Here is a 132636-nt window from a genome sequence, read left to right on the forward strand (position 1 = left end):
ATCTCATTGAACTTCCAAGAAAGTCGAGGTTTTGGTCCACCTTGTTCGTGATTACATCTGTGTGCTGTTCACTCACCATAATCATCCCATCTGAACATGTCACAAGGCTCCAGCTTTCCGTACCTCCCTTTGCAATGGGTTCCTTGCCTTGCCCGACGGCACACGATCGGAAACCATCGTAAAGCAACCAACAAACTTGCTAACACCAACCTCTCAGGCTGTGAATTCAAACCAATAAATCACGAAGACTTAATTTTAGACTTTAGAAATACAGCGTGGAAACAGGCCCTGCGGTCGACCGAGTCCGAGCCGACCAGCGATCACCCTGTACGCTGACACGATCCTACACATACTAGGGACAATTTACACGTCTTTGGAGTGTGGGAGGAAACCGGAGCGCCCGGAGAAAACCCACGCGGTCACGGAGAGAACGTACAAACTCCGTACAGACAGCACCAGTAGTCAGGATCAAACCCGGGTCTCTGGCGCTGTAAGGCAGCGACTCTACCATGTGCTGCCCTCAGAAAATGATCTTTCATGCCACCTCTGTTCTATTAACAATTACAAAACCACACATTCTGTTGCTTTCAGGAATTGGAAGCAGTTTCGCTTTGTTTATCCAAGCTTTCATGATCTTGAACACCTCCGTTATATTTGTTCCAGTAAAACAGTCTCCGCTTCTATGCACATAACTGTAATCTCACATTCCTGGAAACATTCAAGTCAATCTCTTATTTTATTAAAGTTCCTATTTATTGACTGTGCAAGAGACATGTTTGAGGCTGGTTTCAATACTGCATTCCTTTGAGAATTTTATGAGCAGTTTGCCAATGTCACTCACGCAATGCGACTTCCAGCCCAGGAAATGTTTCTGACAAATGATTGAAGTTTAGTTTTAAAAATAATTAATATTTAGAGTTGAAAAATCTACTTGTTAAAATACAGGAGGAATTTCTCTGCAATTAACCAACCAGCAGAATGACAGGAATGCAAGACTTCAAAGAAACAATCGGTAAGAATGCAATTATATTACGAGGCCATTAATTATACAAGAAAGTAAAAACATTCCCCAGCTTGTGTTAAATTGTACCTCTTCTGGATGCAATGTTCCTTTCCAAAGTCTGCAAACAGCATCCCCTAGTGGTGCTAGATTGGTGTAGGAATGGGACTGCCTTTTCTCCAGATATGCTGTCTGGCCCGCTGAGTTACTCCGGCTTTTTGTGTCAACCTTCAGGAACTGCAGATGCTGGTGTACACTGAAGATAGACATCTAATGCAGGAGTAACTCAGCGCGACAGGCAGCATCTCTGGAGAGAAGGAATGGGTGACGTTTCGAGTCGAGACCCTTCTTCAGACAAAGTTTAAGGAAAATGTGGAATGAATCAGATGGAGGATTGTGCCATGCTCTGGGCCACAATACAAAGGGAACGACTTTAATATCTGGTACAGACCGCAGAGGAGATATATACCAGTGGTACTAGGGATGAGCAACTTCAGTAACATAGAAAATAGGTGCAGGAGTAGGCCATTCGGCCCTTCGAGCCTGCACCGCCATCCAATATGATCATGGCTGATCATCCAACTCAGTATCCTGTACCTGCCTTCTCTCCATACCCCTGATCCCTTTAGCCACAAGGGCCACATCTAACTCCCTCATAATTGAATGATCCATGCTACATTTTCCTTGAACTTCATCCCCTTTGATCTCTCGTTTTCACACCTTTCCCTTTGTTATCTCTATGTCTCCCTCTCCCCTGACTCCCAGTCTGAAGAAGGGTCTCGACCTGAAACTTCATTCATTCCTCCTCTCCAGAGATGCTATCTGACCCACTGACCCGCGATTTACTCCAGCATTTTGTGTCTATCTTCGGTGATAGAGTTGTGCTTTCAGTGGTTAGGTGACAGATGGAGGATTGAGCCTTGTTCTGGCCGACAGTCCTTAGGAAACAACTTTAATATCTGATACAGACTTGCAGAGGAGATATATAGCATTGGTACCAGGGATGAGCAACTTCAGTAATGCAGAGAAACTATTAATACTGCAATTTTTCACTGTAGAGTGTGAAGTGCAATGGAATGTTCCAAATAATATGTGGTAAATGAAGACAAGAAAATGCAGATTATCTGCTCATTTGATGCAGTGGAAAATTGTGTCGTTTTGCATGCAGTGTTATTCACCACACTGGCTACATTTCATTGAAACTAAATCACTCGAAGACACAAAGTGAAGCTAGACGCAAAAAGCTGGAGCAACTCGGTGGGTCAGACAGCATCTCTGGAGAAAAGGAATAGGTGACGTTTTAGGTCAAGACTCTTCAGACTGAGTTACTACAGCTTTTTGTGTCTATCTTCGGTCTAAACCAGCATCTGCAGTTCCTTCCTACACAATGACACAAAGTGCTGGATTAACTCAGTTGATCAAACAGCACCTGTAGAGAAAATGGAGAGGTGATGTTTCAGGTTGGGGACCGTTGTCCGGTGATGATGCCCAACCTGCTGCTTTACTCCAGCACTTTGTCTTTTTAATTTTGTAAACCTGCAGTTCCTGGTTTCTCCACTTTATGAAAACATTTGAATTTGGATTGAGCTAGCTGGGGGGGAAAATTCCATTCTTTCACCATTTTCCCCCAGTTTTAATACTTCCAAAGACTTTAGACCCAATAAAGTACTTTTGAAATTATTGCACCAGTAATAATGCAGGAAACACGAAGCATATTTTTGCATGCAGCCAGCTCCTGTGATCAGACAATGACAAGTGTTGGCGGAGGATTGCATATGGGCGGGACTTGCTCATCCCCACACTCCAAAAACAGGCTCTTCGGCCGACCGAGTCCAAGCCGACCGGCGATCCCCGCACACAACTAGCACTACCCTGCACACTAGGGACAATTTACAATTTTACCAAAACCAATCAACCTACAAACCTGTATGACTTTGGAGTGTGTGAGGAAACCGGAGCACCCGGGGAAAACCCACCAGGTCAAGGGGAGAACGTATAAACAGCACATGTCGTCCGGATCGAACCCAGGTCTCTGGCGCTGTAAGGCAGCAACTCTACAGCTGTACCACTATGCTGCCCCGGTGATGGAGAAAAATGTCTCCTATCCTGTGACAATTCTAATAAACTTAATACCTGTGCCAACTACCTAAATAACTTACTATGACATTAGTGGTGCAGTAGCAGTTAGTAGAGCCATGACTTCACAAGGCCAGAGACGCAGGTTCAGCCCTGACACCAGGTATTGTCTATGGTGATTGTGCAGGATTTCTGTGTGACCAATTGGTAAGTTAATTGGACTCTGCCAAGTTGCCCCTAGCTTGAGTGAGCAATAGAATCTGGGAGTAGTTGATGGGAATGTGGGGACAATAGGATTGGTGTACAAGGGTGCGTGTGTGGTTGTCACAGAGCCTATGGGCCGAAGGGCCTGTTGCCCTGCTGTGTTTATGACTCCAACTTGAGCAAACCTTTCTGATCTTGGTTTCAAAGGTGGTATACACTCTCTCACATCCACAGGGAAGATAAGACACAAAATGCTGGAATAGCTCAGTGGGTCAGGCAGCATGTCTGGGAAAAAACCTGGAGAGATAGGTTTCTTGGTTTATGCCTCAAGTCCGATCGTGCAGCACTCACTCAAAATTGATCTTCAATCAAATGTTTTGAATCGGACGTGTTCCTGGAATGGACTCTCAATCTTCTGGCTCAGAAGCAAAAGCAGCGTGGTTGGTCTACGGCTGAAGTCAAGAGGCTTCAGCTGAGCACTGGAAGTGAAGCAAAAATAATCACTGGACAAAATTGTGTTTAAAATTCCAGCGGCTTCGCGTGTGCAGCTTAAAAGGATAGATTGCACATTTAGTGTCAAGAGTATTTATACAGTGTAATCTCCTGTGGCTGGAATGCCAGGGATCTTTATCTGGAAAAGTTGAATCAGTGAATAGTTTTAATACTTTTCTCCGTGAATTTTGTATTTTAGGAATTATTGCACGCCAGACCAGCAAGATTTCACAAGGCCAAAATTTTCTTTTAGTTACCCAAGAGGAGCAGAAGTGTGTGTGCGTGTTATGATCACAGCTTTGGATACTTCACGTGGTTAAAAGGTCAATGGAACAAGGCCAGTATTCGTGTGGATTCTTCAAGACGATTTCTGGGAATAAATGTTCAATTATGCGTCATTACCTGATAAATAGCAGAGAACCAAGTTCCATCTTCTCCTTTCAAAGGTCGTAATTAATAGATAGATAGATAGATCCTCCAATAAAGGATCTATCTATCTATCTATTAATTACGACCTTTGAAAGGAGAAGATGGAACTTGGTTCTCTGCTATTTATCAGGTAGCTTTTGAGTTGACGTGCTAAAGAATTGAATGAGTATAACTTAAATTATATTTAATAACTGTCCATGTCATTAGTGGCGCAACTGGTAGAGCCATTGCCTCGCAAGTCCAGAGAACTCAGTACAATCCTGACCTCGGGTGCTCTCTGTGTGGAGTTTGCATGATCACCTTATGATGGCCAGGTGCTAATGAGTCTGAAAAATGGCCCCATACCCGAAAGCGCACCTATGCATGTCGGCCAGAGATGCTGCCCGACCTGCTGAGTTACTGCAGCACTTTGTCTCTATCTTTGAGTTCCTCCAGCAGTTTGTTTATGGCCTCAAATTCTAGCATCTGCAGTATCTTGGTTAATCCAGAGACATTTTATGCACATTTCTGGATTCCTTGTGAAATGCATCCTATTTTTTTCCAATGAATAACCTGCAAATTACATCAACGGACCCATCACTCTCACCATCGATCAGCAGTAGGACATCCAATCTCATTGGTTTGAAAAAATAGTTCTTTCCTCACAGAAGCGCTAACACTCCTCCTATGAAGAAAGACTGGATAGATTCGGCTTGTACTCGCTAGAATTTAGAAGATTGAGGGGGGATCTTATAGAAACGTACAAAATTCTTAAGGGGTTGGACAGGCTAGATGCAGGAAGATTGTTCCCTATGTTGGGGAAGTCCAGAACAAGGGGTCACAGTTTAAGGATAAGGGGGAAATCTTTTAGGACCGAGATGAGAAAAACATTTTTCACACAGAGAGTGGTGAATCTCTGGAATTCTCTGCCACAGAAGGCCAGTTCATTGGCTATATTTATGAGGGAGTTAGATGTGGCCCTTGTGGCTAAAGGGATCAGGGGGTATGGAGAGAAGGCAGGTACAGGATACTGAATTGGATGATCAGCCATGATCATATTGAATGGCGGTGCAGGCTCGAAGGGCCGAATGGCCTACTCCTGCACCTATTTTCTATGTTTCTATGAACCTATGCTTTTAAAATGGTCCGTCAAATTTTACTCTTCATTTCCACGTAGGATGATCTAATTCTAGATCCAACAATATCAGCCATCCAAAATTGCCAAGCCGTCCAACAAAGAAGTCATAGGCACAGAAATTCTCTTCAGCCCAATGCTAACCCAGAAGCCATATCCAATCTAGTCCCATTTGCCGACGTTAAAATTGTAAGAGGGACATACAGTGCCCTGCCCTCCATAATGTTTGGGACAAAGACCCATCATTTATTTATTTGCCTCCGTACTTCACAATTTGAGATTTGTAATAGAAAAAAAATCACATGTGGGAGTGGCAGCTCTGCCTTGCAGCTGCGGCTCGCCTGCAGTCCGTTTGTCTTTTCTGTTTTTTGTTTTCTTTTGTCCTGTTTTTGCAATTTATTTCGGTTTATTTAGTTGTGTATGTGTGGGGGGGGTGGGTGTAGCATGTTTTTTTTTACTCTTCCTTCGGGGGGGATGCGACCTTTCCTGCCGTATCCCCGTCTCCGTGTCCGTCTGCGCTGAGGCCTATCGCGGAGCTGGCGGCCTCCAACTGCGACCGACCTCGAGGCTGCGGAATCAGAGCCAGGACTTACCAGCGCGGGCCTGGCCGACTTCGGGGCTGTGGTTGCGGTGCGGCACAGCTTCCGACCCGACTTTGGAGCCTCGGAGGCTCGGCCGCGGGCCAGTGGACGACATCATCGGGAGCTCGAGTTCTGTCTTCCGGAGCTCCCGCAACTACAGCTGCATCCGCTGGACTGGAGGACGGCAGCTTCGGCAGCTTCGTCCGCCCCGGGCCGCGGAGTTTGAACCGGCCCGTTTGCGGAGCTCGGATTCAACCGCGGGACTTAACCTACCATCACCCGGCGGGGTCACAACATCGGAGGCTTGTATTGCCTCAGCGCAGAGGGAGAGCAAGGAGGGAAGAGACAATGACTTTGGGACTTTGAACTGTGTTGAGTGTTTGTTATTTATTCTATGTTATGACTGCAGGCTAGACCATGTTGTTTGTTTTGTTTTGTTTTTGTCTTTTGTTTTGTCTCTTGTCTTATTGATTGATTGTGTTGTGATGTGTTTTACCTTGTTTACCTGTGGGACTAAAGATGGAAATTAGCTACTGGCTACAATCTTGCGTATTACATGTAAATGTTTATTAATATGCACTGTCCCTAATAAAATCAATTCAATTCAATGTGGTTAAAGTGCACTTTGCCAGATTTTAATAAAGGCCATTTTGGTTTCACCATGTAGAAATGACAGCAGTGTTTACACATAGTCCCCTCCCATTTCAGGGCACCATAATGTTTTCCAGAACTGTGGTTGCTCTTTTAAGTACTTCTTGGCAAACTAACCCAGCCATCCGATTTTTGCAGCTAACCAGTGGTTTACACCTTACAGTGCAGCCTCTGTATTTCTGTTCATGAAGTCTTCTGCGGACAGTGGTCATTGACAAATCCACACCTGACTCCTGAAGAGTGTTTCTGATCTGTCGGACAGGTGTTTGGGGATTTTTCTTTATTATAGAGAGAATTTTTCTGTCATCGGCTGTGGAGGTCTTCCTTGGCCTGCCAGTCCGTTTGCGATTAGTAAGCTCACCAGTGCTCTATTTCTTCTTAATGATGTTCCAAACAGTTGATTTTGGTAAGTCTAAGGGTTGGCTGATGTCTCTAACAGTTTTATTCTTGTTTCTCAGTCTCATAATGACTTCTTTGACTTTCATTGGCACTACTTTGGTCCTCATGTTGATAAACAGCAATAAAAGTTTCCAAAGGTGATGAAAAGTCTGGAGGAAAGACTAGGTGCTGAGAGCTCACTTGTACCTGCATTAAGGAGGCAATGAAACACACCTGAGCAATTACAAACACCTGTGAAGCCATGTGTCCCAAACATTATGGTGCCCTAAAATAGGGGGACTATGTATAAACACAGTTGTAATTTCTATATGGTGAAACCAAAATGTATAAAAATACCCTTTAATAAAATCTGACAATTTACACTTTTTAAAAAAAATTTTAATAAATAGAGTGGTGGGTGCCTGGAATGTGCTGCATGGGATGCTGTGCATGCAACACATTCATGGAGGCAGTGGTTCATTGTGGTGTTGGAGGCTTTTGGACAGGAACGTGGATATGCAGGGAATGGCAGGATATGGATTTTGTACAGGCAGATGAGATTAGTTCATCTTGGTATCAAGTTCGGCATGGACATTATGGGGCGAAGAGCCTGTTCCTTGTGCTGCAATGTTCTATGTTCTAAGACCAAAAAAAAAATGTGGATAAATGTTGGTGTTCTATAATCTTAACCAAAGTGAAGAGCAGCCTAAAGAGAGCTTGGTGCATGATGCAGATTGGCCTAAAGAACCATACATTAGTTACGGTCTTTGGATCGTGAAACATGGTGGAGGGCGGGAGAATTTTTGGAAAAGTCCTTCAGAATAAATGGCATATTTTACGATGTAGGCGGTATGCAGTACAGCTGCAGTCAAAACTATTTTTGCCACGGAAATGCGTGAGGAAGATCTTGCAGCTGTGACCCTTAAGCACTGGGAAATGGAGAAGATACACACGAGGCTGTTTGCAGAGTGAAGGGTGGCTTCTTCAGAGCACAAATGACCTGGTTTTATCCTGTCAGAAAGGACATGAAACTTCCTGGGGATGGGGTGTACCCTTGGCTAGCCAGAGGGACAGCGTCACTGATGATGCTCCTCAGTTGTGCTGTAAAAGCACAAAGTGTTCAGGCTGGAAGGTGTGGAAGGTCAATTCAGTATTTCCTGACCAGCAGCTGTGCTGGGAGGAGAAGGAAAAATAGCAATGTTGTCTTCCATGCATTTAAAATGCAAGGAGTCACGAGTTTAAAATTCTCACTCTTGCTTTTCAATCACTACACATTTCGGTTACATGCCCAGAAGCCAAACTGGCATAATGGAAAAAACTGTTTTGGCGGGTGGCACCGTGGCGCAGCAGTAACGTTGCCGCCTTATAGCGCCATAGACCCGGATTCAATCTTGACCACGTTTGGTGTCTGTGCAGAGTTGGTACGTTCTCCCTATAGCAGCATGGGTTTTCTCCGGTTTACTCCCACATTTCAAAGACGTACAGGTTTGTAGGTTAATTCTCCGACGCTGCAAGCACTGTAAGGCAGCAACTATACCACTGTGCCACCATGCAGCGTATTAGGACAAAAAAGTGTAAATGAAATCACCCACTCATTGAGCTTTTTTGGACTATCTCCAGATTTGAAACATGAACACACCCAGGAATTGCTAGGGCAAGTCCCGAATTATACAATAATGGGCCTATCGCACTTGGGCGTCATTTGCGTGTCATTTACGAGACATCTTAAAAATTGGTTGGTGCATCGTGACACGCGCCGAGGTGCGGTGGCGTATGCAGTGACGCGTGGCGTCCCAGGATTTTGGAATGCTCAAAATCCTCGCGCGCCACCTGCATGACATATCCCTTGCGCACGCTGACGTACTGACGGTGTACGTGTAGCGCGTGGCGACGCATGGTTACACACAAAGATTGTCTATGCTTATTTATTATGCGTCACCGCGCATCAACGTCCGTAACCATGCGCCGCCCGTACGCCGTCGGCGCGCCATTTGCGCGTAATTTGAGCGCCGCACCACGTGACCACCCCGGTATAAAGCGTGTGTAGGTCTGAAAATTTTTCATTGGGAAATCCTTGTCACGGAGATCGGACTAAATAGGAACGACATCGCAAATGGCTCCCAAAAGAAGCAGGGCCCTCAAGAGCACATGGCGTGCAACTGTCATACTGCTAGACGATTTTCGCGCGTCAGTCACTACCAGCCTGTCACGCAAATGACGCCCAAGTGGGACAGGACCTTTAGGAGTCAGGATTGATGGAAGTTGAGGAGAACTAGTGCAAGCTGAATAGTTTGTAATATCCTGGGGACAAACAAATCTGAATAAAACACCAAGTGCTGGAGGAACTCAGTAGGCAAAGCACCATCTACGGAAGGAAATGGGTAGACGGCATGTTGGGTCAGGACCCTTCTGAATAAACTATTGAAAAACTGATTATTTTTTTCCAAAATAATTTTATTTACGGTTATTTCGATTGTACGGAGAAGTGTACAGTTATTTAGAACATTTATTCTTCTTCCAGAAAGTAAAATGAATTATGGAATTTTTCAACACACATTGCATATAATTGAAAACTTTAGTACCTATAACTTCTTGCTACACACATTTGAATAACGAGGAACATTGGTAAAATTTCCCCAAGGACTCAGTAACCAAAAGGTACCAATTAATTATTTATCCTCTCTTTTTACCATTGTATATACCATTATTTGTTCAGTAATGTCTCTCCATTGGAGACAACAAAATAAACAAAAAGAAAAGTAATTCTTTAACCACCTGAATATCTCAAGGGTATAGACATCAAATTCCTTGACATTAGTACATGCTTCAGGTAGTGAAGAAAATGACCACTATAATTGGACATCTACAGTGTCGAAGCAACCAGCATGGAAATTGGTGGAAAGTTTTAGGTTTAAACAATTCACAAACTCCCAATAAATCCATACTTTAATAATGTCTGTCAAAAATGCCTTGAGATTGTAATTCAGTTTTCCTCTCTGGCCACCTCAGTATTATTGTCTGAACAGAGAGTCTTCTTGTAATGGATCTGGGATCTGTCCTCGGACATCTGTCTATCCAGCCCTTCCTGTGACAACTCCAACTATTCTCAGGCAATTCAATCACACAGAAAATCACAAGCACACTACCACCCACATTTGTCCAGTCGGCATCAGCAGCGAGATAGGATTGGGAATTGAACTTCAATTAGTCCTAGTCCAACACTGTATCCCAACTGCAGCCTCGGGTTATGCTCAATACACAACATTAAATTATGTATCCGCGCTACGTTGGAAGTGGGGGAGAAACAAGCTAAGGTACAGGGATGGTAAAATTCTCTTTGTTACATCAATGCATACTTTGAGGCCATCTGTGGTAAACAAGTCGATAGACACACATCTGAAGTAAACAAGTAACAGGTTTGAATAATTTTAGGACTGGTATCAGGAACAAATCCATGCACAAAGTGATCTGGATTCAGAATGGATTTCTGGGTGGCCTAAAAGTTTGTAATGCATCTTGTGACAGAATGGAGAGCACAAAATTCTTCCAGAAAGACTTCACAACAGAGCCCAGTTTTTCCAAAACCAAAGCTGAACACATTTCTCCGTATACAAGAAAAGTATTTTCGATTGTTGGATTTCTAAGGGAAAAAAAAATCTACAGCAGTTGCTTTTCAGTAATAAATATTGTTTAACAAGTAAATAAAAGAAAATATTTTAAATAAGTATAATCTTTAAATAACAACATTGGAACTAATCCAATCGGTGAATATCTACAGTTACACTGCCTAGGAATGCTACCAAAAACAGCCTTTACAAACTTGTTCCCCAGGAGCTGGTGAAGAAATAAAGTATGAAGGAGCAGCTAGCCTGTAAAGGCGTGAGGAGTCCGCAACTTCTGTGAAAGGTTTGTCAGCGAGAAGAGCAATTAAATAATTCAAATCAGTAATATAAATAAATATACTACAATTTAACTTCAGGCTATCTAATTAAACAACTAATAAAATAAACTTTGGACCTTGCAGCACACAGGGAGTATTGTGGTCGATTACATTCACTTTAACAACTGAAGGAATTATGACTTCCATAGAGTTAGCATTTATAACTCATAACCTTCAAGGTTCTGTATTTCCTCCTGGAGCACAATGGACCTTGCTTCTAATCAATAAAACTGTCTTGAAGAAATACAGTGCAAGTTCCACACATGTGCTCTGTTGAACCACAAGTACAGACAAATGTTTATATAGCATTAAAGCTATACTGACTTGCATTAGATTCATACTGCACATTTGAAGAGATTGTTACGTTTTTTTTGAATGTCCACTAGTTTTAACCCCTTTTTAATGTTTGAACCATTAGAATCCAAAATTAGGAAAGTATTTCCAGTTTTGGTGCAGAACATAGAAATTAAAGATGAATTACAACTGTAAATCTGCTCAATAAAATCTGCTCTATTGGCTGCAGTATCCTCTTTCATGCAACAGAAGTGAAGATAACTGTCTTGTAATTGGATACAGAGGAAAAACTTTAATACATACATTGACTTTGAATGGAAATTAATTTTCTGGGCTGCAGAGGATTCTTTCATAGCAAATGTCCACATTTAAAATAATAATCAGATATAATGTTGGTCCAACCAAAAATTTAGCAAGCACAGCTTAATCTGAGACATATGTTGATATAATCAGGGGTGGAAAAATCACCAACGGTGCAAAGGTGATTGAAATAAAACAAACCACACCTTCCAAATATCATTTTAAAATCACAAAAGTGGGATGTACCTCAAGTAGAAAGCACTCCTGATTCTCAACACAACTTCTCATTTACCCCCATGTTTGAGAACTTTCAAATAAGCAGCAGCTGATCATAAAGGCAGGGAAGCAGTTCATAAGGCATGAAAAGCAACTTTGAAGCATGTATACAAACGATTAATGAAGATGTAAAAACAAAACATACCATATGCAGGGAGCCATCCTTTATTTCAATTGAAAGGCCATCTTTCATACACTCGTAAATTACTTGAACTCTAGTTAGTTACCAGAGACCCTAATGACATAAACTAGGCATGAGTTTGCATTCCATAACTTACCCTCTCTCTATATTAAGATTATAATGTTAATAACACAAGTTAGTCAGTGGTAGACATGCTATTCTTTCTCTGTTAGCAACACTGTTTAATGTAAATAACATGACATTCAGAGAACAAATGGCAGGAGACCCCTTAAAATGGAGGTCTACAGATTCGCTACCAGATTAAGACAGCCCGCTTCAGTAAAATGGAGTTGCATCGGGTCCTGTGCATTCAATCTTTCACCCATGTTTTGTTTCATAGTATAATCCAGTGCAACAACAGTAAGACAGTACATCAGAGGTTATTCTCCCAAAACGGGATTGCTTACCTCTTGTATTTATGTGCCAAAGTAATAGAGCCTTTTTGGCAGCCTAATAACAAAGGTCTATTCTGCCTGCGTAAAGTGCTTGATGGTGGAAGAGCAGCAAGATCCCCAAGGAGAGGTCCATTTAGGAAGTGGCAGTAAATCTTCAAAGTACAATACTCTTAAAATTGAAAAGGAGAATAATCAATTAATTGCCTAGCTGCTGGCACTCGAGAGGAATGAATCCCATTATCATAAAGTACTTTTTAGAATCACATGTGTGGGAATTATTTATAAACTCACTGTAGCGATAGCAGAAATCTTCCCCCAATATGGGATAATGTCTACAATTAAAACTTTGGTTTTAAAACTTCGCGTCCAACAGACTAATATTATACGACTATCAATATGTGAAAATGGTTAAGTCAAAATTGCAAATAGAAAATTTTCAAACTAAAGTTCACCCAAAAGGTTTTGGATTTGCAGTTACAGGATGATGTTTTTTTCCCAACATAGTTTTCTGTATAGTTTCATGCCTATAACCAGGGCATACTATTTGTAGTGAACATTTTTTTGTACGTTTGCTTTTGAAGTACTAACACCATTTGCTGTTTTTGTGCAAAATATTCAAATATACACACAGAACAAATCACAAGTACATTTTGGTGGTTTGATGCTGGACTTTACAACAACCCATCTCATTTTCTGACGCAAAAACCAAAGTACTGGAGGAACTCAGTGGGTCAGGCAGCATCTGTGGAGAGAAATGAACATACGACATTTAGGGTCGAGACCCTTCTTCAGACATGTCTGTCATTTCCCTTTCACAGATGTTGCCCAATTTGCTGTCTGACAAGTTGTATTTTTTTTGCTCACGATTCCAGTCTTTGCAGTCTTGCGCATTCATTTTCTGAAGCGATCGTGGTTTGCTGAGAAATCCAAAACCATACCCCAAAAGTAACTTAAACAGAGACAGAGAATAACGCAAGTGCATGACAGATCAATCAGTAGCCGGAGGGAATAGGGAGGAGAGGATTTGTAATATAGATTTTTTTTTTTTTTTTTTAAATATAATCGATTTTCCATTTAGCATAAAGTACACTCTTCAAAGAAAAAAGCACAATTAGAAAACAAATGGGAGGGGTCTGCACAAACATACAAATTTAGAGGCTTATCATGAATGAAGTGATAGAACACAAAATCTATTTTATTATTCCAAACATGGATTCCTCACAGGCTTTGCTTGTCACTGTTCTGAAGCTTAAAACATGCCTGCCTGCGCATCATTTTTCAAATCTGAAGGTTTCACAGCCTGGACGTTAGCTGGTCTGCTCGCTTCAGAAACGTCCGACAGACTGGTGTTGAATTCTCACTGAATTCTCTGTGTCTGCTTCAGATTTTCATCACACACACAATCCCACTTATGCTAGACAACGAGTGCAGTGGTTAAGTGTAATCATGATGAATGTAATTTGATGGGGCGACTGACAGAGTTTTTGGCACCAGTAGTGGAGGGAGAAATTTGCCGCACAGTTTCAAACTAACAAAATCAAATGCCAAATCTTAAACCATGGCCTATTAGGACTGATAATCATTAGTGTTATTGAATTAATGGGAACGCGAACTTCAAAAAAAATAGCCTATTTATAACTTATTCAGTTCCAGAAATTCATTTACTTTGAACATTATTCTGTATTATTTGACTAATCAACGTCTCATGCTGTTACTCCGAGTGTTAAAATGATGAAAAATGGATCATGCTATGCCAACATATTTAAAAATTGTTCTTAAATTTCCAATATAAATCCAACGTCCATTATCAATGGAAACAACTGAGTAAATCTGTCACATTACTTATGTAAGTACTTATGCATTTATGTAAGTTTTGCATCAAAATTGGCAGGAAGGCAATCGAGCAGTCAGGCAAATTTACAAAATCAGCTCCCTTTCTAAATATTTGGAATGAAAACTGGAAAATTAAACATTATGTACTAAATTTCTGTGTCAACCAAAATTAGAAATGTAATGCTCCGACATCACCTCTACGTTCTTTTGTTTTTAATCTGTTTTTCTTACACTGGAGATTCGTGGTTGACCTTCACACGGTACATGGCTTTTCCTTGTGCTGTTCTTTTACAGGAAAGCACATCCCTTCCTACATGGTGAGAACTTTAATCGTGTTAACAGCATATTACCTTGTATTATCGCCCTTCCTGTTACACATACTGCAGTGTATTACTGATAGAATAGTTAGATCCTGCTGACACTACATTCTCACACTTTATTCCAGCACCAAATATGCTGTGATTAGGTTTACTTACAATACGAAGAGATTAAATTAGTTAATTCCCAAATTTAAAAAAAAGGCTCTCCCTTCCTCCATTTTCTCTCCTTCCGTCCTCAACATCGACCCCTTGTATTGGTACAGTCTCTCTCTACTCTCTCTGTCCCTCAATTCTAGCTATCATTTTGGTGCACCAGCCCCAAAGCCTTGGCAGGAATGCTATTCAATCAGGAATGAGCTCATGGATTAGCTCCATGGAGTCCTATGCGACCTCGAACTGCAAATGCACACAGAAATAGCTAAATATGGGTCAGTGGACAGAGCGAAGGCTGATTTTCCCTTCCCCCATTGAAGTCAGTTTGTGTCATCCTTTCACCCCTGCTGATGCATTGCAACCCAGAAATTAAACCTAGGAATCTCTGGGTGGGGTTTTTTTTTAACCTGAAATCACATTGTGTAAGATGTTTACATATTTAGCCATCACGATAGCAATGATCATAGCGGAGGAAGATACAGTCCCCATCCCATTTCTAACTTGATTTTCAGGCCACTAAGCCTCTGCACAGATGCTCCAGTAACCCCCCGTACCCTACTTAATTTTACCAAATTAATACTCAACCCGACAATGCTTGTTGTTAAAGATTTGCATTGCACAGCACTCACCATTCGAATGAAAGAATAGTAGAGATACTTGGAAAGAGAAGAAAACTCAGCAGGCAACCGGCAAACAGACCCACAAGCTGTAGTTTTATATTGGGCAAATAATTGGCTATATTAATGTTGGCTGATATTGGTTGGGATGCTGGAAGCATGTCCGGACCTTTCCCTGAAAGATTGACTTAAAATTGGCCATGCCCAGCAGGAAGAGCTGACAGGCCCCATCCAAAAGTGGAACATTACCTCAATACCGTGCACCAACTAAAGTGGCAGTACAACCATCCGAGTTACAACCAGCATTATCAAACACCTAAAGGAGTGCCAGTTCTCATTAAAACTTAAAAGCATATGTTGAGGTGCTGTAGTCATGGTAATTATTTTTTTCAGGAATACTTATTTTTTAATCTATATATAAATGCCAATTATGTGACAGACATTATCATGGCTGCTTTCCCTTCACTCCATCCGAACAATGTCTCCATTACAATCAGTATTTGCTTCAACAATCTACTCTTTGGAGTTACATCACTAGCCAAACATTACATATCAGGATCAATAACACCAAGATGGCTAATTCAAGGTGTGAAATGGAACAGCAAAAAATCATTTTAAGAATGGGACTACAATGTATCTGTAGATTAAAAAGGCCGAATGTATGGTTGGGATTGTGATGTGGAATCTGTTGGAGTTTTTTGTTTAAAGGGGAAATAGCCATGGTGATTGATTGATCTGCAGTCCACTTTGTGGCTTGTTGTAACTGGTTTGTTTTGCAGCCACAATCCATCCACTAGAGTCCTGTGCAGTGTTCCTCATTTCATGCTTCCTGATATAAAATAACCAATTCATTGAGGCATTTGTTCTCCTTTACTTCACAATGGTTTGATACTGAAAATGGAGGATGAAGGATGAGAGAGCAAAAAAAGATAACATAACTGATAAACACTTGATCAACTCATATTCTTTAGCTGCTGCCTTGGAGAAGAAACACCCACTTGTTCTTTCATCAAATACTGCTCAAAAATAAAATAATATTTAAAAAAAACAAATAGATAACAAAAGAAAAATCACTGTATTCAGATGAAGTTAAAGTTTTCATGCATCACTTATGTCCACACAAACCAAACATACTCTGCAACAATTTGGCATTGTAGCAGCTCAGGAAAAATAAATCTACTTGGTACAATTTTAACGCCAGTCGCAACAAAATCCTTTCTTGCTCTTAGTTACTGGATTCAGGGTGGCCAGAGAGGGAAAGGCCCCTGCCTAGTTAACAGGTCAAAAGGTAGTGGGGAGAACAAAGTGCAATAAACTATCATACTTAAATTCATTTTTTTTAAATGTAAATAATTTAATTTGTAACATTTATCATGATGGTCTTAATGCCATACCATTTCTGCAGTGGCTGGCCAGTGAGCTACTGAAATGTTTCCCACCTCCTTATCACTGGCACCAATGAGTAAATTGAGAAGAAATGCAAGTTTGGAAAAGTTAAAAATAAAAATAAATGGTCCAATGCTGCAACAATGTGTCACCAAGAATATAAAAAAATCTCCTCCCATATTTTTACTCTCAAATGAGTTTTTAAACATGTTATAAATGTAACTATTTTCTACTGAGATGGCAGGCCCTTAGATGTCCTGTCCGCACACTACCCCATCCCACCCCACCCTCAACATTCAGTAAGATATTGATAATGCACTCTCTTGCCATTTCATTTCTGCAGCAGCTGGCCAGTGTATCATTGAAAGATTCCCCACCTCCTGATCACTGGCAGCATTAAATTAATAAATTGCAAAGAAATGCAAGACTGGAATAGTTAAAACTAAAAACAATGGTCTAATGCTGCAGCAATGTGTCACCAAGGGCATGTTCGAAATTTTCCTCCAAAATTCTTACTATTTCTTCATTGCAAACATACCCACATGAAATGAAATTTCCTTCACACTTTTGCCGAAGCTGTCCAACAAAATTACCTCTGACACTCTTTCACCGAGTGCCTTAGAAATGAACGTACTTGTTTCTCGGATTGTTTTACATAAACAGGAATGTGCAATGTGATTAAGTTTAAGGGATTTTGCAAACCTCTTTACTATACAATCGAATGTATATTAGTTATAATAAATATCAGCACTCACGCAAACAATACATTTTCTCTCCCTGCTCCTCCCTCAAGAAATTAAATATTTGTTATAACTTAACAAGTAAACAAAAAAAAAATACTGAAATGGTAAAGCACAGTAAGAGCAGTGGCTTCCTCAAATTGCACTCGGTAGTTCGCTCAGTGTGCGTGCAGTTTCTCCAGAGCTGTTTTGATTACAACCTTTCCAAAAGAGAAGTAGTTTGATCGGCTCTATCAGAACTCTGCCTCCTGACCGGGCTCCATCTTGCACTGTTGCCTGTGTCCGTTAACTGGTGATATTGTCAACAAGTAATGGTGGAGGCAGGGGACGAGGAAGAGAAAAATAACAAGTTCCTGAAATCCTGTCTTTAAGAAAAAAATCACGCCGGTCTGCCATCTAACCAACGGCGTCTAGATCAACTGGGCAACCAGATCTGTTCTGAGAAATATACAATATTTTCCCATTGCTTCCACAGAGAAACAAGGAACAGCACCAGTAGCAGTGTGCTTAGCACCCGGAAACGTGTCTTCATTAGAGGAGTAATAAAGTTAGCAATGGTGGAGACGAAGACCAGAATGACAGCCATGAGTGCCAAGATAACGTTGATGAATTTGCCCAGGAGTGCCCTAGCATTAGCATTCTCCACTCCCTCCAGCTGCACCACTTGCTGTTGCTGCTGCTGAAGTTCCAACTTGGTAATCCGGGTAAGACACGACTCCAGAGCCTCCTGTTAGACACAAATAGGAGAGAACACAGTGAAGAGAGCTCTCAAAACAGCACAAAGATACATACGTATATTCTATTCAGACATTGAACTGGGGACCATCCCATTAAAGGTTGGTTACTGTGGAAAATATCTTGGTCATAGAGTCAAACAGCATGAAAACAGGCCCATCGGCCCAACTTGCCCACACCGACCAGCATGTCCCATTTACACTAGTCCCACCAATATAAACATAATCATGCAATCGGATTTGAATGAATGTAAAATGAAATGTTAACATAGTTAGATAAGAACGCAGAAAACCCAATGTGTCCAATAGCATCCTCTCAAGCCCAGTGAAAGAAGATACGATACAGGGTACAAAGCTGTATCAGTTTTTTTTTTAAACTGAGTATCTAGGATTTTACTTTATGGATAGATACAAAGTGCTGCAGTAACTCAAGAGGTCATCATGCAGCATTTCTGGAGAAAAAAGATGGTTAAGGTTTCAGTTTGACTTCCTTCTTCAGAGTTCACTTTATACAAACGTTTTACTTTATGAAAATGGAACGTTCCTCAGATTCAGACCAATGCTTGGTTCCACTTTGCAATTTCAAATTAAAATAATGCGACATTGATCTTTCATAAAGACAAACATGTGATATACATTTTGCAGAATAAATCAACTGCAAATCCGGTGGAAAAGGAAACAAAGATGAAAAAGGTGTATTTAAGGATGGATTAAAAAAAAGAGAAAATTACTTTTGCAGCTGTTAAACATCTGGGGTTATGGAAAATTCAAACTATCTGCAGACTTTTGAAAGGTTAAAGAGCGTTGAGCAACTGGAATTGTGGCTATAGTGCTGTGAGGTCAGCTAACAAAGCAGAGTAGCCTAGAATGAGTCAGAAGTGCTTCAGACAGTTCAGGAATGTGTCTATTCAAACACTGTCACACTTATCAGGAACATCCTTGTCTGAACAATGCATTTTGTCGTGCAAGATTATCTTGGATACACCACATCAAAGCCTGTTTCAGCGAAGACTGATAGGAACATCCTGAACCTCCCACACGCCCACACACATTCACACCACAGGCATTCTCCAGCTCCTATTTTTGACAAATCATCATATACAATTGCTCAACACATCATACCCTGATTCTTGCTCACTGCCCCCTGCCAATACCACGTTTCATGTAGATACACAACGCTCAACACAAATGATAAGCAATTCTACTTGCACTCTGTCCTCTTGGCCAAGAATATACCATGTGGGAATTTACAGAGATGAAATTCCTCTTCCAAAGCAAAACAGCAGAATGCCTTCATGTTTTGTGTGAACAGTGGATCAAAAGTAGGTCCTCCAACGGATTGATCATATCTCATGGCCCATTGCTTTTGGTTCCACACATCCCAACACCTCCAATTATCAAAAGTCACTCAAATATCCCACAACCATAAGGAGCTCTGGGAAGAGTTTTTCCAAATTGTAACTAATTTTTACACAAAGTGTTTCTTGATAGTTTAGAGATACAGCGCTCAAACAGGCCCTGTGGTCCACCAAGTCCGTGACAACCAACAATCCCCTAAATGTCTTTTAAATGTTGCGATAGTACCTGCCTCAACTACCTTCAGTGGCAGCTCATTCCATATACTCACCACCCTTTGTGAAAAACATTGCCCCTTAGGTTCCTATTAAATTTTCCCTACCCCAACATAAATCTTTATCCTCAGGTTTTTCATTCCCCTACTCTGGGTAAAAGACTTGTTGCATTTCCCCCATCTAATCCCCTCATGATCTTATACACAAGGGCGGAAACTGCCAAGTAACTGGGTTCTATTCCGGTCTTGGGTGCTCGGTATGGAGTTTGCACGTTCTCCTTGTGACCACGTGGGTTTTCTCCGTGAGCTCCTGTTTCCTCCCACATTACCAAGACGGGCGGGTTTGTTGGTTAATTAGCTTCTGGAAATCACCCCCAGTGTGTGGGATAGAACTTGTATGGATCAACACTAGACGGCATGGACTCGGTGGGCCAAAGTGCCTGTTTCCACACCGTATCTCTAAACTAAAAACCTCTATTAGGTTTCCTGCGCTGGATTTCAATAGTTTGTGCCAATTCGTTCCATGTCTAAATACATAATGCATCGTGAGTGCAGACCTATTATTAATACTGCAGAGGTTTACAACATTGGTGTACAAAAGAAATGCAGATGCTGGATTAAACCGGATAGACACAAAATGTTGGAGTAACTCAGCAGGAGACAGCATCTCTGGAGAAAAGGAATAGATGACGTTTCGGGTCAATACCCTTCTTTGGACTGTAGAAGGGTCTTGATCCGAAACATCACCTATTCCTTTTCTCCAGAGCTGCTGTCTGATCCGCAGTCTTACTCCAGCATTGTGTGTTTATTTACAATTCTGATTCCTGGATTAAGGCGGCGGTTCCACGAAGGAGTAGGCCTGTTTCTTCTGGAATTTCAAAAAAACGTGGTATTACCAAAGCATACATAATTCCGAAAAGGCTTTAAATGGTAGAAATGGAAAAAGTGGTCTCCTTCACAGCAGGATAAGGCTGACGAATTTCTTCACTCAGTGTTTTGAATCTTGAAATTCCCCACAAAGGACAGTGAAATTCACTTGCATGAATATCAGCAGATTTCTTGACTCAATAAGGACTAAAGGGCCTGTCCCACTTACGCGACTTTTTCGGCGACTGCCGGCGCCCGTCATAGGTCGTCGAAAATTTTCAACATGTTGAAAATTCAGCGGCGACCAGAAAGACTACTCACAACCATACAGGCAACAACCTGGTGACATGTCGCGGGGTGAAGTCTGTATGGTCGTGAATAGTCGCCCAAAGAGTCGTACCTTGTTCTGGTCGCCGCTGGATTTTTAACATGTTGAAAATGTCGCGTAAGTGGGACAGGCCCTTAAGGGATATAGGGATTAGTTGGAAAAGAAAGCTGATCCAGAAATTCCAGTCTTTGGCAAATGACAAGCAAGACTGTATGCTGTGCAGCTTATTTCTGGTCCTGTTTATTTTGCCTTTATGCAACTCTGAAAGAAAAAATGAATGAAGATTGCTTTTTTTTTTCAAGTTGGACCACATTAAAGAATCACGTTTTAAGTTCAACTCTTCCAAAACTACCAATGAGCTTCAATGTTAAAATCCAATTAACCATGGATTCTGCGAGAGACAATTACACAGATTTTGAATGTAATATACTCAGAATATCAAAATTACTTCAAATGACCGACATACATGGAGAGTGGGGAGCAAACAATGAGATCGGGAGTTAGACAAAGTGCTGAAATAACTCAGTGGGTCAGGCGGCATCTCAGGGGGAAAAGGATGGGTGACATTTCAGGTCGGAACCCTTCTTCAGTCTGAAGAAAGGTTCCAACCCGAAATGTCACCCATCCTCTCTCCATGGATGCTGCCAGACCTGCTGAGTTACTCCAGCACTTTGTGACTATCTTCGGTACAAACCAGCATCCGCAGTTCCTTTTGTATACATGAGATCGGGTGCTGTGTATTCCCATTGCTGCCACGCAAAAGCCTGCTGTAAAAATGGTAGTTTGTGTCCAGCATTATTTGATGAACAATATGAATACTATTCCTGCGAGTAAGAGCCTCATCCATTAGAAAAATTGTTCAAATATCCAAGAAGGGAAACTGTATCCAATAGTAACCAAACAAACAGCATTTCTTTGAGAATGTACCTGGATATCTCTGGCTCTCTCATCTGACTGGTAAGCCACTTTTTCTTCCATACTGGCAAGTTCCTGTTTCAAGTTAGACATTTCATTTTGATGAAGCTCAGTCAAATCATTCAGTTGCTCCTCCAAACGCTCATACCTGGACATAAAGTTCAAGATTATTAAAGCAACCAAATTATTTTTGCATGTATAAACGACAGTGTTCTTCGATAGACTATGGTTGAAATTATACGGTGTGCATGATGGAAAATGACAGTAGAGACACATTGCGTTTTACGCGGGGGTTACGTGGTTGAAAAGCAGCATGTTATTAGAAAAGGCGTCATTTAAATATAGACGTGACGATGTTGTCAGCAGTAAATTTGATCGTGTTATTCCGAAAATAGTAACGTGCAAGTCAAGATTTGGTAATGAAGGAACAAGTGCATTATTTCAAAAACACAGATCAAATACGCGTAAATCACGAGGTGTCTGTACGTGATGAATTGAGGTGTTTAGTTCTTGTATTCATAAAACAGACAGGGACAAATTACAAGCTCAATTCACTCCTCAGCAATGCATGTCCATGATTGTACAGTATGAGATGCAGCCTTCTCATTACATGCCACTTACTGTTCACTCTGAGAACAAATTCGATCTACAGCGTCAAGAGGACAGAAATATGCTAGAAATCATTGAACCCAAGCTTGAAAAAAGGCGAATCTGTTTTAATCTACAATGGTATAAAAAGGTAATAAGATTTGGACAGACATGTTAAGGTCCAGCACAGAAATGTCTGGACAAAAGTAAAAGTTATGGCATGTTTTGTTCAGGATTGTTAACCAGAAGCATGTCCAGTCAATATCTTGTATTTGTTTAGAATAACACTGCATTAGACCACATATTATTCTGCTATTGAAGTAGATCAAACTGGAAAGTAAATTATTAAATACAAGCACTAATAGAATGAACAGCAAATTACTTATTCATTTCAGAGCCAAGGTTAGTAACAAAGAACAAGCATGCAATGCCTATGAGCATGGACGTGAAGAGATTATTTCATTTTAAATATTTAGTTGGCTTATCTAATTTTACTGTTATATTTACCCAATCTTCTAATCTGTATTTTAATTGTAAGCAAGTAACTTGCTCTGAATTCATTTAACAAATCTAAACAAAGTTTAGTGGGATATGGTCCAAACGCAGCAGGTGGGACTAGTGTAGATGGGCACCTTGGTCAGCATTGACAAATTGGGCCGAAGGGCCTGTTACCACTCTGTCTGACTTCATGACTAAATTGAAACTGGTCAAGGAGCGGCACGGTGGCGCAGCAGTAGTTGCTGCCTTACAACGTCAGAGACTACTAGGTGCTGTCTGTGTGGACTTGGTACGTAAAGTTGCGGTGCAAAAAAAAGAGATGTGAAAGAAAAAGGTTTCAATTCATGAACCATTACTGGGGAAAGAGGAAGCTGAATGATTGAAAAGGCTTTATTTGAATCAGCCTAGGATTGGTATCCAAAAAAGTAACCTGGGTTTCAAATAAGAGTTTCCGGTGGGGGGGGGGGGGGGGGGAGGCATGTTGCAGAGAAGTTAGGTGGTGAGAAGGGCAGAATGACACAGGGACACAAAAGAGAAAGGATAAATTGATAATGTAAGGGACAGAGCCTGCAAACATGAGAATATACCACTAATCTTTGTGCAGGGATCAAATTAGCAGTAACAGGGTGTGACATGAATTCATGAAATGTATAAGAAATGTTCACTGGATCAATATGGTGAGGAATCAGTGAGGCAACAGTGGGACAAAAGAAAGCATGTGTTCTGCCTTGAGAAATGGTTAATCGATAATCTGGCGATTGATGGGTCTCAAGGGATGAATGATCAGAAAATATTTTTTTCCCCCTAAAATCTTAGTGATTTACATTAATCTGAAACTGTGCTCTGAAAACTAAACTAAGCAGCTTAAGGTAGTACAAGATAAGGGTTGTCTAAAGTAGAATTAGAAATGACATGAAGAGGCAAGGCAGTAAACAAGCATTGACTGGCATTTAAAGAATAAATACAGAATTTACAACAATTATATCTCTTTCAGGCATAAAAACATCAGGAAATGTATAGCTAACGAGAAGCCAAGGTAGTATTAGATCAGCGAAAAAGGCTCATGAAATTGCCAAAATCTGCAATAAACCTGATCTCTGCGAAACATTTTAGGATGAAACAAATTGATAAGGAAATGGAAATATACATTAAAAATGGATAGTAGTACCGTCTATGGACATGTCAAAAGACAAAGAACAGCAAAGGTTAATGGGGGGGCCTTTAACAGATGGAGAACGGATGAATGAAATTGGGGAATAATGAAATGGTCAACAGCAAATGCTATCTCACTGGCCATACACTCTGCTCGGCACCATCTTGATTAATGGAACACACATGTCAAGCAACTGTTCACCGACTACAAATCAGCATTCAACACTATCTTTCTCTTACAACTTATCACTCCAAGAGCCTCTGTACCTCCCTTTGTAACTGGATTCTTGTTTTTCTCATCAGCAGACCCGAGTGAGAATCTTCCTCAAAGACCATCAAGACAGATGCACCTCAAGTTTACGTCTTTAGCCCCCTGCTCGACTCTTTCCAGCCACATCACGTACAACTAAGGATAGCTCCGACACCCATCTATAAATTCGCCGATGACACCACAGTGGTTGGCAGAATTGCAGCAGGCGATGAGTCAGTGTACAAGAAAGACGGATCACTTGGTTGAGTGGTTCCGTAACATGACCTCTCGATTAATGTCAACAAGACCAAGGAACTAAGGCCTGGACTTCAGAAATGGGTAAGTCGATGACCGAGTGCCAGTTATCATGGATGGGTCCGGTGAATGACCAATGCATGACAGAAATGGGGTTGTCCACTTTGGTGGAAAAAAGGTAGAATATTTTATGCGTGCTGAATGGAGATGAGAAAGAAACAGAGCAATATGGGCTGCCCAACACACACTATGCCCATTGAACCCCCTTCCCCCCCGACTGCTCATCCCTCTCCTCTTTGTGGTTCCCATCTGCAACTGCCCCTCTCTTATCTTCCTTTCCTATTAGATTCCAGAATGGACAGACTTTTCTTCTCCACTTATCACCTCCCAGTCTGTCACCATCTCCCCCCCCCCCCCCCCCTTCCTCACCTGACTGTTACGCAGGCTCGTTCTTTCCCCAATCCTCCCCCCACCTCTTTGTAGGTATGTTGCAAAGCCTACCTGAAGCGTCGTTGAAGATCTGCTGCTGAGGGTGTGCGCGATTTTGGCGCCGTTTAGAGGGGGCGGGTTTAAAACGCGATTTTCTCTAAGCTGTTCCAATCAAAGATGTTCAGCCTAGTTAATTATTAACGAAAAATCGCTGGAAGACCCCGTCGCAAAAGCTATTATTAGGTTTAAAGGCCTTGAATAATAGTTATAGTAGTTTAAAAATCAATCTCTAAACCCGCGACCGCCAGCAACCGCAGGGTCTCATAAAGCAAATAGCAGAAGTTAGGTTGTATATTTTTACATTAAAAAGGGCTTCTAAAGATCCCTTTATACTAAGTTTAATATTGCGAGTAGCTCAATTTGGGCCCATTATATCGCGCAGTATTTTTCTCGGCATTTGGGGCACAAATCTACCGCAATGTGAACGTTCTAAACCAGCGCGTTCCACAGGGACCCACTGGAAAGCTGATTTAAATGGGCATTTATTTACAGCAATTAAACACTAAATTCCTTCCATTTGGCCTATAAATTAATGTAAATGAGATTTAAAAATCATGTTTTATTGTGAATTATTTGTGAATATTATTTGGACATTTAGGCTATTTAAAAATGTTAATCATTTATTAAGAAATGGATAGATGTTTAGATCTAGTAATTGAAGTCTGAAATTAGCTACAATTAGGTAACTAACTAATTATATGCTTTAATTTCAGGTCATCCAAGTAAGATTATTTTATATTTGTTTCAGAATGCTTCAATCTATGATAACTGAAAATTTCATTCAGTTCTTTTAATTTTTAAGAAAGTTATGGGCTTTTGACTGTTCACGATCACAGCTTTTTTGTTATGTCCATAGAAAATCAATAGGGAACAAGATGCTCATTTCCCAGTATGAAAATGGCCATAACTTTTTAAATACTTGAGATATGAAAGTGAATTAGGTGTCAAATTAAACTTATTTTTATGCTTTATCTGATGGGATAAATTACAGACTTGATTTTTAAAATCTCAAAATTTTGTAACATTGCTACTCTTTGCACTCTATACCCTTTTACAATAAATGAAGAGTTTGGACCTAAAATACTGAGTACCCATTTCACTCCAGGTCCTTATCCCTCTTGTGCTTTTCTGTCTAAACCAAGCTGTCTAAATAGTTTTTAAATATTGGAACTGAACTTGCCTCCATCATGTTCTTTGGCAATTTGCTCCAGATAACTATCATCCTCCATGTGAAAAAATTGTCCTTCAACAATTCCTTTAAATCTCTCCCCTCTCGGGGCACGGAGGCGCAGCGGTAGAGTTGCTGCCTTTCAGCAAATGCAGCGCCGGAGACCAGGGTTTGATCCCAACTACGGGTGCTATCTGTACAGAACTTGTACGTTCTCCCCGTAACCGCGTGGGTTTTCTCCAAGATCTTCGGTTTCCTCCCACACTCCAAAGACGTACAGTTATACAGGTAAATTGGCTTGGTAAATGTAACAATTATCCCTTGTGCGTGTGTTAATATGCGGGGATCGCTGGTGGGCCAAAGGGCCTGTTTCCGCACTATATCACTAAACTAAACTCTCACTTTAAAGCCATATCTTCTGGTTCTCGACTTCCTGCACCAGGCGGGGTAAAGAAAACTATCTATCCAATCTATGCTCCTCATAATATTATAAACCTCTATCAGGTCATCCCTCAACCAGGTAAGTTCCAGTGAGAATAAACCCAGTCTATCCAATCTCTCCTTGCAGTTACTGCCCTCTATTCCAGGCTACAACCTGGTCAATCTCTTTTGCACTCTTTATATTGCCACATTCTTCCAGAATTGTATGCAATACTCCATGTGCATTTGAACCAATGTTTTGTACAGCTGCAACATGTCCCAACTTCTATATTCTATGCATCAGCCGATGAAGGCAAACACACCAAATGCAATTTTCATCACCCGAGCGTGATCATTTTCAAAAAGCTACATTCTTGCACCCCATGGTACAACAATGCTCCAAAAATTGAGAGGAATAGATCGGGTAGATGCACAGAGACTCTGGCCCAGAATAGAGGAAATCAAGAAGCAGAAGACAGGTTTAAGGTGAGGGGGGGAAAGATTTCATAGGGGTAACTTTTTCACACAAGGGTGATGGGTGTATGGAACGAGCTGCCATAGGAGGTAGTTGAAGCAGGTACAATGTCAATGTTTTTGAAATATTTAATTAAAAATATTTAATCAATTCAATGATAGGACTGATTTGGAGGGATATGGGCCAAATGCAGGCAGGTGGGATTAGTATAGATGGGACATGTTGGAAGGTGTGGGCACGTTGGGCCGAAAGGCCTGTTTCCACGCTGTAGTTCCTGCCATTTCCTCCACATGCTCAAGAGGAGCTTGACTTCCCAAAGTGCTTTACCTCAGCTTTCCATCTGATTTGTATCCTTGACTGAAACCTTGGACAATATTCCTTGCTGATCACACCTTTCCCAACTTTGGAGTTTCCCTTAAACCTATCACTCATACCTCCAACATTCACATCCAAATCTATAATATATATCACAAAGTCCAAGCACCAATCCCTGTGGTACACCATTGGTCACAAACTTTCATTCCGAAAAGCATCCTTCTATCACTGTCCATTGCCTCTCATAACCAAGCCAATTTTGGATTCATTTATGCAGCTTGCCTTGGATAAAGGCCTAATTGTGCCTAATTTTGTGGACAGCTTAACACAAATGACTTTGCCACATAGACAGGTGCCCAGTTTTTATCAACATCCTTAGTTACCTCTAAAAATTCCATCAAATTAAAATTCCACACAAACACACACGGTGTCATCTTTCTAAATGTCAATTAATCTTATCCCTGAGCATTTTCTCCAATAACTTCCCTACCATTGACACAAGGCTCACCCCAGCTTGCAGTTATCTGGCTTATCCCTGCTACACTCCTTAAGGAGCAATATTAGCTATCCTCCAATCTTCTGGATCCTCACCTATAGCAGGTGAAGATGCAAAACTATGAGGGGGTCCCAACCTTCTCCCCTGCTTCCCACAGCATTATTGGATAAATTTCATCTGGCCTTGGGTACTTACCAGACTCAAGCTGTGGTACAGAATGGTTGGATTGATAAGCCTTGTGGAGGATATGCAAGGGAAATCAAAATATTGTAACAGAATCAAAATGTGTCTTTCCAGACCAATTAGAATCTACTGAAACTTGAAATCGTAGCCATGGAACAGCAAAAAGAAAAAAAACAAAACAAAACAAAATGTGAAAAGCAGGGGTGATTAAATGAAAGTGATCGAGATGCAAGGGAAATTAAGCTGGGTGGAGGCAGTGGCAGATTTTAAAAATGGATGTGAATTGTTGGGAAAAAAAAAAAATTTGAGTTTCATTTACCAGGCACAGGTCCAAATAAAATATCCGTTAAATAATGGAGCACTCGGTGAAGTATTGTGTAGTCAGTTGGAATGCATGCACATGGTTAGGTGGAGCACACTAAAACAGCTAAAAACAATCATGTTGGCATGACAGTACTGCCATATCCCATGGTGTGCAGCACCACCATCAGTCACTTCAAGGTACAACAACACAAAGTGCTGGAGTAACTCAGTGGGTCAGGGAGCATCTCTGGAGAACTTGGATGGGTCATGGATACCACTGTTCTTCAGACCTGAAATGTCACCCAGCCATATTCTCCAGAGACGCTGCCTGACCAACTGAGTTCCTTGTATCTACTCTGTAACAATACTGGCCACCTAATCGCCCAGTTCCCCTTCCGGCACAGTGAATCTCTACAATCTCCCCTCTTCACCAACACAAGTTACCCTTCCAGATGGAGACAAAAGATCCCAAAGGCTGGAATCATGAGCAAAAAAATAATTGCTGGAGGAACTTAGCAGGCCAAGCAACATCTGTGGAGGGAATGGAGAGATGACATTTCAGGTTGGAACCCAGAACATTGCTGCCTGACTCGCTGAGTTACTCCAGCACTTTGTCTGCAAGTCCGGCTGACACTGATCCCACCATCCTTACAGGCAGCAAGTTGCTAACAAGCACTTCCCTCACATTTTATGCCTTATACTAATCATTTCAAAGCCACCACTGTTCTCGAACCATCTACTAATTGCATTAATGGAGAAAACAAATATCACAATCTAAACCGATGATTTTGTAAACTCTACTTTTTCAAAATTCATTGAACAGTACAGCACAGAAACAGGCCTTCAGCCCAAAATAACTGACAGCACGGAGAAACAAGGTATGTGAGCTCATGTGATATGGCTGAGGTAAGGTTAGAATCTTATGCTTTCATCGATCGTTGGTTAAATTTTCTTCCACATCAGTCCAACCAGAAACATCAGAGCAGCAGCCAAGGTGAGAACAATACTGCCACCACATGGTACAATGTTAACAAATTTATATGAACATTATAGATTGCAAAATCTCCTAGGATTTTGATCACTTTTCCTCTCACTTCACAAGGGTCTCAATCACAGGTCACCCTTCTATCCATCACCATGGTGCAACAGCTTATATTCAGTGACCCCAGCAGAAGCCACTGGATCATAATCATCAGGGGGAAGCCTTGGGTAAACATTCTCCACTCTTACCTTAGGTTAAGCTAAATATAGCATCAATACAGCCCATCAGAGAAGCACCCTAAGTAGCCCTGGTGCACCTGATAAACAAAGGCGCTAAATTGATTATGGAGTAAAAGGGGTTTTTCAAAACACAGCCCATCACATGATCATACCAGAGAGGTCACAGGGCACCATTATCGTCCACAGTAAACTTGGAGCAAGTCTACTTACGTTAAATTGAAGAACGTATCACTGGGCATATCATTTCACGTCTAACAATGATGACCAGTAGTGAAAGGAAAGAGAATGAGCATACTGATATACGTACTGTATTCATTTTGGAACAGAAACATAATTTCTTGTGTCAGTATAATGCTTGCTGATGCGAGTACAGGTCCATCACAGGTGTCAGGGGTTATGGGGAGAAAGCAGGAAAATGGGGTTAGGAGGGAGAGATGGGTCAGCCATGATTGAATAGTGGTGTAGGCTTGATGGGCCGAATGGTCTTGTGAACTGATGGTCCAGCACCTCCATTAAACTGGACGAAATCACAAGAGCTCACTCAAACTTCCCTGAGCGGCCACAGATGGCATTGCGTGTGGTGTGCGCTCTTTCGGGACATGTCCCTCCGTCCCAAAAGAGTAAACTGTTAACATCTGCAGTTGTTGGTTGTGAACCCTTGGTTTTGTGCTATTCTTAGCTCATTGTGCTTACATTTAAACCTGGCTATGGGTTCTAAGCAAAGTCCAAGCGACGGTGTCGTGGTTAAGCATGTTTAATATTTGTTTTAAGTTTCAAGCAGTCCATGGTGCTTCTGAGACACAGTAGGGGTATAATTAGTGGGTCAGAGGTATACTGTTGTATCATTATTATCTGATCTCCGTTGGCTCAACAAAATGGATAATCCGGCAGTACCTGGAACAAAGGTTGCCGTAAAACCGGTGGTGGACCTATAGAATGAAAGGATAAGAAGGCTTTCTGGAACTGTCCAAATTATAACGACTCAAGAAGCTATCTATTTTTCTGATACACAAACCAATACAAAAATATTATAAAAGGCAGATACCTGTATCGTTCTTCCTGCAAACACTGTGTCATATAGGCATAGTCTCTTTGTAGCTGTCCTTTCAAATCTTCCATAGCATCCTCTAAATGGGACTGACTTTCTTTAATTTCACGAAGTTCATCCAGAATAGTATCAAAATTGTTATGATGGCTGTCCAAAGTATTTGACTTTGGACTGCCCATGCCTCCAGCTCCTGCCCCAGAGTTGCTGCCACCTGCAGAGCCAGAGGTTGCACTGGAACATTCATCCTCGCTTCCATACTTGGGACTGGACACCAGCGTAGCACTGCCACTTAGTGTCCTGGTGGCTTCCTCCTGGTGCGACTCATCCAACGTGTCTTTCAAATGGGCAATGTTGTCAGCGCTGCCAAACTTGTTCCGTATCAGGCTGGCAAACTCCCTTGGCTTTGAGACGACGGCAGTGTGAGTGACCTGGGAAAGGCCAGACAAACCTCCCTTCACACCTTCCACCACACCTCCGCCAAATCCACTGATACCAGCTCTGACGTTGGCACCCACGTCCTTGAGACCTTGCTGCATGTCCCGGAGAACATCCTTTGGCTGCCTCGAGAGGCCATTTTGTTCTATCTCTGCAAAAGTTCATTTTTTAATTTATATTAGTAAAAAGCACCATTTACGATTAAAGTCTCTTTAATTGTCAAATGGAAATAAAAAATGTCTTGCTCGCCAACATATTGACAAGTATTGAAGAAAGACATTCAGGCAATCTCTGCTCTCACCCATCTCACTCTAAATGTGCTTTAAAGTTCAGATTAACACCACAAAAAAGCTTTTGACAAACATTCACTACTCCCCAAAATCAAAACACAGATATTTCATTTAAAATTTGTGTTAAACTAGTTCTCCAGACCATTCTCCAGATTTTTAAAGCAAGGTGAAGAACAACGACACACAATGGGGTAGCAAACATCGATCCATTCAATGAAGACACCAGAAATAGCAGATCATAAGGTCACGTGATCGGAGCAGAATTAAGCCATTTGGCCCATATAGTCTACGCCGCCATTCAATCATGGCTGATCTATCTCTCCCTCCCAACCCCATTCTCCTGCTTTCTCCCCATAACCTCAGACACCCATACTAATCAAGAATCTATCTATCTCTGCCTTAAAAATATTCATTGACGGCCTCCTTAGCCTTCCATGGCAAAGCATTTTAGACACTGGAATCTTAAGCAGAAAGCAAAGTGTTGGAGGAACTCATAACTCACACAGTTGTAGTTTCAAAACCAATGGAGTTGCTTTTGCTTCTGAATCAGTCTAGAGAAGGCTGCCAACTCAAAACACCATCTGTCCATTCCCCCCATAGATACTGCCTGACCCGTTGGGTTCCTCCACCACTGTTTTTTGCTCTGTCTATTCAACCCCTTATTCAGGTAGTTATTTTGTATATATTCTCAGATCGTGAAAATATCTGGTTTCTTTCGCTGAAAACCACTCGGAGATACATGATGGCGGACAACAATCGATACCAAGGATGAATAGTAACTCGATCTGAAGTTGCTACCTTTAACTCAAATACAAGTTGCTGCATTCCAGCTGCTGTTTTAACCTGCTTTCAGTGCAGACTGTATTAAAGCTCGGACCTTCTGCTCTTTGGCTTTTCTAGGTGAAGGAAATATCCCCAGTAAGGATGCAATCCCTTTTATTTTATTCTGATTCATGTAGTTTTAAATGACAGATTACTTGAACAATGATAAGCCAGTTTACGTTTAAAAAAGGAATTTAAGCATTGAAATCCCCTGCAATCTGATATTTTGTATATCCAAAAGACAAATAGATTTCTAACTGCTAAATGTTAAAGGTAATCAGAGTCTCTGCAGTCACAAGTATTTAGCAGTGTTACTTAATCACTGGAGCTGGAGATCTACAAATCCAGACACACATGGTTGCAAATGCCAATGAGCTACTGCAAGACTTGCTTCTTCTATATAATGTAATCAATGCATCTTCTCATCTCTCTCTTCTCTCTCACTCTATAAAAACAACATCATTCCCAAAGATAATCACTGGGGGAAAAAAATCAAAATTTTCATAGCTCCACATAGTGAAATCCTAACTTGCTAACTTCCATAATTATTCTGCAATTCATCGCTCCAGCAGGATGCTAATTATTCTTCAGGAATATCAATTTTTGTTTTGCTTTCTAATTCTGAATCGCATTTATTGTCTAATTTGAAATTCAGCATTACAGGAAATGTAAACAAAATAATTTGGAATGAAAGTTTAAAAATTTCCCCAAAATTCCTGGTTTCAGTTTCCATTTCCCTTAGTAGCATTTTACTCTGGGTGGGGAACGAAACATAGATTTAATTCTCTTTATCCTCTGCTTTCGGTTTTCAAAAATTGTTGGCAGCAGTGAAACCAGAACTAATGTCAAACACATGAATTGTGGGGCGGAACGGTACCGCAGCGGTAGAGTTGCTGCCTTACAGTGCTTGCAGCGCCAGAGACCCGGTTTTTCGATCCTGACTACGGGTGCTGTCTGTACGGAGTTTGCACGTTCTCCCTGTGACCTGTGTGGCTTTTCTCCGAGGTCTTCGGTTTCCACCCTCACTCCAAAGACACACAGGTTTGTAGGTTAATTGGCTTGGTATAACTGTAAATTGTCCCAAGTGTGTGTAGGATGGTGTTAATTGCAGGGATCGCTGGTCGTTGCGGAGTCGGTGGGTCGAAGTGCCTGTTTCCGTGCTGTATCTCTAAACTAAACTACCAAAATTAAGATGCTCCATTTCATTGAACTTAATTTCAATCTTTAAACCAGTTGGAAGTCCAGAAAACATTTTTTCCTATCATCTCATAATAAAAGCATAGTACAGATTTGGAAACAAAAAACATACATAGCAGAAGCTTTAAGATAACCATTTGATCAAGCAAAATGTCTATGATTTCTGGATTACACCGAATCAGGTAAATTCACTCATATATGATCTTTGTGCCACAAGGTGCAATTTAACTCAACATAGATTCCCATTCATAATTAACAAGTTGTAATCTTTCATGGAAACACTTTTAGAAAGCATAACACAAGGATGGCATTAACACACTGAACACACACGTGCAGATTCAGGGAGTTTCTTCCCAGCTGTTATCATGCAACTGAACCATCCTACCACAAGCAGAGAGCAGTCCTGAACTCCTATCTGCCTCATGGGTGACTCCCGCACTATCCTTTTCGATCGGACTTTTTCTGGGTTTACCTTACACTAAATGCTATTCCCCGATCGTGTATCTATACACTGTAAATGGCTCGATTGTAATCATGTATTGTCTTTCTGCTGACTGTATAGCACAAAAGCTTTTCATTGTAATTCGGTACACATGACAATAAACTAACTAATAAACTAAATTAACAAACTCAGTTTACTTACGCTCAATCCGCCTTGGCCCATGCGATCTCCTGGTTTCCAAGCATTTTAATTCCCCTTCGCATTGCATATTGACCTCTCTGTCCTGGGCCTTCTCCACTGTCAGAGTGAGGCCACACGTAAATTGGATGAACAACACACTTGCATTTCGCTTGGGCAGCTTACAACCCAGCGGTCAAAAGTTGATTTCTCTAATTTTTATTCTCCTGCATTCCCTCTTCCCCCCCCCTCCCCCCTCCCCACCTCTCTCCTCAGTTCCACTGTTCGCATCCTTGTAACCCTCGTTATCACATTTGTTATCCCCAGCCAACAATGGGCCATTATGGACTCCACCCTTCCAGTGGTCATCTGTTGCCGGCCATGTTTTGTTTCGGCCTTTTCTGTCTTTCAGCCTGAAGAAGGTTCCGACCCGAAATGTCACTTTTTCTTTTTCTTCAGATATGCTGTCTGATGCACCAAGTTACACCAGCATTTTGTGTCTATCTAAGGCCCATCCAAAAAGTTCACTATCCTGGCGAAGGTATCCAAATGGTGCCAGGTTTACACCCTAATGAGTCACTACTTTCGGAAGGGACAAAAAGCACAAGAAAAAAAACTGAATGAAATAAAGGAAGGAGCACACGCGACAGGTTCCAGCATGCCCTCATTCATTTTAGATTAAATATCTTTGGTATTTGGAAATTCTTATTTTTTAAATTAATTTTGACCAGGAATCTGAAATGGTTCATGTCCAATCCCTTGCATATTGAAACAAAAATACACCAGTTATCTCTAGCTCATCCAAAATTGTTGTAGAGATGAAGAACAAATTAAAATTCAAGTTTTTTTCCCCCAGACCTTCTGGAAGTAAGAATGTCATTGTTCTATCTGGGACATATGACAATAAAACACTCTTGACTCTCTTAACAGAGTTTATTTCCAATGAGAAAATAAGAAGCTTGTCAGACCATTGATTCACAGAGGATGAAACAGAACCAGAGACTGCATGGGTTGTATGCAGTAAAACGTTTAGTTTAGTTCAGAGATACAATGCAGAAACAGGTCCTTCAACACACCTAGTCCGCACTGACCAGCGATCCCCAAACACTCTAGCACTATCTGACACAGTAGGGACAATTTGCAGTCACGGGGAGAACGTACAACCTCTACATAGGCAGCACCTGTAGTCACAATCGAACCTGGTTATTTGGCGCTGTAAGGCAGCAACTCTACTGCTGCGTTACCATGCCGTCCTTAATTTTTGTGCTTATTAAATATTCAGGCCAATCGACCTCAAGTCCACATGGTTAGGACTGGTGCAGTAATCAGCGATCGATATCATCTTAATACATAAATACTTAACTACTGTTAGCATTACCTTTTAGCTTTCTGTGGTAGTGTTCTAGCTTCTTGTGCAACTGGGCTATGGTCTGTGCCGATTTCTGGTTCTTCTTCTCAAAGACTTGCTTGATACGGGAGGCTTGCTGTTTGTCTGCATTGTTGGCCAACTTCAAGTACTCAGCTACATTATCGTCCCGTGCAGTCTGCTCAATTTTTATCTGCTCTGTGATTTTCAGGATCTTCTGATGAAGATGGTCGATAGCAGCTTTTGTCTTATGGGGATCTGGGGTGCCATCGGGAACCTCAAGGCTGATGTTGGTGTCCGAGCCACCATAGCTTGTGTTTGCTGGCAGGCCGAGTGTACTTGCATCCCCCTTTTCAAGCTGCAATGAAAAATAAAAGTAGTAAGGGACATATTCTTCACTCCTTCCAAATTGTATCGTTCCTTGAAAATGCCAATGTAAGTCAAGATATCCAGAGATAGTCCGGTCAACAATATTATTCATTTATGACCTTAGCCTAAATCTGTTCTTATACATGTATGGATCTATTATCCAGATGGCCCAACCAAACTCAATTTCATGCCATTTATTCTCATCAAAAATATTTGGAGCAAAACTAGTTTTCACAAGTAGCATCGAATGAATTTACAGCGACAAAGTTGAACACCATTTCTTCTGTTTCTTCAACTAGCATTAGCAAAGACCAAATGTGCCAAATGGCCTGTTTCTGTCTGAGAAAATTGATTATTACTAATTCATACACTCTTGCCTTCTCTTTTATCCATGGCATCCACGTAGTCTGGGTTAGTTTTAGAGATAAAGTGCAAAAACAAACCCTTTGGCCCACCGAGTCTGCGCTGACCATGATCTCCCTGTACACTAGCACAATCGTACACACAAGGGACAATTTAACCAAAGCCAATTAACCCTACAAACCTGTGCGTCTTTGGAGGAAACCAGAACACTCGGAGCAAACCCACACAGTCACAATCAACACCCGTAGTCAGGGTCGAATGGTTTAATCTTAACTGATGTTCAATGTTGACCATTCATGTGTCTCTTGGTCTTTTATATATTCAAAAAAAGAGATTTCTGATTTTGAATATATACACATTGGAACAGTGTCTATAGTTGATTTAATTGGTTTTAGTGATTTAGAACTTCCCACGCTAGGAGAGATGCCATAGAAGGGCAAATTGATTCTTAATTTCCAATCTTTTCTACTTCCTGGCACAGCAACAGTTCAATTTAAAACATTTTGTTGTCAAATTATTTTAGCCCTTTTTCTTTCAAGCCACTATCTGCCGAACACACATCAATGTCTCTGCCCTTCAACAGTGATCTCTTGTGCATTCCAAAATTTTGCTTGCACCATTATTCGCCCTAGTTCGGCACTGTAGTGCAATGGTAGAGACTCAGGTTTGACCCTGGCTATGAATTTTGCCTGTATGGAGATTGCACATTGTCCTTGTGACAGCGTGGATTTTCTCCATGTGCTCTGATTTCCCAACACATTCCAAAGAACTGCAGGTTAGTTGGCATCTGTAAAATTGTCCCTGGCTTGTGGGATGCAAAACTGGAATAACAAAGAGCTATTGTATGGGTACTCATTCGCCGGCGCAGACTTGGTGGGCCGACGAGGCAGTTTCCAAGCTGTATCTATATACTAAACTAAATTATACTGTGCTTTCAGCAGGTTTGACGAAGTTTAGCAAATCTCTTCCGAAACGACTTTTTCATCAGTCCCTTTAAATCGTCCCAATGTCCTCAAGTGGTTCAATCTCTAACATATCTGCGAGTATGTCCCACTGAAGAACGTTAGGATGCTATACAATGGTAAAGGTGATATGCAAATGCAAGTTCTTGTGACCATGGATTCTCGATAAAGTAAAGTAGTTCTTTGGTGTATGTGACAGTGAATGCATTTGATTTTTAAATGCTCTCACATTTATTCATTTACAGCTGCTTCACAGCTGTAGCAAAAGTCCTTTCCCACAGATGGGTTACTGTGTATTACAGTAACCTTTGATTAGATTCTAAAACTTTTAAGATGAAATAATATGCACACGGACTTGTGTAATACATAGCATTGTAAGTAGCTTTCAACGTGAATAAAAATTTTTATCCCTACAATGTGCAAAACCATAAATTGAAGTTAGAAGAAATTCAACTGTGAATTTGTATCGTTTGACCATGTATATTTTACACCAATGTGTGACAACTCAAAACATTTCATGAGCAATAAAAAGACCTACAACTTCCACAATACCAATCTTTAACCACTGAGGAACAAAATTGAGTCATAGACAGTGACGGGGTCATGCAGAGTGGAATCAGGCCCTTCGTCCCAGCTTGCGCACACTGATCAACATGTTCCATCTACATTAGTGCCACCTGCCAGCGTTTGGCTCATATCCCACTAAACCTGTCCCATCCATGTACCTGTCTAACTGTTTCTCAAAGATTGCGATTAGTACCTGCCTCAACTACCTCCTCTGGTAGCTCCAGCAATTTGTGTCTACCTTCAGTTTAATCCAACATCTGCAGTTCTTTCTTAAACATATAGAAAAAGTACAGGTCGACACAAAATGCTGGAGTAACTCAGTGGGTCAGGCAGAAGGGTCTCGATCTGAAGAAGGGTGTCGACCTGAAGAAGGGTCTCGACCCGAAACGTCACCCATTCATTCTCTCCAGAGATGCTGCCTGATCCGCTGAGTTACTCCAGCATTTTGTGTCTACCTTTGATTTAAACCAGCATCTGCACTTCGTCCCTACACCTAGAGAAAGCACAGTTGGACAAACTGACAGAAGCTGCTCATGCCGTAGTCTGGTGCCTCAGCATTAATGAACAGGAAACATGCTATTGCTTTATTAAGAAACTTCCCCCGATGTCCTGCAACTTTTGGTTTGCTCCTCCTCCTTCCTGCTCAGCAAATATTAGAAGAACTGGTTAAGATGACAGTACCCAGAGGAAGATAATATTTATAAGTTCATGAATCACTCTGATCTGTTGACCCAAGTACCTTAAAGGTGAAATAGAAGATCAGCTTGACCATTTTCAGGTTTCCATAGAAGTGGCTTTGGTTGATGTCTGCGCCAAAGTGTGAGACTGTTACTTGACTGGCTTAGACTTACATAGCACCTTTCATATCCCTTTCCGAATATCAGAGTAAAGTATTCCAAAGTGTAGTCGATGCTGAAACTTAAGAATGGAGTCAAATTGTTTGAACACAGCTTCAGAAATGTGATCACCATCAGCTACATTGTACATAATATTATTTCAAAGATAAATCTTGCCTGTGACACAAGGGACAACACCATTGCTCTTTGTTCAATTGTTTCCAAGAATCTCTTACATCTATCTGAGGGAGCAGTCAGGGCCACAGCTCAGATCTCACCTGAACGATACTGCCTCCAACACCACAATACTGAACGGGAACGTCAGCCTAGACTTTTGTACTCAAGCCTAAGGTGTGGGACTTGAATCTTCTGTCTCAAGAGAAGAGAATTATGAACTGAGCCAAAGTAGACTCTTAATGTTCTGTCTGACATCTGTAAATGACAGTCTTTCCAGAGAGTCTATTGAGCAAGGAGTTATGTAGTGGCACCACTGCTATTAATATACCCTAAATATTAACTGACAGCTTTAGAGAACTCAGTAATAATAAATTAATTCACACCAAAGTAGACTCGATGGGCTGAATGGCCTAACTCTTTTCCTATGACATGTGAACTTATCAACTACGAACTAAATTAAATCAGTTCTGCTGAATTGAGGACATGTTTTACCTCAGTAATGATAAGAGTAGAGCAAGCCCTGCAGGGTGATGGTGTAAGTGGTGTATGAAGCTTCACAATAACGACTTTCAGCTGAAATCTCACCCCCATTCCCAAGTTACATTTGTATCATCAATTATCTTACATAATAACAACTTTTCAATGAGCTGCTGCTTCATCAGAAAGATTTTGCTATGTTGGGGCAAATGTAAATTCATCGACTGGGAAAGAATGCCATTGTAAACAAAATATCAACAGTAAGATTCTAACAGTTTAAATTGATTAAAATCAGAAATCTCAGAAAACCTATAATAATATCATATTTTTTCTACCCATTTGCATTGATCTAATGCATCCAAGTCTAGATCGATTGTATTATTTTCTATTTGGCCAGTAATATAGAGTTTGATGATGAATAATCCTTGAATCTTTCAAAAGATATTTCATAACACTGCCCAAAATCAACAATGTTTTTGAAACAGCATAACCAGTCCATAAAAATTTACAAGGTTTTGCATCTAATAAAATAAATAAATATGTTGTAAAGGGGAAAATGAAGCTATATTTAGTAGCGTCAATGTATGTAGAGTCATAGTGGAAACAGGCCCTTCGGCCCAACTTGCCCACACCAACCAGCATGCCCCATCTGCACTTGTCCCACCTGCCTGCAATTGGCCCATATCCCTCTAAACCTCTCCTATCCATGTACCTGTCCAACTGTTTCTTAAACATTGCAAAACTACCTGCCACAGCTACCTCCTCTGGCAGCTCATTCCATACACCCACCACTCTGTGTGAAAAGGTTACCCCTCAGGTTCCTATTAACTCTTCCCCCCCCCTCTCTCACCGTAAACCTATGTCCTCTGGTTCTCGATTCCCCAACTGTGGGCGACAGACTGTCCGTCTACCCGATCTCTTCCTCTCGCAGTTGTGTACACCTCTATAAGATCACCCCTCATCCTCCTGCGCTCCAAGGAATAGACTCCCAGCCTGCTTAACCTCTCCCTACAGCTCAGGCTCTCGAGTCCTGGAAACATCCTCCACTCTTTGAGTCCTGTCCTCTTCTAAATCCTCGGATTTGCTGTGGAAAACACATTAGTGAAGAATTAGTCGAGGGGAAACATTTACTGTACCTTTGGTTTACTTGCATTAAACTGGTCTCTCCACATGATGAGAAAGCGTTAGCAGTGCTCAGATCCAGAAGCTCCTTGTTGCAGGAGAGGCTGCAAAGTCGAATCTCAGTATATCTCATGGGACAGTCATGTCCATTAACCAACAACATGTAGTGCAATAACTTCACCAATTTGGCACTGAATCCAAACTCTACACCAATTCAGACTAGTCCCTTTGTCACACATTGTTGATGCATGTCGCAAGAAATGAGGTACAATAATAACTGCCCACTGCAAATGCGCTTATAAACTACATGGCACAGCTGAAATGAGCTGGATTTCCCAATATTTACGTCATGTATGCTTCAATACAAATGGTTTGACAAAATGTGGTTGCATCAGAGAGAGTTTCCTTTTTCTATTCTGCTGAATTTCAAATGCTTTTTTCAAAAATGTGCTGCTCTATGAAAACTGAAGTAATGAGACATATAGCAGACATATATAGCTTTTGAAGTATTCCTTTCACCAACTTCCTTATTGTTAACTCGGACACAGCTTTTCTTTGAATTCAAGTTATGAGGCAAGGCTTCGGATGGCTCACTTTACAGTATCACTTTACATTGCCATTGTGCTTTGCAAAGGGTGTTTGTCACTGTTATTGTCACCTTGTGACAGGAAGCGAAGGATTTATTTGTCTCTCTCTGGTTTAGAAAGACTGTACCACGATTGGGTTAATGCAATCATTGCAAATACTGATGATTCTATACATGTTCATTAATCGTTCAGGACTCTTGTTAGTAGTTTATATCTCTGTGAATAAAATCGAGGAGTCAAGTTGTTTTGAAAAGTACAGCATATTCAAGAGATTTAAGAATACTTTGAACATATCTTTTTTTTTAAACTGCAGTTGCCAGAAAACTAAACACACAACAGTTTGGAAATACTCAGCAGGCGGGCAGCATTAAAGGGAAGAGGGACACAGCTAATGGTTTAATTGAAGACCATTCATGAGAACTGGAAATGAGAAAAAAGTGTTCAGTTGCAGGGACGATGCGGAAGGGGGGGAGGGGGGGGGGGGGGGGTGGGGGGTGGGGGGGGGATGCTATCCCTCAACATATAATCATGTCCCTTGAAAAAAGACAAAGTACTCAAGTAACTCAGTGGGTCAGGCAGTTTCTATGGAGAACATGGATAGGTGATGTTTCAGGTCTGGACCCGTCTTGGTCTCGCTAACCATTATTTAGTAAAAAGAGATGCAAACATTTATATTCACCTGCAGGTTCCCCCTGGCTAATGCTCGTAAGTTAAACATTTGGCAATTTGAAGATGCTGCCTTGAACTGAGCTCCCACTGGCAGATGTCTGCAGGGATGAGTGGTTCCATGGGAATAAACAGTCCAAAGAAGCATTTTAAATCTCATTTCGCCAATAAATCTGACCAATTGTTTATCTCTTAAGATTTTAAATGAAGGGGGTATTGAATTAATTCTCCTCGCCTCCCACCATGGCAAACTCATTGGAATCATACAAAATAAAACCAATCCAGAAAAATACAGTCGGCAGAGGTCACTGACAATTGTGGGTGCTGTTCAAATTGGGGATTCTGTCACCAAAATAAAAATATTTTAGCAATTTGAGAACAGGACAACGGAGTGTCACATGACAGTGAAGGAAAAAAAGCCAGGAGATGGGACATGAGTTTCAGAACAGGCCAGGATGTAGTTAATGTAGATAGAGTAGGTTAAGGTAAAGTGGGATTCGGCAGACGTAGCCGACCTTGTGGCTTGCATGTTAGTACAAAAAAACTTGCACTAATTGCTGGAGAAAATAGAAAGTTGTTGAAGAGATGGAAAAGAGCCTGTATCCATTTTACCTTCCCAGTGAAAATGACAGCAGTGACCACATCTGACAGAAAGTAGTGTTCTATCCAGTTCAGATAAATCTGGCAATGGTGAAATTAGATAAGAAACCACTTCAAGTTTGTGTCAGAGGGAGAAAGCAAGGTATTACTTCGGATATTGGGTTTTAAAAAACACAAATATAAGGGATCAATTGAGATTAGCTGCACATTATGACAATCAAGAGAGCAACTGTAGAAATCAGCAGACATTGTACACGTGCAAAGAGGCCAACAAAAGACATGCTGCATGTTACTATTCTTTATAGCAAATCTAGGTCAATCCATGGAACAGAACATTACAAGCACAAGAACGCTTCGGCTCACAATGTCTCTGCCGAACATGATGTCAAAACCAACACTTAACTGGCTGCACATAATCCATATACCTTAATTCCCTGCAAATCCCTATGCCTATCTTAAATACCACTATAGTATCTGCCTCAACTACCATCCCCAGCAGCGCATTACAGGCATTCACCGTCCTCTGTGTAAATAAAAAACTTGCACCGCACTTTTTTCAACATTGCCCCTCTCGTCTTAAAGCTATGCCCTCTAATATCTGATGTTCCCAAACTGGGAAAAAGGTTCTGGCTATCTACCATCTCTATGCCTCTCATAATTTTATAACTTTCTATCGGGACTTCCTACAACCTCCAGCATTCCACAGAATATTCACTTCTTGGAAATACAAGTTCTTCAACATGGGTATAAAACAAATAGACTATATATTACAACCATTTATCTAATTTTAGTGTAGCTACTGATAAATGGAATGAAACACCCTACTGACAATTGGCAAGAGTCAAGAGTAAAAAAAATATTATGATATTCAATAAACTAATTTTTAACGATAAAAAGGACAAAGTGCTGGAGGAACTCAGTGGGTCAGGCAGCAGTCCTGGAGAACATGGAAGTGAGTTTTTGGATCGGGACACTTCTTCAGACTGGATCCAAAGAAGGGTCCCAAACTAAAATGTTACCTATCCATGTTCTCCTGGGACGCTGCCTGACCCACTGAATACTACAGCATTTTGTCTTTTTTTTGTAAACCAGGCACCTGCAATTCCTTGTTTCTACCTTCATTTTTTTAGTGATCATGAGCATTCCTCTACATTTTAAGGGATAGAGGTGGAGGGCTGATCTTGGGTTCATCTTTCATCTGAAAGATTGCACTTCCTCCAATGTAGCACTTCCTCGGCACTTCAATGGAAGCCTCTGAAGTGAAAATTGAATTCATGATACGGCAGTGTGCTATCATGTAGTTATGGCCATTATGGGAAGGTGCATATTCTAAATCCCTGGTGATTTCTTATGTAAACGAAAAAAGTGATAGAAGTATTATGTTTAACAAAGCACCCTAGTCCTCAAGACAGTTTACCAATATCTCCAGTAATTAATCTCGAATGCAACAGAAAACAAAGTCAGGAAGAACATTTCAAATTAAAGTCTAGGATCACTTCTGTGCCATCAACGTGCAATATTTTAGTTTCAAATATTTAGCATTTGACTTTTTTTTTTAAATCTCATGTTAGATGGACTTGGATAATAAAGTGATTTACAAAGCTATTATTTTTTTCAATTACACACAATTACACAGAAAAATTACAAAGGCCCTGTCAGAAATTATCACTGTTTTAAATTCCGGGTACTGTTGATCAAGAGCATCCCAATTTCATACTTTACAACAGATGCTATTACACACACTTCCCTTTATACACTATTAAAATCTTTCATACTTCAAGAAAACCCTTAGAAAAATGAGAGAAAGCGATACAACATCCATACATCAGATACCCTCTCCACAACCCCCCCCCTTCCCCTCCACCACAACTCCATACCATAACTAACATCCACCAATTTTGATTTTGCTTTAAACTTTTAAAATAGCTTCAGTGTTGTTGCCCTTTAACTTCAATTCAACTAGTCAATGCACGAACAAAATAAGAGACATTTCAAATTTTAAGAATCCAAGCTGAATGTGGCAAAATCGCTCAAAAATGTATTCAATTTTAAAACCCTCAGGGGTTATGATGTGCAAGATGATACCCAAGAATACAAATTTCAAAGAAAAAGGAACCAAATTAAATTTTGAATTTCCCCCTCCATCATATCTTTCCCCACCTCTGGAGATTTACAGCAAAGGACCACATAATCTGAATTTACCGTGTTGCTGTGCAAAGGAAGAGCAGTAACTGTCTCCTGGTGACATCGGTCAGCCGTAAATGGGAGAGCCTCGTTCCCTGGCATGGCTAAATGTCTCAGAAGTCACTTTTGTTTTCGTGCAGCTTTTTCCTTTCTCTACCACATCTCCAGATGTAGTAGACTTCTTTTTGTGTGGGTGAGATGATCACTGCAGTCGGAATGCTTTGCTTGTGAAAGCACCCATGCCATGCTTCAAACAGATTACTTAGCACGGAATTAAACAGAATAGAAAGGAGCTGCTCTGAACTTGATTTATCTATTATCTTCAAGGGTTGGTCTGCAACTGCAAATTAACAGAAACGCTGCGGTTTTATGCATTTGATTTGTTTTGCACAAGATTCACATCATTAAATTCAACAGCGGCAGTATTTACTCATGATTAATCCTTTGGGGCAAATATCAACATTTCTCCGCGTTTCCTCTTGCGTTCTACTCCCCTGTTGAATTCATTTTCAGTTTAATGGTTCAGACCAAGAGCCCGTGGCACAAATGTCTTTCTCTCTCTCTCTCACTCTCTCTCTCTCGGGAGGTGCACTACTTAGCCTACTGTACAGATGGATTCAGTGTGGGATTTCCATATCAAGACAGCATTTAAAAAAAAGGAATTAAGCAGCTTTGGAATCAAAAACAAGTTGTTTTGCTTTTCCAGTCAAATAGTTCAACCATCTATAATCATTGCGCAGGTCCTTACCTTCTGTCCCTTCAATGGATTTAAAAAAAAATCTACCAAAAAACACAATACTAATACAAAGAACAAAAGATAATAACTACAACAAAGATGTTCTATTCATCTCAAGAATTAATTGAAATACTCTCTTTTGTTAATGTAAATCGACAGTAGAATGCAAGTTTTTCGACATGGTAATTCGTTATTTCCGGATTCTGGAACTGAATCAATAAATGGTGACAGGCGACATTTCCATTCGCAGGCACTGAAATTCATACTGAGCAAAGTAGGATGAGTTTCATATAGAGAACAGGCCTAATAATTCAAATTACTCAGAAGGGAGATGGGTTCGTGTAATAAGGAAAGCTGAAGAAAAATAGTCAAAGCCAAAATCAGAGCATGGTAAAGATTTAATCAGCAATACACATAATAATCATAATGTAAGAATTTTACACAGAGTTTTAAAGCGACATACAATGCTAAATTTCCCTTGCAGGTGGAGGTTAACAATGAAGAATGGTTCCAACAAATGTGTGCAGTGTTCTCAATCCCACCGCCCGGAGAGCTCACCCTATTGAAGCACTACGAAAGCACCTTTACCATATCCATTCAATCCTTTGAATGCTTGCCACAAGCACTACTTCTCTCTAAAAGCATGCCCTAGGAATTGCATCGCCTCTCCTCTCATACTTAGAATTTAGAAGACTAGAAGCCTCGACCCACAGAGATTGCGCTACGCCGGCTCCCAATCAAAGGCTTGCCCAAATAATCATTCACTGAATTAATCTAAAATGCTTTCCCTCAGTAGAACCATTACTCCATTAACGTGCTCAAGTTGAGCTGCCAGCCCATAACCGCACTCAATGTGGTTTGAGTAAAGCCCAAAGCTTTCAATGCCAACCTTCCAGAGTTCCTGAAAGACTCACAACTAAGCATAATTCCATTCAAACGTCAACTCTGCACATCAATTCATTTCTCTCAATCTTCACCTGCCTCTACTTCATGTAGAAGAATAGTTGGCTGTTCAGCCTCTCAAGCCTGCTCCACCATTCAAAAGGTCACAGCTAATGATCTGTCTCAATTCCATATTCCCACTATTTCCTTAACAATCCCATTCAGTTAAATTAGTGTTTTCCTCAAATGACACACTAGAAATGGTAAGCATCTCTGGAACTATCATACGGATGACATCAGGACCAAAATCACACCTTGCAGTTTTATTGTGTTGCTCAGCCAGATCTGTTGAACTAAACATTTAACAATTCAAAATATCATTACAAAACAAAGTGAGGAATAAATAATGTTGAATAACCTTTGACAGAGATACTTAGTTCAACAATTCCTCCCTCTGTTGTGGGACGCAAAGCAATTCGGCAACTCCATTAATATCAAATACTCAACTGCATTCTTACAACAAATTAAGTAAAATTTAAGATTCATGTGAAGAGTTGAAATAAAAATAATTGTTAGAATTCTCCACAATTCAAAATTCACCATTTTTTCTTGAGTAGATAAGATTGCTGACTAACATCTTTCTTTGATTTCTCCCTCTTGATATTAATTCATTCTGTTCTAGAGGCTGAAGTAACACAACTATCTTTTCAAAACTGTGATTTTTTTTTTGATTTTTTTTTTTTTTTTAAAGCAAATGTTTATCGGCCATGGAAAACCCACTCCTGAGTGGATATTCCACACAAAACGCCTCTGATTAATAATCAGGGCTGCAAACCTCTGATTCTTTCTCATGCAAGGCCGAAAATACAGATGCCAATTATAGTGCTCTTACTGCCAATTTCACCCAGCAAACATAAAGAACGAATCGCTTTGTACAGTACAACACTAGTTATTATTGTCCACACCACTGGGACATCCCTTAGAGGGTTTTCTCCCCCTCAATTTTGCGATACGTTCAATGTACTGGTCTAGAATTACCACAGCAAGCTCTGTATCCAAAAATGAGAGTTGTCAAAGAGCAAAAAAAAATAAAAAATTAAAGTCAAGTCATCTAGCAATCCGAATTGCTATTCAACAGTCACACTCACACTTAAAGCAGTTGCACGACTTCTGAAGCATCGTAACAATCATTTTATTTAAACTCATCACATTTCAAATAACTCTTACATTTTAGTTAATTCATTGTAGGAATGCAGTTTGGGATTTGATTTAAATGGAGTTGTCCAATAGATTTACACCTCACAATAGACTGGGGAATTATGGACTAAACATCATTCCTAAAGATGATTTATTTCTCTCTTTATTTTGTAATGATCTTTTGAATTCAATTAAATATTCAGTTCAAGAAATGCTGGTAAATGGAAAGTGGCTTTCCAAACAAATAATATGAAACAAAATATTAAATAATTAACAAACAAACATCTAGCACTGGAAATTGTTAAATATTGCCCACAAATATCCAAATAGGAGTAAAATATTTAAAAATTCAAGTATCCATTGATACAAGTTTTAGAAGTAGAATTCGTAGCTTTACATCTCAAAACAGTGTCAGAATTTGATCGATAATAAGCAAGCTAACAATATCACACAAAAATGCATATCTGAAGCTCATTTCTTTGGAATAACCATGATTATTCCAGATTATCTTTTTATTTCAAATTTTAGGCAATCACAGTACTACAGAGAACACAGAACAGTATAGCACAGGAACAGACCCTTGAGCCCACAATGCCCATGCCGAACATGATGCCAAGTTAAACTAATCTCCTCTAGATGCACGTGAACAATATCTCTGTTTTTAGCTTCAGTATTGGGATCTAATTGGGTTATGAATTGAATGATTGACAGGTGAAAATTACTGGGTAAATGTCATATCTTATAGAAAGGTATACAGAGTGACATTTGTAAAATTGACAGCTGTCGAGAATTATTTATGAATTGTGGGTTGCAAAGACAAGACGCAGTTGAGTTGCTTCAGCCTGGTAATTACACAGCAAGTTGCAATGCAAAGATACTTATGAATTGACACAGCTGCAAGGTATTGCCACTCTGAGGATAGAAGTTATCAAGTTAAAAATAAATAAGATGAATTTGCATCTAATTATTTGAATAGCACGATTCAACAAATCATATGGTGGTATACAGACACAGCTTTAAGCTTATTTGGAGAGTTGCTATCAGTGAAACGCCTGGAGAAAGTCACAGGGACAAAGGAAATTACAACAAATATCACTATTTTTAGAACTGTTATTATTCAACAAATTTAAAATACTTGAAGCTCATGCTTTAAACAGAGAGATGTGTGCGCTGCACGGTAACACAGATGTTGGAGCTGCTGCCGCACAGCATCAGAGATCCAGTTCGATCCTGACGTCGGGAGCAGTGTCTGTGTAGAGTTTGCACAATTTCCAGGTAGTGTAGAGAAAGCAAGAACTTGGACAGATTGGAAGAGTGGTCAGAGAAGTGGCAGATGGAATATAGTGTAGCAAAGTGTTGAGTCATGCATTTTGGTAGTAGGAATAAAGGCGTAGACTATTTTCTAAACGGGGTGAGAATCCAGAAATCGGAGGTGCAAAGGGACTTGGGAGTGCTGGTGCAGGATTCCCAAAATGTTAATCTGCAAGTCGAATCAGTAGTAAAGAAAGCAAACTCAATGCTAGCATTTATTTCAAGAGGGATTGTATGCAAAAACAGGGATGTAATATTGAGGCTCTATAAGGTGCTGGTAAGGCCACATTTGGAATATTGTGAACAATTTTGGGCACCATCTGAGGACAGATATGCTGGATCTGGAGAGGGTCCAGAGGAGGTGCAGAAGAATGATCCCAGGAATGAGTAGGTTTGATGAGCGTTTGACAGGAGAGTCTAGGATTAGAGGTCATAATCTCATAATTAAAGGACGTTCTTTAAGGAAGGAGATGAGGAGAAATTTCTTTAGTTCGAGGGTGGTGAATCTGTGGAATTCTTTGCCACAGAAGGCTGCGGACGCCAAGTCAATGGATATTTTTAAGGCAGAAATAGATGGACTCTTGATTAACACAGGTGCCAGAGGTTGTGTGGAGAAGACAAGAGAATGGGGTTAGGAGGGATAAATAGATTAGCCATGATAGAATGGTGGAGTAGACTTGATGGGCTGAATGGCCTAATTCCACTCCTATCCCTTATGACCATCTCCCAGTGACCGCGTGGGTTTCCTCCATGTGTTCTGGTTTCCTCCTATATCCCAAAGACCTGCAGCTTTGTAGGTTAATTAGCCACTGTAAATTGCCCCTTGTGCATAGATGAGAAAGTGGGGTTACATAGAATTAGTGTGAACAGATGATCGATGGGCTGCGTGGGCTCAGTGGGCTGAAGGGCCTGATTCCATGCTAAAACTAAAAATGATCAATCTATCTATGTTAACTTGTAGAAAATGAAAGGAAATGCACTACGTATTAGCATCAGTAAAAGGAAAATGTGGGTGACATTTTATCATTTAACTGTCATAATATCATCTTTGAATGCCTTTCCATCTACCCACATTCTTTTTACTGCATTGATCACAACCACACCCGAATAACTGCAGGCAAGTTGATCGACATCTTTCTAAAGAAAACATGAAGTTTATGGGCAGTTTTTATTTTCCAGTCTGTAACAACATGATGGCCGAAAGTAGGAAATAACAGAACATCTGAAGATCTGGAAATGCTCAGAAGGTCTTCCAATACCATGGGATATGGAACAAAACTTCAATATTTGAGGTCAAAAGTCTTTCAAAAAGATTCACCATTGAAGGCAAGTCATGGGTCTAAACATCCATTCCACTTCTCACTCAGGAGACGCTGAATATTTCCAGGACTTTATTTATCACCTTACTGAAAATCAGCAAAATGTCAGGTGACACATATCAAGCCCTCCTTACAACATATTCAACTACTAACAGCAGTTAAATAAGTTAAACGATTATGCTCTTTTAGTCTGGTGCACCAATTACCGAGTCAAGGTCAAATATATTCACAGCAGTCCCATAATAGTATAGTGGAAAATCAGCAGAAGCAAAGTGCTTCTTCCCTACTTGATATTGGCATTAACACAGGTGTTGCTGATTTCAGCATTAAAGGAGAATAGACCTAGAGTAAAAGTAATTTAGAGTTGCTGTAATAACGTCAGAGGCATACAGCACAGAAACAGGCCGTTTATCCCCACTCATTAATGCTGATCCCATTTTCCTGCAATTGGCCCAGATGCTTCTGTTCATTTCCCAACCATGCACCAATCCAAATGCTTTTTAAACACTGGTTGTACCCGTCCCTACCACCTCCTTTGGCATCTTGTTCCATCCACCCAAAAAAAGTGCCCCTCAGACAGTGCCGGATTTAGATGAAGAGAGGCCCTAAGCTGTTCCACTTGTGAGGCCCCCAGCGACCGGACAGCCATGGCGGCCAAATCTCCCACAATTCAAAGCGAGAGAGAAAGTGCCCAGCGTCGACCAGTTGCCGTTGCAGTGCGCATGCGCAGGGCGGCCGATGATGTGCTGGCCGTGGTTGTGCGCATGTGCAAGGCGCTTATATTTTGGAAATGTACACCCCGTTTTTTTCAATTTTTTTGGGGGGCCCCCTAGAAAGTGGGGGCCCTAAGCTGTAGCTTGTTTAGCTTATACGTAAATCCGGCACAGCCCTCAGATCTCCTTTAACTACTTCCTCTCTTGCCTTAAACCTTATGTTCCCGACCAGAGGAAATGATTGTGACTATCTAACTCTTCAATGCCCTTCACACTTTTATAAGCTTCAATACACTCAACCCTCAACCTCCTGTGCACGACTATGAACAAACCTAACCTATCCAATCTCTCCTTGTAACTCAAGTCATCCTTTGCTTCCTATAACATATGGGATAGAATCCTTCAGGACCTGGAAATTGGCGAGTCAATGTGAGTCAATATCTCTAACAATTCCTCTTTCTAGTTACACACATTTCAGACTATTAACGTACACCCCATCTAACTCTCGCCCTGCTCCCTGTTGAATAACGATGTAAAATATTGATTCAAGACACCACGGCTATCTCCCGACTACAAACAAAGACTTAACATTTGGTCCCTGAGGGGACCTACTATTTCCTGTTAAAGTAATCTACAAATTCTGCCTCTGGTCCCCTCAGCCTCGAAATGTCTTACCCAGCATACAGAGAGAGAGATTGAATCTTGCAACTGTTATATAGCCTTCGAGTGCAAAATATGCAATCAGCTCACAGTGTCAAAGTTGGCTCTTTGAAAAGATTAAATCATTCCCACTCATGCTGCTGTGGCAATTATTTCTGATCCAATTCCCTATCTAAAGTTAAACTGAATCTGCTTCCACCAGCTTTTCAACTAACGCACGTCAAATAATATCAACTCACTGCCAAGAAAATAAACTTTTCATCTCTCACTTCCATCTATTGCTAGGTATCTTGATTCTGTATCCTCTGGTTACTAACATTCCTTCAGAGAAAATCCATATCTTGTTACAATTATGCTTCCCATATTATTACAGTGACTAGACATCAATAGATGTTTCTGTGGCTATAAAAGACATATTAAGGACAACTAAATTTCCCCCTTAAACACCCCCATTTAAAGATAATGAATTCCAGATGTTCTGCTCTTTTCACTTAACTTATAAGTAATCCTTCCTGTCATTCTTGAACACTTATATTGCACCAAAATTGAGTATAATACTGTGGTCTTCTGATTGTTTTACAGAAGTCCCCCATTATGGAAGGCAATCTTGTTTAAAATCTGTCCGTTTGTTTTCAATGGGCATGGAAATATCATGAAAAGAACTAAAAGTCTTTAAATCTTGTTGCTCTGAACTCATGTCCCACATCATTCAACTTCTAAACATTCAAAGAGGTAGAATATTATCTGGCTCATGACATTTTCTTCTGCTATGAGATTGTGTAATTATTTTTAATCTACTGCTGTCCTCATTAAAACAGTTCTTATCCAAAGGCTGTCATGAAGCCAAGTGGATTTGTATGCTTGTCGAAAGTAGCTTTCAGCTGACTGAGCAATGAATACCAAATGCAACAATAGCACAATAATACTTCCTTGCAGAGTCTAGAAATTGGAGATGCATTTTGATGCTCTTTATAAAACCGTTTTGGTAACATTCCTCAAAAGTACTAACATGGATGAATGGCAAATACTCTCATCTTTAAAATACAAAGCAGAGAGGATGTTCTACAAACAACCACAAAGGAACAAACAGAGCAGAATACAGAGAGAATAATTTCACTAAACATGTGGAGAGAAAGCAATTACTAGTAGGTTGGTCAGTTATAAACTCAAGTTGAATTTAAACATCAAGACTTGATGCTCTCAAAACAAAGGCAAGATCAGAAGCCCCAAGCCTAATTAAGTTATTGATCTCTTTCAGGTATGCACTGCATGAGCAGTCTAAAAATTGGACGACTGTAAGTACAAAGCTAAAACTCCTAAAGCCTCCTCGCTGTCAAAAGAAATGTGGAAGGGGCCAAACCTCATGGTATCACTGAACCTATTTCACATTTTGGAAATTGAGCCATTGAGCCAAATTATGTTTTTTCCAAATATCAGATTTCACATTGATGATACTTCACAAAACTATTGCCAATGAAAAAGGACACAAAGTGCTGGATTCATTCAGCAGGTCAAGCAGCATCTCTGAAGATCATGGGTAGGTGATGTTTCGGTTCAAGACCTTTCTTCAGACTGAAGATATCTTCCTGATACAGAGTCATGATCCTAAACATCCATTATCCCTTGGCCTCCACAGATGCTCCTCGAACCACAGTTCTCCAACAGGCTTCTTCTTCTTCTTCTTGCGTATGGCGTGCACAGCCTAAAGTTGTAGGACAACTTATTCTATTTGATCTTATTTGATTGTGCACGCCGGGTTGATTGCATTCATCGAAACAGGGCGGATCACATGAAGGTTGCAATCTTCCACCCCCTCCAACAGGCTGTTTTTGTTTTGCCCCAATTCCAACATCCTTGTGTCTTTCTTCAATCTTATTGCTTTTTCACCTACTTTACAATTGATTAGCTACCCTATTTATAGGCTGCTCATGTAATACATACTTGCATGAGATCAATAACTGAGTCACTGTCAGGACTTCTGATCATGGTTTTGCTGTTCTATGTCTATGACTAAAGGCAATAAATGTATTCTTTTCATCATTTTCAACGTCTCCCTGCAGGAGAAATTCTTCTATGATTTGTTCTTTGGTCTGTGCTGTTAACTGCATAAATGCTTACTGCATAGCAGTTTTCTGATATATTACCTCTCAGACTTTTCAACTTAAGTAGACGTTCTAGACAGAAGGATACCAATTGCACTCACATCCCTGCATATTAATGTGTAAATCAAATGGTCTAAAAATATGCTGCCTCTGCAAAACCAGAATTAATAACTTTTCTCCCTCAGCTCAGTGTTCCTGGTGCTGTGCCATGATACTGAATTAGAAAATCCATGAATAATGCACAACAAAATATTTTAAATATACTCCAGAAAGATTTTGACACAGGAGGCCATTTTTACCAACTGAGTCTGCCTGCTCTTTTAAAGAACAGCTCAATGAAACCTCCCATCCATTTATTTCCCAAGGGCCCATTTCTGTGCTGCATGACTAAGAAATCTATATTAATTCTGCAGGTAGAAGGCAAAGTTACATAGAGGCTGGCAGTAATACAGCTGAAGCTGAAGAGATCATACTGTGATGCTACATAATGCAGGCACATATTGGAATCATAATCACGGCCCCCTTTAACACTGCTGAATTTTATATGTCTCAAATGTGAAATGATGAGAAAGAAGCCTTTGTGCACTGCACCACTTTGAAGTTAGAAAAGTAAAGAGTTTCAAAATGGTTGAACACTCCGGGGACAGCACACAGCCCAGAGCCCACTATATTATACAAAGGCTTGACATCCGAGAACCTAGCTTGAAACTCGGAATCATTGAAAACTGCTTCTCCAGTTAGGTATGACAATTTGAATTCAATTCCTAGAAGCTTGCCACAACAAAACCCTACTCCTAAACCCAGTCATTTGAAATCTGTGAAAATGTAGGTGTCACAAATATCAAAACAGCCATACCAGGACAGATGTCATCCTTTCCGGCCACGTTAAATTACGGCACAGTGGCACAGCGATAGAGTTTCTGCCTTACAGCACCAGAGACCCGGGTTCAATCCTGACTGCGGGTGCTGTCTGTACGGGGTTTGTACATTCTCCCTGTGACCGCATGGGTTTTCTCTGGGTGCTCTGGTTTCCTCCCACACTCCAAGGACATACAGGTTTGCAGGCTTCTGTAAAATTGTAAATTTGAAGGCAGAGATAGATAAGATTCTTGATTAGTACAGATATCAGTATTTATGGGGAGAAGGCAGGAGAACGGGGTTGAGAGGGAAAGATAGATCAGCCATGATTGAATGGCGGAGTAGACTTGATGGGCTGAACAGCATAATTTTGTTCCTATAACTTATGAACAAGAAATTGTCTCTAATGTGTAGGATGGTGTTAGTGCACGGAGCGATTGCTGGTCGGTGTGGACTCGACTGGCTAAATTACCCGTTTCCCCACTGTATCTCTAAAGTTATAAATTGCCTTAAGATAAGATAAGTCAATTACTCATTGATTTTCTTTGATTCCCTTAATATCCAAAAAGGTTTGGAACTGTCTGAATATACAGATCCTCACCAGGTTACAACAGGGTTGTGTTCCCAAGAATTATTTGCAAGCCAAACCGTTCGAAAGTTGGAAATGTGGTTGCCTGGCAATACATTTAAATGTAATCATAGGCCAATCATGGGCAACATGTAGTTAAATCAGGGCATTTAACTCACAATTGATATTTCTCAGCAAGATGCAATGATATTGCCTCAAAACGAGTTCCTACACTGCGGAGGATGCCTATGTCCTGCGGCAGCTGGCAAATCTATTCTGCCAGTCTCAAAATGTTGTTTAGATGCAAGGGGTGCACATAAGTCACGTGTTTGTAACCTGTGAGGATCTGTACTTGATTAGCACCTCCTCCAACCTCATCTACTGTATCCGCTGTTTCAGGTGTCAACTTCTCTACATCGGCAAGACCAAGTGCAGGCTCGGCAATCGCTTCACTGAACATCTCCGCTCAGTCCGTCTTAACCTACCTGATCTCCCGGTTGCTCAGCACTTCAACTCACCCTCCCATTCCCAATCTAACCTTTCTGTCCTGGGCCTCCTCCATTGTCAGAGCGAGGCCCAGCGCAAATTGGAGGAACAGCACCTCATATTTCACTTGGGTAGCGTACATCCCAGCAGTATGAACATTGACTTCTCTAACTTCAAATAACCCTTACTATCTCCTCCCCCTTCCCAGTTCTCCCACCAGTCTTACTGTCTCCGACTACATTCTATCTTCGGCCCGCCCACTCCCCTGACATCAGTATGAACAAGGGTCTCGACCCGAAATGTCTCCAATTCCTTCCCTCCAGAGATGCTGCCTGTCCCGCTGAGATACTCCAGCACTTTGTGTCTACCTTTTGTACTTGATTAGTTTAGTTTCGAGATGGAGAGCAGAAACAAGCCCTTCGGATCACTCAGTCCTAAGGACGAGGGACAAGTTTACATTTTTTACCGAAACCTGTACATCCTTGGAATGTGGGAGGAAACCAGAGCACCAGGGAAAACCCAGATAGTCACGAGGTGAATGTATAAACTCTGTACAGACAGCACCCGTAGTCAGGATCGAATCAGAGTTTCTGGCACTGTCAGGCAGCAACTCTGCCGCTGCCGCCCTGAGTCTCCGCAACCCAATTGTACAAGGGAGTCTATGATTCATCATCGTCTGGGTGAAGAAATGTTCTGCAACGATTGGCGAGCTCTTTATTTTGAGACGGGGAAAGCATCAGCATCAACCCTGCAACATATCTGTGCTTTCAATTAGATCATTTCCTATTCTTCACAATGATAAAAGACTCTTTATATTACCATATGTAGCATATCTTGCAATGCTGAGATAACCCATATTGTTTTACAATTAATTGTATACTTCTGGAGTCATCAGATTGAATTTGCTTCTATAAATCCACCAGAGCCTCCTTTGTATCATGAATTCAGCAAGCAAATTGGATAATATAGGAATTTTAAATATTTATAAAAATAACTTTTGTTCAAATAAAATAACTTTTCCCACACTGTATCTACTGTACATTCGGTAATGAAGCTAATTAAATAACTATAACCACAAAAACTGCACTAGAGACCCGGGTTCGATCGTGACTATGGGTGCTGTCTGCATGGAGTATGTACGTTCTCCCTGTGACCACATGGGTTTTACCCGGTTTCCACGCACACTCCGAAGACGCACTGGTGTGGAGGATAATTTGGTTTCAATAAGTATCGTAAATTGTCCTTAGTGTGTAGGATAGTGATAGTGTATGGGGATCGTTGGTCAGAGTGGACCCAGTGGGCCGAAGGGCCTGCTTCCACATCTCTTAACTAAAAATCTAAATTGCTTATACAGTAATATAAATTGAACCCAGTACATTTTCGGATTCAAAACCAGGCACTAAATTAGTGCTGCCCAAAGAATGATGAACGTAAAAATTCCAAAAGCAAAGGCACACGAGATAGGTTATCCATTATACTCTCCATGAATGAAAATCCGAGATAGTATAATGGATAATATTGCCCGTAGGAAACCAGCACCACTGCGTCGCTAATGTTTTCAATGATTTAATAATAAATAATATAATAATAGATAGCCTATGTTGACCACAGCAGCTTCTGCGCACAGCAACATTATACAGCACACAAATGGCGTCCAAAGCTTACACTTATCAAACAAGTGCCAGTGGCATAATTTGTCGCAAACCTTTACATGTCACATATACACCAATGCACGAGAAAGAAGTGAGCAGAATCAAAATTGTCCGCATTAAAATGTAGAGAAGTTACCACCCTCTCAAAGTGTCAAACAAACATCTACAATGTAAATTTAGGCATAAATTATTCTGGAGACACAAGGGGCTGCAGATGCTGGCTAATCTACCGCAATTTTGGGAAGTAAATTAACTGAATACAAAAGGATAATCATGGATAAAATGCAAGATTTGTAATTGATCCAGAGAATGGACACAGTATGTTTGAAGTGTATTTTGAGAAAAATCACTTTATAAATATATTATTTAACTTCTCCTCCTAGCCTCTCAATAATACTGAAAAATCCCAATACATTTCAAAAGTAAAAAAACATACAAAGCGCTGGAGTAAACTCAGTGGGTCAGGCAGCATCTTTGCAGGTCACGGATAGGTGACATTTCAGGTTGGGACATTTCTTCAGTCTAATGGGTCCACATTTCAAAATGCATTCATGGCAGTTATGAAGTCAGGCATCCCCAACAAATCCCTAAAATAATAAAGGTACACCAAAAATAATCCCCAGTTTTGAAAGGCCATTTGCGGAAAATCTGCAATAATTTATTTGGCACTGTCTTGCACAAACAATTGGTTGACATATCCTCCATCTTTAATTGACAACATCAAAGAGGGATTCATATACAGGTAAATCTGCTATAAGATAGATAAAAAGCTGGAGTAACTCAGCATCACAGGCAGCATCTCTGGAGAGAAGGAATTGGTGATGTATCTGGACAAGACCCTTCTTCAGACTGAAAGTCACGGGTAAAGGAAATGAGAGATATAGGCGATGATGTAGAGATATAGAACAATGAATGAAACATATGCAAAAAAGAAACGATGATAAAGGAAACAGGCCATTATTAGCTGTTTGTTGGGTGAGAGCGAGAAGCTCAAGCAACTTGGGTGGGGCAGGGATGGAGAGAGAGGGACTGCAGGGGTTAATGAAGTTGGGAAAATAAATATTCATACCACTGGGTTGTAAACTGCCAAAGCGAAATATGAGATGCCATTCCTCCAATTTGCATTTAGCCTCACTGACAATGGAGGAGGCTTAGGACAGAAAGGTCAATGTGGGAAGGAGAGTTAAAATGTTTATCAGCCGGGAGATCTGGTAGGTCCAGCTAGACTGAGCGAAGGTGTTCAGCGAAGCGATCGCCCAGTCCACGTTTGGTCTTGCCGATATATAAGAGTCCACATCTTGAACAATGGATACAATAGATGAGGTTGGAGGAGGTGCAAGTGAACCATTGCCTGACATGAAAGGACTGTCGGGGTCCCTGGACAGAATCGAGGGAGGAGGTCGAGGGCCAGGTGTTGCATCTCCTGCGGTTGCAGGGTAAGGTACATGGGGTACGGGTGGTTTGGGTGGGAATGGATGAGTTAACCAAAGAGTTGTGATGGGAACGGTCTCTGCGGAAGGCTGAAAGGGGTGAGGATGGGAAGATGTGACTACTGGTGGGACCCTGTTGGAGATGGCGAAAATGTCTATATGTTCTATCCACCTGTATTCCGTTCTTCCCCTGGCAAGGGCCTGTTTTTGTGCTGCAAGAACCTATTTTTGTGCTGTATGACTCCATGACTCTACCACTGACCTATAAGTAAGCTAGCTATGAATCCAAATGACAAAGTCACCGAAGATAGCAGAGAAACATTTGATTTAAAAGACAGCCGATGAAATATTGATATCATCTCACTTACTTAGAGCATCTTTCAAGGTAGGATGGAACAAAATTTGACAAGGAAAAAAATAAACTACAGAAAGATAAATAGCATTTGAGAGTGAAAATCAAGAATGGAATTCAATCACAGGATTTCCACAGCATTATTATAAAATGGTGACGCAGCTTCCAAGCAGGATACCAAAGGCAGAATTTTCAGGATTAAATTTTTTTTTTACTTCATGTTTTAAACAAAAAAACTTATCCACATTGCCCGGTTCAATGTGCATAATGCAGCAAGTCTTGAGAAACGCTAACAGACACAGGGATACAGCAACATAACAAAGTTGACAAAACTACAACTGGTAGTTAAAAGGACAGTAAGCTGCAGATGTACCTAGGACTAACAAAGTCAGCCTCTTCCCTCACATCATACAGTTTATTCATGCAGTAATGCAAAACCATAATTAACTGGTAAATACAGTAAGGTGTCATCAGAAGGTACACAAAATTGCATGGGGTCATCAGAGTCGGCTTGAATCAATAATAACGGGCATGATAAAGAATGCACTGGAGATGAAACATGGTGTACCATCAACTTTACTGCAAGCTAGCAGTGCAGAGACATTTTACCATCATGGGAAACTACCTCAACGCGGTAGATAATAGAGCAGTGCTGAACTATGATCTACTTCTTTGATGACCCTCAGGCTATCCTTGTTCGGACTTTGCTGGCTTTACCTTGTACTAAACATTATTCCCTTATCATGTATCTATGCAGTGTAAATGGATTGATTGTAATCATGTATTGTCTTTCTGCTGACTGGTTAGCATGCAACAAAAGTTTTTCACTACTCGGTACATGTGATAATAAACTAAACTGAACCCCACCTCCCCTCTCTCTTTCCTCTGCCCCCAACACGTGTGCACCATTTTCTCCTTTCACCCTTCTTGTCCTCGACCTCCCTGCCATTCCTTTACACAAATATCCTTCCTGCTGGTTTTACATTTCATCTGACAACATTTTGTCTCTTTTTAATCTCTGGCCTTTGTAAGTCACTCCACCAATCTGCCAGTCAAATAACCCTCACCTGTATCCACCTATCACTTGCAGGCCTTGATCTGCCTCCACTTATATTCCAGTTTTCTTCCACCATCTACAATCAGGCTGAAGAAGGGTCCTGACTCGAAACATCTCCTATCTATTCCCTCTGTAGGTGAGCTTCTTCTTATCGAGTCCACATAGATTAGAAATTGTTCAGCCAGAGCTGAACACACGTCTCGGCATCTGCATACAATGGCGTCTTGCGCTTCTTGGTGGAAAGATTGGTAGAAACAGGGCTGCGACATGAACGCTCTTTCCTCCACCCCCATAGGTGAGCTGGCCCACTGCGGTACCCCAGAACTTCGTGCTCCGCTCAATATTCCAACACATGCAGTTCCTAATGTCACCAGTAGGCATTTATCGCTCAGATAGCAACGTTATACAAACCTCAAATCAGGGAACTTATGTTTGTAATACTCACAAATGTTCCCAGCAAAGAATTAAGGAGAAAAATTCTTCTGCCTGTAGAGGAATGCTCCATCTGCATATCCCATGTGTCACCAACACAAAATGAATCAAGAGAGTCAAGCTGTCTCTGATTCTCTCTCAGAGTGGGAGAGTTTCAACAAGAGCGAGTACCTTCTGCCAGCAGCAGTCAAGGAAAATAAAAGACGTTCATTTTCTCAAAGCTGCAACACAACAGCAAATAGAAACCGGTTCACGCTGGTTTAAATAGGGCCATTTTTGCAATGCTCAGTCAACTGCACCAACACATCTAAATGCAGAACTTCACTTTAAATAAAAAAGGCAAGACTTACAATACATGCAAAAACTAATATTCTATTCTCAATATCAATTTATTTAACTTACCATGATCGCAACAGTGGCAATACCCCAAGCCCAAATACCATCACAGCTTTGAATCACGTGTAAAAAATTTACTGTGACTAATGCTATGTGGTGGGACATAGCATCATCGTTTTATAAAAAGGGTGACAATAACAACAAAAGATGTGCAAAAGATGTGTGATGTGCCCAGTTATAATTCAGTTTAAGTAATCAACAGCATATATTGTGACCAATTCATTGTAAATCAAGGGCAAGGTAAGAATATATATGTGCTACTACACATGAAGAAGGTATGACCAATGCACCATCACGAGTCCTTTATTTGACATGTACATCTGCACACTGTACAATTTAAAACGGAATATTAAATGTTATAAAAGCAAGCCAGAAACTTGAAAAGCAGTGTCAATTCACACGGTTTATTGTCCTTGATGATGATCAACCCGTTTAGCCTCTGTAGAAATGTGTGGGACACTGTAGATAGTTTGCAGCCTGGAGGTGGCAGTAGCTTTTAAAGCAGTATTGCAGATTGAAACTCTTTAATCATCTTCTGTTTTTCCCCTATTTAATACAGTCGTTATAGAGTCATAGAGTGTGGAAACAGGCCCTTCAGCCCAACTTGCCCACACCAGCCAACAGGTCCCAACTACGCTAGTCCCACCTGCCTGCGCTTGGTCCATATGCAAAAACTAATATTCTATTCTCAATATCAATTTATATTGACAAGTCCTACAGTACGATTGTTACACCTAAGGTACTGGAAGAGAGAAGGTGGGAGACAGTGAGAACGGGAGGGAAGCATGGAATGCCAACGTCCCCGGGGGTTGTACCTCTTGTGAACAGGTTCACCCACTTAGAAGCTGTCGGGACAGAAGAGGTGTTTACACTGGGCGGCGGACTGGCTTGTGATGCGAATAGGGCTGTTGAGCCAAAACCAAAAAGGCCTAAGGCAGGCAACGCCATTGTAGTAGGAGACTCCATTGTGAGAGGTACGGACAGGGGTTTCTGCGGCAACAGACGGGATGCGAGGATGGTGTGCTGCCTTCCTGGTGCCAGGATCCAGGATGTCACGGACAGAGTGCAGAAAATCCTCAAGGGCGAAGGTGAACATCCGGAAGTGGTAGTGCATGTCGGCACAAACGATGTCGGAAAGAAGGGGATGAATATTCTGCAGCGTGACTTTGGAGAGCTCGGAAAAATGCTGAAAAGCAGGACCTCCAGGGTTGTTATCTCCGGTTTGCTTCCAGTTCCTCGTGCTGGCGAGAGCAGGAACAGGGAGATACGGGACCTGAACGTGTGGCTGAGGAACTGGTGCACGGGGCAGGGATTTAGATTCTTAGATCACTGGGATCTGTTTTGGGGTAAGGGGGAACTGTACAAAAGGGACGGATTGCATCTTAACAGGTGTGGGACCAGCATTCTGGCAGGCAGGTTTGCCACTGCTACACGGGTGGTTTTAAACTGAATAAGGGGGGTGGGGTGTTGAATGGGATAGTGGAGGATGGAGTTAAAGGGAAAGGGTTTCTTAAATGTGTGAGCGTAGAGACAGAGGGGTGTAAAATGAGGGTAGAAGCAATAGGTAGCAAGGTGAAAAGTAAAAGTGGCAGGCCGGAAAATCCAGGGCAAAAATCAAAAAGGGCCACTTTTCAACAAAATTGTATAAGGGGTAAGAGTGTTGTAAAAACAAGCCTGAAGGCTTTGTGTCTCAATGCAAGGAGCATTCGTAATAAGGTGGATGAGTTGAATGTGCAGATAGCTATTAATGACTATGATATAGTTGGGATCACGGAGACATGGCTCCAGGGTGACCAAGGCTGGGAGCTGAACATCCAGGGATATTCAATATTCAGGAGGGATAGAGAGAAAGGAAAAGGAGGTGGGGTAGCGTTGCTGATTAGAGAGGAGATTAACGCAATGGAAAGGAAGGACATTAGTTTGCAGGATGTGGAATCGGTATGGGTAGAGCTGCGAAACACTAAGGGGCAGAAAACGCTGGTGGGTGTTGTGTACAAGCCACCTAACAGTAGTAGTGAAGTTGGAGATGGTATCAAACAGGAAATTAGAAATGCGTGCGACAAAGGCAAAACCGTTATAATGGGTGACTTCAATCTACATATAGATTGGGTGAATCAAATTGGCAGGGGTGCTGAGGAAGAGGATTTTTTGGAATGTATGCGGGATAGTTATCTAAATCAACATGTAGAGGAACCAACGAGAGAGCAGGCTATTTTAGACTGGGTATTGAGTAATGAGGAAGGGTTAGTTAGCAGTCTTGTTGTACGTGCCCCCTTGGGCAAGAGTGACCATAATATGGTTGAGTTCTTCATTAGGATGGAGAGTGACATTGTTAATTCAGAAACAATGGTTCTGAACTTAAAGAAAGGTAACTTTGAGGGTATGAGACGTGAATTGGCCAAGATTGACTGGCAATTAATTCTAAAAGGGTTGACGGTGGATATGCAATGGAAGACATTTAAAGACTGCATGGATGAACTACAAAAATTGTTCATCCCAGTTTGGCAAAAGAATAAATCAGGGAAGGTAGTGCATCCGTGGATAACAAGGGAAATCAGGGATAGTATCAAAGCGAAGGATGATGCGTACAAATTAGCCAGAAAAAGCAGCATACCGGAGGACTGGGAGAAATTCAGAGACCAGCAGAGGAGGACAAAGGGCTTAATTAGGAAAGGTAAAATAGATTATGAAAGAAAACTGGCAGGGAACATAAAAACTGACTGCAAAAGTTTTTATAGATATGTGAAAAGAAAGAGATTAGTTAAAACAAATGTAGGTCCCTTGCAGTCAGAAACGGGTGAGTTGATCATGGGGAACAAGGATATGGCGGACCAATTGAATAACTACTTTGGTTCCGTCTTCACTAAGGAAGACATAAATAATCTGCCGGAAATAGCAGGGGACCGCGGGTCAAAGGAGTTGGAGGAATTGAGTGAAATCCAGGTTAGCCGGGAAGTGGTGTTGGGTAAATTAAATGGATTAAAGGCCGATAAATCCCCAGGGCCAGATAGGCTGCATCCCAGAGTACTTAAGGAAGTAGCTCCAGAAATAGTGGATGCATTAGTAATAATCTTTCAAAACTCTTTAGATTCTGGAGTAGTTCCTGAGGATTGGCGGGTAGCAAACGTAACCCCACTTTTTAAGAAGGGAGGGAGAGAGAAAACGGGGAATTACAGACCAGTTAGTCTAACATCGGTAGTGGGGAAACTGCTAGAGTCAGTTATTAAAGATGGGATAGCAGCACATTTGGAAAGTGGTGAAATCATTGGACAAAGTCAGCATGGATTTACAAAAGGTAAATCATGTCTGACGAATCTTATAGAATTTTTCGAGGATGTAACTAGTAGCGTGGATAGGGGAGAACCAGTGGATGTGGTGTATCTGGACTTCCAGAAGGCTTTCGACAAGGTCCCACATAAGAGATTAGTTTACAAACTTAAAGCACACGGCATTGGGGGTTCAGTATTGATGTGGATAGAGAACTGGCTGGCAAACAGGAAGCAAAGAGTAGGAGTAAACGGGTCCTTTTCACAATGGCAGGCAGTGACTAGTGGGGTACCGCAAGGCTCAGTGCTGGGACCCCAGCTATTTACAATATATATTAATGATCTGGATGAGGGAATTGAAGGCAATATCTCCAAGTTTGCAGATGACACGAAGCTGGGGGGCAGTGTTAGCTGTGAGGAGGATGCTAGGAGACTGCAAGGTGACTTGGATAGGCTGGGTGAGTGGGCAAATGTTTGGCAGATGCAGTATAATGTGGATAAATGTGAGGTTATCCATTTTGGTGGCAAAAACAGGAAAGCAGACTATTATCTAAATGGTGGCCGACTAGGAAAAGGGGAGATGCAGCGAGACCTGGGTGTCATGGTACACCAGTCATTGAAAGTGGGCATGCAGGTGCAGCAGGCAGTGAAGAAAGCGAATGGTATGTTAGCTTTCATAGCAAAAGGATTTGAGTATAGGAGCAGGGAGGTTCTACTGCAGTTGTACAGGGTATTGGTGAGACCACACCTGGAGTATTGCGTACAGTTTTGGTCTCCAAATCTGAGGAAGGACATTATTGCCATAGAGGGAGTGCAGAGAAGGTTCACCAGACTGATTCCTGGGATGTCAGGACTGTCTTATGAAGAAAGACTGGATAGACTTGGTTTATACTCTCTAGAATTTAGGAGATTGAGAGGGGATCTTATAGAAACTTACAAAATTCTTAAGGGGTTGGACAGGCTAGATGCAGGAAGATTGCTCCCGATGTTGGGGAAGTCCAGGACAAGGGGTCACAGCTTAAGGATAAGGGGGAAATCCTTTAAAACCGAGATGAGAAGAACTTTTTTCACACAGAGAGTGGTGAATCTCTGGAACTCCCTGCCACAGAGGGTAGTCGAGGCCAGTTCATTGGCTATATTTAAGAGGGAGTTAGATGTGGCCCTTGTGGCTAAGGGGATCAGAGGGTATGGAGAGAAGGCAGGTACGGGATACTGAGTTGGATGATCAGCCATGATCATATTGAATGGCGGTGCAGGCTCGAAGGGCCGAATGGCCTACTCCTGCACCTAATTTCTATGTTTCTATGTTTCTATGCCTTATGTACCTGCCACTCAACCTTCAAGGAACCATGCACCTGCACTCCTAGACCCCTCTGGTCTACAACACTCAGCAGAGGCCTCCCATTCACTGTGTAGGTCTGCCCTTGTTAGATATCCCCAAATGCAACAACTCACATTTCTCTGTATTAAATTCCATCAACCATTCCTCCGCCCACCTGGCTAATTGATCAAGATCCTGCTGCAATCTTTCACAACCATCTTCACTATCTGTAAAACTACCCACTTATGTATCATCAGCAAACTTGCTAATCTTGTTCTGTATTTTCTCATCCAAATCATCGATGAAGATGACAAACAGTAACGGGGCCAGCACTGAACCCTGAGGCACACCACAAGTCACAGGCCTCCAGTCCGGGAAGGAACCTTCCACCATCACCTTTTGCTTCCTTCCATGAATACAATTTGCTATCCATTCAGCTATCTCTACTTGGATTCCATGCAATCTAACTTTCCAGAACTCTACATGAAATCCATGCATACAACATCTGCAACTCAACCCTCATTGACCTTTTTGGACTTCAAAAAACTCAAGATTTGTGAGACAGGGCCTCCCACGTTCAAAACCATGCTGACTATCCCTAATCAGCCCTTGCCCGATCCAAATGCCTGTATAACCTATCCCTCAGAATACTCTCTAGTAACTTTCCAACTACAGATGTGAAGCTCACTGGCCTATAGTTACCAGCATTTTCACTGCAGCCCTTCGTGAATAGAGGTACAACATTTGCCACCCTCCAGTATTCCGGCACCTCTCCTGTATTTAAGGACGACTCTTAAATTGCAACCAGGGGTGACGCAATTTACTCTCAAACTTGTCAAACTCGCCATTTGATTTTTAATAAAACACACAAAAATATGGCAGACAAGCATTATATAGTGTGACAGGTTCTCAACTTAACTCAGTGTATCTTGATATCCAGTGCAGTTGGGGCCCATGAAAACAGACATTAATTTTTAATTGCCACTGCAGAGGACTGTCTAAGCAAGACTGATCTTGTTGCAGTGTTACAGGCACTTTAGTGGCCAGTGACTAGTAGAATTTCTTAGCATTCATATTCCTTATCAAACACATGCAAATCACATGAAACAACAATAGTCAACTCAAAAGGATACTTCACTACTTATTTACCGAGTAGAAGTCCAAATGATACTTCAAGGTACGCAACTAAAACTTTTTTTTCTTCATTGCCTTTCCCTTTCTTCTGCTTTCACACAAAAGCTGCATGGAAATTGGACTCCATTGCAAAGAAATCGGAGGTCTTCACATCATGCCTCACTATCTGCACTGTTCGTTACCTCTGGACAGCACAGTTTGTAACGTTTTTCACGGTTGCAGTTTCACTGGCAATGCTACAAACTTGCAACATGATCTGAGCAGGCCAAAAGCGACTGTCAGTTAAAGTACCAGCTGGTCAGCCTCTGAATCAAATCAGGCAAAATCGCCGTGGTAGCCTTTTCATTATGAGTAGCACTAATTAGACACAGTTGTTCTGTCAGGTAACGAACAATTATACCAAACTAACTATCATACCAATTCAGTCAGCCAGGCTGATGCTGAAATGGATTTTGGATGAATTACCAATGCAAGCAAGACCATTTAAGGGTCATCAGAGCTACAGTATCTCCTGCTCTTCCTGCCTCCAACACCACCCCACAACTGTTTACAAAACCTAAGGCACATTTGCTGCAATCAATCTGTCAAAAATTACAGTCTTGACACGGTTTGGCACTTTACATAATGCTCCTGGAGGTTGGGGAATGGAACATGAAACACATGTAGTGTTTCAATCACTGGGACATTCATTCACTGGGAATAAAATAATCAGCAGTTTGTGTGTGAAAATGTGGGAATTCTGCATTCGGATGGAGAGTGACACAGTTAATTCAGAGACTAGGGTCCTGAACTTAAAGAAAGGAGACTTAAGTGTATGAGACAGGAATTGGCTTGGATCGACTTGCGAATTATTCTTAAAGCACGGAGCAGTGGCTGCTCAGGCTTACAGCCAATGTGGAGAAGAAGCATTAACTCCGCTGCTCCGGGCCCAGGGAACTATAGACCAGTTAGGCTTACATCGGTAGTGGGGAAGATGCTCGTGTCGATTGTTAAAGATGTTGTAGCAGCGCATTTAGAAAGCAGTGACAGGATCGGTCAAAGTCAGCATGGATTTATGAAGGGCAAATCATGCCTGACCAATCTTCTAGGATTTTTTGAGGATGAAACAAGTAGAATGGATAAGGGAGAGCCAGTGGATGTTGTGTTTCTAGACTTTCAAAAAAGCTTTTGACAAGGTCCCACACAAGAGATTAGTGTGCAAAATTAGAGTACATGGTATTGGGGGTAGGGTATTGACAAGGATAGAGAATTGGTTGGCAGACAAGAAGCAAAGAATCGGAATTAATGAATCCTTTTCAGAATGGCAGGCAGTGACCAGTGGGGTGCCGCAAGGCTCGGTGCTGGGACCCCAGTTATTTGCAATATATATTAACGATTTAATTAAATGTGATATCTCCAAGTTTGCAAATGGCACAAAGCTGGGTGGCAGTGTGAGCCGAGATGAGGATGCTATGAGGCTGCAGGGTGACTTGAATCGGTTGGGTGAGTGGCCAAATGCAATATAATGTGGATAAATGTGAGGTTATCCACTTTGGTGACAAGAACAGGAAGACGGATTATTATCTGAATAGTGTTAAATTAGGAAAAGTGGAGGTGCAACGAGAACTGGGTGTGCTTGTACATCAGTCACTGAAAGTAAGCATGCAGGTACAGCAGGCAGTGAAGAAAGCGAATGGCATGTTGGTCTTCATTGCGAGAGGATTTGAATTTAGGAGCAAGGAAGTCCTACTGCAGTTGTACTACTGCAGCTGGTGAGTCCGCAACTGGAGTATTGTGCGCAATTTTGTCTCCTAATTTGAGGAAGGACATTATTGCTATTGAGGGAGTGCAGCATAGGTTCACCAAGTTAATTCCCGGGACGGCGGGACTGACATATGATGAAAGAATGGGTCAACGGGGCTTGCATTCACTGGAATTTAGAAGGATGAGAGGTTATCTTATAGAAACATAAAATTCTTAAAGGATTGGACAGGCTAGATGCAGGAAAAATGGTCCTGATGTTGGGGGAGTCCAGAACCAGTGGTCCCAGTTTAAGAATAAGGAGTAGGACATTTGGGACTGAGATGAGAAAAAACTTCTTCACCCAGAGAGTCGTGAATCTATGGAATTCTCTGCCACAGAAAACAGTGGAGGCCAATTCACTGGATGTTTTCAAGAAAGAGATTTAGCTCTTAGGGCTAAAGAATCAAAGGATATGGGGGGAAAAGCAGGAAAGGGGTACTGATTTTAGATGATTAGCTAAGATCATATTGAATGGCGGAGCTGGCTCGAAAGGCTGAATGGCCTACTCCTGCACCTATTTTTTCTATGTTTCAATGTGCAAGATATTATGCAGGGCAGCAAACACTGGGCTTTTTGCTGACTACCAATTCGGTCAAACATTCAGGAAGCTTAATGCTTTGTTGAGCGAAAACTAAGAGAGAGCAACATAAAACATAAATTGCAGTAGTGTCCTACATTTTACATTAATTCATCAGAGGCTGCTATAATTGACACCATAACAATTTTTGGACTGAACAATTTTCGGTCATACAAACATTGCTTCCTAGATGGTGAACCCAGGCGACTATTTGTGTGCTAGCCACAGAAGCAGTTCGACAAACCCATTACAATCGCTCCACACTCTTAAATCTCTATTCCTACAGCAACATTTACCTTGCACTAAACGTTATCATGTATCTATGCACTGTGAATGGCTCGATTGTAATCATGTATTGTCTTTCTGTTGACTGGTAAGCACACAACAAAAGCTTTGCACTGTACCTCGGTACAATAAACTAAACTGAACTACAAATGATAAGTATGAGTAGCCCATCATGTCTCATATGTATCAGAGATTCAAGGCTCGGGCATTTAATCTATTTCAATGAAGGATCACATCTTAGAATACAAGCACTGGCATACGCAAATGCAGAGAGAATTAGTCGTTAGATTCTGACCTCAGTCTTAACAGTTGTGAATTGTGGGGTTCTACTTCAACTATTAACCACTGCTACATACTATGACTACATTAAAATAGCAATATAATCCATTTATGGCAATGCTGAGAAACCCCAATACTAGTTAATGCCGCTCACTCATTTCAAATTTTAAGCAGCTTCAAAGTTATCACTGGATCCCAATATAGCAAATGAACCAGATTGGTTCAGTCTGAAGAAGGGTTTCGGCCCGAAACGTTGCCTATTTCCTTTGCTCCATAGATGTTGCTGCACCCGCTGAGTTTCTCCAGCATTTTTGTGTACCTTTGGTTCAGTCTACATCTTCCCCAATGATGACTTGCTTTCTGGGATGTGTGTGAATGCCAGAGTGAGTGGAAAGGTTTGCTTCCATAAGGTTTATTGGGTACAATGCATGCAGAGTCGGAAAAAGGATCCCATCCCGAAACTTCACCCAGCCATGTCCTCCAGAGATGCTGGCTGGCCCACTGAGTTACTCCATCATTATCAAATGTCGTTCATTGATAAATCAGAATATGCAGTTCCTTGTGTCTACCTAATGTACAGAGCCATCTAGAAATGATACCGCACTAGCTATCCCAGGCCAGTTGGCTTGTCAATAGCAAATGTGACAAAAACACTCCATAATTCTGTAGATCTGAAATGTAAACACAAAATGCTGGAAATAGCCAGCAGGTCCTACAGAATGTAAGAGAATCTTTCTCCTCCCCTTCTCAGCTCTCCCTCAGCCCACTGGCTCCACCTCTTCCTTTCTTCTTCCCGCCCCCCCCCCCCCCCCACCCTCACATCAGTCTGAAGAAAGGTTTCGACCCGAAACGTTGCCTATTTCCTTCGCTCCATAGATGCTGCCTCACCCGCTGAGTTTCTCCAGCATTTTTGTCTACCGTAAGAGAATCAAAGTTAATATTTCAGATCCTTAAATGGCATAAAAACTGGCTAAGCTGGATTTTAAGACAAGCAAGAGTTCCATGTATTGATTAAAGGGTGAAGGTCCCAGAATAAAAATCTATCCAAGGACAAACTGAAACAAAGATACATTCAAGAGGAAAATAGGAAAGCATGAAAGAAGGAAAAGGAAATATGTTGACAAGGAACATTAAGAAGAGTGAAAGGAGGACAAGAGTGTGGATCATGATCAATAAAAATCAACTGGGCTCAAGGTTGAACCACTATGTTTAAAATTGATATATTTATACTCCAGAAGTAACGTCGTAAAAGCCTAACTAAGAAAACACGCCGATTTAAATAAATACTATAAATGTGAGAAAAGCTCAATTAGGTCATGAGGTACCTGCAGTAAGGGGAAAGATTCACGTTTAAGGTCAAAGATAAACAACGAATCGGAGAAAGAGGAAGAAAATGTTTATGATCAGGCAGAGTGCAGAAGTTGTGGCTGCGAAAGTCAGCTTTGGTACATTCCCAATTAAAAGCAAGGGGAGAAATAAACTCTTTAAGGAAATAAAAAGAGGAAATGGTGAAAAACAGAACTTCATAGCGGGCATTTTTAGAAAATGACTTTTAACCATCTTGGGGTCTATCTCCCGATTTCCTACTTCTTTCTGGTTACATAATTTGCTAATCCATCTCTTTGGTGAAATTCCTACTTCATGATCTTCACCAAATGGTATACGTGAACTTACAGTACTTTGTTTGAAAGATACAGATGGAAACATGCCTTTCAGCCCACCGAGTCCACGGCGACCATCAATTACCCATTCACACTAGCTGTATGTTATCTCACTTTCTCAGCCACTCCCCGCACAGCAGAGGCAATTTAGAGAGCCCATTTAACCTACAAACCTGCACATCTTTGGGATGCCTGAGAAAAATTTTGCGAGGTTAGAATCAAACCCAGGTCTCTGACTCTGAGGCAGCAGCTCCACCCGCGGCGCCACAGTGCCGCCCTGTACTTGACCCTACTGTAGTAGAGAAAACGACATGGACTTTAAACACTCTATTCAAGGTTTGAATGCCGATAATTAACAGTAATGCTGGGGTTTTTCCAGACTTCAAGATGACAGTATAATAATTCACTTCAAAAGGAACAGATGCTTCACAGCCCAAAAAAATTCTTAAGATGCCAGTGCACTCTGTTGGAATTATTTTGCCAACTGGTGCTATCTCAAATAAGTCTGACAGAACAGTGATTTTTCACCAAGAAATTTACTGTGAAGAATATTTTAAACTTGAGAACAAGTGCATCAACTACAAAATTGTTGCACTGCAAACTATTTTAGTAATTGAACCAAATGTTCATGTTTCAAACTGAATGTGACATATTCAGTTTCAAAAATACTGTAACACTTTAGAATAACTGAATATGGTTTTTAAAATATCAAAAAGGCTTTATTTCCATCAGTTTGGGGAAATATAATATCAAGCCAAGGCAATATTCTGTGCAGCAAAGGCCTAAAGCTAATCCTTTCAGTTTAGTTTAGAGATACCACAAGGAAACAGGCCCTTCGGCCCATCGTGTCCCCGTCGATCAGCCCGTACACTAGCACTATCCTACTGACTAGAGACAATTTACAATTGCCGACGCCAAATTAACCTGTACGTTTTTGGCGTGTGGGAAGTAACCAAAACACCTGGGGAAAACCCACGCGGTCAAGGGAGAATGTACAAACTCCAAACAGACAACACTCGTAGTCAGGATCGAACCCAGGCCTCTGGCGCTGCAAGGCAGCAACTCTACTGCTGTGCCACCGTGCCGCCCTCATGGCTGGAATTGCTGAACTAGTCTTCCATAATATAAAGTAGAAAATGCTGAAAGGACACAACAAGTCAGGTGCCGACTGCAGAATGAAACGCACATCAATTGCATTTTGAAGTGTTTGCGGGATTAAGTGGATTAATGTTGGTGCTGCTTGAGAACAAAAAGTGATGAAAGAATGCCTTTAATGTAAGATGAATTGTTTACATAAATATGAACAGATTTTCTCCCATTATTTTAGAAGTTCTTTACAGTAATAAGAATTTTTCCAATAATCAAAATTACTAATATAATTTCTAAGAGCAAAATTAGGCCATTCAGCCCATCAAGTCTACTCCGCCATTCAATTATGGCTGATCTATCTTTCCCTCTCTACCCACATTCTGCTATCTTGTCCCCATAACCTCTGACACCCTTACTGATCAAGAATCTGTCGATCTCCATTGACTAGCCTCCACAACCGTTCTGCGGCAATGAATGCCACAGATTTACTGCCCTCTGACTAAAGAAATTCGTCCTCTTATGGAAGTGAATAAATCCAATGAAACTGCAAGTTTCTAATGCGAGTACCATCACAGGAATAGTTTCCGCTCAGATGTGCAAGATTCCAGTGTTAATCCATTTTGTGACTGAATCCTCCTACGATGCTTTTGAGTTTTGTCCCATTCGAAACAAGCACCAAACAGTGATTTAAAAATAGATTGTTTATAATCAGCAAGTTGAATCATAAAGAAAGTAGTTGCTACAACTCTTCAATCTGAATCACAGAGCACAGATTAAAGAACCACACATTCTCAAATGGCAAGCCGAGCTCAGTTGTAAATGTTAGGATGCTTCCTGAAGAAACGGAGCTCTGAAAAGAATACACAATCATCAGGTAAATATCCATCTTCTGGTTGGACAATTAACTGAAATCCATGGTTGAAGATAGTTGCCTTGAAGACGATTTCAGTTGCACTCTCCAGTAATTTAAGTGTACCACCCAATTTTGTTGTACCTTTTCACCATTTGATTAGATATTTAAGCCTGAAGAGTTTTGATCATACCTTTAAAGACCAACAGTACTTCAAGCAACAAATAAAGTGCTGGAGGAACTCAGCAGGTCAGGCAGCATCTGTGGAGAAAATGGCCAGTTGACAATTCTGGCCAGGGCCCTTCGACTCTACCTCTGGTTGCATACACATAAATCAATTATTTTTCAGTCTATGTGGAAACTCATTCTAAGATTTAAATCACTCAAAGGGTAAAAATAATCCAAATTTTTGAAATAGCTTTGCCCATAACTTGTTTAATTTTACTTCCCCAATTATCCATTATACCATTCAGCATTCACAAATCCTTCAAATTGTTATGTCATTTTTTGTTTTAATTTTTGTGCTTTATATGGCTGGTGTAGGGAAACAACAATATAGTTTATCCCACAGCTTGAAACAAAGCCAAAGTAGTTAAATGGGAACGTGTTTCTTCAGTTTTCCATGCTTTCATTGTAAAATAGCATTATTATAGCTAAACTCAATAAAGCTGTAGTTTTGGCACTGGACATTTGATCTCTAAATGTCAGCATTTTCCAATAAAAGCACAACACTGTTCTTCATTTGTTGGCAAAGATTGTCAGTCCACGAGGCCACAGTTTATTGCTCATTCCTATCAGCCCTTGAGAAGGGAGGGGGAGGGGGGAGGGAGGGAGGGAGGGGGGGGGGGGGGGGGGGGGGGGGGTGGTGAGCCACCTTCTTGAATGGCTGCAGTCCTCGTTGTGAAGGAACTCATGCTCTGCTGGGCAAGAGAACCTGCAGAGATAACCTGCAGGTGTTGTAGATGTTTCATGAACTGCTGTCTATCCTTCTTGGTGAAATAGGCTGTTGGTTTGAATGATGCTGTCAAGAGTCATCTGGGAATTAACTGCAGTGCATTTTGTAGAAGGTACGTACTGCAATCACTATGGACCAATAGAAAATGGATTAAATATTTAAGATGGAGGATGCAACGTCAATCAAGCAAGCTATATTTTCCTGGATGGCATCAAGCTTCTTGAAAGTGATTGAAGCAGCCTCAACAAGACAAATGGTGAGTGTTCCATTCCGCTCTTGATTTATGCTGTAGATGGCAGGAGATGTGTCATTTGCTGCACTGCAAGGCTCATGCGATTATGATTCTGGTCAATGGTGACTCTCAGGAGATGCAACAGGATTCAATAACATTAAAGCCATTAAGCATCAAGGTGCATGGATAGGAAAGGCAAAGAGGGATCTGGGCCAAACGCAGGCAATGGGATCTCAGATAGGCATCTTGGTTGGCTGAAGTGGGCTGAAAGGCCTTTTCTGTGCCTCGTGACTATTTGTTTAAAAAAAACAACAGAATGCTCTATTGCGCTAGGATAAAAGTGTTCATTAAATCAATTCTCCGTCGTAAAAATTCAACTGCAGGAAAATTTCAAATCCAACTAACAGTCATTGTCCCAATCTAAGATTTAAATATGCTCACTTAGGAACAGAAACCCAAGTTATTATTTTTTTCCACCCCCAAGCTCAGGTATGGCCAATTAAACACTCCAACTACTAAAATGTAAACCTCACCACCAGAAATGGAGCAGTAATCAAGGTTAATTTCAAACGTAACAACAGCCCTAACCTAGCACAAGCTATAAAACCCCACAACTGTGCAAATTTCAGAAGCTGTCTCCGGGAATTTGCCAAGACCTCAAACACATGGTGCAGGACATTCACATTCAAGTGAATCTGAAAACCCAGCAGCATTAGAGGAAACAGAGTAAAATATTTAATGAGATGCACAGAAGTGGCTGGAGGGCTGGTACATGGCTAGGGAAGTTTTAGAGGGATACGGACCAAATGCAGGCAGGTGGGACTAGTGTAGATAGGGTATCTTGCTCAACCTGGGCAAGTTGGGCCGAAGGGCCTATTTGTATGCAGTGTGACTCCATGACTATGACCTCAGCAGGTTAGACAGCATCTGTGGAGGGAACTGGACAGTCGCTGTCTTGGGTTGATATTTTTACCTACAGTGGACTGAAAGAGTAGAAGGGTCAATTTACAATTCATTTCTTTAGAAAATGGACAAGGTAAGCAATTGCATGCACTGTTCAAAGCCACAAGGGGTCTCCCTTGGCATGAAAATACCAACTCTCCCTCTTGTGGCTGGAAAAAGACATTGAACATCTTGAACCTAATGCAGATACAGGCCATGCGCTGTGTTACTGAGGGAGGTTGCAATTCTACAAACGCTCCAAATTGTAGATTTCTATAATACAAAGCTGCATGGAGAAATAAGAGTTGAAAATCAAAAAAAATTATGTTTATCTATTTTTCACACAAAAAGCATATTTTTGAGCAGTTATTCATAAAATCTGTAAAAAGCAAATTGCCATTTTCTGAATAGCCGCGAAACAGGGGGTCGCCTGCAAATCACAACAAATTGCTGCAATACAAAGTACAGACCATTTGCTGCTAAATTAAGGGTTTAGCTATTTCTCTGTTAACACACTAGTATTTGGCTTATTTCAAACAAACAAAGGGGTGTTATTTTTTTGAAAATATTTGAAAAGATATGTATATCAGCCAATTTTGTTAGAGCAACAATTATATATTTTTTAAATTATAAAAAAGAGCTTTGAATAGACAGGGAGAGTTCCACATCTTTGACATCTGATAAAGGTCTGCGAACATTTATTCATTGGACTTTTACTATAGATTCCAAATAGCCCAATGTTTTTTAGTTTGATTCATTGCAGAGAAATGTATACTCTTGTTTAAACTACCAGGAATGAAGCATGTATTCTACAAATCGTTATGGAACCTGTAGAAATATGCTCAGAACATTCCCAGCACAAATAAAATCTGAATTGCTGGAGATTAGAGTTGGAAGTTCGCTATGAGATCGGACCTCTCACAACAGCAGCAATGGTCCTCGAGAGTTGGCAGACGATGCAGATTTTTGAGTATGTGTCTTCCCCTTCGCTTGGAGCCCAGAAGGAGTAGACTCAATTATTGGCAGTCCAAAAAGTGAGCTGACAGAAGCTTCTGACCTGCCATCTGATTTATCTTCTCCTGTGATCATAACCCTCAAATGGCATGACATGCAGATCCAGATAATACTCTATCCCCTGAAAGCTATCTCATCTTATCATTATCTCCAGCCCACCAGTCTCTCGCCCACACCCCACCCCACCCCAATTATAACATTATTTTTTTTAAATACCAAAATATTTGTTTTCACATCTCAAATTATCCCACTCTTTTGATCAGACCGCTCAGAAAAATCGGAACCACAAATATATTGAAAAGAGAAAATCAAACATTTCCATACATTAATAATTTATTTGTGCTGCACAACTAAATATCATTCTTGGTTTCTGATTAGTAACTATATTAATCCATTGCTTGGAACTTGTGGCATGAATCCTATAGTTATTGCCATTGATAAATCAGTTTTAAATTAAGTACAATCCCATCCTTTAACAAAGTTCTCACGTATTTCAAGTGTCAAGATTTGACACAGCGGATTTAAATTTTTCTCAAGTCAAGTGTTTTATTGTCATATGTCCTGAAACGGAACAATGATTCTTACTTGACGTAGACCATGAGACTTTTTTTGTATATCCTCACCACGATCCCAGCTACGTTCTGATTATTTATTATATAGCAACTTTAACCAATAAAATGCCCAGATCTGATCCTTTTTTCACCTTTACTTTCAGTAGGTTAAAGATACTTTTTCTCCATGACAAGCTAGAATTGAGGCAGCTGTTGACAATTCACATGGTTATTGAATTCAGTCGATTTGGATGGGTGCAGTGATCCTTTCACCTGAAATCAATGAACAAATATTTCTTCCAAGATTTTGATTTCCCTTAACAGAACTCTTTATAAACTATGTCTGGAATATTCACTCATGCCACAGACGCGGACCATTCACCATGTTATTTGCCCCCCCTTTTTAAAAATAATTGCACAATTATACAGATGATATTCAGATTGCACAGGAATCAACAAGTTATCTTGACAAGTTCAAGGGGGCAAGCGAAAATTATGCCAGTTATTTACAGTTAACAAAGAAACGCAACAAACCTAACATCAATTACAAAGTGCAACACGTTTCAAATTTTGAACCCCTATTTCATAACTGCTAATCTTAAAAAAACATAGCTGAATACAAACCATTTGTGTGTAGTGCAATGCACAAAACATCGAATGAAGTGGAAACAATTTCTTCTGCATTCACTAACAGGAACCCATTCAGTACTACTCCAATTCCCCAGAACAGAGGGCTTATTGTTAAACCTACATATCTGAAAACACAAAAGCTAATAGGCTCAGCAAGCTAAGAATAAGAGGAATAAATGCCCTGCAATAACCTTTGACAAAGATGCATTGTGGGACTGTGCAATTTAATCCCAGAAGGAGAAGGAAACTCTATTTGATTCTTGTGTAAGAAGCAGATGTTGGTTTAAACCAAAGATAGACCCAAGGGTCTCGACCCGAAACGTTACCCATTCCTTCTCTCCAAAGATGCTGCCAGTCCCACTGAGTTACTCCAGCTTTCTGTGTTTATTTGATTCTTTATTTGTTAGTTCTGGCTGTAAAGCTTGTCCAGGTAGAAGTACAGACTGAATCTTGTCTTCTATTTTTATTTTCTCAAGATGCAACATATACCTACCAAGTCTGCATTCATTAAGGGTGGATGGTGAATAAGTTTTAAGAAGCTTCTAAGCATAATTTTTCCATGTTTAGATGCTATATCCTGTGACTCCCACCTAAGCATTGCAAACATTAGGTGAAATGGTTTATTGACAAATCAATTATAATTTTACCCCATCCTACCATAGAAAACAAAAAAGTTAAAGGTGTCAGAAGTGTCAACAGTGCAGATAGTCATATCAGTTCAACCACCAAGCATCGACCCCCCTCCACCTCCCCACCTCACTTGCATCCATCTAGAAGGGTCTCAACCAGAAACGTCACCTGTCCATATTCTCCAGAGAAGTTGCCTGACCTGCTGAGTTACTCCAGCACTTTGTGATCCATAGATGTCATGATGCAGCTTTGTAGGAGGCCGTATTTGGAGTATCGTGTGCTGCTCTGGTCGCCCCATAACAGGAAGGATGAGGAGGCTTTGGAAAGGGTGCACAGAGGAGGTTTACCAGAATTGGCAGGATTAGGGGGTATTAGCTATAGGATGAGATTGGACAGACTTGAATTGTTTTTTGGAATGCCGGACATTGCGGGGAGACCCGATATGAGTATATAAAATTGTGAGAGGCGTACAGAAGGAAAAGAGTCCGAAATCTTTTCCTAGGATGGAAAAATAAAATTAAATACGGGAGGGCACAGCTTTGCAGTGTGAGGTGCAAAGTTTAAAGGAGATGTGCAGGCAATTTGTTTTTTGCACAGAGCGAGGCGAGAGCCTAGAATGCACTGCAGGTGGTGGTAGTTGAATAAGATACATTTAATGGCATGTAAAATACTTTTGGATGGGGGTAAGGATATGCAGGGAATGGAGAGATATGGGTAATGTGAAGGTAGCCAGTCTGAAGAAGGGTCTCAACCCAAAACGTCGCCCATTTCTTCTCTCCAAAGATGCTGCCTCACCCGCTGAGTTACTCCAACATTTTGTGTCTACCTTTGATTTAAACCAGCATCTGCAGTTCTTTCTCACACATAGCCAGACTTGGCATCATGTTCAGCACAGATATTATGAGCCGAAAGGTCTGTTTTTGTGCTGCTATATTCGTCCCATTCCCACATCTTTTCCAGCTTTCTCTCCCCTGCTCCATTTATCTGAAACATCGCCTGTTTATTCCCTTCACAGACCCAGAGTTGCTCTAACACTTTTGTTTTTGCTCTGTATTCCAACATCTGCAGTTTTGTGTCAGGATTGTGTAGTAAACACACTAAATTAATTTAAATCAAATTGCAGAGTAATAAGATCAACCGATATTCCCACTCAGGATGTCATTCACAAAACTGTCCTGGAAAGCATCAGTGAGTAGGCAGTGACAAGGCTGGGCATGTCCATGAGATGTACAATTGATAAGGAAGCAGTCACTCAGTCACTGTGCTAGAACTGGGGAGTGCCCACTTAGTGATGATCAAGAGGACTTTCAGAACCTGTGAAGCAGTGCTAAATAAAGCATTAGTAGTTTCAAAAGTAATAAGGCGAGGAAGAGGCAGTCATGGGAAACTAGGATTGGATAGGTGCAGGGAATAATGCAAGGCCAATGGAGGATTGAGAAACTATTGTAAGGAGTAAGTAAACTCACGAATTATAACCATATTTTATCCAGATATTAATGTCAGTGCTTTGTAGTTTATCTTTAAACTCTGCAAAGAAGCACACTGCTGCCTGATTAAACAATGCTTACAAAGTGGTCTGACTCAGTTAGTTTTACTGCTGCCAGTATCCAATTCTGACATTAGATCCTTTTGACAAGCAGTACTCACTTACACTAATCAACAACTGCTTCTCAAGCTTATCAGTGCCAGAAACAGACTGCCACGGGGCAGCCCTCATGATCTCTGAAACAAACCAATTAAAAAGGAATAGTTTGCATGCTGTCCTGCGCACAAATGGATCATTATTCAGCTGATCTGGTAGCTTCTATATGGAAACTGTTGTCAAGATACAGCTTGACACCAAATACTAGCACACCACAAAGTAAACTGCTATTTTAACCTTAAACAAAATAACTATGTGTATATATACGAGTACAAATACAGGGCTCTCACTTAATTTTTTTCCCCTGTTGCTAGCCAGGCAACCTCGGCAGCTTTTTAGGTTGCCAAATGACAGCTTACGTGGTCATTTAAGACGGCTTGCATGACTCGTGCGATAATGTGCTCGGACGAAGTGCATAGTTACCAGTCGGAATTATGGTCAATGAAGCATTCACATATTATTTCTGCTTCAAATAAAGTCACAAACTAAACATATTCACCAATCAAGACATGATATATACCACAATGACATGCAGCAACATTATATTACAGTATCTCATCTCTTTTTACATGTTGCAATGAATGCAATTTCTATTATTTCTTTCCACTTCCGAACAAAAATCTGGTTGGATTATTCAGCGTATGATCAACCTCGGTGAGACCAAGTGGAGGCTTGGCGATCGTTTCGCACAACACCTCCACTCAGTTCACAATAACCAACCTCATCTCCCGGTGGCTCAGCACTTCAACTCCCCCTCTCGAATCCGACCTTTCTGTCCTGGGCCTCCTCCATGGCCAGAGTGAAGCCCACCGCAAATTGGAGGAACAGCACCTCATATTTCGCTTGGGTAGTTTTCACCCCAGGGGTATGAACATTGGCTTCTCCAATTTCAGATAGTTTTGCTTTCTCCCTCCTTCCCCTCCCATTCCCAGCTCTCCCACAGCCTACTGTCTCCGCCTCGTCCTTTCTTTTTCCCGTCCCCCCCTCCCGACATCAGTCTGAAGAAGGGTCCCGACCCGAAACGTCGCCTATTTCCTTCGCTCCATAGATGCTGCCTCACCCGCTGAGTTTCTCCAGCATTTTTGTGTACCCATTCACACAAGGTCTGTTATCCCACTTTCCTCCCCCACTCCCTACACATTAGGGGCAATTTTACAGAGACTAGTTAACCTACAAAGCCAATGGGAAGTGGGAGGAAACCCACACGCTTGCAGAGAGAATGTGCAAATTTAACAGTGCCCGAGGACAGGATCGAACACAGATCTCTGGCGTGTGAGGCAGCAAGTCCACCAGCTGTGCCACTATATTTCATTTTCCAACACACAAAAAAAATACGTTGATAACTTTGGTTACTAAAAAAAAAAGACTATCCATTTTCAGTCTTCAATCTCTAAGTGACACTATGTCCCCCTTTACAGCTACTGTAGGTTTTAATTCAGTTCAAGACTATGGGGCAGTACATTGGTCATAAAGTTGCTGCCTAAAATTGCCAGAGACCCGGAATTGATCCTGTATATGGGCGCTGTCTGTATGGAGTTTGCTCCTTTTCCCTTTGATCGCATGGGTTTTCTCCAGGTGCTCTTGTTTCCTTCCACATTCCAAAGGTGTGCAGGAACCTTTTTCAGACGCAACCCAAAACGTAATATTTTCCTTTTGTTCAGAGATTCTGTCTGACCTGTTGAGTTACTCCAGCTTTTTGTGTCTATCTTCAGTTTAAACCAGCATCTGCAGTCCTTTCCTTCCTACACACACGATATTATACTATAGAACTTTATTAATCCCAGGAGGTAAATTATATACATATACATATACAAAACTGCAGATACATACATATATACATACATACACACACACACACACACATATATATTAATATACATATATTCATATACAAATATACACTGTTTCAGAGTTTGGCGTTTGGTGGTGGTGGGTCCACTCCTGTTTAAATTCCATTTGGAATATTTTTGGAGGATCAGGAAACCAAGAAGCAAGAGTTACTCCAGGGAGTTACTCCAGCTCCAGGGAGTGATTCTGCGTTGGTTTTCAGCGGTCGCAGCGAGGCGGCGACCAGACAGCAATGGCGGCCAGATCTCCCACAATGTAAAGGGAGGGAGAAAGTGGCTGACGCCGACCAATTGCTGTGGCAGTGCGCATGTGCAGGGCGGCACATGCACAAAACCACGGCCGATGTGCTGGCCGTGGTGCGCGCATGTGCAGGGGGAGGGTGTGCAGGCCGTGGCAGTGCGCATGTGTAAGGCGGCCGGCCATGCCGGCGGATGAGGAGCGGGCGGAGACCCGGACATGGATAAGGATGGCGGGCGGAGAGTGAGAGTGAGAGTGAGAGTGAGAGTGAGAGAGAGAGAGAGTGAGAGTGAGAGTGAGAGTGGGGGGCGGCTCAGAGTTGCTTGCCAAGCCGAGCAAAATGGGACGGCTGTTAGGTTGCCCGACGGCACTTTAGGTCGCCATTGGCACCCAGGCAACCGCTAATATCGAGCCCTGCAAATAGGTTAAAAAGCAGAAACTAATTATAGCGTTCATAAGTAAAACAACAAAAGATGCTCCAACAATGAATAACTGAAACTGAAAAACATCTGTCAAATTGTACTGGATTTATTTTCCCCCTCCACTATCTGGCATCTCATGGTATGTGCTCCAAAGACTTTAGTGCTCTGAATTTACAAAAATAAAGCAATACTCTGAAGGGTCCCGACCCAAAACATCACCTATCCATATTCTCCAGAGATGCTGCCTGATCTGCCGAGTTAAGCCAGCACATTTTGTAAACCAGCATCTGCAGTTCCTTGTTTGTATTTTGAAAGCGATTCGTAAATTCCTCAAGGTCAAACTTATGTTATCCAAACTGCGAAAATGCGCGGCTCAGCGGTATAACTTCCCTAATTTAAAACTCAATATTCACTCATTCATTCCGATGCAATAATAAGCAACATTCCATCAGCCTTCCAAGTTACTTGCTACAGATGCATGGTAACCTTTTGTTGGAACCCAAAAACCATGTGCACTGTGACATTTTCTAGTTGCTATGCATTAAAAATGTTTTTAATTTTTCATTCTTCTCTCCAAAGTGGATATTGGCCTATTATCAATTGGAATGAACAGAGCCCAGCATACATTAACCAGCATCTGCAGTTCCTTGTTTCTATATTTTTATTGCAAAATTTCCTGAAGGCATGTATTCAATACGGAAGACATGTATTCAATACAGAATTCCTTATGCTACAACCATCAGCAGTTGTATCATCAATGAAGATAACTGAGCCAGTACCTTCAGCAGCCATACATGCCCAGGCCATAACACCCCCACCACCGTGTATCACAGATGCGGTGGTATGCTTTGGATCTTGGGCAGTTCCTTCTCTCCTCCATACTCTGCTCTTGCCATCACTGTTATATGTTAATCTTCGTCTCATCTGACCACATGACCTTTTCCCAGAACTGTGGTTGCTCTTTTAAGTACTTCTTGGCAAACTGTAACCCGGCCATCCTATTTTTGCACCTAATCAGTGGTTTGCATCTAGCAGTGTAGCCTCTGTATTTCTGTTCATGAAGCCTTCTGTGGATAGTGGCCATTGACAAATCCACACCTGTTTTATTCTTGTTTCTCAGTCTCATATTGGCTTCTTTGACTTTCATTGGCACAACTTTGGTCCTCATGTTGATAAACAGCAATAAAAGTTTCCAAAGGTAATGGAAAGACTGGAGGAAAGACCAGGTGCTGGGAGCTCTCTTCTACCTGCATCAAGGAGGCAATTAAACACACCTGAGCAATTACAAATGCCTGTGAAACCATGCATCCCTAACATTATGGTGCCCTGAAATGGGGGAACGATGTATAAACACAGCTGTAATTTTTACATTGCAAAACCAAAATATATAAAAATGGCCATTAATAAAATCTGACAATGTGCACTTTAACCACATGTGATTTTTTCTATTACAAATCTCAAATTGTGGAGTACAGAAACAAATAAATAAATCTGAAGAAGGGTTTCGGCCCGAAACGTTGCCTATTTCCTTCGCTCCATAGATGCTGCTGCACCCCCTGAGTTTCTCCAGCATTTTTGTCTACCTGCAAATAAATAAATGATGGGTCTTTGTCCCAAACATTATGGAGGGCACTCTATATCTATCATCAAAATGTCTTGGATGTGTACAGAGAATAATTCAAATGGCTAAGAGAATCCTGCCCTTTGTATCTCGAGGACTGAAATATAAAAGTAGAGCTTAAGCTGCTGCTGCACAAAAGCCTGGTTTATTCCTGTCAGGAGCACAGTCAGCAGCTCAGGACACAAACTTTTCAGAAGGAGACATTAGCCTTGCAAAGAATGCCACGGTTAACAGGCTGACATTATCAACTTTGCCATTCAGCTTTTCTTGTAGACACCAGGAACTGCAAATGCTGCAATCTTGAGTAAAACACCAACTGCGAGAATAACTCAGTGGGCCAGGCTGTATCTCCAGTCCCCAGTCTGAAGGAGGATCGTGACCTTAAAACGTCGCTCTATCCATGTCTTTCAGAGATGCTGCCTGACTAGCTGAATTACTGCAGCACTTTTTTTTTAAACTCAGCCTTTTTTCCCCCAATTTTGGTCTCAGGCTTGGGGACATTACTTTTGACTTTGCACTATTATTGTTTGTTTATTTGTCTGCTTGGTAAACTTTTATAGTTTTTATAAAGCGAATGGTATGTTAGCTTTCATAGCAAAAAGATTTGAGTATAGGAGCAGGGAGGTTCTACTGCAGTTGTACAGGGTCTTGGTGAGACCACACCTGGAGTATTGCGTACAGTTTTGGTCTCCAAATCTGAGGAAGGACATTATTGCCATAGAGGGAGTGCAGAGAAGGTTCACCAGACTGATTCCTGGGATGTCAGGACTGTCTTATGAAGAAAGACTGGATAGACTTGGTTTATACTCTCTAGAATTTAGGAGATTGAGAGGGGATCTTATAGAAACATACAAAATTCTTAAGGGGTTGGACAGGCTAGATGCAGGAAGATTGCTCCCGATGTTGGGGAAGTCCAGGACAAGGGGTCACAGCTTAAGGATAAGGGGGAAATCCTTTAAAACCGAGATGAGAAGAACATTTTTCACACAGAGAGTGGTGAATCTCTGGAACTCCCTGCCACAGAGGGTAGTCGAGGCCAGTTCATTGGCTATATTTAAGAGGGAGTTAGATGTGGCCCTTGTGGCTAAGGGGATCAGAGGGTATGGAGAGAAGGCAGGTACGGGATACTGAGTTGGATGATCAGCCATGATCATATTGAATGGCGGTGCAGGCTCGAAGGGCCGAATGGCCTACTCCTGCACCTAATTTCTATGTTTCTATGTTTCTATAAGAGTTTTATGTTTACATATCTGTTGTGCTGCAGCAAGTAAGAATTTCATTGTTCCGTTTCAGGGCATCTGACAATAAAACACTCTTGACTTGAGTCTTGAGGTCCATGATCCTGATAAAACAACTGAGGTCAGCAAAGTAGGTTATTAGTGAGCAGGTTATGCCAACAGCAGCATCAGTCACACCTTTCATCACTTTGCACACAATTTAAGAGCTGAACAACTTACAACCGTTTGCTGCATTGTGTTTGTTTATTGAATCTCAGGTGAAGCCTACATTGGATGTTTTTCTCCCTGGACGATCAGAAATCGGATACCTGGTAGATTTGCCCTGAACTGATACAGCCTTACCAGCAAGTGGCTTGGATTCAAATATCTAAATCTTTGTGTACAAAACATAACTTGGCAGTTTCCGACATTATCACATAAACACAGGTGCTGGTGCAGAAGTTTAGTTTAAGCAGGGCAAGTTCTACGAACCAAGATGCTTTGAAAGATCTTTCAAAATGAATGTCAACAGGCTGTTTACTGTGCAAGCCCTGCCCTGGTATGTTTGACATACCAAAGTGCAACACCTCACATTTGACCCTTGGCCCTCCATCCCAACTGACCTCGACCTCGTAAACTTAAATTGCATTCTTGTCTGCCAACTGCTTATTTTGGTGTTATCTGCAATTTTACTAAAGTATACTAAGGGTTAAGGGTTAAGGACATTGTCATCCAGATTGTTAATGCATAAAACAAACCCAGCATCGACCCTGGTGGCACTTCACTGGTCACAAATGTTGAATCGGAAAACTAACCCTGCATAACTATCCTTTGACTCCTTCCTCCATTCCGTTTTTGAATTCAATTGGCTAGCTCACCTTGGAGTCCATGTGATCAAACTTCCAGACTAGCGTATCATATGGGACCTTGTCAAAGGCCTTACTAAAATACATATAGACAATGTCCACTGCCCTTCCCTCATCAATTCTCTTGGTGACTTGTTCAAAAACCCATCAGGTTCGCAAGACATTATTTCCCATGCACAAAGCCACGTTGACTATGCCTAATCAGTCCATGCCTGTCGAAATATTGATAGATCCTGTCCATAAGAATCTCCCCCTAAAACTTTCCCACCACTGACGTCCGTCTCAGCAGCCAGGAGCTTCCTGGCTTGTCATTGCTGCCCTTTTTAAATAATGGTACAACAGTAGTCACCCTCTAGCCTTCTGGAACTTTACCTTTGCTAAAGATGATACAAATATTTCTGCAAAGGTCTCGCCAATTTCTTCCTTGGTTTCCCACAAGTTAGTTTCCATTAAATAAAAGATGTTTGTGAAATGCCTTGCATTGTGGCCCATTGCATTTGGTTAAGTGTAAGCATGCATTCCCCTGTGCAGAAATGAGATAAAAAGGAAGAAAATCTATCAGTTCCTTTCAGCACGTCTTTAAACGTTTTACTAATAAAGTGTCGTCTGTATTTTGCGTGGGTAAAAAATACATGGTTCATGATAAATAAAGCAGGCAGGAACAAAAATTAGTTTACAAAATCTTTTTGGTCAGAGAAAAGCAAGTACTGTTCTGGATAAAGTTCAATTCAGTTTAGTATAGTTAAGTTTATTGGCACATGTACCAAGGTACAGTGAAAAGTTTTGTTGCGCGCTAACCAGTCAGTGGAAATAATATTGCATCTAAAACAAAAGTGTACTAACTGTCAAGTATACTGTAGTTCCTAAATGGAATTACATTTAGGAACTGCAGCATTTTTAATGAACGTCATTGCCCAAACATCTGTTTCAGCACCCAATTCCAGAACTGGGTGGAGAATACACCACAGCTGTGCTCAGTGTTTCGACATACGTAGTGGTCAGTCATCTCTGAAAGGCACAAACTCTAATGGATCATTTTTTATTTTCTTTCGACAGTATTAAGAAGCTGTCAAGCCAACAGAACAGCAGAAAGCGTGGGGAAAGAAGGATAAAAACATCACAAACAAAAAGCCAAAACGATGAAAGAGATTAAAAAAAAAGTGGAAGGGACAACAGATAGAAGGAAGTAGTTCAGTGCAGCGATATCTTGGACAGAAAAACAAAAATCTTCAGTCAGATTCAGCTCATGGTCTCTCAAAAAGTTGGCTGCTAAACAAGCACTCGATTGAAGCTTCATTTTCATCCAGACAAGGATTGTGTAATGGGGAACACAGTGTGAAAAGACATGAATAACCAAACTCTGAACAAAACAAAGAAACAGAATAACATTGTGCAAAGAAAGATGGATGCTGTTTATTAAAAACAGACGCCAGCCACGTCTTCACCCCATAAAAATGTGCATTCACAATTAAGATCAATACAGTAACTGACAAAAGAAAATTAAACAAAAAAAAATCCTACGGCATTGAATTTATGGAAAAATAATAAATCTATAGCGGTCACTTTCCGCCATACAATAACAGTGGAGCACAGGAACAGGCCCTTCGGCTCATCATGTCTGTGCTGACCATGAGGCCTAATTGAAGTAACCCCATCTGACTGCACATGGTCCATACCCTTCCAGTCCCTGTGTAGTGGCCTACCCCACAGGGACCGCCACACCTGCATGTTTATGTGGGAATGTAATGCTTCTTCAAGACCAACTCCACCACCCCTCTCAGCATGTTCCAGGCAGGGACAAATATTTTAAAACAAATGAAATAAATTGTTTTAAACATTTAAAATAGAAAAGTTAAGTACCAGAACTACACAAGGGCAGCACAGTTGTGCAGCGTTAGAGTTGCTACCATACAGCGCCAGACACTCAGGCCTAATCCCGACTACGGTTGCTGCCTGTACTCCCTGGGATCGCGTGGATTTTCTGTGGATGCTCCGGTTTCCTCTCACACTCAAAGGACATAGGTTTGTTGGTTAATTCGTTTATGTAAATTGTCCCCAGTGTATAGGATAGTGCTAGTGAACAGGGTGATAGCTGATCAGCTTGGATGGTGGGCCACCGAGCCTGTTTTCATGCTCGATCTCAAAAATCTAAAGTCCCCAAGAAGTTGCAAAGTATTGTAGACACAGCCCAGACCATTACACACACTAACCTCCCTTCCATTGACTCCATCTACACTTCACACTGCCTCGATGAGGCCGCCAACATAATGAAGGACAAGCCTCACCGCAGTCACACCCTCTATTCCCTTCTCCCATCAGGCAATAGGTACAGAAATGTGAAAATGCATACATCCACATTCAGGGACAGTTTCTCCCAGCTGTTATCAGGCAACTGAACTCTAGTCACCAACTAGAGAGCAGTCTAACCATTCATTGTCTTTTGGCTGACTGGTTTGCATGCAACAAAAGCTTTTCATTGTACATCAGTACATGTGACAATAAATGAAAGAAACGGAGATATCAGTGGGATGGGGAATTATAACCACAATAACACTTGAAATCTCAATAGAAGTACACTTCTTCAGAATTTCCCTAGTCAATTCGTCCCTTCCGACCCAAACCACCCCCCCCCCCAGGTACTTTCCCATACAAACGCAGGAAATGCAACACGTGTCACTTTACCTCCCCCCTCGACTCCATTCAAGGACCCAAGCAGCCTTTCCAGGTGAGGCAGAGGTTCACCTGCACCTCCTCCAACCTCATCTACTGCATCTGCTGTTCCACTAGTCAACTTCTCCACATCGGCGAGACCAAGCGCAGGCTCGGCGATCACTTCGCCCAACACCTCTGCTCAGTTTGCACTAACCAACCTGATCTCCCAGTGGCTCAGCACTTCAACCTCCTCCCATTCCGAATCTGACCTTTCTGTCCTGGGCGTCCTCCATTGCCAGAGTGAGGCCCAGAGCAAATTGGAGGAACAGCGCCTCATATTTCGCTTCGGTAGTTTATACCCCAGCGGTATGAACATTGACTTCTCTAATTTCAGATAGTCCTTGCTTTCTCCCTCCTTCCCCTCCTCAGCTCTCCCACAAACCAACTGTCTCCACCTCTTCCTTTCTACCCCCGCCCCCCCCTGAACATCAGTCTGAAGAAGGGTCTCGACCCGAAGCGTCGCTTATTCCTTCTCTTCATAGATGCTGCCTCACCCGCTGAGTTCCTCCAGCATTTTTGTCTACCTTCTGCAAAACTGATTGCTTAGATTTTGAAGCAAGACTCAGTGATTGAAGACCATGTTTTCCAACTTGCTCAGTTGGCCTCCAGCATTAGCAGTTAACCTTGCTATTTATTTTCCACACAGCAGTTCTGCACAAATTTTTGAGTCTGCACCCTGCTGTCCAAATAAAGAAACAAAATTCAGAATAATTTATTTTCAATGTCTCTGGTTCAGATGGGGTAGAATTTGATCATCCAACAAATTAAAATCTAAAGAAATGCTAGGTGTCTTGAATTTTTTTGAAGCAATTACATTTAATGAGCCAATTTTTTTCCTGACAAAGACTAGGGTAATTAAAAAGGCTGAACATCTGCTTGGGCAAAGTTAATTTTGAAAAACCAAATGCATTGGACATCAAGGTGATTATTATTTCAACAAATGTTGGCAGGTGGTGCCAATGATGCTTTCACAAAGTGCTTTTAACTGCAATTTTTTCCATTTTAATGTACACCCAACAAACTAATCCAACTATGAAAAGCAAAACAAAAGTAAAACATGTTGGACAATTTTGAACTTGCAAATGCATCTTCATGCCAATGCACTCTTAACTGCAAATCCGACCTTCAGTGGCCATTCTACATCAATCAAGTAATTCCCAACAAAAACATCAACTCATCCAGTCTATGTTAACCATTAAATTTTAAGTTAAGACCTTGCCGTGTACCATAAATGGATATTTCTTTATAATCAAATGAGTATTTCATTTTAGAGCAAATAAAAATGTTACGACAAAACTGCAGCTGAGAGCAGAAAGGAATATCATGCCAGCAACTACACAGAATGTTTTTCATGTTTCATTATCCATTTGGTAATTTCTTTTCATCTTCAAACAAACAAAAGTAGTTGTAATTTAAATATATTCTATATATTAATTAAACTGGGTTATGTTTTTAGAATTAAATTGTGGTCCCATCTAATCTGAAATTTTATTGTCCCACAGTTCATAGATGGGTCTTCAGTCATCAAGGCACTAATATCTGAAGAATGGTCCCAACCCAAAACTTCACTCATTCTTTTCTCCAGAGATGCTCCCTGACCCGCTGAGTCACTCCGGCAGTTTGTGTCTATCTTTGGCATCTGCAGTTCCTTTCCATACTAATATCTGGAATTCCATCCGAAAATAATTTGGACCTGGTACTTAAATAATAGTGAAAATAAATTAGCTGCTTTGAAGTAACAGGATATGTCAAACAAAAATAAAGTTTACCTGTAGATAGATACTGTGGGATAATGGCAAAGGCTTGAATAATAACTTAATTTTTAAATTAACCCCTTTTAATCAAAAAGAAAAATACAAAAGCTACAGAATGGATTGATTCTGAAGGTAAAAGGAACAAGGCACTGGTGGGGAAATTAAATTAGGAGATGTTTACAGTGTAAGGATTGGAGAAGTAGGAGGCAGAAGGCAACTGTGGAAAGTCTTGTCACCAGAAAAAAATGCAATGGAGATGGATGGACTGGGAGAATGCAATGGTGTCTCACAGGAGACAGGATATGAAGAAATAGTTGATATAGCATGCTTGGTCTGTTGGTTTCTAATTAATTTTAGATACTAGCCTATCAAGGAGACGTGAATATTGTTAAGAGTTAGGTGAGGAACAACAGAGTTTGGACCATCTCACCTTTATAGTGAATAAAACGGAGTGGCCGACTCCTTACATTCAGACTAGTCAAATAGAGTTAACAACATTAGCAACAGCTCAAGAACAGAAACCTTGGAGCAGTTATGAAATTAGGCGATGTTCCAGTATTCTACTGATGGCAAGGACAGTCTTAAAACTCCACTTGCAGGCACGTAATATCACGGTTGAGAAAAATGCAAATCAGCTTCCGCCTGTTCCAGAGATGGAATTAATGGACGGGGAATGAAATCTGACAAAGGCCAAAGATTTTACTTTCATTTTTTTCTGACATGAATTTGAAGTAAATGTGACAATTACTAGTCAAAACAGGTGTCATCAGCATTCGTGTAGAAAAAGACTACATGTTTTTGGACAACTTTGCCATGGCTATGATGTAGCCGTGAAGTAAGAGAGGTGAAGGATTGAGGCCACAAACACCAGAGGAGTAAATGTAATATCAAGAAGGAATGCTACTAGTAATGTTCCTTTCACCCTAAATGGATGAAAAAAATGGAAAATCGGTATGCGAAATCCCATCTGGCAGGGTGCTTGAGGATGTCATGGTCAAATGTGTCAAAGGTTTCATGCCGATCAAGAGGCTATGTAACAATCACATATGACATCGTTAAAGATTAGGACAATTTCAATAAACAACCAAGCAACCCTCAGAAAGATGGACAACAAATTGGGAGAATTCTCCATAAAGTTGCTGAATTGGATTTGAAGGGAGGCTGTCATGGCTTACAAGAACAAGTGTTTTTTTGTGAAGTGACAAGAGCATATTTGAAGTAGAGGTAAACGGTGCTTGAGGAGAGCGAACCATTCATTACATTATCTAAAACGGGATCTACAAAGTAAAAATCACACGATCAGTTCCTTCATGGGAACTGAGAAAGGAAAGAGCAGGAAGTGGATCACAAAGACAACATGAATTCATTGAAGTAACAAAAGGACAAAGGGCATTTATTGTCACATACACAAATTGGTGCAGTGAAATTTGAGTTACCATGCAGCACACAAATAAGATAAACACACTTTAGTATTTAACATAAAACATAAAAAACATTCCCCCACAGCAGAATCAAGGTTTCCCACTGTGAGGGTAGGCACCAAAGTTCAGTCCTCTTCTTCTGTTCACCCATGGTCAGGGCCTATTTGCGGCCTCCGCAGTCGCCGCTACGGGCCCGATGTTTCAGGCCCTCGAACGGAAATACACTCTCAGCAGCCCATAGCCTCCAAATCAGCCGCTTCCTACCGGAGACCGCGTGAAATCCACAGGCCGAGCTGGGCGGAGATTCAACGCTGGCGACCTCGGCGAGAGATCCCAGGGCTCCGCGATGTTAAAGTCAGCTCCGCCCGCGGCTGGAAAGTCAACGCCGCCAACAAAGATGATATGAGTGAATAAGCGAGTTCGGTATCTCGATAAACGCAAGGAATCATGGGATTTGTCCACCCCCTCCCACCGACATCAGTCTGAAGAAGGGTCTCGACCCAAAACGTCGCCTATTCCTCCTCTCCATCGATGCTGCCTTACCCTCTGAGTTTCTCCAGCATTTTTTGTCTACCACGGGATTTGTCAAAGGTCATTCTGGATTTTAAAAAGCGAACGCAGCACTATATAAATTGTGTATAAATTGTTAACTATTCTACCAAGGAATTGATCTAGAATTATGTCAACTCAATAGCTTCCTTTCTTGTTCTGCTGTTCACACACTACTTACACAGTTCTAGTTCAATTTATTAATTTGCAATTATGAAATATTCAAAAAGTTAAAGAGTTTATTATTTTCATTTAATCCTTACTGTGTTTGCTACTGGGATAAGAAAATATTACGTGTTTGAAACTTTTTATATCTTTATTCATAATGGACGTGTAAAAATATATTTAATCTGAGGCAGCAATCCACAGCAGCTGAAAGCAATAATTTTAACCTTGGGAAAAACAAAACCAAGAAAGAAAGCAAAAGGTGGAATATCCTCCTACCAGTCCATCAGCTTCATTTAAATGTTCCTAGTCAATGTCTGCAGTGATCTTCGCCGAGAAGATAAATATTTGACTTGGATAAGGGCCAGTTTAGAAAGCGGTTATGCAGTATGCCTAACCTCACCTCTCGAAGAAAAGGTGACAAGTGCCTCAGTTTCCACGATAATTACATGATTGAGGACGATAGGCATATCTAAGCTTTTCTTTAAAATAACTTACCTTACCTTCGGGCTAATTGTGATATCAGCTTACCATTTGTTTTCCCAATTTCTCAGGCATCGACCAAAAATACACCGTAGTCAATTTCCCTTGAGCTCTGCAGGGCAATCAACTACACCTAATGCAATACCACAAATCTAAAGGGTGCTACTGAACAGAAAAAAAAAACTGACGAAGAGAATATTAAGGCATTCTGCAAAAGCATACACTTGGTCAGGCCAGATTACATGAGGAAATGGCAACAGCACTGCATGGAATTGCCAGCAATCTCTTATTTTAAGTGCCACTACTTTTAGGATTACTTTTGAAGTCTTTACTGGCTGATTTCTTCCCCACTGCAGAGAAACAACTTAAAAACCTGCACCAAATAACGAAGTCAATTATATTTATTCATCGTCACAATCTCGCTCACTCACCAAAGCATAAAGCAATAAAATCACCGAAATCATCGTAGTTTGAAATGTAGTTTGAACCACTAGTTAATACACTAGTTAATAGTTTTGAAAGCAGTATTTTCTTACCTCGAAGAAGCAAAACTGGAAAATATGTATGAAACGCAGGTCCGTATACACACAGCTCAGTTGGCGAGAATGTTTATCCCGAATGAACCCATGACCTGGGCATGCACAGTTGTAATACCAAACTCGCTTATTATGGGAACGAAGGGAGTTTGTGACTAAGATGAGGAAGTTTCACCTGAGGCCATGGAAAGTTAAGACAAGTAGCAGCAGAGACGGAGAGTCTCAGTCCAAATGACAAAAGCCTACTAACTTCTTTCATTCCATCATTGGAGCTATAAATTAATAGATAACTGAGCTAATTGTACAAAAGACATCTCCTCTTATGTGAGAAGCATATTCTGTTAATCAGAAAGAGATCTGAAACTACAGAAAGGCAACACGACAGTGCACTGGTAGAATTGCTGCCTTACAGTCCAAGAATCCCGGGTTCGATCCTGACTATGGATGCTGTCTGTACGGAGTTTGTATGTTCTCCCCGTGGGATTTCTCCGTAAACTCCAATTTCCTCTCACAGTTTGGGGGTTAATTGGCTTGGTAAATTGTAAAGTGTCTCTCGTGTGTGTAGGATAGTATTAATGTGCGGGGATCCCTGGTCGGCGCAGACTCAGTGAGCCGAACGGCCCGTTTCTGCGCTGTACCTCTAAACTAAACATAAGGAGAACATTCACACGTTACCAAAATGGGCTACAAACTTTCAATAAATTAGATCCCTTAGTCCACTATGAAATGAAATAACAGCATTTGATGTTACTTATTTTAATTTGCAGACAATCTAAATTAATGGTCTCTGCACAGTTTAAAGAAACTTTATTTACTTGACACACCCTGAACATATAAAGTCTTAATACATATTTATCATCTCAGCAAACGGATCTTTCAGGACCATAATATCACTCTTCATAAATTGTCTGTTAACTTTCAAAAATCTTTCAAAATTTAACTTAAACATGATGCAGTCTAAAACATGGCAAACATAGGCGTTTTCACATTACACTACTTACAGCGGCTTGCAAGATGCAGCATTTATTTTCAACATCTGGGCTTTTCATCTTATCAACAAGGATCAGCAAACAGCCCGCTTCCTTCTTACCAGCTAAATTGACATTAGATTCTTCATTTTAAGCTATGCCGCTGCTGGTCTAAAACTTTATTTTAGGTAACAATTTTAAGCTAATATTTATAAAAGTATATCAGCCTTTCACATGGCTGAGCATGATTAACACCTCAAACTTCCTTTCAGCTTTTTTTCCTTCCTCCTATATCACACCCTAATTCTGCTGCCCCTCCTCCTTTTACCGTCATCACCACACACCAGTTTCTGACAAGATGCTATATTTAAGTGGGACTCTGAAGGGAGCAACTGGAAAGTTGTGCTGCAAAATAGTGCAGTTTCACTGATGAGCTTGACTTGATCTTTGGTCATCACTGTTGCGCCGTTCGACAGCAATCAATCTGATATATTCAAGAGAGAGTTAGATTTTGCTCTTGGGGCTAACGGAATCAAGGGATATGGGGAGAAAGCAGGAACAGGATTCTGATTCTGGATGATTAGCCATGATATCTCGAAGTGCCGAGTGACCTACTCCTGCACCTCTTTTCTATATCTATGCCCTATGTCTATCTCAACAAGAAGCCAGAATGGGTTTTGTCCCTCAAATCAACTGTTTATTACCACACCTGAATGATTATACAATACAAACTTAGCACTATTTCCATCAATAAAGCCATTCGGAAGGCGGCACGGAGCATGGCAATTATTTGCTTGCTGGTTTTAAAAGAGAATCTATCATCCAATATAATCAATCCCCTTTTAAATCTCTTTCCCCATTGTATATCAGTATATCTAGCTGTTGGCATTTCTCCAAAGACTCTTACCAATGCCTTAACTTCCTGAAAAGACTGCATAAATTCAGCATGTCATTAGTGACTCTTACAAACCTCCACAGATGCATCCTAGAACGCATACTCTCACGTTGCATCACAGCTTGGTTTGGCAACAGCTCTGTCCAAGACCGCAAGAGATTGCAGAGAATCATAGATGTAGCCCAGCCAATCATGCAGGCCAGACTCCCACCATTGATGCCATCTACACTTCACATTGTCTTGGGAAAGCAGCGAACATAATCAAGGACCTTTTCCACCACAGTCATTCCCTCTTCTCCCCAACCCCTTATTGCAGAAGACACAAATGCTTAAAAGCACAACACCAGACTCAGGAATAACTTCTTCCCCATGGTTATCAAACTTCTGAATGGTCCTCCCATAAGCTAGGGTATAGCCCAAATCTTCCAACCCATCTCATTGCAAACATTTGACTTTTTTGTTGAGAAATGCAACAGTATAAAGTTGGAACCCTATATTCTGATTCTCGAATTTTTCTCTTTGCTTTACTTGTTGCACGTGTATGGTTTGATTGCATTTATGTATAGTATTATCTGAAAGCAGTCAATAGACAATAGGTGCAGGAGTAGGCCATTCGGCCCTTTGAGCCAGCACCGCCATTCAATGTGATCATGGCTGATAAATAAAAGCTTTTCTCTGTACCAATGCCAATACCATTTTACAGCTGATGGTAACTCAAGCAGCATCCGTGTATTTATGATGTCCTTGATAGAAAAGCAGATTGCCTTTCTTTAAAGGTGCAAATATTAATTAATTTTCAAACTTTTCAGTGTTTTCAAACTGATTATGCTGATAACTCGGATTGCACACGTTACGGTCATTAACAACGAAAAAACAAAAGATTAAATAACAAAATAAACCAAAAAGGTTGGAAACTCTCTGCAGGTGAGACAACGCCTATGGAAAAAGTAGCTCATGTTTCAAATTGAAGATCCTTCATCAAAAGTAGGAAAGAAAAAAAGTTATGCAAAGAGGTAAGGGATGGATGGAAGGAAGAAAGATTTCTCTCATAGGTCATGCCAGGAAGGCCAATGCAGCAGTTAACGGGCAGTTCATATCAAAATTGAGTTTTATGTATCATGTTGTGAATTAAGGCTGTGGGATATGCCCAGCAGATAAGATAGAAAATATGCCAAAGGCAAAAAATTGTCCAGTTCTCATACAAAGGAAGACTAACTTTAATCGAGCTGTCGAATTCAATATGCCTATAAAGAGGATAAAGTGGTGTTTCACAAAAAAACATTGCCGTTCACTGTTAGTGGGAGTGGCATCAGACAGAAAAGTCAGGGTGGAAGCAAGATGGCAGGTGATTAGAAGATTCTAGTCAACCAAGAAGGCTGAGCATAGGTGGTCTGGAATATTCTAATAAAATGTTGATTATTTCTGACGTTTCAAACATCTTTGCCAAGATTATGACAACTGCAGAATTTAGTCGAAAACAAATAAAAAGCCGCAGTAAGATTTTTAACACAAGTTATTAGCACGACAATTAGAACCCCACCCACATTTATTTCTGAACTGAACATTATATTTAGCAATAGGATAAATTACAAATTATCAGCAACATATCTGAATCTTCAGTGGATCAAAAATAGCTGTATACCCTATTACATACAAGGAAATATAAAAACACCCTTTAATTTCAGTGAATATTTTTAGTTAGTCAGGATACAAACAAAATAATCCCAGTACTTTACATAAACTGTTCAGATAATTAGCTATACAAGATTACAAATTAAAGCCTACATTTATATCTTAAATAGATGTTTTTCTTTCCACAAATAGTTTAGTCTACCCATGCAAAGTTGAGGACAGACTCCGAAAATTGGGCATGTCGACCAATCTGCAAGTTAAACACAGCTTTTATTTGAATTTGAAACTAGTCTGAACATTCATTCATTATTAAGACAACTGTGTTTGCTTTGTTACATAGAGATGTCCCACAATTCAGGTTATCAATGTAATACGTTTGCAGGCATTGACTTGAACCCATCTTTTTTAAAAAAGCATTAATTTTTCCTTTCAGAATTTTACTTGTTGATAATAACAAAACTGACAATTTATCTAAGCTTACATAATTTTTAAACAAATTTTATTTATTTAGCGAATGCAAAGTCCTTTAGCCAAGCAGTTGCCTCTTGATCTGCTGTATGAAGGGTATGTATGCTGTATGAGATAGTAGCATCCTTTATTAAAATAATTTATCTCCAGTTTTGGGAATTGGTCAATTAAACACCATATGCCATTAATATCACTGGGTATTTGTTTAAATATCAGCTATACTGTATATTTCCCTTTAGACTCCTCCAGTCAGGTTGTAAATATTCTTAGCAGCAGTAATCAATGTGAATTCCCAACTACATTAATCGTACTGAATAATTGGCTTCATTTTAATAACTTAAATAAAGATTAAAACATTCCTGTAAAGAAAAGTTAGGCATGACAAAATATATAGATATATCTGACTGTTGAATTTTGTATAGTTTTATCCATTTTTATTCTGATTAATGCGGGATGAGGTGCAATTTGAATACTCATTTAGCTTTACAAAAATCCAAAACTTGCCCACCATCAGGTGTGAATAATGTTTAATTGTCATGTATACTAGGAAAGAAACAATTACATACTTGCTGCAGCTTTGCAGGCACATTCACGCTACAACATAAATATATACAATAACACAATAAACAATCAGTAATACGAGGTAACTAGACTATAACAGTGCAAGCCAAAGTACACAGTGCAAGCTATACAACGTCTATAGTAGTTTGGTGCTGAGGTTAGGTTGTGGGTAAAGTTGTGCCGTGTGGTCGAGAGCCCGATGGTTGATGGAAAGAAGCAGTTCTTGAGCGTGGGGGTAATGGTTCCCACACTTCTGTACCATTCCCCTGATGGGAGTAGAGATGAAAGAGTGTGGACAGGGTGGTGTGGGCCTTTGATGATATTAACTGTTTTCGAAAGGCAACATCTCCCTTAGATCTCTTTGATAGTGGGGTGTCAATACCAGTCAAGGACTGGGCAAGGTCTGACACTTTCTGCAGCCTCCTTTGTTTTTGGGTGTTCGGGTTACTGAACCAGGCCATGCTGCAACCAACCAGTAGGCACACTACTGTACACATGCACAAATTTGACGGAGTATTCTCCTCAGACATCCAAGGAAGGAGATGCGTTGATAAGCTTTCTTTGCGATTGCATGACTGAGTTGGGTTCAGGACAGCTCTTCAGAGATGTGCACGCCCAGGATCTTGAAGCTGTTGATTCACTCCACTGCCGTCCCATGATGGAGGCGTAGAGTCAGTGTCAAAATTAATGTGATCATCTGTTCAACTTGTATCATTTAGTAACAGTACTATGAAATTTCTTTTGGACATTAAAGGTGATTTTTGAATCCAAGTGATTTTGGCAATAACAAACCACAAGCCTATTTGTGCAACAGAAGTAAGCTTGGGCAGTTACAGTCAGTCTCACGATAGGATATATGTTAACATGCTCCCTGGTCCAAATCTCCCATGCTGACCAAGGTGCCAAATCCAAGCTGCACCTGGTCCATATCCATCTAAACATTTTCTACCGATGTACACGTCTGTTAAATGTTATTGTACTTGGCTCAACTTAATCTGGAAGCTCATTGCATATACACCCATCACCACGGTGAAAATGTTGCGCCTCAGGTTCCTATTAAATCTTTCCCCTCTCACCTTCAAACTAAGCCCTCTGGGTCTTGATTTCCCCATCTTGGGGAAAAAAGACCGCATTCACTCTATCTGGTCATCCCATGGGTAGCTTCCATATTGAAATTCATTGCACACTGCAAAACATTTTAATGCACCTTAGCTTTAAATGTCCACCCTCTTATCTTGCAATTATGTTCCCTTGTTTAAGACAATCCCCCATTATAAGAAGTGTGTCAATGTATCATGAGACAGACCAACTCTCCAAGCTTATTTCTGTTGAACAAAAAGGATTCATAATGTCCAAAGGAATTTCATAGTAGTTACTAAATGATATAATTTGAACTGATGATCACAAGATTTTGCAAAGATGTAATTTCATGCAGTTGAGGAGACAGCTGCATGAAATCTAAATCTTCCTGCCGTTGATTGGCAAAAAAGGGATGAGCAAAGACCCTGAAAAGAATCGATGTGGGAAGTAGAAATTGTGACGCAGCAGCAACAGAAATCAAAGACAATAGACAATAGGTGCAGGAGTAGGCCATTCAGCCCTTTGATGTGATCATGGCTGATCATCCCCAATCAGTACCCCGTTCCTGCCTTCTCCCCAAATCCCCTGACTCTGCTATCTTTAAGCCCTATCTAGCTCTCTCTTGAAAGTATCCAGAGAACCTGCCTCCACTGCCCTCTGAGGCAGAGAATTCCACACTCACAACTTTGTGTGAAAAAATGTTTCCTCATCTCCGTTCTAAATGGCTTACCCCTTATTCTTAAACTGTGGCTCCTGGTTCTGGACTCCCCCAACATCGGGAACATGTTTCCTGCCTCTAGCGTGTCCAAACCCTTAATAATCTTATATGTTTAATTAAGATATCCTCTCATCCTTCTAAATTCCAGAGTACACAAGCCTTGCCGCTCCATTCTCTCAGCATATGACAGTCCCGCCATGCTGGGAATTAACCTTGTAAACCTACACTGCACTCCGCCAATAGCAAGAATATCCTTCCTCAACTTAAGGGACCAAAACTGGACAGTATACTCCAGGTGTGGTCTCACTGGGGCGCTGTACAACTACAGAAGGACATCTTTGCTCCTATACTCAACTCATCTTGTTATGAAGGCCAACATGCCATTTGCTTTCTTCACTGCCTGCTGTACCTGCATGCTTACTTCGACCCAAGCTTTGGCCTCCTTTCCATCCCTTGCCTTTGTCCACCCATCTGCCAATCAAAACCCACTGCCAGTATCTACCTATCATTGAAGCTAGACACAAAATGTTGGACCCGCTGAGTTACTTCAGCACTTTGTGTGTGTTTTTTTCATATCGTTTACCCTCGTACACACCTTGAAGACCATCCAGTTGCACCTCCACATCACTCATCCCAATCATCTCAGTCCATGTACCACAAAAATTATTCTTATTACTTCAGTCATGTCAGAACCTTAGTATTTTAATAACCTCAAAGCTGACATTATAAATTAGCTTCATAAATCTGCCATTACAAACCCTATTCAGCCAACATCCTCTTCAATTATCTATTTTATTTCCCAAGTTGATTTGCATCATTAAATTTAAATCCCGTTTCCTCTTCAATGGTTTAATTTCCCACAATTGAAGAGATGCCAGTCAAAATGGTCTCCAATCTGCAGCTGTTATTATTAACATTCTATCATTTCTCTCTGGAGCACCAAGGGAAAGATCTGACCACACTGCTTGGTTCCTTCAGTTATACTTCAGTACATTTTTCTGGAAAAGGCACATAATCATTGTGATGTTTTAGCATAGACCACAATTAATATAAAATGTCTATCAATCCTAACCAAACTGGGTCTCATTCATTCCTCAATGGACACTGGTAAAGCAAGATTAACTATGCAAATGAATTACTTCGTTGCTAGAATGACCAGAAGAATGGGACGTACCTTGAGAAAGGAAATAACGAAGAATTTCTTGAGGCAGTGGGTGGTGAATCTGTAGAATTCATTGCCACAGATATTTTTAAGGCAGGGATAGATTCTACATTAGTACGGGTTGTTGGGGGTTATGGGGAGAAGGCAGGAGAATAGGGTTGAGAGGGAAAGATAGATTAGCCATGATTGAATGGCAGAGTAGACTTGATGGAACGAATAACCCAACTCTGCTCCTATGGCTTATGAACTTAGGAACTTATGATGACCATTTAAAGCACAGACAGAGAGAAATGTAATCATCTGCATTAAAATGTCTCAACTTGCTGATATATGTTTTAAGATTTAAAAAGATTCTCAACACTTCACATCAAGTTTATAGATCGTAGTCAGAAGCAGGAAGCTCAGGTCAAATGCATGACCTTGCTGGTGCAACAATTTCTATTTTGGACCCAGCCTATTATTTGTCCTAAAAATAGCCACTACTAATCCCTTCAAAAGAAGAGGACAACCCAATGCATACTGAGCTCACATGAACTGGAACAGCAATCAAGTTTTTTCAACAAGCAAAATATAGCAGAGGCGAAAACAGAAAAAGCTGAAAATACTTAAACCCTTGTCCTACTTAGGAGACCTAAACAGCAACCTCTGGTGACCTTGCCCGCCACCCAAAAAAAATCAAAGTCGAGGTGACCTGCAACCTCCTACCACCTCCCACGCATAAGTTGAAAATCTTCCTCGACTATGAAGAAAACCGGCTTCGACTAGACCTGCGACTAAAAAATTATCAATTTTTAAAACGGCAAACTGTATTTTAAAAACCTATTTTTAGTCGAAGCCGGTTTTAATCATGATGAAAAAATAGCAGCAACCTAGATGAAGCCTTGACCACGCGGAAACCACTTTCGACCATTAGGGAGAGTGACCAAAACCTCCGGTGAACTCATGGAAACGTTGGGTGACGAGCAAGGTCACCAGCGGTTGCTGTTTAGGTCTCCTAAGTGGGACAGGGGCTTTAAAGGAGACCATTTGTAGCTGTAGAAGATAGACAAAAAATGCTGGAGTAACTCAGCGGGACAGGCAGCATCCCTGGAGAGAAGGAATGGGTGACTTCCTGGGTCGAGACCCTTCTTTTTGTAGCAACAGAAACAGATTAAACATTTTTATCAAATAACTTTTAGCAGAATTAGCTTGTTTCCAAGTTAGATGGCTCCAATGTGTATAACCAGTTTTCTTGCTTTTATCTCTTTTCTCAGTGACAGGTGCCATACAACTTCTCTCAATAATGGGAGATGATTTCAGAATTGGAGCAAAATGAATAATTCCAAGCATTCCCTTTATTAGGAAACCCAGGTGCGAAAAGTCATCTGTGGTGGATTAAGTTAAACCCCAAATTTAAATATCAAAAATACTATTGTTGCGGCAATTTGCAATTCATGTTCAATGTTTACAAGAAATGTATTAAAATACGATTACAAAGTTTCCTGGAGAAAATATGCGCTTGCGACATATTTCTTTCAAAATGCAAGGATTTTTGTTTTTCACTCTGGAAAATTGCTAGATTATACATCACTGCAGAATAGTTATTTAACCTTGTGTAAATAATTCTATATTTCATAGTATCATTAGATAAAGCTGCAATTTAACGCCACTTTGCTACTGCTTACGTCTAGACATGGTGGAGATCCTACAGTTTAGTTGCCTTTTCAAGCATAGTGGACAGCAATCCAATCATCCTGCTGCCCTTGTTCATTGTGTCTGCAGAAAACCATTACTCTAGTTTTGAACATTCAAACCTTCAGCAGATCAACAGCTGGCTATTTGATTTTTTCCACATGAAAGACAGTTTTGAGAAACACAGATGATACTGAAACATTAATTGCATCATCAATTCTACATGACGATATTATAACAATTAATATCCCATAACATTAACAAAGGATTGGTTTTTAAATGGACAATGTTGTCAATGGAACTTAAAAAAAACAGAATATGCAATTTATAGAACAGATAGAAGCTTGATTTCACCATGTTTATTTATATCATCTATGACTTTGTCAAATTATCCTCAAAAATATACTATTTGGGATATGACCTATTACAAATCTTTTACTGATGGTGCAAGCATTTGAAAATGACAAAGCAGTGCCATGTAACATTAAAACATGCATCCTACCCTTAATACAGTAACATTGAGGCAAATTCAAGCTGTTTGCAGACCCATTCCACCCCACATTCCCGATTTTCTCCTATTTATTAGCATCATTCATCATGCTAAACACTTTGAAATACCATGCCCCTGCTGATGCTGTCAAAGTGCAGCAAATGTGTGTGGATATAACAAACCCCTTGTACGCACATAAAAAATGATCCACGTTAAGATGCAGGAGTGATAAGATTGGCATCTCATTTTCTCTAGTGGTAAAAGCTAAAAATAGACATAAACGGAGAAGTAAACTTCATTTTTAATTTATCCTCCTTTTCTTGTAGTGTTCACACCCAGGTAAGAAAGCATTAAGCTCGTACCTTGAAATTAATAATATTGTATGAGAAATATGTTCATTTTAAATAGCAAGATGTCAGAAGCAACAAATTCCTTTTTCATCACCAAGGCAAATAATAATTCCATTTCCCAGGCTCCTCATTCAGGTTTCTCTAATGGTTTGTTACAATTATGGTTAACACACTACAACAATCACCCTGCAGCTTGCCAACTTTGTCACACAACGACTATTTTGATGCTGCCCCACCCTAACCAGGTTTACCTGGAAGAAGCTGTTTTTTTTTTCATTTAAGCTGAGGATATAGCAATATGAACCCTGTGGCAATAAATTCTGCAAAAATCATACTGGATTTAAGAATCATTCTTATATACGTCACATAACACATCCAGCAAAGCCAGTTCCAATTTGTTCATAATTTCACGTTTTCAAGTTTTAAAATTGTTAGAAGTAAGCAACGTTTATCATCTCACAATTACTATGATTATGAACGAACAGACAAAAGAAAATTAATCCTACACAGGTGAAAAATTGTTCTTAAACCAGGGGCAACTGATCTTCAGAAATAGTAGCAGAGATGGTGATTCAAATGCTTGTGTCTTATTAATTTATGTGGTCCAATTTGATATCCATGTTATTTCTAGCCATAAGACATGGCCAGTTATCAAATAATATTTGCAGTATGTATTTCAAATGTTATGCTTTATGCAAATATACCAATCAGCAATGCAAGTTCTTTATAACACCGTAAATGTGTTTAGTGATTTTTTGAAATACAAGAATTAAAAGGTTCCATTTTGACTGAGTGGAGTATGTAGATTCTGTCTAAAATTGCATGGGGTTCCTCACACATCCCAAAACGTGCTGGTAGGATAAAAGGTGGGTATAAATTACCCGTCAATAAATGGCAGAAAGTTTCAAAGAGAAGGTGATGGGTACGTGCAAGAGAGAATAAGTTGCAAGGTCCAATTATTATTAAAAATCATGCTGGAAAAATAACTTGCCTGTTGCAAGTCCGAACCACACGGGCCTCCAACCCTTTCATCCGTCATAGACAGAATGAATTACTTTAGTTATGCGATTTTATGTAACACAAGGTTTCTTTGAAATGCAATCATCTTAAAGCAGAACTACCTTTCACTCATTCTGATATCTCAATGGCAGAGTTGGTGTGGCAATGCTCATCAGAAACATCTCGGGACCTACAGTTTAATTCGACTACGCAAAAATTATGCAAGCTGTTCTTTGTTTACGTTTAGATAAAATGAAATTAAACTTGATAAATTGTCAACAGTTTTAAAAGTTTGACAAACAATGTTTTGCTCGGGTCACATCACTTCTAATCTGACACATTGACAATTGAACTACTTTGTCCACTGCAGTTATTCCACCACTGCAGGCTGTTATGGAACAGACAGAAAATGAAAAGCGAGTATCAAAGGTCTAAAACCCGAGGAACTGGAGAGACCCAAGCATTTCAAACTCAGAAATAAAATAAAATAATTTATACTATAAAGCTAAGGGGAAACACAGTATAGCAATCATAATAGCTAAAAATAATCAACATAAAATATTAACTTTGATTTGTTTTCTGCTAAAGCTGTCTGAACTTAAATCTTTACTGCAAAGTACAAATTTATTTTAATTATGCATAATACAAATGATTAAAATTTACTTCCTTGGGAACTCTTGTAACATTTACCTATTAGTTAATTTTATTCCAGTTATTCTTTACTCCATGATCCAAACTCTGTTGATTGTAGGGATTTAAGACGAAGGTGAACATTGACAACATAGAATCTTAACAATAAGCAGGGCAACACTATCAATTTGTCCCACTCCCCAAAGCCTAAAGATGCACTTTGTAACATTGAAATCCAAGGAAGGTCTTTACCTTGTCGGTGTTTCTTTCTGACTCTTCACTCGCTGGATGTGTAACGATAATTTCTCCGGCAGTAATTGAGGTGTCCGTAGTGGATGATGATCTGGGTCTGTACTGATGCTGTTGTAAGATTGCAGTCAGTGAACTGTCCTGAGGTGCTTTACGCGCAAGATGAGGGCTTCCTTTCTGGGCTTCACTGGATCCACTTTTTGTTCTCCTGCTGCTGCTGTGGAGACTAGCTCCTCTCTTGATGGATGGTCGAGCCCGGATCTGCTGTAACACTCTGTTGAAGGCTGTGGGACGAGCAGGAAGATCATGGAGGGACACAGCATAGGATACGCGATGCATTTCAGGAGATCGTTCCTTTTCATCTGCAGAGTCATGATCGGAGTGGCCATAAGGATGATGGAGTTGAGATGAATCCTGCATACTCTGATCACGCTCCCGAGACCGCTTTCGATGATGGAAAAGCTGCTTCAAACCATGTCCAAACATACCACCTGAACCACCTCCTTCAGATAGTTGCTGGATTTTCTTAAAGACAAAAGTAAAGAAAATAAAATGTCATCGTTAGATCCCTTTCTTAGAGGTATGCTTTCTTGTTCATGATCTCACATATCCTCCTTCAATAATCGAGTAAGCAGTCTATTAGCATTTTGTTCAATGAAAAATATCAAATACATGTCAAAAAACAAACAATTGTGCTTCAGTCTATTCATGTTTTTTCCCTGCCATTCCAATGCTGTCATCAATAGGCCTGTATCTGACACATTATAAACATTGGCAATTTTTCATAACAGAACCTTCAAATTGGTGCAGAATGGGAGCACAGACCTTTTCCAGCAGAAATGGAAAGGAATAAAGTACCAATTATTTTGAATGCTAACAGACAAGAAGAACAAGGGAAGAATAAAAGCTACACAAACCTAAATATTAAAATTGTAACATGTCCAGGAAGATTATCAACACATACTGCTTTCATTTAGGACATTATTGCATCATACAATACATATAACACCTCTGGATCACCAAGTCCACAGTGACCAAGTGAAGATTTAGACTACATTTATATTAATTCCACCTTATTCTCCCCATGTTCCCATCAACACCCACAGATGCCGCCTCTCATTACAATCTATTGGCATTTTATGGTGGCCAATTAACCTACCGCCCACACATTTTTGGGACATGGGAAGAAACTGGAGAGGAAACCCATGCCATGGGGAAATTAAATACAAGCTCCATGAAGGGAGCGTTCAAGGTAAGAATTTAACCCGGTCGCTTCCACTGAGGCAGTTTCTCCACTAGCCATTCAAAGCATAATTCCTTGGTGATCTTATACTTTTTTCACCCAAATTTGCCTCACAACATCCAGTATTAGGTTTAAGCTCCTCACATTTTCAATATAAACCATAACAATGAATATTGAATATCATATATTTTTTATCTGTGGCACACTATTCAACTACAAGCAGTAGCTTAACCAAGCCCAAACATATTCTTTGCCATCGGTCGACCAGTCATGATCAGAAACAAGTTAGAATATTTTTCATTACCCTGCTCTCTTGCATGGCAGCAATTGCTTCAAGCCATGCATGGCTGAAATCCTGACTGATTATCACTAAGCTGGCCCCATAGCAGAAGCGTCCACGTCGCGGGGCTGGAAACTGGAAGTATCCTGAGCTAATTCTGCTGCCACCATCATCTATTGCGACAAGTGATGGCTCCCACTGATTATCGCCGGAGGCTTGCGTCCTTTTCCGGACGGACGATGACAGCGAGGCCAACATTTGTAACAAGATGGACACGAAAAGAAGATCATTAAGCTTACATTTTTCACATAACATCATTTTTATGCATCCCAGCAGCTGAAAAGTGAGATCAAAACAATTCTCTAAGATTTGCAATTCCATTCCTGCATATGGTTGCTATCTCAGTTCAACCATGAGTAGATAACTGAACTCAGAGTCAGTTGTACGGCACAAAAAATAAACCCCACCATGTCTCCACCAGTCATCAAATAACCATCCATACCAGTCAATTTAACATAACTTTTCTCATGGTCTCCAATGTCTTGTCGATTCAAGTGCTCATCAAGACAAGTTGAATGCAGACTAAGTTACTTCCACCACCCTCGGAGCTAGGCCATTCGAAGTTTCTCTGAAAAAATCCTCCTCAGATCCATCAAAACTTTAGTACATGGCTTAAATGTCCACTCTAAATTTTCCATTTATACTTGGACAGAGGCAGAAATAAATCATGACACTGAAATATATCATATTAGTTGACCATTTTAAACGGCACGATTTAAGACTCATCAAACCAGCTCGACAACAAATTGATTGATAACCCACAGTTTAGAATCACTGATGTACAAAACCGACTCTTTTTTCACCTGGTTAATTTGTACAAATTAAAAATTATTTTCTTTAAATAAAATCATTTATTCCCTCAGTGGTACTGTTAAACATGACACCTGAATTAATACTAAGATAGGTCACCTCTGATCTGATCCTTGACATGTGCTGAACATGATCACAGCAAGTGGGGATATCATATTTAGCTTCTGGGGGGGGGGGGGGGGGGGGGGGGAGGGAGGGAGAGATGGTTGGTTTTGCAGGGACCACATTGGGCAGATTGGTGGGAAGGGAGCATGCATTCAGAGGCTGGATCTTATTCTGCCAACATCTTGGACTTTAGGTAGAAATTGATGGATTTTTCCAATAGTACGGGTGTCAGGGGTTATGGGGAGAAGGCAGGAGAATGGGTTTGAGAGGGAGAGATAGATCGGCCATGATTGAATAGCGTAGTAGACTCGATGGACCAATATGCCTATTTCTGCTCCAATAACAATGAACTTAATACCCAAATACACAACCACAAAAATAACATGAAATCATAGCAAAACACCATCACTTGTCAATCTTTAAAGGCAGGCCAAGACAACTTCATCACATGCGAAAGCAAAATTGAGAATTGACTACCGAAATGGCTGGAACAGAGAGCCCTTTTCACATTAAAATGTCACTGTTCCATTTTCACAATTAGTCAGATTTGGAGTGCAATGCATTGGATTTACATTTTCCCACTAGCATGACATTGGATAAATTTGAACACTAAGTAATCCATGAACTTGGAATTTAACTGTTTTAGCCATGTTAAGATTTCTTCTCTCAAACACAACTCATCATTGAGCAAGACCGTAACTCATTTCCCGCAATAAATTAATCTTATTACTCGCCTGGGACTGAATCTCACCCAATCCTTTTTTTGCAACATAGTATTGTTAAACAAAGTGTTTGAACAAATAGATCTTACTCAAACCACAAAGTTCTCACTTAACCACTTGCTACACAGCAGAAGCAAGGCACAACTGAATCCATTGTTTATGGTCTGACAAACTGACGGACAGTGGTTTAGAAGTTAGAGAATTGATGCAGAACCATAATCAGTTTTTGATAACAGCAACATTTAACATCACAGAAACTAAAAAGAATTGGCCAGATTGTATTGCAGATTGCCCTTTGCAACTAAACAACTTACAACGATACATGCGAAAATTGAAAATTTACAATATGTTCATCCTGAGATTTGTTTCCCAGACTTAATGATTCAGCCAATGCCTCAATTACTACAGAGCTTCCAAGTTTGATTATTATCGCTCTCTTTAATAGAGCTTCAGATAATGCAATGAAGACAGAAGAATGAAGAAGCTATTACTTTAAAAAAAAAACAAGGCAACTGAATTGCTATTACATGATTAAGTCCTCCACTTTCCTGCATTAGACACAAAGTCACACAGCTAAAAGTAGTGTTGTCCAGAACAAATTTTACCATTTGTACAAAGGTAATTCAATAATGTTCTGGGGGAAAGGGGGGGAATGCTGATAGGATCAACAATCCACAAGTTTAGACTAATGTCCCTTGCATATTATTAGTTAATTAAACAATCTGGAATAACAGGTATGTATAAATAGGTCTAAATTGTACAAATGAGTGCAATTGTCTTTATAATGTTCTCATTGCTGTCCAACATGGCAGTTAAATATTAAATGGCATGATAAATCACAGTATTTTAAAAATAGAACCAGATTAAAACAGAGGAAGGACACACCCAGCCTGTTTGACTCCAATGTCACCCTTAAGCCAAGGCCCCTCCCAAAATACAGGGTCGGGGTCAGGGGATGGGGAGGGACGAGTGAAGGGTAATAAATTACCCGAAACTAAGAGTAATGAATCAATTTGACACAATGCACAGACTCGTACATTTCAACCAAAATCTCAGATTCCACGTCACTCATCCCTCCCCATCCCCTGACCCCTACCCAGTATTTGTAGGAAATGCCTCACCTGTCACCACATCTCTTCCCTCACCATCACCCAGGGACCAAAAAGCCATAAACGGAAAGATCTGGTGCCCAACATTTGCAAAACGTTGATGTGCAGGTACAGCATATAACAATGTCGACTTGTAAAATTATATATTTTTAACTGCTTGGGGAAATTAAATGCCAAAGCAAGGAGGTTCTGTTTCAGTTCCACAGGGAACTTTCTTTGAACTGCTGATGTATAACTATCCCTCCTTGCTTAAGGAGACCAATACTGCACACAGTGAGACAGAACACCGTGTGCAGTATTGGTCTCCTTATGCAAAGAGGGATAGTAATACATCAACAGTTCAAAGAAAGTTTACTACATGAATGTCTGGAAGGAACATGTTGTCCCATGGTGCAAGATTGGCAAGGTTCATCTTTTATCTACATAGTTTTAGAAAAATGAGAACGAACTTGTTTGAAACATATGTTGAGGACATAGATTTAAGGTGAGAAGGAAAAGATATAAAAAGGAGCAAGTTTTCCCCCACACCTAGGGCGGTGAGTATATGGATCGAGCTGACAGAAGAGGTAGTAAAATGTACTGAGTTCAACAGACCATTCCAATCATTATGTTGGATCAATCATCAGTCATTGTCTGATCCACGAAGCAAACATCTCAGTGATTTCCCAATTTCACTCCCTGCATTCAGAAAGAAAACATCTTAAGCCTTTAATTCCTTTCCAGCAGCAGAATTTAACAACATACATTATGCCACATAATCAACATAGTTAGAATAATGTGTCCATCTAACCAAATCCAGATCTTTATTAAATTAAAAATTGATTGAATTCATTTTTGTCAACTTCAGCAGAGATGAAGCTGACATTATTTGATGAACTTGACGTTATTTGATGAACCTGTTTCACAAATCATTGATTAAGAATCATGACTCTGCTCAACCTGCTGTCACGTTCTCATCTAATTCAAGCACATTGGAAGGACATTTCTAAAATCTGTAAAATGTTTTCTTTTTGTGGATATTTTATTCTGTTCAAAATGTATAGCTCATCTCTCCCCATTAGCTTGTAATATGATGATTGTTGTTATTGAATGGATTTTCAATTATCTTATCAGTAGATGAACACAGTTACACTATTCACTGCTGCGACAATAACAGAAAGATTCTAGAAACAGATTGTACAGCCCTGTAAATATAAAGGCAATTATGTGCCCAGAAACAAACTGAGACGTGATGGATTATAACCATAACAAATATTGTTTCAGAGATTTGCAGAAGCTGTTGTACATCTTTTTTTCCCCCTTTACCTTAACAGTCACTGTTTCTCATTGTTCTATCCGTCCTCTCTCTCTGGTTCTTGAAAGAACAATCTCAAACACAATACAATACACAGCAGCATTCTATCCAACATTTATCATCACAGACTGGCGATTCAGAAATGCAATTCCTACTCCAGCAAGGATACAAACAAGAAATGGTATAGTGGACAGGGAAGTGGTTTGTCTCAGGTCACAACAGGATATAGATCAATGGGGAAAGTGAGCAAGGAAATGGGAGATGGAATTTAAACCAGACAAATACAAAGAGAATCACATGGGGAAGTTACACCACTGCACGATATACCCAGTGAATGGCAGGCCCATGGAAAGTGTTGCTGAATAGAGAGACCTTGGGGTATAAGAACATAGGTCCCACAAATAGCGACACAAGTAGACAAGTTGAAAATAAGGCATACTGTATGCTTACCTTCATCCGCAGAGTCAATGACTACAGCAGTTGGAATGTCATGTTACAGATACAAAATATTAACTTTTAATATTAACTTGTCAGGCATCATTTGGAGCATTGCAGGCAGTTCTGGTTAACTTGCAGGAAAGACATGATTAAGCTAGACAGGGTGCATAAAAGATTCACAACTATGTTGCCTGGCGGTCTTGAATTATCAAAAGAGATTGGATAGGCTGGGTCTATTTTCCTGGAGCATTGCAGGCCAGGCTTTGCAAAATTAAGAGGGGCACAGATACTGTAGAAAACAGAGTCATGGTAAGAGAGTAAAATTAAAGGGCAGAGGTATATGGTGAAAGGAAGGTGGGTAAACAGGGATGAGAAGTAAATTTGTTGCACCAAGTAGTTATGTGGAATAAGCTGTCAGTGGAGGCAGTGGAGATAGGAACAATAACGATGTTTAAGAACCATCTGCAGAGGTACTTGAATTAGCATAAAATGTGAATTAATGCAGGCAAGTGGGATTAGTTGTAACAAGCATGATAGACAGCGTAGAAGTGGTGGGCTAGCGGACCAGACTCTACTTCTCAATGATTCTCGGCTGATTTTCTTCTAAGCATAAACAGGTGACTGCAGGCTCTATTTACTGTTCTGACCTGAACAAATTAAATCATCAAAATGGAAATTAATCATGCGGCCCTTCATGCTTGATACACGAGTAGTCCACAGCTTAGGCACAGCTTTGAGCAAGGGCAAGGGGGAATATCTAAAAATTTCCATCTTCCTTTCCCACTTCATCTGAACCCCATGAATTGCCTACAATATAATCCTAACTTGAAATTTGTAGTTTTATGTCTGTAATGGTTACCAGTACCTTCGACCATTAAATCCAATATTAACATTTGTAACTGCTAGTGGGCGGGAAAAAGAGATGGAAGCTTCAGCTATTTCACAATCAACTCTCCACCCCCAATCATTTGTTCCAAGTATCTGAGCATCAGGACCAGAAAACAACAAAGCCCAGACATCACAAATCCTTTTGAAATGACAGATCAATTCTGGGTGCAACAAAACATTTATTCAGAATGAGTCAGCAGAAGGAGGGGCAAGATGAAGCAGAAGGAACCTCATCACTATGATGCAATACATGCATCAGCAAAGCCAATCACAACAGAAAACCATGACATCTTCTTGCGTATGGCGTGCACAGCCTAAAGTTGTAGGACAACTTGTTCTATTTGATCTTATTTGATTGTGCACGCCAGGTTGATTGCATTCGTCGAAACAGGACAGACCATGTGAAGGTTGCAATCTCCCACCCCAACCATGACATGATTAACCGGAAAACACATCATCATGAACAGCCAAACAGCTTTCATTTGAAGCAACTGCCATTTGTTCAGGTTTAAGAACTAACTTTGCATACATGTTCGGTCATTTCAAAACTGGCATCTCCCTAACAATGAAAACTTGCCGAGTTGGGTCCTGCAACATAAATCCTCATGTATCCGTCTTCAACTTGGAGAAATAACAGGTGCTGATGACTCTGGTGTCAAATGTCATTTAATCACCAATGTTCCTCAATGATTTGCTGGCATTCCACCAGGAATTCTCAGCTTCATGCCTCATTACAGCCTTGATCTAAACATAAACAAAAGACCCAAATTCCAGACATCCACCAACATGACAGGCAGAGACATCAAGACAACTCTAAAATAAGTGTACTCAGAGCATCTGTGCAAACTGACTGTAGTTGTATCACTTGAGTTGCTCAGTAAGGAAAAGGGGAGTAAAATGGACTCTGCCCTCAAGAGTTCATAAGAACAAGAAGTGGTTTCACCAGAGGATAAAATTGAGGGTACATTACAATTATGAGGCCATCAGATTATTTCCTTTAGTAAGGGAGACACACTAGGGTGCAGAATCTTAGGCTATGAGGAGAGTCACTTAAGTCATCTTTCAGGAGGAATTTCCGCTCAATGTGTTGTGAAACTTTAGAATCTCTACCTCAGAGAATCTCTACCTCAGTAAATGTAACACAAATAACAGCATTCTGGGCAATATGGAGAAAGGCAGTTAAGTTTGTTCCTGGGATTTGCATTTCAAGGGGAGATTAAGCAAAAGGCACAGATGAATGAGAGATGGTCTCATTGAAAGAAGCAAAATACGTGTGGGTCTTGACGGGGTCGATGCAGAGCTGAGGTTTCCCTTGGTTGGGGTGTCTAGAACCAAAAATTTCAAAGAGTGGATGATCTTTCAGCATAGGGACAAGAAGAAATTTCTTCATTTATGGAATTCTTTATCTGCGAGAAGTGTGGAGCTCAGCTTTTGTGTATATTTGAGACAGAGTTTGATATATTTTGAATTACTAAAGAAATCAAGAATAGACAATAGACAATAGGTGCAGGAGTAGGCCATTCGGCCCTTCGGGCCAGCATCTCCATTCAATGTGATCATGGCTGATCATCCCCAATCAGTACCCCGTTCCTGCCTTCTCCCTATATCCCCTGACTACGCTATTTTTATGAGCCCTATCTAGCTCTCTCTTGAAAGCATCTAGAGAACCTGCCTCAACCGCCCTCTGAGGCAGAGAATTCCACAGACTCACCACTCTCTGTGAGAAAAAGTGTTTCATCGTCTCCGTTCTAAATGGCTTACTCATTCTTAAACTGTGGCGCCTGGTTCTGGACTCCAACATCGGGAACATGTTTCCTGCCTCTAGCATGTCCAAGCCCATAACAATCTTATATGTTTCAATGAGATGCCCTCTCATCCTTCTAAACTCCAGAGTGTACAAGCACAGCTGCTCCATTCTCTCAGCATTTGACAGTCCCGCCATCCCGGGAATTAACCTTGTAAACCTACGCTGCACTCCCTCAATAGCAAGAATGTCCTTCCTCAAATTAGGGGACCAAAACTGCACACAATACTCCAGGCGTGGTCGCACTAGGGCTCTGTACAACTGCAGAAGGACCTCTTTGCTCCTACTGCAGCTCCTAATGAGCTGGTACAGGATAGTGGATAGAGATTCAATTTCAGCTATGATCTCACAGACTGGTGGAGCAGCATCAGGAGTCAAATGGTCATCTCCTGCTCTTTGAAATGCAAATCCTGGAATAGAACTGCCTTTCTCCACAGATGCTGTCTAATCTTCTGGGTTTCCAGTGCTCTCTATTTTTAGACTTTGTAATAGGTTGGATGAGATATTGAGATTTTTCAATATCTCATCCAATACAGATGAGATATTGAAAAAAGTAACAAAATGAATTAAATGAATCCCATGCTCTTGAAAAGGAGGAAAACAATGCAGACTATGACTATCATTTTTCAATCCTCTTTGGCAATAGACGTGGAACTGAGGAAAACTAATAAACTGTTAATTTTTAAGAACAGTTTAAAACCAAATGATAATTGCCAATCAACTAAACATTATGGAGGAGCAAACAACAGACTGTGACAGACTGTAAATTACCGGTTAAATTGAGAAATTAAGTGAATTTTTCAACATGGTATTATAAAGATTTGTGCAAGGTACTTCATAAGTCCTAAGCAGCGGATAGATCATGGAAGTTAGTGCCAAGACATCTAAGAGAAATGTACAGGTTCAATGAAAGAACAGGATTAATGGGAGAAAGATACAGTTGACCATCTGTTAACCGTTTAGATGCTGCCTCACCCGCTGAGTTCCTCCAGCATTTTTGTCTAACTTAGATTTTCCAGCATCTGCAGTTCCCTCTTAAACAGTTAACCATCAAGAGTAGCTTTCTTCTCTTTGAAAACTAATTGGCAGTGAATGAAAATCAAAGAAAACTTCAGATGTTCAAAATCAAAACTAAAAGTAGAAAATGCAGGAAATATTCACCGTCAAGTGGGCTGTGTAAAATGAGAAACTAAGTTAAACCTCACTGCTCCCCCGGCCAATCCCAGGCGAGGACCACCATCGTTGCCACCAACCCTTCCCACCTCCCTGGCTCTCTGCTGACCGGGAGCACCAAAGTGTTCCACTCGTCACATCCTTGTATGCTTTTTGTTATCACATCTTCCCCAACCAACTATGGGCCATTATGGGCTCCATCCTTCCTGAGGTCATCTATTGCTGGCCCCGATTTGTTCTGGCCTTGACTCACCTCCAGTTTATTCCCTCAACCCCACCTCTACTTTCAGTCAGAATAAGGGTTCCAACCTGAAATGTCACCTATTCTTTTCTCCAGATATTCTGCCTGACCTGCTGAGTTACTCCAGCATTTTGTGTCTGTCTTCGGTATAAGCCGGCACCTGCCGTTCCTTCCTACACAACTAACTTAACCTTTCAGGTCTGAGGCACCAGGTCAAACGAGGTACAGAACACAGCAATTGCAGAAACCTGAAATAAATGTTTTTTCAATCACTTGGGTACAGAAATCCAAGATATCTGGTAAGAGTATCAGAGAGAAGTCGAGCGAAAATTGAATCATGCAAAGAGTAGTCATGGTCAGGAAGTGTTGCCTCAGTGTGGTTAATGCAAAAATCCTCATCAGATTTTAAAAGGACCCATGAGAACATTTGAAGAGCAGTAACACATGGCAACAGACCATGAGCTGGAAAGTGGGAGTAAATTAAAATCTCCATTTTAGGAGAACTCAATGCATTGAATGGCCTCTCACTGTCTTGTAAATCTTCACGATTGTTATTTTATGGCAAGTCTACCAGAATGCAAGAAAACAAGATAGACAATAAATACTATGTAGTGCAAAACTAGCAATAGTCTCTATTACAGACTCCATTCCCCAACTACCAATTCTATGCCTCTCTCTTGAACTGTATGAAACTAAATCAGACCTCCTAAACTCGGAGTCATATTTTAAAATAAGGTGTGTCATGTGAGCATCACATTATTTATGAAACAGAGTGCAATGACCTTAAATTTAGAATACGTCCTTTAATCAAATCCTTTCAGCAAAGCAACCCATGTAGCGAGTGTGCCTGATTTGTCGATTGACTTTGGGAGCGAGCGATTCATCAGAAGCTTAGAGATGGCGTAGTAGTGAAGAGAGATACAGACGAAGGATATAATAAAACATAGAAAATATATAGTTTGAATCAGACCTAAAATATATCTTCATCGGGCAAACACATGAAGAATACATAAGAGACCATCACAATGAAATAAACTACAAAACAGACACTTCACTGAAGTGCCACTCTGGGCGAAAGGCATTATATTCTCCAGATCTTTGGGTGCAAAGCCGGAACAGAACAGGTAAAACAACAAATGTTATTCCCTAGTTTAAAAAAAAAAGGAAAAGCCCTGCAACTACAGGCTAGCCAGCTTAACCTCAATAGTGACCACTCTTAGTAAACTAGCAAAATGGATTAATTAACGTTTTATGCAATTTTAAATACTTCTATTACTTCTCCTTTAACCTCATTTTCAAGATAGAACAATCTCAGTTTTTTCAGTCTATTCATCCACCTGGAATCATTTTGAAAAATCATTTTGACATTTTACCAAAGTCTTAATAGTCAGCCGAAATACAGCATTCAGAAGTCAACACTCTACTCCAGTTGCATGAATCAAAGAAAATAGGTGCAGGAGTAGGCCATTCGGCCCTTCGAGCCAGCACTGTCATTCAATATGATCATGGCTGATCATCCTAAACCACTACCCCGTTCCTGCTTTCCCCCCCATATCCCTTGATTCTGTTAGCCGCAAGAGCTATATCTAACACTCTCTTGAAAACATCCAGTGAATTGGCTTCCACTGCCTTCTGTGGCTGAGAATTCCACAGATTCACAACTCTGGGTGAAAACGTTTTTCCTCATCTTAGTCCTAAATGGCCTACCCCTTATTCTTAAACGTAACCTGGTTCTGGACTCTCCCAACATCGGGAACATTTTTCCTGCATCTAGCCTGTCCAATCCCTTTAAAAATCATATAGTGCAGGTTTGTTGCTTATTGTAGATTTGTTGGTTATTGTGGACCAGACTCATGCACTGCTTCAGCGGTTTAGATCAGACATGTTTATTTTAAGTTATATCACCTCTCCTGTTTTATAAAGATTCATTATAGGGGCAGCATGGTTGCGCAGTAGTAGAGTTGCTGCCTTATAGCACCAGAGGCCCAGGTTCGATCCTGACCATTGGTGCTGTCTGCATGGAGTTTGTATATTCCCTCCACGTGAGCTTTCTCCAGGTGCTTCAGTTTACCCCCTCATTCCAAAGACGAGCCGGTTTGTGGTTAATTGGCTTCTGTAAAATTGTCCCTAATGTGTAGAACAGAACGAATACATGGACGATTCCTGGTCGATGTGGGACTCAGTGGGCCTAAGGGCCTGTTTTCACACTTTTTCTGTATCTGTATCTCTAAACTAACCTATCTTCCTTATTCTTGTACTCTATGCCTCTATTTATAAAGTCAGGATGCTGCCTAATGCTTTAATCACATTTTTTACAAACTTGCTCTGTCACTTTGTTCAAAGTATGCCTATGCATCCTCAGCTTTTGTGCTCAGTTTAAAATAGGGCTTTACTGTTTATAATGCCTTTTCTCACCTTTATCAAAGCAATTAATTTCTTAGCATTAAATTTCATGCATCAGTTAATTGCCCATTCAACCTCTACTCCTTTAACTCTATCACAATTCTCCTCAGTTTACTATGCCTTTTTAGTTTGATATCCTCTGATGATTTGGAAATTGTGCCCTGCACACCCAAAAATAAACACATTTGCATCATCAACATTCCGTTACCTCATCAGAAAAAACCTATCAATTTAGTTTGACACAATGTGTCTTTTAAAAAATCAACTTGTCTTTCACTAATCAATCTTAAGTTATCCTGCTATCAACTAATTCAGTTTCAATTTATTGTGTTTGCAACATTCCCTGATACTAGTTTAACTGGTCTGCAATATTTGATTGACCCCCTTACTACTTTTTTTTTAAAATATGTAATAATTGCAATTTTTCAATGTTCAGATGTCATCCTTCAATCTACAATAGTTGCGCCTACCCCAAAAACCACAGTGAAAATAATTTGGAACACAACAATATAAATCAGCATGCATTATTCATCTAAATTAAAATCATGGTTCAAAGTGATACATATGCTCTTCATTATATTATTGTTATCAATTCTCCCTTCACAGAAATAAGAGAGTCATGCTCAAGCTATGGGCTACATCAGCCTCCATTTATATATACAGTGCCCTCCATAATGTTTGGGACACATGGCTTTACAGGCATTTGTAATTGCTCAGGTGTGTTTAATTGGCTCCTTAATGCAGGTATAAGAGAGCTCAACATGACATGAGGACCAAAGTGGTGTCAATGAAAGTCAAAGAAGCCATTATGAGACAGAAACAAGAATAAAACTGTTAGATACATCAGCCAAACCTTAGGGTTACCAAAATCAACTGTTTGGAGCATCATTAAGACAAAAGAGGACACTGGTGAGCTTACTAATTGCAAAGAGACTGGCAGGCCTAGGAAGAGCACCACAGCTGATAACAGAAGAATTCTCTCTATAATAAAGACAAATTCCCAAACACCTGACCGACAGATCAGAAACACTCTTCAGGAGTCAGGTGTGGATTTGTCAATGACCATTGTCCGCAGAAGACTTCATGAACAGAAATACAGAGGCTACACTGCAAGATGTAAACCACTGGTGAGCTGCAAAATTAGGATGACCGGGTTACAATTTGCCAAGAAGTACTTGAAAGAGATGAGACGAAGATTAACATATCACAGTGATGGCAAGAGCAAAGTATGAAGGAGAGAAGGAACTGCCCAAGATCCAAAGCATACCACCACATCTGTGAAACACAGGCCATAACACCCCCTTTATTAAAATCTGGCAATGTGCACTTTAACCACATGTGATTTTTTTTCTATTACAAATCTCAAAATATGGAGTGCAGAGGCAAATAAATAAATGACGGGTCTTTGTCCCAAACATTATGGAGGACACTATAAATAAAACAACACAACGTTATTAATGAATAATGTCGGCACCAGGGAACAATAACTACAGTAAATTGAATGACCATTGGTGAATTGCAACAGAGCAATAAAATGTAAAGGTTCAACAATGTCACAAACCACAAACCTGAAACGTGACTTATTTATTTTCATATCTGCAGTAACAGGTTAAGATTTTTTTAATATTTTACGCTAAAAAGAACAGTGAGCTGCATTTTTGAGAAATTATATTTTAAATTTAATTCTTCGATTTGCAAACATTTGCTATAGATAATTTATTTTTAGGGATATTGTTATAATTTGATAATTAACCTTACTGTCCTTCTTTTACATGCAAGTTAAAGCAAGTGTACAAAATCTTTCAGACTGCACATAATAGTTTTGACTGACTATATCCTCAGCCAATATCCTTGAAACTACTTCCTAACAGGATTTTCTGTATAAATTACTACACACCAGAACTTGATATTTTACATTCTGCTGGCATAGACATTGTGGCCAATTGCCCCACCCAATGACTGCTCAACTGAAATTAAACAACAGTATGGATTACCACACTCTCCAGTTCAAACAAAGAATAATACTTCATCTAGGACAGTTTTTAAATTAATTTCAATAAATTGCACACAGTCTGCAGTTTTCAATGGTTCTTCTCTCCATGATACTGTTTAAATCCACCTTATCCTACATGATCATACGTTTCAATTCCAAAATGTACATTGTAAAAGCTCAGTCACTAACTTATTAATAATTTGAAAGACAAATCATACAAGAAAGTGCATACAGTAATTTAAAACAAAATATTGGACAGATCACAAATGATCCGTGGTGTATCGTGTTCTCTACCCACTGTCCAGTCCAAGGGCTGGCATAAAACATGACAATCCATCCTTTGTTAGTTAATAACATCTTGCTTGAAAAGACATTATATCTGATATTAAAGCAACATTCCTTTCTTCACCTTAAAACCGGTTAATGTGTAGTTACACCCCGTCATCTCACACCACCACACCTCCCCCTCCTACCCCCCACGCCACTACTTGCTTGTAATTCAAACTAACCTCATTGATTATTTTTTTTAGCAGATCCTGGAAATTTGAAATAAAGATACACAGTCCTAGATCAGGCAACACATGTGGCAAAGGAAATATTTAAGATCCTAGACCAGACCAGAAACTGATTGATTATTTTTCTCTCTACAAATGCAGCCTGACTGTTTAGTATTGCCAAGATTTTTGCTTTCATTTAAAAAGGTTAAGAAGTCAAGTAAACAGAAAAGTTTTAAAGCAATCATTTGCACAGTTAACAATCCAAGAACATTGTTAGATAAGATGTGGACCCAACAAAGACAATTAAACAAAAAAAATAACAGTAGATACAGGAAATCTAAAACAAAAACAAATGAATCAGGAAATACTCAAGCATGTCAGGCCACTTCTGTGGGAAGAGAAACAGAGCCAACACTTCAGTTTAGAGACCATTCATTTCAGTGTTACTGGAAATTATAGTTTAAAGAAATCAGAAGCAGCATACAATACCTTCAAATCTTGAGTTTTGCTGTTGCGGGATGATGAAGGCAGGGAGAGCAATGGGCAGGCAGCCTCTGAAGGAGCGGCATCACCTTGCTGTCGAAGCCCAGCATCAGTACCAGCCATCACCCCATACTCCTCATCCAGGGGCAGCTCATCAGACTTGCACCGCTTCATCTGCAAAAAGGAATGAGGAAGAGCAAGGGGTGGAGGTGGTAGGGGGAAGAGTAGGGTGGCAGGGGAGGAGGAGGAGGAGGGTGGTAGGGGAGGAAGGGAAGGAGTAGATGGTATGGGGACGAGCAGTAAGGTGGTGGAGATGAAGGGAAGAAGGAGGAGATGGGAGGGGGAGGTGGAGGGAGGTAGGGAAGAAGGGAAAGGAGGATGGGGAAGGGAGGAAAGGTCCTGCTGGCTTGCTGGAATCTTCCTGTGCAAAATTCCTCTCACCACACCAAGCCAGAGATGACCGAGGGCAGGATGGCTTCACCAGTGGCTTAAAAACCTGCCCTTCCACTGGTCCCTCCCCTCAAAACCGTTGACGTTTGCAGCAAAACATCTCAAACAGATAATTATATCACGACTTGTGAGGTAAAATGTTGATTTCCTCATGGCGACAGCGCCCTTTAATGTCAAACAACCTCCTTTTTAAAATCGCCCCATGCGGGTTAAAAAAAAAATGCACTGAATGGATTTGCAGGGTTCAGATCACCGGCGACAAAGAGCTGCAGGGGTTTTGTTGAGGGGGGAGTTTAAGCGCCATCGCCGACGGTCCAGTGGAGCGGCTGCCGCGGACTGAGCATCATTAGCCGTGTGTGTGTGTGTGTGTGTGAGGGGGAGGGAGGGAGGGCGAGCGGACAACCCCCGCCCCGCGTCTTTTTGCGCCGCCAACCAAACCTCCCCGCACCGACCGGACGTGACGCCGATCCGTGATCGACAGCGCCGCCCACCAATGGGCGCTGTCGAACGACCGCATGAGGCGATGGAGGGGGAGGGGCCTTGTAGGGGGGGGGCGGGACCTTGTGGGGACCACAATCAAGTTCGGTTGTCGCTGGAGATGGAGATTGAGGTTGCTCTTCTGCATGGTCCAGGTAGTTCACTGCTATAATAATAATAATAATAATAATAAACTTTATTACGGACTCAAGGTCTAGACAAGGGGCAACATTACATTAAAAATGCATTGCATATCAAATATCATAAAATACATATAAAATCATGGTATATCACTTATAAAAACATCATAATCTATATATTTTTTTTAACACAATACATAAGTTAAAAATCCAGATTATAAAATGGTCAATGTCCTACAATGTCCTATTGATGGTGCATCTTTAAAAATCAGCAAAAATCTCCACTAGGACATTATAGGGGCATCAATTTTTCTTGTGTTTATAATTTTTTTGTTTAATTCCAATATGCTTCAATGATTTTAATTCATTTTCAGCAAAGGTCAAGTTTTTTTTTTCCAATTTATGAATGGAGTCATACTGCATGGAAACAGGACCCAATTTGCCCAAGACACCGAAGGGTCACGACCCGAAAGGTCACCCATTCTTTCTCTCTGGAGATGCTGCCTGTCCCGCTGAGTTACTCCAGCATTTTGTATTTACCCCATCTACACTAATCCGCCTGCCCACACTTGACCCCGATGAGAGAGACGTTGGTTCGCGGGAACTGCTGCAGTACATCGAGTACGCGGGCCGACTGGACTTTGAATATAGACACAAAATATAATGGTGCCAATAATGACGGCACCTGCATGTGTAATATATGCAACAAAAAAATTAACTTTGCAGTTGCATATGAGACAAATAAAGCACTATTGAACCATTCACGTATCTGTCCAAATGTCGTTGAGATGCTGTTTATAGTACCTCCCTCAGCTACCCCCTCTGGCAGCTCGTTCCATACACCCACAACCCTCAGAGTGAAAAAGTTTCCCCCAGGTTCCAATCAAATTTTGCCCCACTTGCCTTGAACTTATACCCTCTGGTTCTTGATTCCCCGACCCTGGGTAAAAGATGCTGTGCATTCACCCTATATATTCACCTCATGATTTTATACATGTCAAGAAATACATGTATATGGAAGGGTATGGTTCATAGGCAGGCAGATGAGATTAGTTTAGCTTGGCAGCACATTTAGTAACAATATTGTGGGCTGAGGGACCTGTTCCTGTGCTGCACTTTTTGATGTTCATCATGTGAACGTTCGATCCTTATCAATGCCAACTAAATTGATGTTGGTTATAATATACATAGCATATACACATGCAGAGACATATATGCATTAAAAAACACCATCAAACCACTGCCCCATGCATCACGCAAACAAAAAAGATTGCTCCATTGCCTCCATGTGCATGGAAAAGTGCACGTATTCTGCAAGAGAAATGAATGAAAATGCTAATTTTGCATGCTTGACCTTCATTGTCAGTACAAAGATTTGTCAGTGAAAACAAAGATTGTTTTTAAGTAGGTTTTCAATGGTATTTCAACGGTTTAATGTTAAAATAGAAATAACTCAAGACGTCCTAAGCTTTGACACTGTGCACAAAGAAAGATGGGAAAGCAAATAGAACAAACACATGCATTTATAGACTATATAGTTAATCATAATCATAGTCATATTGTATTAGCCAAGTATGTTTTGCAACATACGAGGAATTTCTTTTGCCATACAGTCATACCAATAAAAAGCAACAGGACACAAAATACATTTTAACATAAACATCCACCACAGTGACTCCTCCGTATTCCTCACTGTGATGGGAGACAAAAAAAAAGTTCAATCACTCTCTTCTTTGTCCTCCAGCGGTCGGGGGACTCTAACTTTCCGTTGACGGGATGATCTTATTCCCGTAGCCAGCGGCGGGCCTTCCTCATCGGGTCGATCAAGCTCCTGCATTGGGAGGGAATCCCAGCTCCCTCACGCCGGGCTGGGGTTGGGGCTAGTCTGAACGTCGTGTGGCTTTTGGAGCTTCCCGACGTCAGTCTCAACCCGAGACTGCGAGCTCCTTGATGTTAAAGTCCGCAGGCCGTGGCTGGAGCATTGATCCCAGGCAAGGAATCGGCTCCGATGGTATGTTCATGCCACGCGGTGGGGCTCAAAGTCAGTCCCGAGCAAGGTCTCCAGCTCCACGATGTTAGGCCACAGAGCGACCGGAGATACGGTACGGAAAACAATCGCATCTCCGGCAAGGTAAGAGATTAAGAAAAAGTTTCCCCCGCCCACCCCCCACATAAAACAAATCAGAGAACATTAATACATACTTTTTAAACACACTAAAAATAACAAAAAAAAGACAAAAAGGACAGACAGTAAGCGAGGCTGCCATCGAAGCGCCACCCGGTGGAATTAAATAAATTACTGGAAACACTCAGCAAGTCAGACAGAATCTGTGGAAAGAGAATTAGTGTTCCTGTTTCAGATAAAAGTCTCGTCATTAATGTCCAGTTTTTATTTCTGATTTCAAGCATCTGCAGTCCTTTGATATGAATTTATCTAAAAAGACCTTCAGCATATTCCAAAGTGCGTCAAAGTATTTTTGAATTGTGAAGTAAAACAGGAAATGCTGGCAATAGTTTAGTTTAGTTTTGAGATACAGCATGGAAACAAGCCCTTTGGACCTCTACATCTGTGCCGACCAACGATCACCTATACACTAGTTCAATCCTATGCATTAGGAACAATTTACTTTCTCTGCTAACATTATACAGGTCTACCACCGATTTTCTGGCAACTAATGGTCTGGCGCCTCTTTTAATCTGGACAGAGTTATGAGAGTGCACTTGAAATCCTCCTCGGAGGTCCCCAAGGAAAATGTGGTGCCTTGGCCGGGTGAGGAGGCCAATCTCAACCTCATCAGAACATCTGCGTCCGGACTTCCAATCGGCGGGTTGAATTTGACCCGACAGACAGGGCTCTAGTACTCCGTTCCGGCTGGAGCGACAGATCTGTTCCCATCGCCGACTTACGAGGCTGAATTTGTGGGCTGGCATCTCGGGTCCCTGGCGCCCTAGGCAGTATGACCATTTCAGTACCATTGGATTCCTCTCGGAGGCCGTGACCTCTGTTTGTCTGGAAAAACGGATATTCCAGCAAGGCTCTGGAACCAAGGATGCCGGAAAATCGGTGGTGGACCTGTATATGGATAAATTTCAGCCCGACTCACTGGATAAAGATAAGGAATGGAACCTGTGCTATTTCCTTCGTTACAGAATAAGAATTGTTTTACAACGCTGCAGAATTATTTACTTTGAAGTTAGGTGGATGGTTGTGTGAAACAGTTCCCTTTGATTCTAATAAGCGTAGAATTATATATTACTGCCGCAGAGAATGAGATAATTCAGCCCATCATATCTAAACTGTGAAGGAGCTCTCCAATTCATCCTTTTCTGATGCACTTTCCACTGGCCATGCATCAGTTTCCCTTCAAATATTTATCTCATTTTCTTTTGAAAGGTTACACTTGATTCTGCTGCTCCCATCACTTCAAGGCATTGCATTCTAGATCATGGCAACCCTCTAAATAGAACTAAAATATCCTCACGTCACCCAAGGTTCTTTTTGACAATCTGGTCACTGTACTCTGCCATTAAAATAAAACTATGCATGTCAACCACAATTTAGTGGTTTGTCCTGTTATGTCCCAGTCTGGTGCCTGTAGGTTTAATTCCAAGACCAGATATGTGCAGGCAACACTGAGAGAGAACAGCACTGTCAAGGGTGGTATCATTTTTAGGTCAATTATACTGAGCCCTTGCATGCCCTGACAGTTTGATTTATAACATCTCAAGACATTAAGAAAAAGCAGAGGGTTACCTGGGCTTACCTGGATCAGAGGTGCTCCAGTACTTCCAACTGTACCGATACTTCTGACTTTAGACTTTGGACTGTTTTGTTTTTTCTCTTTCTCTATAAACTGCGCCAAAATATTGTGACAGTGCATTTGTGGTTCAGAATTTCATTTAGAGATACAGCGCGGTAACAAGCCCTTCAGTCCACCGAGTCCTCGCCGACCAGTGATCCCCACACACTGACACTATCGTACACATAGCAGGGACAATTTACAATTATACCAAGCCAATTAACCAACTAACCTGTTCGTCTTTGGAATGTAGGAAGAAACCGGAGATCCCAGAAAAAACCCACAGGTCACGAGGAGAATGGACAAACTCCGAACAATCAAGCACCCATAGTCAGGATTGAACCCGGGTCTCTGATGCTGAAAGGCAGCAACTCTACCGCTGTGTGACCATGTCAGTCGATAATAGAGAGAGAGAGTCATACAGTGTGGAAACAGGCCCTTGAGCGCAACTTGCTCACACCAACCAACACGTTCCATCTACACTGGTCTCACTTGCCTGCGTTTGTCCCATATCGCTCTAACCTGTCCTATCCATAAACCTGTCAAAGTGCTTCTTAAACATTGTGGTAGTCCCTGCCTCAACTACCTCCTCTGGCAGCTTGTTCCATACACCCATCACACTTTATGTGAAAATGTTACACCTCAGATTCCTATAAGATCTTTCCCCTTCATCTTATGCCCCTGTCCTCTGATTCTCGATTCCCCTATTCTGGGCAAGACGCTCTGTGTGTCTACTCGATCTATTCCTCTCATGATTTTATAGACCTCAAAAATCACCCCTCATCCTCCTGTGCTCCAGGACATAGAGTCCCAGCGGGTTGTGCAAAAGAATTTCACAGTGCTGTGCACACATGACAATAAAGAACCATTGAGCCAATGAACCATTGGGATGGGAGTGATAGCCGACTTAACATTTATGTACTAATAATTGTGTGACTAACAATTTCTACATTTCTCTGCAACTGGATGAACTCGAAACCCTCAAACTCGGGGGCAAGAGGCATCCACTGATTCATGGCTGATACATATTACTTTATGAATGTGGTATTGCTATGTCCAAGAGGTTATTATGCAGAACTGGCTATGGTATTACGTGGATTACGAGAGTGACTACCATGCCAAAAGAAAATTAATATGGGACGTCATGTGGTTGTGGAAGAATTTGTATAAATGCCAGTCTTTCTTTTTGCCGATTACCGTGTGTCTGCTGGTTGTGAAGCTTTCTCACACTGGGAACTGCTGCTCTTTGCTCACTGTGTCAAACCCCTTCATAATTGTGTACATCTCTATCAAAACCCTCCTTGCACTTGTATGTTCTGACTAAAACAGCAATAATTGTCCTAATGTCCCTACATAACCAAAATCTGTCTGATTCACCACTACCCCATTGAGGACATTGGACTTTGTTTATGGAAATGATGTGCTACAATGTTGAGAACTATATTCTGCACTCTGTATCTTCCCCTTTGATCTATCTATTGTACTTGAGTTTGACGATTGTATTTGGCTATGGTATATCCAATCTGTTTGGATAGTATGCAAAACATAGCTTTTCACTCTACCACAGTACGTGTGATGATAATAAACCTAAAACATTATTCCTCCCACTACAGTGATAGCACCCTCTGTACTGTATAGAGTATTTCTGTATGGCATATCTGATCTGTTTGGATAGCATGCAAAACAAAGCCGCAGAATATTCCTGTGTGGGAAGGAACTGCAGACGCTGGTTTACACCGAAGATGGACACAAAATGGTGGAGTAACTCAACAGGACAGGCAGCATCTCTGGATAGCAGGAATGGTTGACGTTTCAGGTCGAGACCTTCCTTCGTATTCCTTTTCAAGGCTTGTATGTACGGTACTTCCCTTTAATGTATGTGCTTTGGAAATCATTACAATCACATTCATTATTTAAAGAATGCAGTAATTAAATGGAGGTGAAAATACAAAACCACTATATCGATAGTGCCAAGCAAACAAATATATTTACTATGGAATGCTGAGCGAAGTAGCAAGAATGTGTAAGAACAGAAACGACAAATCTGATAAAATCTGAAGCTGGGAGTGATGAGTTTATTTTTCCACTAATAATGTCACAGCGGGTGAAATGTCCATGAGTGGGTTTATTTAAATAGACTGGGGATAAATTAAATTAACATTTTGTGGGATTTACTAATAAAGCCACAGAAACAATTAAAATAACCTGTCAGTTGAATTGTGTAGGAAGGAACTGCAAATGCTGCCTGTCCCACTGAGTTACTCCAGCATTTTGTGTCTATCTTCAGTTGGAATATTTTATGTGCTGGTGGGAGAATGTCAGACCACAGTTTTGTTGTATATTCTAGGCATTTAATCTGCTTTCCTGTCTCACTGCTTTCCCCTGAGAGTCTGTGTTGTTTATTGAAGTGTTTTGCTGCTCGTTTCAATTGTAATTGTGTTTTTCAAGAGGTATTTTGTCGTTGATGCACCCTATTTACAAAACGTTTCCTCTCCCGAACACACTTACTCACACTCGGTTCAGCATGTTATGCATAAAAGCCTTTTCCACGTTCGTCAATCTCAATAATGAGCTATTTAAGCGCTGGGGTTGAGATGGAGGAAGGGCAAGAGATAAACGGTGAAATTTGCGGATGAAACGAAACACGGATGTTGAGCAGTAACAATCTTCTTCTTATCGAGTCCACACACAGGATTAGAAGTTGTTCAGCCAGAGCTGAACACACCTCTCGGCATCTGCATACAATGGTGTCTGTCTTGTCGCTTCTTGTGCTTCTTGTGCGTGGTGGTGGAAAGATTGGTGGAAACAGGGCCGCGACGTGAACGCTCTTTCCTTGACCCCAGCAGTAACAATGAAAATACAAGACTGCAAGAGGATACAGGCAGCCTGCTGAAACAAGCAATTTATTACAGAAAATTGTGAATTGATACATTGGGATGAGTTGGCATTGGAAACCACGGTAGAGATCTTATGTTGCAGCATTGAATGGGAAGGGGGGAGAATAAAGTAGGACAATAGACGAGCTTGGCTTTGTGATAGAATGAGGTGTGTTCCAGAGAGAAAGGGAGAGGGAGAGATCAAGAGCATTTGCATGCGCATGGAATTGAGCAGAGATCTTCAGATACAATGAGATACTTTGAACAATGTGATTGAGGGTGGATCCAAAACATGATCCACAAAATGCTGGAGTAACTCAGTGGAACAGGCAGCAACTCAGGAGAGAAAGAATGGGCGACTTTTCAGGTCCAGAACCTTGCTCAGGCCCGAAACCATTCCTTCTATCCAGAGGTGCTGCATGATCCGCTGAGTTACTCCAGCATTTTGTGTCTATCTTCGGTGTAAACCAGCATCTGCAGTTCCTTCCTACACATGATACATATTTGTTTGGAAGAATAAGTGAAGATTTAAAAAAAAAATCAAAACAAACTTTATTCAAGTATATACGTAAATGTATACAATACATGAACCATGCAAAAAATCCGTCCGACATTCTCGGAGGCTGTACATACATTCAATACTGTTTACCCAAATCACACAATGTTACCCCACAGTCTTGCTTCTCATGTGGCCCACTGGCGTAAAATCCCTTCCCTTATTTTGATGGGTGTCTCCACCACACCCTACTCCCCAATGTCCAGCAGCGGAAGAACCCTAGACTGTGGTCCTCCCCCAGAGAGCCATGGCGTTGGCTGCACCAAGCTTCAGTGAGTCCCTCAGCATGTATTCCTGCAGTCTGCAGCGGGCCAGTCAGCAACATTCCCTGACAGACATCTCGCTCTGCTGGGAGGTCAACAAAGCTCGGGCAGACCACAGGACGTCTATCACCATTGATGACCTTCCAGCAGCACTCGATGTCCATCTCTGACTGTGTCCCTGGGAGTAGTCTGTAAATTACAGAGTCCTCTGTGATGGAGCTGTTTGGAATAAATCGTGACAGGGACTTATTTGCATAGCTACCTCTCCATAGCAGCCGTCCCGACGGTGCAGGAAGGATCTGAATGGGAGGGCTCCCCTCACCGCCAGCCAAGCTAGGTCTTGGTGCTTGTTGATGAGTTCTGGCGATGAGGCATTTTGCCAGACAAGCTGGGCAGTCTGCTCTGGGAACCACGCCACAGGATCCATGGAGTCATTTCCCTGCAGTGCCTGCAGGACGTTCCTTGCTGACCACTGCCTGATTGACTTGTGGTCAAAGGTGTTGAACCTTTCCACGAATGACAGATGGTGCGGGCAATGTCCAGCTGACTGGCACATTGCGTGGCATCTGTGCCAGGCCCATCTTTCGCAACACCGGGGACAAGTAGAACCTCAGCAGGTGGTGACACTTGGTGCCCACATGCCTTGGCTCTATGCTCAGCCTGATATAGCCACACACAAAGGTAGCCATCGACAAGTGGCAAATGGTATACTTTGAAGAAGGTGAAAGAGGTTATGTGAAGGGATTTTGTATTGATAGCAGGGCAGACTCATAAAGCGATATAATCATAATAATAAAGGAATTAAATAATAAAAACAATACAGTAATAAAATAATAAACCACTCACCTGTGGTCATCTGTGGTCGGACATGATTTGTCTGGTCCCTTTCCTCTTTTCCAGTTTATTTTTCGCGCTCCCCCCTGCAATCAGTTTGAAGACGGGTCCCAACCTGAAACATCTCCTATCCATGTTCTCCAGTAATGCTCCCTAACCCGCTGAGTTACATCCAGCACTTTGCGTTTATCTTTGCTGTGAACCAGTATCTGTAGTTCCTTGTGATCACAGGCTAATAAAGTAAAGGATAAAGCATCATAGTCCTTGTGCTTTATTAAAAAAATATCCTAGAATGTTAATTAAACCTATTAAAACCCAAATGGAATGTTGTGTCCAATTTTGGAAATCTACTCTTGGACTTATCCGTGGATTGTCACCTTGTCGTGGTAGTGAAGCTTGTGTGGACCTGAGATCCTGAGCGCGATGCCGTCTGTAGCTATGCTCCTGGTAGGGCCACCCATGGCGGTAAGGTCGAGGGGGAGGTCTCTGACAAAGAGCAATCTAACCAAGACCTCAACGGTGGACAGGCAGAGGGTGATGGCTGACCTTAGTGGAGCGTCACAACGGCTGGGAAGGCGGATGAAGGCTGCAGGTCATCTTGGACTCCATGCCACTGGATCCTGACCCAGATCTGTCAAGGACCGTGGGGTGGCTGTCTGTACACCAGTCTCCCCACGTTAAACAAAGTCAGGCACAGGCGTCCTCCATATAGGGAATAACACCCTGGGGACACCCATGGTCAGCCAAGACCGAAGGGGGCCTAAGAAGAAGAAACTCTTGGAAGATAGAACTTCGGAGATGATATAGACAAGAGTTTATCATATGTTCAGGCCAGGAAGGATTACATTTACATGGATAAAATGGTGGGTCAGGGTTGTTGGTTTTGCATTATAAAAGACAGATTCAAAACAATGATGTTTGTGTTCAACTGGAACCTTGGGAGCTTGGGTCCTTGAATGGAGTCGAGGGGGGAGGTAAAGGGACAGGTGTTGCATTTCTTGCGGTTGCAAGGAAATTGCCCGGGGAGGGGGTGGTACGAGGGGAAGGGAAGAATTGACAAGAGAGTTGCGGAGGGAGCGGTCTTTGCGGAAGGCAGACATTGGGGGAGATGGGAAGATGTGGCGAGTGGTGGGGTCACGTTGGATGTGGCGAAAATGACGTAGGATTATTTGCTGTATGTGACGGCTGGTGGGGTGAAAGGTGAGGACTAGGGGGACTTTGCCCTTGTTGCGAGTGCGGGGATGGGGAGAGAGAGCAGTGTTGCGGGGTATGGAAGAGACCCTGGTGCGAGCCTCATCTATGGTGGAGGAGGGGAATCCCCGTTCCCTGAAGAATTAGGACATTTCAGATGTCCTGGTGTGGAACGACTCATCCTGGGAGCAGATGCGGCGTAGGCGGAGGAATTGGGAGTTGGGAATGGAGTCCTTACAGGAGGCAGGGTGGGAAGAAGTGTAGTCCAGATAGCCATAGGAGTCAGTGGGTTTGTAGTGGATGTCGGTCAGAAGTCTATCACCTGCGATGGAGATAGTGAGGTCAAGGAATGGTAGGGAAGTGTTGGAAATAGTCCAGGTGTATTTGAGTGCCGGATGGAAGTTGGTGGTGAAGTGGATGAAGTCAGTCAGTTGTGTGTGGGTGCAGGAGGTGGCCCCAAAGCAGTCGTCGATGTAACAGAGGTAGAGGTCGGGGATGGGGCCCTGGTACGTATTGAACAAGGATTGTTCGACATGTCCGACAAAGAGGCAGGCGTAGCTGGGGCCCATGCGTGTGCCCATAGCTACGCCTTGTGTTTGGAGGAAATGGGAGGAGTCAAACGTGAAGTTATTGAGGGTAAGGACCAGCTCCGCTAGGCGGAGGAGAGTGTCAGTGGCTGGGTATAGGTTGCTCCTCTGGTCGAGGAAGAACTGGAGGGCTTTGAGGCCATCCTGGTGGGGGATGGAGGTGTAGAGTGACTGGACGTCCATGGTGAAGATGAGGGGGTGAGGGCGTTGAGAATGGTCATTCTCTAGACTGCAAAACCGCAAGTCCGAGGAATGTGGGAGGAAACCGGAGCACCTGGAGGAAACCCAGGGAGAACGTGCAAACCCCACACAGACAGCATTTGTGGTCAGCATCGAACCCAGGCTCCAGCAGCTGTGCCACGGTGCTGCCAACTGTCAAAACAGAATCTGTTAAATTGTAAAAAAGAATAAAAAGCTCCAGTTATGGGAGAAGTTCTGTGTGAGATGAATTCGAATACATTTTGAAAAAGCCAGAAAATACACGATGGACTGTAAGACATCTATGCTGTACTAATCTGGGATTCAATGGGAGCATAAATCATAGCCAGAAACTCTGTAATTTGCTTTGTCATTTCTTACTTTCATCTGAGAAATGATCGGCAATCTAATGTTCTTATGGCTCTGAAGATATTGAAAGTTGGATCGGATCAGGTAAGGATAACAATTTCATTTCTCTGATGGTTATTAATTTGCTTCTTTGAGAATCATAGGTTGAACCAGTCAAACCTCTGACAACTGAGACAATTTCATGATTATTTAGAATAGAATAGAATAGTTTCTTTATTGTCATTGTAACATGAACCATGTACAACGAAATTGTAAAATGTCAGCCAGTCAGTGCACCATTCAAACATTTCTAAAAGCTAACGATACATACAAGGTAAAATATTTAAAAAAAGATAAACAACTAAAATAAATATCATGAAAATAGCACGCATAAACACCCAGCC

At 41.0% G+C, this 132636-nt stretch overlaps 1 protein-coding gene across 4 annotated transcripts; it reads right to left on the reverse strand.

Annotated features, from left to right (window-relative positions):
* Positions 1-9361: 9361 nt before the first annotated feature.
* Positions 9362-121392, reverse strand: tmcc2 (transmembrane and coiled-coil domain family 2). 4 transcript variants are annotated; one of them, XM_033042817.1, is made up of 7 exons: positions 120519-121392; positions 104973-105494; positions 35377-35722; positions 34023-34118; positions 30633-31221; positions 21787-21922; positions 9362-18087 (listed from the first exon to the last, which is right to left on the reverse strand). In XM_033042817.1, exons 1-7 carry the CDS (start codon positions 120684-120686, stop codon positions 17776-17778), a joined length of 2169 nt encoding a protein of 722 aa, XP_032898708.1. In that variant the 5' UTR covers positions 120687-121392; the 3' UTR covers positions 9362-17775. The 4 variants fall into 4 exon arrangements, with proteins under 4 accessions (XP_032898708.1, XP_032898709.1, XP_032898711.1 ...); XM_033042818.1 differs by lacking the exon at positions 34023-34118 and having other exon boundaries at positions 120519-121391; XM_033042820.1 differs by lacking the exons at positions 104973-105494; positions 120519-121392 and adding an exon at positions 60043-60201.
* Between the last annotated feature and the right edge of the window lie 11244 nt (positions 121393-132636).

This window comes from Amblyraja radiata, chromosome 24, assembly GCF_010909765.2.
Source record: "Amblyraja radiata isolate CabotCenter1 chromosome 24, sAmbRad1.1.pri, whole genome shotgun sequence".
Lineage (NCBI taxonomy): Eukaryota > Metazoa > Chordata > Chondrichthyes > Rajiformes > Rajidae > Amblyraja > Amblyraja radiata.

Coding starts and splice junctions, on each gene's coding strand:
- tmcc2 (XM_033042817.1), bottom strand. CDS start 120,686: ATGAAGCGGTGCAAGTCTGATGAGCTGCCCCTGGATGAGGAGTATGGG. Junction 105,495..120,518: donor GCAAAACTCAAGATTTGAAG/GTATTGTATGCT, acceptor TTTGTCTTTAAG/AAAATCCAGCAACTATCTGA. Junction 34,119..35,376: donor CTACCACAGAAAGCTAAAAG/GTAATGCTAACA, acceptor TCACTCTGACAG/TGGAGAAGGCCCAGGACAGA.